Raw genomic sequence first — 130138 nt, forward strand, 5'->3', positions numbered from 1 at the left:
AAAACAGTATACTATAGAGATTCAAGACCTCCACATAGTCTTCTGCGCACAAAGAATCCCTTCCTTATCTTGGTTGAATGCCATTCTGATCTCCCACTGCATGCTTCTCAGTATTTCCTCCAATGGATTCAGAATTTCAACCTTGTCACGTATGATTGTCTGACCCACTGGTCTTAATATACGGTCCATCTCAACAACAATGAAACAGGTTGCTTGCACCTGCAAAACAATAGTTTCAAGCACATAAAAGCAATTTGGTCACAAGTTTCAACTAGCTTAAGAAAATGTTAGAGCTCATGTCAAATGAAAAATTGCAGTAGGCTTCAGAATGTAGTTACCACTCAAACAATATAGAGTGCATTTGGGTAAATAGCTTAAGTGTTTGTGGCAATAAACGTTTATGCACATATTCATAAGCTAATTTTAATTTAATAAACTTTGAAATAAGCTCAAAATAGCTTATATTAATAGGTAGGTATAAACACTTCTTCATAAGCTACTCTGAGCCGCATAAGATTAAAACAAAACTTACAGATAGGTCATAAGCTATTTGCCTAAGTTTACCCAAACACTTGTGTGTGCATGCCGAATAAATTAGGCATGGCTCAATATGGGTAAACTAGGCATAGCTCGGCCTTTGAATTACTGCATCCAATGACTTCAATGCTGCTTCCAACACCTTCTTCGGTCGGATCGCGTAAATATTCGGCAACAACCCCACAAATGCTGCTCTACCCCCACCTTCCTCGATTTTGATTCTAAGTTCCCGGCAGCGACATGCTGTTTCGGACCATGTGGCGGCAAAATGAAACACGGAGGAGCTTCATTGGACTGATCCAACCAACTCATTGACTCAGTAGCTAGATCCCAGTTGCTATTGTCGGGGGATGTGTTCCTCCCAACCTTGTACTGCATTTGGGCCATGAGCCCATTTATAATATGCAATTGCTAACATGAGTTGGATTTGATGGATTTTTAGGTTAATCGGGATCTGAATTTATTAAAATTGTTTTAATTACTTCCACCGTTTCAGAAAATTTGTAGTTTAAGGTTGTGGCACAAAGAGTAAGAAAATAATTATTGATAGTATAATTTAACTAGAATGCTTTTATTTAATTTTACTATCATGTGCAATTATTAAATTATACTTAAATAGAGAAGAATGTAATTAATAAAGAGGAGTTGTGGTTGGTTAATATGAAAGATGATAAGTGAGAGAAAATGTATTAAATGAAGGTATAAGTAGAAAAAATTATCAAAAGAGCAATGCTATATGATACGACAAAACAGGTACGACAAAACAGGTACGAATGATGCACGAGAGTCATTTAGTGGCGGTTTTAAACCGCCACAAAATTACAACTGTCAAAAAAAAAAGTTACGGTTTCTGGCGGTTTAAAACAACCAGAAAGTGCTTCGTGCGTGGTGCACGAGGCCCAAGGTCGTGCCCCACAACATTTTCCTTATCAAAAAATGCATTGGTTTCTAAAACAACATACATTTTGGGATATTGAAAGATGGTCTAAAACAACAAACTTTCTGGAACGGATGGAGTAGTTCAGATAAGTAAGATGTTGGTCTAGCAGACAAATTTGATTACTTGTAGGAATTAGAACACACGTTTTTTGGTATATGGGAAATTAAACAAACAACAAAGATACAAAAGGAAAGAAGGAACATATAGCCACATCCCACCAAAGGGGCAATCTCAGGAAGGGGGTGGTCCAAGTAGAGAAATCTATTCTCAATCGCAACCCCAACTTTGCTAGAGCGTCGGTCGGTTTATTATGCTCCCTAGGTTGATGATGGAGAGACACTTCCAATCCTAATGCAGTAAACTCTTAGCTTCCGTCAAATAAGCTGCACAAGAGTACAAATTTAGAGACCTGTTATCAGTGAGAGCCTGCACTACATCCAGACAATAAAAAATGCATATAAGCTTTCGAACCCCTTTTTGCCACGCCAATGTCAAGCCTCTTATAACAACAATTAATTCAGTAAGGAATACCTCTCCAACGCCTTCAAAACTTGCAAACCCAACCACCCCATGCACCATCGTGGTCCCTGAGAAGGCCACCACAACTCATGGAAGAGGACTGGCAGTGGAAGCTCCCATCCACATGCATCGTTATCCAGCCAATCGGAGGAGTAAGAGTCGAGACCACCCGTTGTGCCACAAGTTCAAATAACTGAAAATATATTTGTTAGGAAAAATATGCAACAATTTTTCAGACTTAACTTCCATAAAAATATTCAATCAAAATATCACTTGGAGCATAAATTGTAAAATTTTATTTTGAAACTAACCTTATTTCTATCAATACCATTTTCTTATGTAATTATTTTAACCTCCAAAAATTTAAATATGATTCCATATTTCCATCAATATATCTAAAACAAACTGACTTAAATTTTCTTTAGATATGAATCCTTTTCCATATGACTTTTATGTTTTATCCATAATGATAATAAATAGTTTTATTACAGTTGAAACTTGAAACTCTGAGTCTGACTTCTACTGTCTCTCCGAGGAACATGATCTATGCCAAACCATGATTCCCCAACCACTGTCTCAGATTTCAACCACCCACTTCAGTGAAAAGGCATCCTACAATTGATTCCAAAATCCAAAATCAATGAAATCAGCTTCTGTGAGCAACTTCAACTGATTCTCAGAAAAGAAGCTGATCCAAACCTGTTGTTGTTAGATCAAATTCAAATCAAATGCATACTACTTCCAAGTGCTGATTCTGAAATCAACAGTGAGTGATGGCCATAGCTAGGCAAGCAAAACGCCCATGTGGGTTGTGGGTAAAGATGACAGCTGTGACCATATTGGGTCTCTGCTTCATCTTCGTCTGGACTGTGTTCTCTTCTTCTTCCACCAACGTCTCCATCCATAGGGAAAGCTTTGAGGACATTGCTGAACCCGTTTCCGCTTCTTCCAGGAATCAAGCTCAAAAACCCAAACCAGAAATCCATGAATCCTCATCACACAGTGTAAAAGATGAGAAAAGGGTTGATGGGTCTTCTTCCTCCACGCATCCTCCTCCTCATCATGAATCCAAGGCAAAGGAAAAGAAGAAAGGGGTGGCGCATGAGAAGAAAAGGTTGCATAAGGAAGATGAAGAGAAGCAGAATCAAGGGTCATCAAGTGATGAGCATGATCCCCAACCCCAACATCAGGAAGAGGAGGGTGAAGAAGAGGTGGAGTTGGAGGGTAAAGAAGAAGGTTTAGATCGTGAGAGTGAAGTGGGTGTGGATGGGGACACTGGTGGTGATGCTAGCAGCGATTTGGTTGAATCTGTGGATCAGGATTCTGAAGAGTTGGAAGATGGAAATGTGGAGGAGTTGAAAAAAGCAAGTAAGGGAAAGGTGAAGGGACCTTTGTTTGATCCAAATGCTAGCTACAAATGGAAATTGTGCAGCACCAGAAGCAAGCATAACTACATTCCCTGCATTGATATTGAAGCTGGTGGTGGAAAGGGGCAGGGTTACCGTCATAGAGAGAGGAGTTGCCCGAGGACACCCTTCATGTGTTTGGTTCCTCTTCCACATGCAGGGTATGGGTCTCCACTGCCATGGCCTGAGAGCAAATTGAAGGTATATGAAAAAGTAGATAATGATAAGGTTAGATGTTGGAGTGTTACTTCTTTGTTATCTCATGGTAACATGTGGCGTCAGTGCAGATTTTGTATAAGAATGTTGCGCACCCGAAACTGGCTGCGTATATCAAAAGGCATAGTTGGTTGATGGAATCTGGAGAATTTCTTACTTTTCCCCAAAACCAGACTGAGTTCAAGGGAGGGGTTCGTCACTATCTTGAGTCCATTGAAGAGGTAATTTTTCTATTAGGGTGCATTATGTTTGGTCCCTCTTAAGCATGGGTTTTGTTTGTTATTTTTTCTAAAAAATGAGAGGAGCAGCTGCTAGATTTTATTCTCAAACATGATAAACTCATAGTTAGTTCACTTGCATTAGAGATTCAGATTTCAGATTAGTCTGTTAGTAATGTGATGGCTTGTTTTTTCTTATTTTCATTGTAATGTGACACTCTAGGAGGAGAAATTAGTGAGTTAAGGGAAATTGCTAATTATATTAGGCCTACACAATATGTATACTTTATGTGATATGGAATGTGGTTTAATAAATTCATGATAAGTGGAGAATGTACCATACCGTAAGTCCCACGATTTAAGTGTAAGGAGGAGGAGTGCTAGCAACACACTCTTTTGAACACTTAATATGATTGGTTTAATTTTAAAAAGTCAACATATTTTTTAAGAGGTGAAAGAAATGTGTTACTTTTCAAGGAAATAGAGGGACTTGTCAACGATATAATACAAATAGGGTGGCTGAAATGAAAGAATGCTTCTGCCATAATTTGCGAAAAAAAACTATGATTGAAGCTATAAGGAAAATTTTACTGCTCAACTAATCATCTGAGATTGAGTGTCGAGTGCTAAAGTGCTAACTAGAAAGTTAACTTAGTCTTGCGAAAATAAGAATGTTACAATGTAAAAGTGATCACACAAGATGAGATTTGATTAGGAAAGAAAGCTTTAGAGAAAAAGTTGGGGTAGCACCCATTCTGGAGAGGACGAGAATTGACTAGGAAAGAAAGCATTAGAGAAAAAGTTGTGGTAGCAGTAGCACCTATTATGGAGAAGATAGTAGAGTCTCGTTTTAAGTGGTTCAGGTCGTATGGAGAAGGCCTTAGAAGCACTAGGGTTGACCTGACAGAGGATTGTCCAATAGTTAGAGCCTTAGAGGTAGAGGGAAACCAAAGAAAGCTATAGCCTATTTTAGGTCAAACCATGAAGAAGGGTTTGGATTTTTGCACAACTGTTTGCAGTGATTGGTTCTTTATGCATGGTGATAAATTTGTTTCATATATTATATATTATATATCGTGATGTTGATGTTGACATTTGTTTATATTTGCAAATATTATGACTTTCAACTTAACAGAAAAGATATTCGTTAACATTTATTGCTGTCATCCTTGGACGTGTTTTAAAATTCATTCTTAATTTTATAGATGGTACCGGACATTGAGTGGGGTAAAAATATTCGTCTTGTCCTGGATATTGGATGTACAGATTCAAGCTTTGTGGCTACTCTCCTTGATAAGGAGGTTTTAACATTGTCACTAGGCTTGAAGGATGACCTAGTGGACTTAGCTCAGGTGGCACTTGAGCGTGGCTTCCCATCAGTGGTTAGCCCCTTTGGCAGAAGGAGGCTTCCTTTTCCAAGTTATGTTTTTGATGCTGTACATTGTGGGGGTTGCAGCATACCTTGGCATTCCAATGGTTTGTGCACTTGTTTTAGTTCTGTATTTTTCAAATACTTTTTTCTCCAAATTATCATTATGTTAATTGCTAGTATCCCCTTCATTTTTCAGGGGGTAAGCTTCTATTAGAAATGAATCGTATTCTACGACCTGGTGGATACTTTATTATGTCAACTAAACATGACAGCTTCGAACAAGAAGAAGGTTGGTCCCACTTTTGAATCAAAGTTGTAGTCATAGATGACCTAAAAGAACTCTGCTTCTTGTGATTCATTCTCTCCATCTCTCTATTCCAGGCTTTAGCTTTGGTTATTATGATACTTCTTGCTTGATGCAATTCACATTTACTTATCATCTGTGTGAGCAAAAGTGCAAAACGAAAGCAGGATATTTAGTTAGGTGTATTTTTTTGTTGAAAGGGGTGGCATTTATGCTCTTTAAAGTGATGATAATGCAGTCTGTGTGAGGAAACAGTACTATAAACTAAGATACACTATCTCCATCCAATGTGATGATAAGCCATCAAACAAGAAAAAGCCCTAAAAGATATTAACAAGAGAGAACTATGGAAAAGAGGCTTGTGAACAAAAACTGAACTACTTCACTTGGCTTTCTTGACTTACTCATGAGAAAGGTACATATTTATGAGCTCCTTAGATAATTCATAGTTCTACTTCTACATTTGACTTAATTGAGCTGACCTTGAAACTAATGACTAATAACTTATAAGTGGCTTATTAAAAATAGAAATATGCAATACATGAATCTTGAACTTAGAAGTAAACAATTGAACAGTGAAATATTAAATTAGTGGTAAGCACTAACTTTTCTAAAAAAAATTGAACTTCTTCATTTCCAACAGCTTGATGATACTTTCTCTCCATGTCTCATTTCGTGTGTGTGTACCTTTATTTCCGCTGCTTTTTTTTTCATCAGTTCATTCGTTTCTATAACATAAGTAGCATCTGCGGGTTATGATGTCTAAACGATGCTGCTACTGTGTACATAGTGTGCAGTATGCTCCCTACCTTCTGTGCTTATCGGTTGGGTATCAGATGCCCATTGCCTTTTGGCAGAAAATATTGAATTATATTATGTTATCTTGCAATGCTTTCTGGAGATATGAACCTTGCTCTGCATCATTTAAGTGACAATTGAAGTGCCATAGAAGAGGCAGTGACATATATTTTCTGTTCCAGCCATGACCATGTTGACAGCATCTATTTGTTGGAACATTCTGGCACATAAAAGTGATGATGTCGGTGAAGTTGGAGTTAAAATATATCAAAAGCCTGAAGGAAATGACATCTATGAATTGAGGAGGAAGAAGATTCCACCACTTTGCAAAGAAAATGAAAATCCCGATGCGGTCTGGTATGCTCCTGTGATATAATGCGATTTTCTTTCTACAACTTACCCAGTTATAACTTTTTATACATGAAAGTAAAAGCGTATTTATCTTCAGCATGTGAACCTGATTTTTCTTGTTATTTTATGTTAGAGGAATTCATTTGCATGACAGTACATTTGAGCTTTGTTGGGTGATATACTGTAGCTATGCTTAGAAAGTTAGAATTGATCATTTGAGCTTCCAAACCAAACTTAAAAGAAAGATGACAAGTTAAGATTGAAGTGCATTATTAGATGCTTGGGATATTTCCAAACCAAACTCATCATTTATGCTATATTATGGATATTTTCTTTTGGTGTCATTCTGTTTGTTACTGCCTAATAGATGAGCTGTTTCTAATTATCTTTCCTTGGCAATTTTTAATATTCTTTGAATAGGTATGTTCCAATGAAGACTTGTTTGCACATCATTCCAATTGGAATCGAACAACATGGAGCAGAGTGGCCTGAGGAATGGCCCAAGAGGCTTGAATCTTATCCTGATTGGGCAAACAATAAAGAGAAATTGGTGGCGGACACCCACCACTGGAATGCTATTGTTAACAAGTCATATCTCAATGGAATGGGCATTAACTGGACAAGCATCAGAAATGTAATGGACATGAAAGCCATCTATGGAGGGTATGCTAGCAAAACATCTTGATTTTATACTCAATTTGAAAGCCTTACAGCATGTTTCGGTTCACGTTTAAATTTTCCAGAATCACTTTTCTCCCCCCAAAAGCTACTCCTGGTAGCTTCTTTCAGAATCACGTTTTCCCAACATGAAAATTTACCAGGTTATCAAATATACTCTTGGTGCATGTTTGGAAAACTTTCTATAATGGATTCTAAAGGCAGAATCAATTCTGGGAAGAAGCACATGTGTCTAACTTCTGCATTTTAGAATTGATTATGAGGAAAGAGAAGCTAATCGAAACATGTTCTAAGTGTGCTTGTTTGTATGAACACAAATGTGATTTCACAGATCCAAGGTACAAACAGAGAAGCATGATTTATGGCGTTTAATTCAATATGGATCAATGTTGAGTTCAACAGAAATCCAAACACACAATTATAACTTCTAGACATCACATCATGTATAAGTTTGTTGCATCAACTAGTGAGCTGCATTTTTCTTTGAAACATAATTACATATTCAATGTACATGTGATTTCGATTCAACCTGGATGATTTGTTACATATATTTGAAACATGGGGTAAAACTAAAATGATAATTCTCCCCTCAAAATACAGATTGGCTGCTGCTCTCTCTCAACAACAGAAGGTCTGGGTGATGAATGTAGTCCCTGTTCACGCGCCGGATACACTTCCCATTATTTTTGAACGTGGGCTTGTTGGTGTCTCTCATGATTGGTGCGAGTCATTTGGAACTTACCCAAGATCGTATGACCTTCTGCATGTTGATCATTTGTTTTCACGGCTCAAAAACAGGTATAATTAGTGGAAACTTTTTCACACTGTTGTGTTTATTTTTCTCTAGATGCTCCTCCATTTCCTTGACCCTTAAATGGTTCGGTTCTTGTGGATTATAGTCAAGTTTGAGTTTTATTTAAATATTGGTCTCGTTCGGAAGAGCTTGTTTGAACTTATCTTATAGCAAACGCTCCAAAATTCCAGGGGTTATTTGAAAGTGTGACGTCCTCGCTGTTCCCCCAATCTTCTTATTGCCGAGCTATGCCTAATTTACCTAGACCAAGCCATGCCCTATTTACCCAGACTGAGCTATACTTAAGTTTACCCAAACACGTGTGTGAATGCTGAATAAATTAGGGGTACCTCCGAATGGGTAAATAAGGCATTGGCTCGGTTTAGGTAAATTAGGCATAGCTCGGCCAAAGATTGACGGAACAACGAGGACGTTACACTTTCAAATAAGGTTATGACTTATGACCTATCTATAAGTTGTTTGATGCTTATTTTCATAAGCTGATCAGAGTAGCTTATGAATAAGCTCTAATAAATATCTATAAGCTATTTTGAGCTTATTTCAAAGTATATCAAATTAAGATTAGCTTATAAATAAGTGCATAAGTTCTTAAGCTTAAGCTATTTACCCAAATGCACTCATTATTGTTTGAGTGGTAACTACATTCTGAAGCGTACTGCCATGTTCACTTCCATTTTTCATTTAACTTGAGCTCTAATATATGCTTAAGCTAGTTGAAACTTGCGACCGAATTGCTTCTATGTGGTTGAAACAATTGTTTTGCAGGTGCAAGCAACCTGTATCCATTGTTGTTGAGATGGACCGGATATTAAGACCTGGGGGTTGGACAATCATACGTGACAAGGTTGAAATTCTGAATGCATTGGAGGAAATACTGAGAAGCATGCAATGGGAGATCAGAATGTCATTCAACCAGGATAAGGAAGGGATTCTTTGTGCGCAGAAGACTCTGTGGAGGCCTTGAATCTCTATTGTATGCTGTTTTCTTGTACCATATCGACCACGAGTGCCACTGTGACTTGAATTATCATGATCTTTCCTTCAACTGAAATGATATGAAGGAGTTTTCTGGGTATCCTTCATCTAACACATCAACCAATCATCAATTCCGATCAATATAATATGTAAAGGAAAGTTGAGTTTGTAAAAATTTATTTGATTTATATTGATTGTTCAAATTTGTTTGATTATAGAATTTATGGAACGTTATTTCTTTTTAAGTAAACAACTAGTCCAGTCATAAATAATAAAGTGGAATTTTCACTATAGAGAACGAATAATGATGAGGTCCGATTATGAATTTGTTTTTTGAGGGATTTGATTTTTTGGGTTTTCTTTGGGGGGGTTTTATTTTCTGGGTCGATGGAAAGAATGATGAGGTCTGATCTGGACTCTTTAGAGTGTTGTCGTTTCAGGGGAAGAACAGAGAGGAAGAAGGTGAAAGGAAAAAAATTGTTCAATGTTTGCAATAAATAACAAACGTTGGACTTATAACACAAACAAATCGTGTAGCCTTGTGGTAAGGTATATTTAAGTTGCTGGTCTTGTGTTTGAATCTTGGTCTTGGCTACAATTAATATTTTGTAGGGGTCTTAACCAGGGGTGCAGCCAAGGCCCGGCAAGGCTGGGCATGTGCCCAGGCTCCTGGCCCAAAAAAAATTGTTTACTTGGGCCACAGGTCCTGTTTTGGTAAAAAAAAGAGTTATGAGATGGGCAAAAGAAAAAAGGTTGTGTGAGCCCTCAACTCATCGGTTTCCCACGTGATAGTGCCTTGTCTTTAGTATAGTGGGAACCACTAGGAAGTCGGGTGGGACCAGCTTTGATTGTAGTCTTTTTTTATTGTTTTCCTTCCTGCTTTTTTTCTACTGTTTTCTCCCGCTGTGGGCTAGGCTCTTTGGGCCCTTCTTTAATTAGCAATCACTTAATATTGACCAAAATAATTAAGGGATTGTCATGGGGATGCTATTTTTAATTTTTTATGGCGGGTTTGTATTGCTGATAGGTGTGCAACTTTATGGTCTGTGTGCTATTATTCTTAATATACACACTGATTGATTTTCCCTTTCAAAATAAAAAAATAATTCCTTGACAGTGGCATTGGATTATCAATTTTTACCCAATGGTTATTTGTCCTTAAAAAAACTATATTTCTTATTATTATATATTGTCTTGTGTTTTCTGTGTGGTTGCAGCTCCTCCCAGTTTCAATTTCAATTATCTCATTATTAAATTTTGATCATTAAATTTTAGAAATGAGGAGGTTTTTGGTTGATAAAGCAATTATTGAGAATGTGAATGTCGAACATTTACTGTAATGAAGTCTCGAAAATGGCATTTGCCTCGTGATTTTATATAATATATTGTTATGTTCAATTTCTCTTCTTTCAATACAGTTAACTTATGTGAATTACAAATATGTTTTTTCTTATCTTGTATTGTCTTCTTGGACGTGTCATGTGTGAATGGAGTAGAAATTGAGTTAGCTATACTTTTGTTTGCAAAATGACAAGTCTTTTTTATTTTAATTTATGACTATTTATATTGTATCACGTGTGGATTTGCGTTTTAAAATTTGCCCAGGCTTCATAAAATTCCTGCGCCACTAGGAACCAAAGTGCCTCTATTTTAGAGGGACCTTCAACATATTTAAGCCAATGTGATTCGAATGTAGATTTTGGGATAAGAAAATGTAGATAGGTTCATGACATGACTACGTATGAAAGACGGAAAATTCATTTGCTACATAGAAAATTCGATCCAAGAAACTAAACTAGTACGATCAACAACATGACCTTCAACATATTTAAGCCAATGTGATTCGAATGCAGATTTTGGGATAAGAAAATGTAGATAGGTTCATGACATGACTACATATGAAAGACGGAAAATTCATTTGCTACATAGAAAATTCGATCCAAGAAACTAAACTAGTACGATCAACAACATGGCCTTCAACATATTTAAGCCAATGTAAATTCAAATGCAGATTTTGGGATAAGAAAATGTAGATAAGCTCATGACATGACTACGTATGAAAGACAGAAAATTCATTTGCTACATAGAAAATTCGATCAAAGAAACTAAACTAGTACGATCAACAACACGGCGTCCATGGTGGAATTTAACAAATATCGCACCTTTTACGTATATATATTATGATACGAATAGAACCATATAACCAAAATTAATTTTGCAAGTTTTTTCTAAAACTTTCAAGGGAGCCATTGCTCCCCCATCATCAAGAAGGTCCGCCCCTTAGTGTGTATCTGAGGAGGTTATGCATGGCATCCATGGTGAGTGCCCCTGTATCAATATATATGTTTTGCAACTTAATACTTAAAATCATGTCGTGGAATAGGATATGTGTATTACAAACAGGGTTTTGCAACTTAATACTTACACTTTAAACATAGATAGGATATGTCTATTACAAACAAGGTTAAAACTGAACTTAACAAATGTTCTCAGTCATCTCCTCCTCCTTCTCTTCATGTTGTGGGACATTCATTCCAAGCCTCTCTATCATCCATGACTCTTCCTGACCCTTTTCTATTGTGGTCATCCCCAGACTTTTACTCTAGGCTCCTTTTTTAGCGAATGTATCTACCATCCTATTAATTGTTGATTCCGTAAATTCAAAATCTAATTTACCTATCAATTTTTTTAGGTGCACTAGATCATCATCTCGCTTATTCTTACTTTTTATCTTATAAAGTCCAATGAGGTAGTCTGAGTAGGCGTCTCCCCCTCCTTCAATACGGTTGTAGCTTTTTTTATAGCTCTTAATTCAGCCTTGCCTTGATCTTGTAGATCAGGGCATCTCTCGTAGAAAGACACGGAAAAGTGATAGTGCTCATCAAACCCAACCCTACATATCCCGATCATGATATTCCCAGGCTCATCTTCCAATTTAGCTCCATCGACGTGACATGACATTCGGCCCGGAGGAGCTTTTATACACACCACCAACCGTTCTCCCGGCCTCAGCAGAGTCACTGTACCCATCAAGTCCTACACACATTTAGAAGAACAAAGCTAAGTGTATTTCCTTTCCTTTTTTTTTCTTTCTTTCAAGTAATTAAAATGTTACATTTATATCAGACTTTTCCTCTAGGGTTTTCTTAGTTACAAACTTTTCAATGGCTTTTAAGCTCACCCACATATATACTAGATGGGTCATTCTCTTGTTCTCCATCAACTTCAATAAGAAAGATTAGATTGTTATGATAGAATAATGAATATATGTGTAAATTTGAGAAAAAAAATATGACATACATGTTTTTCTTCGTTTTCGCTCAAACTGGTGACACATACTAGGCTGAATGATTCTTGCCTCATCTGATTTTAGGAGTATATACACACTATGAGCATCTTCCTAGCATTAGTTTTATTGTTTTTTAACAGCTTAAATGAATTTTTTTTAACATTACTACATGTAATGGTTTTATCAGATTTTAATGTTATTTATGATATTTAAATATAGTTTTAATTGGGAATGAAAATGTCATAATCCTTTGAATTAAATATGAAACCCACGTTCCATTATTCTAGGCATACATCCTCTACTAATTTCCTAAGCATATAGTCAAGATCATGGTCTGGTTCATTCAGTTTTATATTTAGGTTTCTCTTTCTGTTTTCAATGCTAACCATGTCACCTATTTTAGTGGAGATTGACTTGGTCTTTTACAAGTTACATTGTAAGTATTTTTTAGATAAGGGTGTTAAACCCAAATATAAGAGAGGAAAAAACCGGAAGTAACAAGAGAGCCACTTCCGAAAAAAATAAAATAAAAAACCAAACATAACTAGAAGGTCCAAAAATACAAATAACATGGTCAAAGGTCACCCTTATAGAACAAAGAAGTCCATACCAGTAATTACCCTCAACAAAACTCATCCACCATACATGACACAACCCAATAAGATTTTGGGATAAGAAAATGTTGAGAACAAGAGCGGGTTAACACCAAAGAAATACGAGTTTAGTTAACTTGTTAGCCCGACAAGCATTCAAAAGTACAAACTAAATATAGATAGATTCATGCTAGGAATACGTATAAAAGACAGAAAATATGTCATGGAATATGATACAAACAAGGTTATCCTTGGCATCCAGGTGAGTGCCCTTTGTATCAATACACGTGTTTTGCAACTAGATACTTAAAAACATGTCGTGGAATAGGATATGTGTATTACAAGCATGGTTTTGCAACTTAATACTTACACTTTAAACATAGATAGGATATGTCTATTACAAACAAGGTTAAAACTGAACTTAACAAATGTTCTCAGTCATCTCCTCCTCCTTCTTTTCATGTTGTGGTCTTGTGAGCCTTGTGCTTGTAGAGATACCCTAGGGCATTCATTCCAAGCCTCTCTATCATCCATGAGTCTTCTTGACAATTTTCTATTGTGGTCATCCCTGGACTTTTACTCTTGGCTCCTTTTTTTACGAATGTATCTACCATCCTATTAATTGTTGATTCCGTAAATTCAAAATCTAATTTACCTATCAATTTTTTTAGGTGCATTATATCATCCTCATCTCGCTTCTTCTTACTTTTTATCTTAGAAAGTCGTAGTCTGAGTAGACGACTCCCTCTCCTTCAATACGGTTGTAGCTTTTTTCATAACTCTTAATTCAGCTTTGCCTTGATCTTGTAGATCAGAGCATCTCTCATAGAAAGCCATGAATAAGTGACCGTGCTCATCACGCACAACCCCACTTATCTCGTTCATGATATTTCATTTCCCATCTTCCAGTTTAGCTCCATCAACGTGACTTGATATTCAGCCTGGATGTGTTTATATACACGCCACCAACCGTTCTCTTGGCCCTCAGGGGAGTCACGATGCCCATCATGTCCTACACACATTTAGAAGAACAAAGATAAGACAAGTGTTCTATTTTCTTTCCTTCTTTTTTTTTTTCTTTCTTTCTTTAATTAAAATGTTACCTTTATATCGGACTTTTCCTCTAGGGTTTTCTCAGCTACAAACTTCTCAATGACTTTTAAGCCCACCGACATATTTACTGGATGGGTGATTCTCTTGGTTTCCATCAACTTCTCTTGGTGATGTGAAAACTCATCGCTGGTTAGTGGATAGACTGAACAAAGATGTCTTTGATTACCTCTACAAAAAAAACGCAGACAACAGCGCAAGAAGAAGAAGGAGAAGAGAGGAGCAGAAAATGAGAAGAAAGACAAGGAAGACTATGAATGAGCAGCTGAGTGATTCTCTTGTTCTCCATCAACTTCAATACATTAATATAGATTATAAGGATTGGATTTTTTTGGTTAGATTCATGATAGGACTACGTATGTGAAAATTCGTCTTTGTTCATGATAGGACTACGTATGAAAGACAGAAAATTTTCACATCATGAATCTAACTACGTTTAGTTCGTACTTTTGACAAACTTTCATGGGTAGCAAACAAATTTTTTGTCTATCCACTAACCAAAGATGAATTTTCACATCATCTTTTTATATTTTTGACATTTGTGTTGAGTCACTTGGCTCCCATCTTTGCAAATGCGTCTGCATGTCGATTGACAATCGACTCAGTAAAATCAATATTATATTCATGTTAGCCAGCCATTTTTGAAAATCTGAAAAATATATCTATCAATTTTAACTTTTTTGCCATACATTCTAACACTCCTTTCTCAATCACTTTAGACTCGGCCTGATCCGGGAATTTAAATTCCAACCCCTCATGTAAAATGCAAAAATGAGCTTTTCTTCCTCATCCCGTACACACCCCATGCCCACATGGTTATTCTCCATGGCTTCATCCATGTGGCAAGACAGTCGGCCTGGAAGGGCTTTTCTACATGGCACCAGCCTTTCCCCCGGCCTTAGATTGGTGATTGTTCCCATGTCCTACACACATTCAGAAAAACAAAACTAAGTCATGCCTTTCCTTCTTCTTTTTTTCTTTCTTTCAAGTAATTTTTTTTTAGAGATTAAACTCATCATAGGATTTCTCATAGAAAATATTCATAGTTGCAACATCTTTGTTATCGAAACATTATATCTAGAATCCATTAAACCAAAAACCAAAGCGAATTGAACATTTGAAAATGTGACATGACAACAAGTTAACAAAGTATCAAAAACCAAAGCGATCCAAAAATGAGCTCCTCAACCTCAAAGTTCTCCCCCTGGCATCATCACCAAGTTGTCGGCTCCATAAATGACTTCTCCATTCTCCTCCCCACCTTCCATTGGAGGGGCTCAAGGAGTTTCTCATAGGGTTTCTCAGCACCAAGGAGTATATTTACTGGATGGGTTATCTTGTTGTTCTCCTCCAACTTCAATACATTAATATAGAAAAGAAAGATTAGATTGTTATAATGTATTCTCACTAGAATAATAAATATATGTTTAAATTTGAGAAAAAAATATGACATACATGTTTTTCTTAGTTTTCCACAATTTGCTCAAAATTGTGACACATACTAGGCTGAATGTTTCATGAACTTTAGTTATATAGACTAACATATTGTTTTTAATTTAAAGGTAATGCTAGGTAAAGGGCAGTTGAGGAGTAGTAACATAGGCAACTATGATTAGTAATAAAAGTGAAACTAAAAGGGACGTTCTCGATAATCCTATGAGATCCTAAGAATGACTACCTTAACTCTGCCTATGTTTACATTGTGCTTGCACTTTAATGTTTTCTTTACTCTATATGCGTAAGTAGTGCATTGTGAGCAACAACAAACTGAGATACGTGATAGATAAGGTTTTAATATGTAGTTGCTAGTCTCATTTGTAATATTTTGAATCTCATGCTCACAATCTATTTGTCCCTTGCTTCTCACTTCTCTAGAATCTTCTCTTCTACCTTCGAAGTGCCTCGGATTGGAAAATGGGCTAAAAGACAAAAATTGCAAGTCAACAACAAAGATATACAAGCTTAGTCACTGGTTAGCCTGAAAAGCAAAATACGAACTAAACGCAGCTTGATTCATATTGGACTACGTATGAAAGACAGAAAATTCGTTTGCTATACATAAAATTGTTTAAGCAACTTTTAATTTACTGAGCAACCAAATAAATTCAACTTCTAACGAATCAAACGAACATCTTCTTAGGACACTAACTTTGCTAACCTTATATCTTTTTACTTTAAAAGAAAACACGACTAAAAGCCTTAAATAGCGGGTTAACAACAAAGACATACGAGTTTAGTTAACTGATTAGCTTGACAAACATTCAAAAATACGAACTAAATGTACATATATTCATGATAGCATTTTTTTTTCGAAAGTAAAATAGAATTCATATAAAAATGAGGAGATATACGCGATATACACCCTTCTAAAAACGGGATCAAAAACTAGCCAAAGAACAGCCCAAAAATCCTATGCAAAGCCCCCCAAAAAAGCGCCAGGCGGTCAAAAAAGCCCAGCAAAGCCCACAAAAAAACAGGGATCCCACCCTATAGACACAAAGCAATCTAGAAAAAACAAAAAACCCAACCAAGAAAAACCAGCGGGGCTCGCTCTACAAGGGCTATCAAACCCTTCTAGCCAAAATTTGTGTCGCGATCTCACCTTCAGCTATGAATTCTGGGCAGTCGTACCTCATCCCGAGCCGCTTCCCCATCAAGATAGCACTTCTTGCACGCGTCATTACGCTATAGGGATTAGAGAGCTCCTTAGAGAGAACCATCAGCTCTTTTCCGGTTGACACCTCCTCATCATTGGTCGCTGCAACGGCCATAGTCACCGGCGGAACCTTCCTGCTTCCCTTAGCCTCGGTCTTCTTTGGTCTGCCTCTGGGTCTCCGCAAAAGCACAGATACTCCCTCAATGGCAGGAGGAAGCTGAGCACTGGAAAGCCCAACCCCCTCCCTACATGGAGACCCGAAACCAGAAATGGCGGCGGTCTCCACGAGCTCCTCCGCCCCAAAGTCCTCTCCCACTTCACTCCCTCCAACCAGGTCAGCCTCTGTAGACACAAAGCGTTGCAACTTGGGCACCTCCCGGATTACATCCGCTGAATCTTCAAGATGACGCTGGGTTAGCTCAGGAAAGAGGAAAAGCGCAGGGGTTTGGAACTCCAAACAGCACCCCCTGTCTAGCCCCGTGACCATCTCCTCATCCCTAAAAAATTTCCCACTGGTCTTGTACTGTGCAGCCACCACCGGAGGTGCTCTTCTGCAAGGAGCTTGCAAAACAGAGTCAGGAAGCTCCTCTCTTGGGAATCTGGCCGGAGCAACTAAGAGGGCATGCCCTCCCACCTTGAGGCCATCAAGAGCAGCCATGGCGAAGGCAGCATGCTTCTGAGACAAGAACCGAACGAATCCAAAGCGAAATCGTCTTCCAATCTTCCGAAAACGTTGCACAAAGACCCTAGAAAGGCTCCCAAACAGAGAGAAGAGGCCTCGAAAATGATGGTAGCTGATTTCCTCTTCGATTCCGTCGACAAAGAGGGTCGCCGAGCTGCACCGCGACCCTCTGGAACTCGGAGGAGATTCGCCCCTTTCGACCTCTGTATTCTCAGAAATCGACCCCTCACCATCGACATCTAGGGCCAGGATTGGACTGCCCCAGACCTCCAACGCCTCACCTTCATCCACTTCGTCGCCTTCCGCCACCAAATCGCCTTCAGTCGTCGTCGCTTCACTTGCAGCCGCCGCCGAGCCTGTTTGGGTTAAGGGAACCCTAGCAGAGCTTGGCACCATCGCTCCCTTGATATATATGTTGTTCTATTGTTCTATTGTTAGTTTTGTTCTTGAAATCAATGTTCTTGGTTATGTTGGGGTTGAGGAAGATGATATATTTTTCTTCATGATAGCATTATGTATGAAAGACAGAAAATATTTTGCTACACATGAAACTTTTTAAACAACTTTTAATCCACTGAGCAACAAATTAAATTCAACATCTAGCGAATCAAACGAAGATTTTATTAGCATGCTAACTTTAGATTACAAGACGAACACGGCTAGATGGCTCGACAACTTTTTCTAACGAATCAAACGAATTAGTGATTTAGGGTATAATATATGTTTAATAATGCCCCCTCGATATTTATTAACTCTCTTCGGCAAGAGTAAACTGACTGTCACAGCCTGCTTAGAAACCAACTGAAGCAGTCAGGCATCATGTGGCTGAGTTACTTTCTCAACTTTATCAACTCTCATTCGATACTCCTCCTTGGATCTCGGGTTGGTGTATGTGACAATCACATTGTCAAGTTTAATGAGTGTGGTCTTGTGACTTTTTATCCGAAATGATCTTCCATTACCAAAATTGATAGGGTTTTCAGTGTATTCAAAGTCGTGGTCAACACCGAAATCTAAGACGTCAAATAAATTAACACCATCTGGAAACTTCTTAACAATGCCATCACCAGAAAGTTCAGCCGACTTATCGGTTTTCAACTTGTGGTAATTCTCCAGAACTGCGTAAATTGCATATGGGGCACAAGCAGAAGAATGGGACGAATTGGATGATTGATCCTTGATCTTAACCCCAGTGATCGCTCTCAAGTTCAAGGAATCCGGGAACTTTTTCCCATATCTCTTCTCCTGTTGAGATGTTGCATCCATACTATTGAATCTCCACAATAGAATTTTAAGTCTCACCTCAATTTGGTTGACAAGTATGTCAATAGAATAAACGTCCTCTTGAAACTCCACAATTGATCTACAAGAGAGCAGTTAATTTAATTTGTATCAAGAACAAGTTAATTAAATTTGTATCAAGAGATTCAAAAGCTAGAAAATTTCCCAGTACTGACGAAAAGACTGTTGAGGCTCGTGTTTCTCATCTTCAGGAGACTCTTGCGGAGAGGTACAACGGAGGTTAGGGACTTTTGCAGATGGTCGTGGTTTGGTTTTGCATGGGAGGCTCGTTGGTCTTTTATGTTGGTCGTTTTGGTCGTTGTTTTTCGATGCTTTCTTCCGTATTTTCGTTGTATCGCCCATTGTCGAGAGGACTTGTTTCTCGACTTTGATTAATATATCATTTTTGCTCTAAAAAAAAGCTAGAAAATTTCAATTTACCTATTTCCTTGAGGACCCATTTTATCTGATAGGATACAAATGAGCTTGAGCTAGTTTCTCCAACATCAACTTTGTTTGCTCCGCATCATGCACTGTAAGTTAAATTTAGCGAATTGATAATGAAATTAGATAGAGAGTAGTAATCAAAGAAATAATACCTTGTTTAAAGTTCAAATATGCTTGATTATTTGATTCAATTTCTTCGGCTTAGATGAAAATGTAGTGGAGTAGTGGTGGGGATTTGAAGAATCCATGTGATTTTTTTTTGGAGGAAAACTAAAATACTTGAAGAATATTTTAGACAAATCAAGCAACTCAAAGAACAACGGAGTCAAACATCACCAACATTTCAAAAAAATTCAAGCAAAAAAAAGTCATATGCAATATTAAAGTTCAGTTATTTATGAGTCCATCTACTCTGGAGGAGGCCATGCTCTGGGATGTCTAATCTTGTTGATCGCTCCATAGAAAATGTTACCGAAAACCATTGCATTTAAAAGCCTCCTATAATTGGCTTCAGAAATCACAGGTGCCAAAACAAAATCATGAGGGTCTTCGATGTTGACGCGTTCATTCCCAAGAACCTTCAACCCTTTAGTGAATATAAACTTTGAGCTGACATCATCATGAGTATGATGATCAGCATAAAAGACAAGATCCTTCTGAGCATAGAGCTCACCCTCGTTAATGTAGCAAACACTTCCGGAGGTTGCATGTGTTGAATCTTATGTGCAATGGTATCACAGCAGAAATCAAAAAGTGATTGCATCTCAAAATAATCCATGTGATGCGGTTGCAGATTTTGGGATCAGAAAAGGTTGAACACATAATATTTGCTATAGCCATGAACGTTGTCATTCTCGTGCTTTGTTCACCGATCGATCGATGTCTCAAATTTACCCCTTTCTTATATTTAGGCTTTCCCCATTATTATTTTTCGGTCAAAGAAGTACGGTTTCATTCCAAATGAGCAAAGCCTAGAGTAAATCAATTGAACAAAGCCCTAAAACTCAGCTAAATTTGCATAGCTGTAAAGTAATACAATAAAAACAAGCTAGCTTAGTTGTCTAGGGAATAAATTCCTCCTAAAAACATGTCAAAAAAATATGTTCAATTTCTCTTCTTTCAATACAGTTAACTTATATGAATAAAAATATGTTTTTTCTTATCTTGTATTGTCTTCTTGGACGTGTCATGTGTGAATGGAGTAGAAATTGAGTTAGCTATACTTTTGTTTGCAAAATGACAAGTCTTTTTTATTTTAATTTATGACTATTTATATTGTATCATGTGTGGATTTGCGTTTTAAAATTTGCTCAGGCTTCATAAAATTCCTGCGCCACTGGGAACCAAAGTGCCTCTATTTTAGAGGGACCTTCAACATATTTAAGCGAATGTGATTCGAATGCAGATTTTGGGATAAGAAGATGTAGATAGGTTCATGACATGACTACGTATGAAAAACGAAAAATTCATTTGCTTTATAGAAAATTCGATCCAAGAAACTAAACTAGTACGATCAACAACATGGCCTTCAACATAATTAAGCCAATGTAAATTCAAATGCAGATTTTGGGATAAGAAAATGTAGATAAGCTCATGACATGACTACGTATGAAAGACAGAAAATTCATTTGCTACATAGAAAATTCAATTCAAGAAACTAAACTAGTACGATCAACAACATGGCGTCCGTGGTGGAATTTAACAAATATCGCACCTTTTTACGTATATATATTATGATACGAATAGAACAATATAACCAAAATTAATTTTGCAAGTTTTTTCTAAAACTTTCAAGGGAGTCATTGCTCCTCCTATCATCAAGAAAGTCCGCCCCTTAGTGTGTATCTGAGGAGGTTATGCATGGCATCCATGGTGAGTGCCCCTGTATCAATACATATGTTTTGCAACTTAATACTTAAAATCATGTCGTGGAATAGGATATGTGTATTACAAACAGGGTTTTGCAACTTAATACTTACACTTTAAACATAGATAGGATATGTCTATTACAAACAAGGTTAAAACTGAACTTAACACATGTTCTAAGTCATCTCCTCCTCCTTCTTTTCATGTTGTGGGACATTCATTCCAAGCCTCTCTATCATCCATAACTTTTCCTGACACTTTTCTATTGTGGTCATCCCCAGACTTTTACTCTTGGCTCCTTTTCTGGCGAATGTATCTACCATCCTATTAATTGTTGATTCCGTAAATTCAAAATCTAATTTACCTATCAATTTTTTTAGGTGCACTATATCATCATCTCGCTTATTCTTACTTTTTATCTTAGAAAAGCCAATGAGGTAGTCTGAGTAGGCGACTCCCCCTCCTTCAATACGGTTGTAGCTTTTTTTATAGCTCTTAATTCAGTCTTGCCTTGATCTTGTAGATCAGGGCATCTCTCATAGAAAGACATGAAAAAGTGATAGTGCTCATCAAGCACAACCCCACATATCCCGATCATGATATTTCCAGGCTCATCTTCCAATTTAGCTCCATCGACGTGACATGACATTCAGCCCGGAGGAGCTTTTATACACACCACCAACCGTTCTCCCGGCCTCAGCGGAGTCACTGTACCCATCAAGTCCTACACACATTTAGAAGAACAAAGCTAAGTATCTTTCCTTTCCTTTTTTTCTCTTTCTTTTAAGTAATTAAAATGTTACATTTATATCAGACTTTTCCTATAGGGGTTTCTCAGTTACAAACTTTTCAATGGCTTTTAAGCTCACCCACATATATACTAGATGGGTCATTCTCTTGTTCTCTATCAACTTCAATAAGAAAGATTAGATTGTTATGCTAGAATAATGAATATATGTGTAAATTTGAGAAAAAAATATGACATACATGTTTTTCTTCGTTTTTCACAATCTGCTCAAACTGGTGACACATACTAGGCTGAATGATTCTTGCCTCATCTGATTTTAGGAGTATATACACACTGTGAGCGTCTTCCTAGCATTAGTTTTATTGTTTTTAACAGCTTAAATGATTTTTTTTAACATTACTACATGTAATGGTTTTATCAGTTTTTAATGTTATTTATGATATTTAAATATAGTTTTAATTGGTTATGAAAAGGTCATAATCCTTTGAATTAAATATGAAACCCACGTTCCAATATTCTAGGTATACATCCTCTACTAATTTCCTGAGCATATAGTCAAGATCATGGTCTGGTTCATTCAGTTTTATATTTAGGTTTCTCTATCTGTTTTCAATGTTAACCATGTCACCTATTTTAGTGGAGATTGACTTGGTTTTTTACAAGTTACATTGTAAGTATTTTTTAGATAAGGGTGCTAAACCCAAATATAAGAGAGGAAAAAACCGGAAGTAACAAGAGAGCCACTTCCGAAAAGAAAAATAAAAAACCAAACAAAACTAGAAGGTCCAAAAATACAAATAACATGGTCAAAGGTCACCCTTATAGAACAAAGAAGTCCATACCAGTAATTACCCTTAACAAAACTCATCCACCATACATGACACAACCCAATAAGATTTTGGGATAAGAAAATGTTGAGAACAAGAGCGGGTTAACACCAAAGAAATACGAGTTTAGTTAACTTGTTAGCCTGACAAGCATTCAAAAGTACAAACTAAATATAGATAGATTCATGCTAGGAATACGTATGAAAGACAGAAAATATGTCATGGAATATGATACAAACAAGGTTATCCATGGCATCCAGGTGAATGCCCTTTGTATCAATACACGTGTTTTGCAACTAGATACTTAAAAACATATCGTGGAATAGGATATGTGTATTACAAACATGGTTTTGCAACTTAATACTTACACTTTAAACATAAATAGGATATGTCTATTACAAACAAGGTTAAAACTGAACTTAACAAATGTTCTCAGTCATCTCATCCTCCTTCTTTTCATGTTGTGGTCTTGTGAGCCTTGTGCTTGTAGAGATACCCTAGAGCATTCACTCCAAGAATCTCTATCATCCATGACTCTTCTTGACTATTTTCTATTGTGGTCATCCCTGGACTTTTACTCTTGGCTCCTTTTTTTCCGAATGTATCTACCATCCTATTAATTGTTGATTCCGTAAATTCAAAATCTAATTTACCTATCAATTTTTTTAGGTGCATTATATCATCCTCATCTCGCTTCTTCTTACTTTTTATCTTAGAAAGTCGTAGTCTGAGTAGACGACTCCCTCTCCTTCAATACGGTTGTAGCTTTTTTCATAGCTTTTAATTCAGCTTTGCCGTGATCTTGTAGATCAAAGCATCTTTCATAGAAAGCCATGAATAAGTGACCGTGCTCATCACGCACAATCCCACCTATCTCGTTCACGATATTTCCTTTCCTATCTTCTAATTTAGCTCCATCAACGTGACTTGATATTCAGCCTGGATGTGTTTATATACACGCCACCAACCGTGCTCTTGGCCCTAAGGGGAGTCACGGTGCCCATCATGTCCTACACACATTTAGAAGAACAAAGATAAGCTAAATGTTCTATTTCCTTTCCTTCTTTTTTTTTTCTTTCTTTCTTTCAAGTAATTACAATGTTACCTTTATATCAGACTTTTCCTCTAGGGTTTTCTCACCTACAAACTTCTCAATGACTTTTAAGCCCACCAACATATTTACTGGATGGGTGATTCTCTTGTTTTCCGTCAACTTCAATACATTAATATAGAAAAGAAAGATTAGATTGTTATAATGTATTCTCACTAGAATAATAAATGTGTAAATTTGAGAAAAAAATATTACATACATGTTTTTCTTCGTTTTCCACAATCTGCTCAAACTAGTGACAAATACTAGGCTGAATGATTCTTGCCTCATTTAATTTCTAGAGTATATACTCCTTATTCTGTAAAATAATATGAAAAATATTGATGAATAAAAATATATGTTCAAATCGGGAGAAAAGAAGGTAGGTAGATAGACTCCTTATACAAATGATAGTAGATACTTTAATGTCCACTCCATCATTAAAGTATCATATTGCCTTCACAGTTCACACAAATAGAAAAATTAGAAGGTTACTTTAATTTGATTTATGCATGAAAATTTCTAAATAGTAAGTTCACTTAGGAGATGAACTTTAGTTATATAGACTAACATATTGTTTTTAATTAAAAGGTAATGCTAGGTTAAAGGGCAATTGAGGAGTAGTAATCTTGACAAGTAAGATTAGTAGTGAATTGAAATTCAACATCTAATGAATAAAACGAAGATTTTCTTAGCACGCTAACTTTGCTAACTTTAGATTACAAGAAGAGTCCAACTAGATGACTTGACAACTTTTTCTAACGAATCAAACGAATTAGTGATTTAGGGTATAATATATGTTTAATAATACATGAGTTTTTGTTATTATTAGAATTAATCAACCAATAACAGTGGGAGAAAGTAGAGACTAAATTCGTCTGGTACCATATAGTATATTCCTTACAAGAATGCTTATAAAAATCCAGTATTCATTTATGAGATACACTGGTGCCCTGTAAGAAAGAAAGGTCCTCTAGGTCGGTTGTCATGTGGGGTGTGGTACGGGATGAGGAAAGCTCATTTTTTCATTTTACATGAGGTGTTGGGATTTAAATTCCCAGGATCAAGCCGAGTTTAAAGTGATTGAGCAAGGGGTGTTAGAATGTAGGGCAAAAAAGTTAAAATTGGTGGATATATTTTCATATTTTCAGAAAGGGCTGTCTAACATGAAAAACACATTGCAGAAAATTAGAGAAATTAGAGAAGATAAATATAATATTGATTTTACTGAGTCGAATGTCAATCGCCTTGCAGACGCATTTACAAAGATGGGAGCCAATAGTAACTCAACACAAATGGCAAAAATAGAAAAAGGTGATGTGAAAACTCATTGTTGGTTAGTGGATAGACTGAACAAAGATGCCTCTGATTACCTCTACAAAAAAACGCAGACAACAGCGCAAGAACAAGAAGGAGAAGAGAGGAGCAGAAAATGAGAAGAAAGACAAGGAAGACTATGAATGAGCAGCTGAGTGATTCTCTTGTTCTCCATCAACTTCAATACATTAATATAGATTATAAGGATTGGATTTTTTTGGTTAGATTCATGATAGGACTACGTATGTGAAAATTCGTCTTTGTTCATGATAGGACTACGTATGAAAGACATAAATTTTTCACATCATGAATCTAACTACGTTTAGTTCGTACTTTTGATCGACTTTCATGGGTAGCAAACAAATTTTCTGTCTATCCACTAACCAAAGATGAATTTTGACATCATCTTTTTATATTTTTGACATTTGTGTTGAGTCACTTGACTCCCATCTTTGCAAATGCGTCTGCATGTCGATTGACAATCGACTCAGTAAAATCAATATTATATTTACCTTCTCTGATTTTCTGCAAGGTGTTTTCATGTTAGCCAGTCTTTTTGAAAATATGAAAAATATATCTATCAATTTTAACTTTTTTGCCATACATTCTAACACTCCTTGCTCAATCACTTTAGACTCGGCCTCATCCGGGAATTTAAATTCTAACCCTTCATATAAAATGCAAAAATGAGCTTTTCTTCCTCATCCCGTACACACCCCATGCCCACATGGTTATTCTCCATGGCTTCATCCATGTGGCAAGACAGTCGGCCTGGAGGGGCTTTTCTACATGGCACCAGCCTTTCCCCCGGCCTTAGATTGGTGATTGTTCCCATGTCCTACACACATTCAGAAAAACAAAGCTAAGTCATGCCTTTCCTTCTTCTTTTTTTCTTTCTTTCAAGTAATTTTTTTTTTTAGAGATTAAACTCATCATAGGGTTTCTCATAGCAAATATTCATAGCTGCAATAGCTTTGTTATCGAAACATTATATCTAGAATCCATTAAACCAAAAACCAAAGTGAAATGAACATTTGAAAATGTGACATGACAACAAGTTAACAAAGTATCAAAAACCAAAGCGATCCAAAAATGAGCTCCTCAACCTCAAAGTTCTCCCTCTGGCATCAGCACCAAGTTGCCGGCTCCATAAATGACTTCTCCATCCTCCTCCCCACCTTCCATTGGAGGGGCTTAAGGAGTTTCTCATACGGTTTCTCAGCACCAAGAAGTATATTTACTGGATGAGTTATCTTGTTGTTCTCCTCCAACTTCAATACATTAATATAGAAAAGAAAGATTAGATTGTTATAATGTATTCTCACTAGAATAATAAATATATGTTTAAATTTGAGAAAAAAATATGACATACATGTTTTTCTTAGTTTTCCACAATTTGCTCAAAATGGTGACACATACTAGGTTGAATGTTTCTTACTTCATCTGATTTCAGGAGCATGTTTTGTAAAATAAGATGAAAAAATTTGATGAATAAAAATATATGTTTAAATTAGGAGAAAGGAACGTAGGTAGGTAGTCTCCTTATACATGTGATAGTTGATGCTTATGCATGAAATCCTAGTTAGTAAGTTTACTTAGGATATGAACTTTAGTTATATAGACTAACATATTGTTTTTAATTAAAAGGTAATGCTAGGTTAAGGGCAATTGAGGAGTAGTAACATAGGCAACTATGATTAGTAATAAAAGTGAAACTAAAAGGGACGTTCTCGATAATCCTATGAGATCCTAAGAATGACTACCTTAACTCTGCCTATGTTTACATTGTGCTTGCACTTTAATGTTTTCTTTACTCTGCGTAAGTAGTGCATTGTGACCAACAACAAACTGAGATACGTGAAAGATAAGGTTTTAATATGTATGAGTTGCTAGTCTCATTTGTAATAGTTTGAATCTCATGCTCACAATCTATTTGTCCCTTGCTTCTCACTTCTCAAGAATCTTCTCTTCTACCTTCGAAGTGCCTCGGATTGGAAAATGGGCTAAAAAACAAAAATTGCAGGTTAACAACAAAGACATACGAGCTTAGTTATTGGTAAGCCTGAAAAGCAAAGTACGAACTAAACGCAGCTTGATTCATGATAGGACTACGTATGAAAGATAGAAAATTCGTTTGCTACACATGAAATTGTTTAAGCAACTTTTAATTTACTGAGCAACCAAATAAATTCAACTTCTAACGAATCAAAGGAACATCTTCTTAGGACGCTAACTTTGCTAACCTTATATCTTTTTACTTTAAAAGAAAACATGACTAAAAGCCTTAAATAGTGGGTTAACAACAAAGACGTACGAGTTTAGTTAATTGATTAGCTTGACAAACATTCAAAAATACGAACTAAATGTACATATATTCATGATAGCATTATGTATGAAAGACAGAAAATATTTTGCTACACATGAAACTTTTTAAACAACTTTTAATCCACTGAGCAACAAATTAAATTCAACATCTAGCGAATCAAACGAAGATTTTCTTAGCATGCTAACTTTAGATTACAAGACGAACACGGCTAGATGGCTCGACAACTTTTTCTAACGAATCAAACGAATTAGTGATTTAGGGTATAATATATGTTTAATAATGCCCCCTCAATATTTATTAACTCTCTTCGGCAAGAGTAAACTGACTGTCACAGCCTGCTTAGAAACCAACTGAAGCAGTCAGGTATCTCTGACTGAGTTACTTTCTCAACTTTATCAACTCTCATTAGATTCTCCTCCTTGGATCTCGGGTTGTGTATGTGACAATCACATTGTCAGGTTTAATGAGTGTGGTCTTGTGACTTTTTATCCGAAAAGATCTTCAATTACCAAAATTGATAGAGTTTTCAGTGCATTCAAAGTCGTGGTCAACACCGAAATCTAAGACGTCAAATAAATTAACACCATCTGGAAACTTCTTAACAATGCCATCACCAGAAAGTTCAGCCGACTTATCGGTTTTCAACTTGTGGTAATTCTCCGGAACTGCGTAAATTGCATATGGGGCACAAGTAGAAGAATGGGACGAATTGGATGATTGATCCTTGATCTTAACCCCAGTGATCGCTCTCAAGTTTAAGGAATCCGGGAACTTTTTCCCATATCTCTTCTCCTGTTGAGATGGCTCATCCATACTCTTGAATCTCCACAATAGAATTTTAGGTCTGACCTCAATTTGGTTGACAAGTATGTCAATAGATTAAACGTCCTCTTGAAACTCCACAGTTGATCTACAAGAGAGCAGTTAATTTAATTTGTATCAAGAACAAGTTAATTAAATTTGTATCAAGAGATTCAAAAGCTAGAAAATTTCCCAGTACTGACGAAGAGACTATTGAGGCTTGTGTTTCTCATCTTCAGGAGACTCTTGCGGAGAGGTACAACGGAGGTTAGAGACTTTTGCAGATGGTCGTGGTTTGGTTTTGCATGGGAGGCTCGTTTGTCTTTTATGTTGGTCGTTTTGGTCGTTGTTTTTCGATGCTTTCTTCCGTATTTTCGTTGTATCGCCCATTGTCGAGAGGACTTGTTCCTTGACTTTGATTAATATATCATTTTTGCTCTAAAAAAAAGCTAGAAAATTTCAATTTACCTATTTCCTTGAGGACCCATTTTATCTCATAGGATACAAATGAGCTAGAGCTAGTTTCTCCAACATCAACTTTGTTTGCTCCGCATCATGCACTGTAAGTGAAATTTAGCGAATTGATAATGAAATTAGATAGAGAGTAGTAATCAAAGAAATAATACCTTGTTTAAAGTTCAAATATGCTTGATTCTTTGATTCAATTTCTTCGGCTTAGATGAAAATGTAGTGGAGTAGTGGTGGGGATGTTGAAGAATCCATGTGATGCGGTTGCAGATTTTGGGATAAGAAAAGGTTGAACACATAATATTTGCTATAGCCATGAACGTTGTCATTCTTGTGCTCTGTTCACCGATCGATCGATGTCTCAAATTTACCCCTTTCTTATATTTAGGCTTTCCCCATTATTATTTTTCGGTCAAAGAAGTACGGTTTCATTCCAAATGAGCAAAGCCTAGAGTAAATCAAGTGAACAAAGCCCTAAAACTCAGCTAAATTTGCATAGCTGCAAAGTAATACAATAAAAACAAGCTAGTTTAGTTGTCTAGGGAATAAATTCCTCCTAAAAACATGTCAAACAAAAAAAAACATGGACTTCACTAGCACAAGACATGGTAATATGTCATACACTTGGAGAGGAGTACTGGATGGTGAAAAGTTTGAAGAAAGACGCATCTTGATTCCTCTATGAACACAAAAAATTGCGTCATTTGGTGAGAAGGACGGGATGGCTGGATGGTGGAAAGGTTGATGAACACGAAAAATACATGTTACAAAAAAAAAGTGTACATGCACATATATGTTCAATTCAAGGGTCTACAACTCTTGCATATATGTTTTAAGTGATTAGGAGAAATGAAGGTAGATAGACTCCTTAATTGCATAAATAGTTTAAACCAGTGATAATAGAAACTTGAGAGTGTTCCGTCGGTCATAATAGAATAGAAAATATTAGCAATGTCAAATAGATGCTTGACACCTTTAGAAGTAGAAGGACATAAACTTTTCTAATTGAAATAGAAAATCTTTCTTACTTATTGTATAAACTGCAGCAACTTCGGTTAAATTTCCTTCCTCTCCGTCCAATCAATCACAAATAGTCAAACATAAATAGTTCTAAGACTAGCAAATAAAGCCCAAAATAGTAAAATTTCAAAAATTTGGACTACGTATGAAAGACATAAAATTTGTTTGCTACACATGATAAACAAATTAATCTAGTGTTTGACCCAGCTTCTTTTTAACTTTTAAGTTACTTTTAAGTTAAAGTTAGGTCAAACACAATTTTTAACAAGATCTTAAAATATAAGTTACTTATTTTTTTACTAAAGAAATCTAAAAAAGTAACTTTTAAGGAAAAAGTTAAATGAGGGAGCTTTTTTCTAATAAGTTGTTGAGAGTGCCAACCCTCATTCAACTGTTGAGCCGCGCAAGAATCCTTGACTTCCATCATTCTCATCGTTCTCTTCAGCTATGCTCTTTCTTTCCATCTCCTCCTTGCTGGCCTCCTCACGTTTTTTTTTTCCATGCTTTTTTTTCTTTTTCTCCTTCTTTATTTCTTCATACTTCTCTTTACTTCTTCTCTCTCAATTCTCCATAACCGAGAACTGTGTGATGTTTCTGATTTATTATTTTCAATTTGTTCTTTGTATTGAGTTTGAAAGTTTGATTGATGAGAAAACCTAGAATATGAACTTTCTAATCGGGGTGTGATAGAATTGAACCCCTTTGGGAAAAATTGCTTTGATTCCACCTGTTATATGGTCTTCTCCGTTTCCTGCCCAAGGGGTCTTGGGTTGTTCCTGTTTTTCTACAAATCTGGCTATAAAAAATGAAAACTGACAAACAGCTTCTGTCTTTTTTTTAAAGCTCTTATTATGAGCTTAAACTTAAAAGTAACTGAAAAGCTGCAAAAAAGTTGGGCCAAACGTAACCTAAACGTATTTGTGTTAGTAGAAGCTGATTCTAAAATTTCATTTTTAAGGGATTGAATGTTTTCTTTCAATTCCAATATAGATATTTTATTTCCAATTGTGAGAGTGAGAGAGTTCATGACCATTTTACATTGTCCTTAGATTCTAAAACTTTACTACCGCACAATCAACTGATTTTATGTTTGTCTATGATATTTTATGTGAGAAGATCTTTACTTTACTCTGAAATAACTCCCTTCGTCGAATTTAATTACGGCTTCCGCTATGCACTCGAATATATGTGAAGGTGGTGACAATAACAATTCTCATTAGTCATGACTAATAACCAAGACCTTCCAAATTTACAAATTGACCCACTCATTTTTTTTATAACAGCCCACTATATTGGGCCTTGCAACCTTAAACCACAGCCCATTAAACCCCTGCGGAGTCTTCTTCATGTTCTCCTCCTCAGTCACCAACCACCGCGAACCGCACTCGAAAGAGTTCAACGGCCACCCAAAACCACCACCACCACCACCACCACCACCACCGTTCCTCAACTCAATCACGCACCCTTAACTCGAACCATGTCCATTTCGTTATCTTCACTCCCCGCTCGTCTCACACTCGTCGCTCTCTTCTCCGCCACCACCTTCTACTGCCTCTACAAATCTCGCCGCTTACGCCACCTCAAACTCTCTCTCTCCTCCTCAAACCCTAAACCCTCAATCCCCAAGATCCTCTTCCTCTCCCAAACCGGAACCTCCAAAACCCTCGCGCAACGCCTCCACAGCTTCCTCGCTTCCAACGGCGTCGTTTTCGAACTCCTCGATGCGCGGAGCTACGAGCCCGAAGACCTCCCCAAGGAAACGCTCCTCCTCCTCGTCGCTTCCACGTGGGAAGACGGGAAACCTCCGCCGGAGTCTCGCTTCTTCGCCAATTGGCTCGCTGAGAGCGCCGAGGATTTTAGGGTTGGTTCGTTGCTGCTGTCGCGGTTGAGGTTCGCAGTTTTCGGTGTTGGAAGCGGAGCTTATGGTGACTCGTTCAATGCCGTCGCGAGGGATCTTGTGAAGAGGATGAGGGAGCTGGGTGCGGCGGAGGTGGTTCCTCTCGGTGAAGGGGATGTTGATGAGGGAGACGTGGATGGGGTTTTCGACCGGTGGTGTGCGGAGGTGGTTGGGGTGTTGAAAGGTGGTGATGGTGTTGTTGTTGGTGGTGTGGAGAGTGATGAGGAAGGTGGTGTTTTGAGTAGCTCTGAAGAAGAGGAGGATTCTGAGGAGGAACCGGATATTGTTGATCTTGAGGACATTGCCGGTAAAGCTCCTTCGAGGAAGTCCGGGGCGAAAGTGGAGGAAACCAATGGAAAATTGAATGGAAAGAAGGAAATGGTGACTCCAGTGATTAGAGCAAATTTAGTGAAGCAGGTACAATGATGTGTCACGTTGCGCTTTCTGTAATTCGTCTATGACTTGCATGCATTGCTAAGTGTAAATGACAATGTTGAATTTCAATTTCTTCGATTGTTTCATCAGTGGTGGTTTACTGGATTTGCTTCACAGTCAATTGAACTTTGTTAGATGATAATATCTTTTGGATTGGCTTTCTTCTAATGTTATCAATTTGCAGGGGTATAAAATTATTGGTTCACATAGCGGTGTCAAGATTTGTAGATGGACCAAGTCTCAGCTTCGAGGACGAGGTGGTTGCTACAAGCACTCATTTTATGGAATCGAGAGCCATAGGTAATAGTTACATGACTGACTACTACTTTTTCCGTGGCTCCTCTAGCTATATTTTGGTTATGGGTCTGAGCTTCATATCTGCGTCAATGTACAACTTATTGATTTCCATTTAGTTGGCAACTCTTGATACTGAAATTAATTACCTTATATATGGCCACTGAATCTCAAGATGGAGCTTATTAGTTTGTCATCATTTGGTTCAGTAATTCTCTGAAACTTTTAAACTGTTGTTGGAGAAAACTTAAATTTGAATGCAATTATGCAAAAGAAAGTACTGAATGGATCAAGAAGAGAAAAGAAACAGGGTGTGCCTTTACTTGAAGATAAATGATGTTATGGCTTCAGAAGAATGTGATTTGACTTATAATTTCCTTTGCACGTTATCTGAACTTTGATCATGTTGTTAGCGGCTTTACCCTGGCCATGGGTTTTCTTAACATTTTTTTGGGTTGTTGAAAGTGGATTTGTGTTGGCCATCATACTCCAGCTGCCAGCTTCACTGTGTCATTTTTTATGACTGAAACAGGTGCATGGAGGCAACCCCTAGCTTGGCATGTGCAAATAAATGTGTTTTCTGCTGGAGGCATCATACAAATCCAGTAGCGAAAAGTTGGCAGTGGGAGATGGATGATCCAATAGAGATTGTAAATTCTGCACTAGATCAACACAGAAATATGGTTAAACAGATGAAAGGAGTTCCTGGTAAATTTACTTTTCTATGCTCAGTATGCTGTAATCATTTCAAAGTATGAGCCTTTTGTCAAAGTGATGGACCTACATTGGTCAATAACGAAGCAGCTAAAGTAGTTCTCGATCATATCATGCACACTACCAGTCACCATGTTCTCATTGAAAGTATTGGGAGATAAGGATATGTTTGAGTGGAGGAGTTTTGAGGGAACGAGAAGGGAGGGTAATTTTTATTTTAAGTAAATATTTCTCTTACTTGAACTTTTTAAAAATTTGCAATAGTTATGTAACCTTCCAACCATCCCCTATGCATGTTTTTTGAAGATTATATAACTTACAATTTAGGAATGACAAATTAACCATCCATTTAAGCATACCATACCATAAAGCAGACTTAAATTTCAAAAGCTTAAAATTTTAGTTTTTTTTCTAGTAATTGTTTGCTATATGAGCACTTTCTTCAATCTAGATGGCTCTGCCAGATGCCTGTGAATTTGTGTGGTTGCAAGACACATTTTGACTTATTGATTTCCATATACCACCATTCTGTATGTAATTTTATTAGTACATAACATAGCAAATTAAATAAAAGAGAAACAGTAAATTGGGGCACTACTGCCATGCTCTGTGTCCATTTTATACTGGGAGTATTGGCTTTAGAACAACCCTGCCTTTCTGTAAGTCATCGCAGTTTGAAATCATACTCATTTAACTCTCTTTCTCCAGGAGTCACGTTGGAGCGATTAAATGAAGGCCTTTCACCACGGCATTGTGCATTATCTCTTGTTGGTGAACCTATTATGTACCCAGAGATAAATGCACTAGTTGATGAGCTGCACAAAAAGAGGATTTCCACTTTTCTAGTTACAAATGCACAATTCCCTGACAAAATTAAGTCGCTGAAGCCAATCACCCAGGTTTTGAGGCTTTCAGAGTTTAAAAATAGAGAACATGATGGTTTTGCAAGCTAAACTTAATATTCTTGTTTGCCACTTGCAGTTATATGTCAGTGTAGATGCTGCAACGAAGGACTCTTTAAAGGCAATTGATAGACCACTCTTTGGAGATTTTTGGGAGCGGTTCATTGTAAGTGTTTTTCCATACTGAGTGAAAAACGAAAATCTAGAAGTACAGTATGGTGTATGAATTGTATTAAGGGAACATAAACTACATATTTAAAAAAAATCAAAAATAAATAAAAGCTTCTAACAACTCTAAGGATCAGCTTAGCGGAAATATCTTTCTGTTTTCTAGAGGCTTTTTGGGATCCTTAGTTCATGTATAATGGACATTTTTCGTGCTTGATTGCCATCTGAAGCATGGATGTCAGTGCAAGCATTTAAAATGTGCCGGATTATATTTTACTACTTGATGATATATTGTCCTCTTGATCACCTGACCTATGTATTTTCATGACTATGTGCCAGGATTCCTTGACTGCTCTGAAGGAAAAACATCAGCGAACTGTATACCGCCTGACCCTGGTGAAAGGTTGGAACACTGAAGAGGTTGATGCTTATTCCAAGTTCTTTAGTATGGGAGAACCTGACTTTATTGAAATCAAGGGAGTTACATATTGTGGCTCGTAAGCTTCACCTCGCTCTCTCTCTCTTGTCCTCTTTTAATTCACCTGAAACTTGTTATGTTGGAAAACCACATTTCAATGACAATGAGCTCTTTACAGGACCGCTACATCAAAATTGACAATGGAAAATGTCCCTTGGCATGCTGATGTGAAAGCTTTCTCAGAGGCCCTGGCTCTGAAAAGCCAAGGGGAGTATGAAGTTGCTTGTGAGCATGTTCACTCATGTTGTGTCCTCTTGGCAAAAACTAAGAAGTTCAAAATTGATGGCCAGTGGTATACATGGATAGACTATGAGAAATTTCATGATCTGGTGGGTATCTGCACGCTACTGTTCTTTTTTACTGAATTCAGATTAATGTTTTCTTTATGAAATTTATCCTCAATTTAAATTCAGGTGGCTTCTGGAGAAACTTTTGATAGTAAAGATTACATGGCTGTCACACCATCCTGGGCCGTTTATGGATCAGAGGAAGGTGGATTTGATCCTGGACAATTAAGATATAGGAAAGAGAGACATCATAAGTCAAAGCCGCAATAAAACAGGTTAGAAATTCAGGAGCTGTGGGCAGACAAAAATCCAATTCCCATTTCATCTTTTTTCTCTGGGGTATAACTCAATAGGTTATCCAACATATTGCAATAGGGTAGTTTGGTAATACATGGCTTTATACATAGGTTAAACAATTTTGGTGTGTATTTAAGCCCTGGTGTTTTCCCAATTTAAGGCAGTTAAACAGAGCAATTTTTATTAATTTACGACACATATAACCTTGGATGTCAATGTTATAGTTGCAGAATATAGAGATTAGTCTTGCAGCAATTTGTTTTAGAAATTGACACTGGAAGAGTATGCTTGTGCTTTTGCTGTGATGGCATGGCATATGGTGGTGCTTGCCGTAGTTTTCTATTTCTAGCATTGCCATTTGTTTTCCTCATTCCTTCAGTTGGCCTTGGATGAAGGAAGGTAAAATTAAAATATGCTAATGCTAACGCAAAGCAAACAAATAAAATGTATAAATATCAGAACAATGTTGCTCTCTGAATTTCTTTTTAGAGTTGATTGTGATGTGTTATTAAGTTTTAACAGCTTTGGTAGCTATTTGCCTTATTTGTTTGTGGACTTCTCCCCTATTCTTCAAAATTTCATGATTTGTTTGCTAAAGTGTAAGCATTTAATTTAGTCCTTGAAAGTTTGGGTTGATGTAATTTTGGTCTCTAAAAGGTAAATGAAAGCAATATAATCCCCCATTCATAGAAAGTGGTATCAAAATGTCAAAATCGTACTTTGATTTATAAACCATGAGATCTAAAGATTAAATTCATGTCATTTCCTGTTATTGACAGACTGAATTGATGTCAACTTGTAATTAAGTGGCTGAATTATTGCCAATTTTCTATTATCGAGGAATTAAAATAATGTGAATTTTTTAAATTTAAATAACACCACTTTCTTTTAATTGATGCCCTTTGGATTCTAGTGATTAAATTGCAATGTCTTTTAGTGAGCAAAGTGGTAGTTTATTCTTGATTTAACCAAAATATTTGCATGCTTTACCACTCACTCTTCATATGCGCTCAACTTGTAGAATTGTTTAGTGTGTTTGGATACAGTTGACTATAACATGAATGGATTTTCGACTAAATTTATGTGGAAAGTTTCACTCATTTTTCGGTCTTGAAGTATATGCGAACATTGGTTTACATTGGTGCCAAAGGATATCAAACATAGTCAAATTTCTATTTGTGTAGCTTGTTTTACACCATATGATTTCTTACATGTTTTTTAATACATACATTATAAGTGTTTAGGTATACATACACGTTTTTGCAAGAAGTATTATAGCTGCATTTAGGTATAAACCCCTGTGACGATAAGTTAGCTTATTGAAATCAGTTCAAATGGGCACTTAGGTATAAATGCTTATATATAGTTTATGAAAATAAGTTTAAAACTGTTTATAGATAGGTTATAAGTGATTTACTTAAGTTTTTCAAACACGTGCATAAGTGTTTTAGGTATAATGAAATCTATTTATAGTTCCTCTATTTGCAAGTCTTAGTAGAAGTCAGATTTCCCTTTTTATTGAAACTGCTTTTTCACAGCACCATCTTTGTTCTCGCTATTTTTCTCTCTAGTCCCTATCAAGTATCAATAATGACCCGTATATGCATTTCTATCGATTTTTAGCGGAATGTAACTTAGGACCACGTTACAATCGTCTGATTTGAGATCTAACTCAGATCAACCAAGGTTACCTTCGTAATGAGCTGCCAATAATTGAGTATTTTGTTTATAAGATCACAATTTACAATATTCTTGTTCCTCACCTCAGTGTACGAATTGCAAGGAGCATCATTTCTAATTGTACCTAAGGTTATCTCAAAGTGATAGTTTCTCTCGAATACTATTGCTCTGCTCGTCGTCTTTACAATTTCTTAACATAAACAAATCTGCCTTTTTAAACAAGAAATTAGTAATAAAAAAACAGATGATTTAGCCCCATACTTTTACTAATTTTTTTAAAAGAAATTGAAAATTAAATTGATTTGACTTGCATGCTTCACAAAACCAAGCATAAAACACCACCAAACTTGAACAAAAAGGCATGATTAAACGCACTAAACAAAGTAGGTCACAATAAATATCTTTGTACTCGAACAAAATTAGCAGAAGATCGATTTTCGGATCTTGTCATTTAGGCTGAATGGTCAAACATGCTCTGTCCAACTATTGTGCATTGTTCTATTTTGTGGGTGTTTGGAATTGTTACCACACCACGTTGAAATTAGAAAACCGCATCAAAGTGAAGGATAGCTTTTTACCACATGCGCTATGGAGTGTGTGAACAATTCATTTTTAAACCCATTTTGAAACACATACTTGAAGTCATTTATTTATATTAGGATGATTATATTTTTTTTTACTAAGTTATCCCTACAACTCACAATAATCAGAGTAATCTCCTCAAGTCTCATAAAAGGGTAAACCACTCCCAACAATTCATTCTCCACACACACCGCCCAGCAATCAAACTCTTGACTAGATGCTTAGGAAACTCAATTATCTATCTGTTATGCTCGACTATGTTACTATGTCTTGTGTGGCTTGAGAATGTATGTTCTTAATCTTAATTTTTTACAACTAAAAATATTGATTATTTTTTATTTTATCTCATTTTCAAGAACTTGTGGAAAGCAAATGTTTTAGCACTTTTTGTACAAAATTCAACAAAGTAAAAATAGAAAGATATTTCTCAGTTATTAGTAAAAGAAAAACGTTGTCTCACACCAAGCATGTCAAAATTCTTAAAGAGATAAAACCTCTGACGTTTTCCCAGAAATTTCACCCGGTTCTCTAGCATTGATTTGCAGTTTTCAAGCTTTACTTTGCTTCCTAGGAGGATGCATTGTACAAGTCAAAGCCACTCTCTGCAATTCTTTATTTTTTGACTTCCATACCCCTGGCTGGAGTATTTCTCATAATGATATATACACACCTCATTTTTAAAACACTTCATTTCCACCTCTTTTTGTTTCTATCTCTCTCCTCTTACCATCTATCACATCTCATACTTTCTCTCCCTTACTTTTTCTTTTCTTCCTATCTCTCTCATCATTCCACCTCACACACCTCAAAGAGAGGTGTGTGAGTAACATTATTCATTTCTCTATTTAAATTTAAGGACAAAAAAGATACACGTTACCTTGAAAAAACTAAGACTGAAAGTCATGAAAATTAATTGTGGGCCATGACCAAAATTTTCCACTGGGCCAACTACAAGTTGTAGGAACCCACATATCATCCTGTAAAGCGAAAATAATTTTGCAAACACGCATAATACAACCTTAGTTGTAATAAGCAACATGACATGAATTATGGGAATCATCCTTAATCATTATCATCATCATAGTAGACATTTTGGATGAAGAAAAAGTAGAATAGACAGTGGATATGGACACCAATACCTTAAGGAAAATGATTAAAGATTAACACCTAACACAATAAAAACCAAATAAATTTCGCTCCATTTGAACTTAATATACAAACTAATCCACTGAAATTAGGATCATGATGAGGAGTTTAGGTCATTCATATTCCTTAATTTATTAGACATTAAGGTGTGTTGCATAAGCCTTTATCACAAGTTATTTTAATAAATTTATTGGAATTAACTCAAAATATGTAAGTATGTACAAATGCATGTTGATAAGCTAATTTGAACGACTTGTAAAAATAAGCTCAAAACAACATATAAATAGGTCATAAGTTATTTATGATATTTATGTATATTCTTTCAAACACTTGTCTAAGGTCTTATGTTATAAAACAAGTTCAAATAAAATCTTTCAAAAGGTAGTTTAAATTATGTTGGTTCCACTCTATTATGATAAAATCCACTTGAATTATAGAAAATAATATTGTTACGCGCGACTTGGGTTGAAAGGCCTCATTAGACTGCCCCAATGTCTACCTTGCAAACCTAGATCTATCTCTTTCGTTCAGATGTCAACTTGCCTATACATGAGGATGTGTCGACTTGGAAGGGTAGAATTGTTCATGTAGACATCTTAAAAGAGAGTTGGCTTATTGTTCCGATTTGGGATGAAGATCTTACTGGCAAGCCCGAGTCTATGATGCTAACCCAAGTCCTCCCTCGGCAAGTCGGCTTGTTATTAAACGAAGCAAGATCAATGTTTTCTATTCGAAAATGCTTGCGTGAATGACTTAAGTATGAAATTTGCTGGCTAGAAAGATAGTATATTCGTAGAAGATACTAGAAGAGTGTAACGTCACTAGGTTGGTTAATAAACCCAAAGGTCGAGCCACATCCACCGTCTAGCCGGGCTAAAGGAGAACTACCTTGCTATGATCCAGCAATGAACCGCAGCTAACGGCCTAACGCTACACAAAGTGGAGTCTGCAAAAACCTCACGTAGAACCAACTCGACGAAAGAGCAGAGGAAGTCAGCCACCCATTCTATGGCGAAGCATGAAGACCGATAATCAACTCTAGGACAAAACTCAACGACCATCTGACCATTTCATTGCTTTTATCCTTCGTCAATATCAAATGGTTACAAAAGTACAAAACAAATACTCTTCCCTAAGAAAATTAGAGGAACGAGGAATGCTTTGTTTTTACAATGCTAATGAAAAAGTTGTGCAATAACGAGGTGTCCTTTGGTGCGTGTAAATATGTAGGATATGTATATGTGTAGTGTCGATCCTATTCATTCATTGGTGCGTTGAGGCGGCTACTACATTGTTTATTGGGACGTGACTATCACGTGATCATGTCAACACATTCTCATTCTCTCTTTTCTTTTCGTTGCAGCAATAATAATAACACTGCTGCTGCCTGCTGAGCTGATAATAACAAGTGATGATATTGATAGCTATGTGCCTCAGACTCCACCCTTTTTTACTTTCACTTCCATAAACTCCCTCTATAAATTGGAATTGATTCTTGAGTCACCAGATGCATTAAACTTCCAAAGATCACCAAATTGGGCTAAGCTAAGAAACATTAATTGTACAAATCCTCTACTCATATGTTGCTAAAGATACACATTTTTATTCAATATGAGACTTCTTATTCGCACTGAATTTTCCCAAGAGGTCGAGGATAATCCCAGATAAATTTTAAGAATGATTATCAAAAGTTCTAAACACTTATTGAGTCCTATCTTTCCTTTCTCCTTTTCCACAATCAATTCCTTTGCAATCAACAAAATGGAGGTATGCTATAGCTATGAATTAGAATATGAGAAAAAAATATGGGAAATTTCAATGTTGAAGCTGAATCTATCAAGAGATAACAATAATCATAATCTATAATATGTTTGTGAATTCAAATGAGTAAGAAGTCTCATGTTGGATGATTGATTAGGAGAATGATGAACATTTTATAAGTAAGAAAACTCGTACACTCAATGTTTCGAAGTTTTGGGCGAAAGATGTGAGATCTAATCCACTTATAGTTTGCTCTAGTTAGCCTAATGTGATGATCCTGGAGTTTTATGTCTCTCACATGTCCCCAACATAATTGAACTATGTATATCCACATAATAACTAAATAGATATGTAAACATTAAACAGATGATGGTATAAAGTTACGAATGATCAGGAGTAAAACAAGGAAAGAGCTTTTGAAGATTAAGATAATGCCGAGTAGTCCAATACCATGCATTATATAGTTTAAATCTTCTCAAGATTGATTTTAAAACCAGAATCAATTCTTAAAATAACCTTATATGAATAGTTTCTGACTTTCTGGATTTCAGAAGTAATTCCGAGAAAAAAGAAACTAATTCTATAAAGAGATAAACACAACACACATACCCAAATGAGTTCAATCTTATAGTTCTCTGGTGTGAATGAAACAATGAATAATATTATAGTTCTACTATATAAAGAAGCATGGACAAAGAGAAAAAACTATATAGAGAAGCTAGTAATGGAACTCATAAAATCATAGCTATAAATCTTTCAAGCAATGATTTAACATAAACCAATAACTTAGGCACCAACAATAAAACTAAAAGATAAACCAATAAGGCAATAACTTGAAGAGAAGGAGTTTCTTTTCACACTTCTGTTTCCCTACAATAATATTTATCAGTTTTGACATGAATCCTTGAAAACATGGCAAAGCAGCAAAAACACACTAGAATTTCTTAATGGATAGGAAATTATAAAAGATAAAAATTATACCAATCAACTTCTCTTTCATTATATTATAATCAATTCTAAAACTGAGACTACTCACAGAAGCTGCACTTCAGAATTGATTCTGGCCTCAAAATCAATTCTAGACCATCCCATGCACTAACTGCTCTTTCTAGGTTTGCTTTTTCTCCTTGCTCTGCTTCTTGGAAGCTTCATCTCCTCTGACACTCCCTCTTGTTTTGCAATCCTCATGATGCATGCTGATGAAGAACCCTCTTGCTTCTCTTCCTTGTTAACCACACCTTTTTCCATTGAACTCTCCTTGCTTTGAGCTTCTGTATTAGCTTCTGGTTCCTCTATTGTTTGAGCTTTATCCATCTTCACACTAATCTTCCTTGGTCTACCTCTTTTTCTAGTAGCTTGAGGTTGAGGCTGAGATTGCTGCTGTTGTTGTTGGTGTTCCCCTGTCTCATCTATTGCTGCTGATGATGCTTCAGCCAATATTTCTGCTGAAAGTTCCTTCATTTTTTGTGGCTTCTTACCCATTAAGAATCCTAACAAGCTTAAATCTTCCTTATCACCAACAACACCCTCTGCTTATAAAAAAAAATCAACAACACCCTCTATTTCTGATTTCTATATCATCAATGTTTTGAGAACATTGAAGTTAAACAAACCATCAAAATCAAACCCTTTTACCCCTTATCCATTCATATCATTCACAAGAAAATAAAAAAAAAATTCGTTCTAATGCAAACCCCACTCTCTCTCTCTCTCTCTGAAGATGTTAAAAGCAAGCAGACCAATATCTTTGACCAGAATCCAGATTCTGGAGACGCTATAAAAGCAAGCAGTACCCTTCTTTAACTATAGTGGAATATGAAAACAAATAACTACAGGGCTTCATTCCGCTGCCAATCAAATAAACAATTAATAAATGCTCAAAAGCCATTTAAATCATCTTTCACTTTCATGTTTTTTTTTTTAATAATTCATTACACACTCATATTTTGGTATTTTAATGTATCCACACATTCGTCAACGTCAACTATGAGACTGATCTTTGAACATCACATTAAGTGAATGTGTATTTTCGAGCAAATTAATCTCCGTACACACAATCTAAGGATTTTTCCTTTGATTAAATACTTAAGAAGTTTTACTATCTATCAATTGTGTTGGAATTTGTTTGTATTAGACACCCAAATTTAAGTGAGAGTTATGATAAACAATGAGAAAAAATGTAAAAAAAAAAAAGATGAAATTTACAAAAAATTGTGTGCATAGTCTTTTATTTTACTAACCAATGAATTATTTTTTTTGATGAAAAATTGAGACTTCAAATTCAAAAATCATGTTTAAGATATGATTTGTTATCAACTCAAAAGAACCCATCTTCATTTTACTATCGTGATCTCTTGACTAATGTTTTTGTTTTTGGTAAATATCAATGACATTTTTGAAGCATATCGATCATTAGTTTTATAATTATATCGTTGTTTTTATGTTTAATTAAGCATTTAGTCTCTTTCATTACCTCTGTTTTTGTTTTTGTCCCTTGTCAGAGTAAATGTGGACGATCGTGATTTTGGTTTCTCAAGTCATTCGGATCAACGCCGGAGCTTCAGTGACCCATGTGGCATGACCACGTCAGATGGGTCACCAGAGCTCCGGCGTTGACCCAAATGGCTTGAGGGACATCCAAAACCAAACCTTTCTTTAAACGTTAAGGACGATCGCCTACATTTACTCCGACGAAGGATCAAAACCAATAGAGAGAGAGGTAAAGGGTATGTGCCAAATACTTAATTAAGCCTTGCTTTTATTATATTAAATGTATCATATTTTCTTTTCTTTCAATCTATTTAGAAGTCTACATCTTTACCGGAAAAAAGAAGCTATGCTATATAGGTATGAGTGTGTAGAGTATAACTAGACTAGACACCATCTATATATTGTCTATTGGAGAGACTCTCTTTAACTACTGAGTAAAGAGAAATGAAAATAGTGGTGAAAGTGGAAAAGTAGTAACCATGGTTAAGAAAGGGTAAGTGTGGAGTGTGGACCAAAGGGAAAGAGGTGCAGGGTAAAGGGCATGTGGGGCTAGTAAGGTAAGCCAGGTTTGGTGTGTTGTTGTACTGCTCTGTATCTGACTCTGTCTCTGTCTCTGTCTCTGACGCAGTGTTTCAGTCTCATCTCATCACAACTTGTGTTGCTTCCGCGTCCTCGCTCTTCTTCTACACAAGTTGGTACGTACTTGCCCTTTTTTATTTCTTACCATATCGCAGTAAATTACATTCTATCTTCAATAATACATTTATTCATTCACACTTTGTTTATTATTTTATCTCATGTTCATGAATTCATATTTAGAAATCCCATTAAAAGAGAAGATCTAGAGAAATGTTTACATTTGAAAGTATGAAAACGATAAAGTAGCAGAAGTACATTTTATCTAAATACCAAGTTGTTAATTGAGTGAAAAAAAAAGTATCTGAATGTATTAATTTCTCAGTTCATATTTTTTGACAGCAAATTAAACAAACTCAAATATTTATGACTCAAATATAATTACAACTCGTGTAAGATAGATGTATTATACTAAAAAGAATCATTGATCAATGATCTCTCTGTGTAAAATGGTAATAGTGAACTAGTGATTATTCTACAGTTGTTTGACTTGTTTCTGAATGTAAAACTAGTTTTGAAGAGAAACTTTGGTGAAGCAAGCTAATTCCAAAAATTCATATTTGAAAATAATTTCATAATTGATTTTAATATCAAAATTAATTTCCGAGGGGAGTTTTTGTTAGTAATTTTTTGTCTCATAACTAGTAAGTTACCCGTGCAGTTGCACGGGTCACGGTCGTCTACCGCGATCGATTTTACTTAACAATTTTTATTTAAAATAAAATATAAATTAAATTTTTTGAGATAAAGCAATTGTAATATATGTGAGTCTGAAAAGTTGCATAATATTTGAATTTCTGTTATAGTATATAGTAAAGGTTTGATTAAGTTGATGGGAAATTTATGGTCCGCCAATATTTTCTGAGATTTATTATTACTAATTTCTATGTAATATAAAAAATTATTAAGTAAGATTTTTAAAAGTTATTAATTTTGTTAGCATAGACATTTTCCCTGTTGATTGATGAAATTATGTATTTAAAAAATAATGTAAATTATGGTAAAATTATTTATGTATTCATTGAAAAAAATAAAGAAATAACTAATCTCTATATAATATAAAAATTCATTATTTAAGAATTTTTCAAAATATATAAATTTTAGTAGCATATATATTTTTCCGGTTGATTCATGAAATTATTTATTTAAAAATTATAAGATAAATTATTTAAATAATTTATCATTTATTAGTTAACCAAAATAGTTCAATATAAATCAAAATATTTAGTTAAAAACTAAAAAATATTTTTATTTTAAAAGTTAATGTAAATTAACTCTGTAAAAGAAGATATAAATAATCTCTATATAATATAAAAATTCATTATGTAAGAATTTCTAAAAAAAATAGAATTCTTGTTAGCACGAACATTTTCCCTGTTGATTTATGAAATTATTTATTTAAACCTTAAAAAATAATTTCGTTAAATAATTTATTCGTTAACAAATACTTTAAAAAATAATAAAATTATTTAGTAAAGTTAAAAATTAATTTATACTAAAAGTTATTTTAAATTAAGTATGTATAAATGAATATATTTTTTGAGAATTAAAAAGTTTATATATATATATATATATATATTGCTAGAAAAGCTGGGAAATCCTTTATAAAGGATGAGATAGGAGGTCAACCCAATCAAAAAAGTGGAAACAACACCTCCCAGGTGTATGTAATATAAATATTCATTGTGTAAGAATTATTTTTAAAAATTATTAGCAAGGACATGTTCCCCGTTGATTAATGAAATTATTTATTAAAACGTTGAAGGATAATTTATTAGTTAACCAAAATAATTTAAATTGTACTGAAATTGTTATTTAAACTTTGAAAAAATAACTTTATAATAAAACTTAGTGTAAATTAACTATATATAAAGGAAGATATGTCAATCCATATATAATATGAAAATCCATTATGTAAGAATTTTTAAAAAAATATTATTTTAGTTAGCATTGATATTTTTCCCGTTAATTAATGAATTTCTTTTTTTAAAAGTGAAATTATATACTTAAACATTGAAGAATAATTTATTTAAATGATTTATTAGTTAACCAAAATAATTTATTAGTATAGGAGTTTTTTTTAAGAAATCCTATTTGTATCGCACACTTAAGTTGATCAAATAAATTTTTGAAGTAATTCTATGTTTATTTGAGATTCTGGTTGGTAAATTTTATATTTAAAAATTTAATAATAAACCATATAAGAATCGTTATTTGACAATATAACCATGTAAGTATTTTTGTTAAACTCAAGTCAGATTTTAAATAAGTTATTTCTAAAAAAAATAAGGGAGAAGAATAGCTAAAAAATGAAATTGTAAGATTAATATAATTTATAGCGACAACTAAGAACAAACATGAGAAATCCAATCATAAGTATATACTAATAATGACCAAATAGAAAGCATTCTTTGGAGTGAACCAATATTTTCCATAAATCAATGTTGTACTTGAAGAACCATCTACTCCTATTAATGGCTCTACCATAACAGACCATTATCTTCATCATCATGCCTAACAATCTTGTTCCACATGCTCTCCTTCTTTCTGCAATAACACAATTGAAGGTATGAAAAACGGTAGAAAGGGGGGGGGTTTGAATAACGTTTTCAGAACAAAACTTCCACCTTAAAGATTTTGACAAATCTTTCGAGAACTTAAGTGCTAAAGATAAGAGATAGAAAAGCACACAAGGATTTTATCCTGGTTCACTTGATAAATCACTCAAGCTACTCCAGTCCACCCGTTAAGGTGATTTCTTCCTTCTTAGAATGAAGGCAATCCACTAATCAGGTAAGAGTTACAACTGCACTTGAAACCTACAAGTGACTAACAATTACACTGACTTAGCTCACACTAAGATTCACTCTCTTAGTCTTCTCTAGGATCCGATCAACCTTGATCTCCTAAAGGAACTAAACAAACTGTTTATCAAAGAATTGTTTACAAGAGATTTGCTTCTAAAAAGCTAATTGTAAACTCAATGAATTTCAGATGAAAGAAAGCTTAGAATATTTTGAATATGTCTTGCGCGTGTGTATTTCTTTTTCTTAGCCGCTTCTTTCAATCTTCAGCCTCTATATATACTCCAAGGATTAGGGTTGAGCGTTGCATGGGAAATGCTACCGTTGGAGGGCAGTTCTGGAAAATCCAGCTTCTGCTGTGGCTGAGAACGTTAGGTAGGTCGTCAGGAAGGTACACTTGCTTTTGTACTTTGATAGCGACTTGACCTTTTAACCTAGGAGACTTCTGATCAGGGGAATACTTCATATTGGAACTTGTGAAGTCGGTTGATCAGAGTCAGAGGGAAAGCACAGATCCTCTGACCATTGTATCTTCTGATTCTGAACTCAGAGGGAAGAACATGACCTTCAGAGTTTCTTGCTTCTGGACTTCAGAGTTTCCACTATTCAGCTTCTGGATCTTCAGAGTTTTCTACACCATCAGAACATCTGAACCTTCAGTGTTTCTTGGTTATCAGAACTTCTGGATCTTCAGAGCTTCTAGCGACTGAGTCCACATCAGAGTTTGTATAGCTTCAGAACTTCTGAAGCTTTTCCACTGTTCATACTGAACATGGTGAATGCGAAAGCGTTGCTTGGGTTACCCTTTATACACAGTGCTTCTGATTTGTGTGAGATTGAGTTGAGGTCAGAGCCTGTAAATAGCACACTCAGAAAAACACGTTAGAGTACCACAATTGTTCATATCAAAAGGTTAACTTGTAATCATCAAAACATAGAGTTGTACTACTAGATCAAAACTTGATCTTACAACAATCAAACATTATAGTGAAAACTAAAATCATCTCCACAAATAGATCAACAATATGATAGTTAAACTATGAAATCCTGATTATGGAGTAGTATAACACTGATCAAAATAACTAAGAATAAGAAAGTAGCATCACAAAGTTGACATTAAAGCACAATAAGTTAGCAACTATAAAATAGAAGCAATAATTAGGACGGGAAACGCAACACTGGCTATAAAACAATAAAGCAAGAGCATGAACCTATTATACTCAAGGATGGTGTTTGCAATGTAGTCTATGGAGAAGATAAAAAAAATGAAGCAGTGAAGCCGGCCCCTGTAAAATTCGTAGAGCATAAGACAATAAGTTTTCACTAAGAGGCCTGAATTTTTTTTAGTAAGCAAACTAAGAGGCCTGAATAATTGAGGAATTAGAATGATTAGTACAACCAACATGGCATTCCAGATTTCAGAAGCAAGCCAGATGGTACTTCCCATGACTCTTTCAAAAAGCAAGCATTCAGATGGTACTTCCCATGGCTCTTTCAAAACAGTGAGAGCAAGAGTAAAGCATTATCCATTAATATAACAAAAATAAGCTCAAAGATGAAGGCTTCAAAATCTCAAAAATGCAGCATCCAATTAAGTTGCATATATCACTAAGCAATTATCAGTGAATAAGGTACTTATCCAATTAGAGAGAACACTAGAAACTACATGAGGTTAGTCATGACAACACAAAAAATTAAGTCCTAATTACCAAAATAGCAGTTCGTAACAATTGTTCCTTTTGGACCAAAGTAGCACATTGAATATAAAACTGGTCCAGCAATAATCATAAACAAAAGCTAAAAAATACTAATTTATAGGCTTAGGAAAAAGAATCAAACCTTAAATAGTAGTGAAAATAGAGTGAACAAACTGAACTAATAAAGAGAGAAATTAGAAAGAAATGGAACCTCATTAAGTTTAACCAATAGAGCTCAGGAAGAGAAGGGAAAAAAATAAAATAAAAACTGAGCAAATGGTTTGAGGAGAAGAAGAAACACTGCTTTAGGAAGAGAAGAGACGAAAAAATTAAAGGTGGAGAGAAGAAGATGATTTTGAGTTGAATCTGAAATTTTAAAAACAGAGGAGAGAAGGTGCGTTTTTGTTCTGCAAATGAGTGTTGGAAAACCCCTTCCCCCTTTCTCTTTCCAATTGATCTGACTTTTGCAGAGTTCTTTTTAATGTCAAGTTTTTGAAATGGTTTTAAAACAACAAAAGGAATTGGACTGAAAATAGAGCGGGAACTTCAGAGGAAAAAGAAAAAAGTTTTAGTAAAAGAGAAAAAAGGAAAACGTGACACGTGGCCCAGGAGGGGTTTCTTTTCTTAGAGTATATTGATTAATTCTGATAAAAAAATAAATTGAGCCAAACATAATGGTGTATGTAGTTTAGTTGAAAATTACATTTAGTGCATTGAAATTTGAAATCTCAATGTTAAAATATGTCAAATGTTAAAACATCCCAAAACCTTCATTCACTTTTAGTTGAGTTCAAATAAAGGAGTTGTCTAAATGACTCATGCTATAAATTGGGTTATATAACCCAATGATGAAGTATTCCAATCATATTGTGACACATGTTTTATAATTTCCAACTCATTTCATTATTATTTTTATTTTTATAGTTTTATGTTAGTCACTTTATTAAGAGTTAAATATGTTTTTAGTCCCTAAACTATAGTGAATGATTGTTGTTGGTCCCTAAATAAATTATCACAACAGTGCATCCTCAACTTGTTGAAATATGAGATTTCCATTCCCATTTGACTGATTATGTGGAACATTTAAGTTTTTACTGATGTTATCTTCATCCCCAATCATATTATCTTCATCTTCAACCAAAACCCAACTAAAACCCAGAAACTCAAAATTAAACTCAAATTAAACACAATCTTCAACCAATGACACCACCTTGCCATTTCTTCCTTTTTTTCCTTGGCCGAATACATCAAGGAAATCCAACTCCAACTCTTCCATTTCCAAGCACAATAACAGATCTGATAATACACTAACAAATCTACATGACAGAAACCCAAACAAAGCAAGAGGAAATACTAGTAGTCACTAAGCACGAGGGTTGATCCTCTATGATTTCCTTCTTCCATCTTATGTTAAAATTGCAGAGGCTCGTTTCTCCCCCTCCCACTCTCTATCTCTCTGACTTTCTTCCTCTCCTTCTGAATCACAGATTTGAAAACCCTATCCCCAAACCCATTAAAGTTGCGATATGGGTTAGCAACAGCTTGGTACGGTGGCTCGAAGGCGGCTCACGACGTGGTGGTGTTGACTTTGGTGAGGTGGTGTGACAGCTGGTTCGATGGTGATTTCTGGTGCGGTGATCGTGGGTTGTGTGGTTCCAGGGACTTGGTGGTGTTCTTCCTTTGTTCTAGCTTTCTATTGCTCAGAACGTTCTTCAATTTGGGGGAAAATTTTGTAAAGAGTATATGGGTTTAAAGTTTCTTCCCCTCTTTATTAACTTATTGAATCTCATTTCACATAATTCTCTCTCATTTTTTAATCCCAGATTTCGTTATTGTTTTCTTCTCTATTAGTCAGCCTTCTTTTTTGATAATTTGTTTTAGGGACCAACAACAATCATTCACTATAGTTTAGAGACTAAAAACATATTTAACTCTTAATAAAGTGACTAATATAAAACTATAAAAATAAAAATAATAATGAAATGAGTTGGAAATTATAAAGACATGTGTCACAATATGATTGGAACACTTCATTATTGTGTTATATAACTCAATTTCTAGTATGAGTTATTTAGACAGCCCCTCAAATAAAAACCAAAAGATGGATGTGAAAGAAACGCAAACTTTTTGTTTTTTTAGCAAAATTTGGAACAAAACTTGGATGTATTTGTTGTGAGAAGAATGGTATTACTAAATATGTGGGTCACTTGGTTGTAATCCTTGGTTAACTAAAGAGTATATTGTTTTTTTTTTGAAGGAAACTAAAGAGTATATTGCTAAATTAGTTTATGTTGTCACTAATCACTAAGTAATTAATAAAACAAGTGACTATGGTGCGCCGTTGGGTTTTGACATTGGTGTTATATGAATAGGTGAGGATTATATATGGTTTTGCACATTAATCAATTGGGATATTCAGAGAAAATTGAAGATAAGATGTTTTCTGCTGCAACCTGAATCTTGCGCGAATGGCAAAACTGACAAGAGAATGAAAAATAATTTACAAGTGTGGTTTGTTTAGGGGGACCAAATTATAGCAATCTATGACTATGAGTCTATGATATGCTATTTTATGTGTACATCAGACAAATTCATTTAAGTTGGGGAATACCTTTTTAATCATATCTTAAACGAAGCTTCGTATTTTGTTTTATATACTCAACGCTTGTCAAAAGAGCGGAAGAGCCTAAGGGCTGTTTTTCTGGGCTGTCGCCCACTATTAAATACAAAAAAAAGCCCAAGAGCTCATTTGGTATGTGTAAAGTGTGATAGTATAAAGTCTGATAATATTAGACTGATAAAAATCTAACATTATACGGCGTTTTGTCGTACACTGTATAACTTATCATATTCTTCAAATTAATATAATTCTATATTTTATGAAATATTGAGTAATAATAGATAATATAAAAATGAGGACGGTGTTAGTGAGTGGTGAAAATGATGATGGATGGTAGCGACAGAGGTAACACGTGGCGGTAGCGGGCACAATGGTAGTGGTGGTGGTACGTTGTGGCGGTAGATAATGGTAGTGGCGGTAGCAGTGGCGATGGTGGTGGTGGGCGGTGCTGGGTAGTGATGGTAGTTGTATGGATGGTGTTGGTGGAGAGAATTGTGATGGTGGCAATGTTGTAGGTAGTAGCGGCGGTAGTGGTGTTGGAAGGTAATGGAGATGATGGTGGTGGTAGTAGTAGTGGTGGTGATGGTGGTTGTGGTGGTGGAGGTTGGTGGAAATTGATGAGTATATCTATCAATGAAAGCGGAATCAGGTGTCTATGTGTCTATCTTTTTAAAGATTAATTTTCCAATCTATTCTAATTCAACCAATTAATCCTCAGGTTTTCTAAAACATTCATATTCATGACATCGCCTCGGACACACCGACCCCTTAAGTTGTAAGTGGCAAACTCTTTGTATCTATCGGATAAGATGAAATTTTCTGGTCAGAACTCAGAAGACCCATTTCCTTGGAATATTAATAATATAGGATCCATCATGATGCCAATAAATTAATAGTAGCTTCAATGTGTTATGTGTATAATGCCATTTTGAAATCAAATAAGGTTATGATTTCATTTTGAAGAGTTTATATAAATTTACATTGCAACAGATTCAACAAAAAAAAAATTACAACATAAATACTTATAGAATACGATTATGAAGTTATGTACTAAAACAAGTAAGATTATCGAAATATTTATGACTTCCTAACAAATTCTTTTAACCTTATTTTCATTAACTACTTAAAATAATTTATGAACAAAAATATATAACTTTGAAATTATTTTAAGAAAGTTTTAAAATAAACTTATGAACATTTGCTGCTTAATTAAGATGTTTAACAAAAACATCTTAAATAAAGCTAGCTCTAGCAAAAGAGAAATACAAATAATCCAAAAGATTGGTTAAGTGGAGTATGATAGAGCTTTAAAGTTGACAGGTTCGAGCCTCCACTTATCCCTAGAGATGAGACAAATGTAGTCGGTCTAGTATAATTGTTCATTGAGTCCGACAGTTTTCTTTACCTTGAACTTGAGCGCTATCCTCTCACGTAAATTTTTTTCAAGAAGAAAAGAGAAATCCAAATAGAATAATACAAAAGGATACCTTTTATTTTAGTGTTGGGAGCAATAATAGAAAGGAGAGAAGAGAGAAAGAAATATAACACAGGAGTTTTTAACGTGGTTCGGAACACAATGTGTGTACCTACGTCCACGGCTACACTAGGTAGTAATATTTCTTTGGTGTGTATAATGCTTTCAATGAGGTGCTTATATATACTAGGAGTAAGTCAACCTCCTCCTTATTCTAAGCGATGTGGGACTTACAAATAGACTACATAAGCAATGTGGGACTACAAATAAACTACATAACATAACAATTCTCCCACTTGGAGTCTAATTGTAGTACTTCTTGTAAGCAATAAGCTAATCTGCTCTCCACCTAGTGTAGCGCCTTCGTCTTCAATTATCCTCGAAGGCCAGCTGAGGCAATGCAAAGCCTCAGCTTATCAGCTGTAACAGTCTTGGTCAACATATCAGCTGGATTCTCTGATCCTAAGATCTTCAACAGAGATAATTCTTCATCATTGATAAGTTCTCTGATGAAATGATACTTCATCTGTATGTGCTTGCATCTGGAGTGAAAGACAGGATTTTTTGCAAGGCAAATAGCACTTTGACTGTCACTAAACAATGGAGGAACATCTTGTTCTTTTCCCAATTCTTTGAGAAAATTCTTCAGCCATATCATCTCCTTGGCTGCTTCTGAAATGGCAACATATTCTGATTCAGTGGTTGAGAGAGCAACTCTATTTTGAAGTTTAGACTTCCAACTCACAGCAGTTCCTCCTAAGGTGAAAATATAACCTGAGGTGCTTTTTCCACCATCTGAGTCTCCTCCTAGATCTGCATCAGAAAACCCCTGTAAAGTGAGATCATTTCTTCTAAAGCATAGACACATTCTTGAAGAACCCTTCAGATATCTCAGTATCCACTTTACACCTTCCCAATGCTCCTTCCCAGGATTTGACATGAATCTGCTGACAACTCCCACTGCATGTGCTATATCAGGTCTTGTACAAACCATAGCATACATCAAGCTCCCTACTGCAGATGCATAAGGAAATGTTGACATGTAACTTTCTTCTTCACCTGTTTGTGGGGACTGCTTCTTTGAAAACTTTAAGTGATTTCCCAAAGGGGTGCTTCTGGTATTGGCATCTCCAACGTTGAATCTGTCCAGTAATTTTTCAACATATTTCTCTTGGGACAACTTTAGAACACCTTCTGATCTATTTCTGGAAATCCTCATACCAAGGATTTGTTTGGCTGGACCAAGATCCTTCATCTCAAAGTTTTCTGACATCTGTTGCTTCAACCTGTTAATTTCAGTCATATTTGATCCTGCTATCAACATGTCATCAACATACAAAGCAAGAATAATATAACTGTCAGCAAATTTCTTAACATAGCAACAATGATCCATGTCACATCTATTAAAACCTGAGTTGCTCATAAACTCATTAAACTTCTTGTACCACTGTCTCGGTGCCTGTTTCAGACCGTACAAGTTTTTGTGAAGCTTGCATACAAGATTCTTCGTGCCTGGAACTTCAAAACCTTCAGGTTGTGTCATATAAATCTCTTCTTCCAAATCACCATGTAGGAATGCAGTTTTAACATCTAACTGCTCCAAGTGAAGATTCTCTGCAGCTACAATACTCAGGATAACTCTTATAGTGGTCATTTTGACAACCGGAGAAAAATCTCTGTGAAGTCAATTCCTTGCTTCTGCTGAAACCCTTTCACTACAAGTCTTGCCTTGTACCTTCTGCTGCCATCAGATTCTTCCTTCAGTCTATAGACCCATCTGTTCTGTAGAGCTTTCTTTCCTTCTGGTAACTTGGTCAAAGACCATGTTCCATTCTTCTGAAGGGACGTCATCTCGTCTTTCATTGCTAGCTCCCACTTGATAGAGTCATTCCCCTGCATGGCTTCACCAAAATATTCTGGCTCTCCAGCATCAGTTAACAATAAATAATTCAACGAAGGAGAATACCTTTGTGGTGCTTTCGGCGTTCTTGTAGATCTCCTCACTTGAGTTATAGGAGTTTCAATTACTGCTGTTGGCTCTTGTTCCAGCTCAACTTCTACCTCATCATCCTCGTTCTCAGGATTAATCTGGTTTCTTTTGGCTACATCACTTTCTGAAATTTCTTCCAATGCCACTCTTTCAGAAAGTTTCAACTGTTTACTTGAACTCATAGATTCTGCATAAGACCTGTCTTTATAAAGCACACTTTCATTAAAAGTAACATTTCTGCTTCTAATGATTTTCCTGTTTTGTTCATCCCAAAACCTGTAGCCATACATATCAGACCCATAACCAATAAAGAAACATTTTATGGCCTTGGGGTCCAATTTGTCTCTCCTATCAGAGTCTATAAGAACATAAGAGACACTACCGAAGACTTTCAAATGTGAAAGACTTACCTCCTTTCCAGACCATACCTCTTCAGGCAATTGATAATCCAAGGGAACAGATGGTCCCCGATTCATCAGGTAAGCTGCTGTATTAATGGCATCTGCCCAAAACATTTTTGGCAACCCGGACTGGATTCGCATACATTTAGCCCTTTCGTTCAAGGTCCTGTTCATTCTTTCCGCGACACCATTTTGCTCAGGTGTACCTGGTATTGTCTTGATCATTCTGATCCCATTTTCTGAACAAAACTTTTTGAACTCCTGGTTGTCATACTCCCCGCCATTATCAGATTTCAGACTCTTAATCTTCAAACCTGTCTGATTTTCAACTTCTGTTTTCCACCCTTTAAATACAGAAAACACATCAGATTTATTTTTGAGAAAATAAACCCATACCTTTCTTGTTGAGTCATCTATGAAGGTGACATAATAGCGTGAACCTCCAAGAGATTTCACTGGGGCTGGACCCCACACATCTGTATGCACCAATTCGAGCTTTTCTGATTTTGATTTTCTGCCTGCTTTTGAGAAGCTAACCTTTCTCTGTTTCCCCAAAATGCAATGCTCACAAACACCAAGATCAACATGCTTCAGATTTGACACCTTACCCTTTGATGCCATTATCTTCATTCCTTTTTCACTCATGTGTCCAAGTCTTTGATGCCATATAGATGAGCTATTGACAGCTTCAGTTACTGCTATCATGTCCTCCTCTGCAACCATATAAAGGGAGCCTCGTTTCTTTCCTCGAGCTACAACCAGATTGCCTTTCGTCACCTTCCAAGCTCCACCCCCAAAAGTGGTGTGATAACCCTCATCATCCAACTGGCCTATAGAGATCAAATTTCTCTTTATTCCAGGGACATGTCTGACATTATGCAATGTCCAGAGAATTCCATTAGAGGATCTGATATCAATATCACCTCTTCCCACAATATCAAGTGGTTTTCCATCTGCAAGATAAACCTTTCCAAACTTTCCACATATATAGTTAGATAATAATTCTTTTGAAGGAATAGTATGAAAAGATGCACCTGAATCAATAACCCATGAATCAACAGGACTATCCAAGCTGCAAATTAATGCGTCTGCTACTTCCTCAGTTGCTGCATTAGCAGATTCATCATCATCTTGCCTCTTTTGGTAATTCTTCTTCTTCCTTGGGGCTTTGCATTGATTGGTGAAGTGACCTTTCTTGTCACAATTCCAGCAAGTGATGTCATTCCTGACTCTTGTCTGACTTCTGCCTCTTGATTTTGATCTGCCTCGGCCTTGGCTTTGATTGTGACTCTTCTGGCTACCTCTTCCTCTACTTTCAGTATTCAATGCTGAACCGGAAGTGTTTGAAGACTCTCCTGAATCTTTCCTGCGAATATCTTCGCTTAAGATCAGGTCTCTGATGTCATCAAACTTCAGCTTGTTATCCCTTGCGGAGTTACTAACCGCAGTGACAGTTGCAGCCCAACTATCCGGTAAGGATTGTAACAGACTCAAGGCCATCAATTCGTCGTCAAAGGTAATCTTCACTGACGATAGCTGCGAAATAATTGTATTAAAGCTATTAATGTGTTCAGTTACAGAGTTACCTTCTCCCATTCTGAGATTGAATAGACGTCGTATCAGATGTACTTTATTAGCGGCAGATGGCTTCTCGTACATATTTGATAATGCCTTCATCAGATCTGCAGTAGTCTTCTCATTCACAATGTTGAAGGCAACATTTTTGGATAACGTCAATCTGATCACACCAAGGGCCTGTCGATCTAACAGATCCCAGTCTTCCTGCTTCATGTCGTTTGGCTTCTTCCCTGTCAAGGGTTGATACAACTTCTTTTGGTACAGATAGTCCTCCATCTGCATCTTCCAAAACCCGAAGTCTCTGCCATCGAACCTCTCGATCTTCACCTTCCCTTCTTCTAGCGCCATTGCTCCCACTTCTTCCTCTAAACTGAGGATCTATCCCACGAACCTAAAGCTCTTGATACCAGTTGTTGGGAGCAATAATAGAAGGTTTTGGGTTAAGATTTGGTGTCCAAGATCTCTTGGTGTCTTGCTCCTCGGCCCATGGGCTCCCCTGTCTCCCCCAACAAGTGGTATCAGAGCCGATGGTTCGTGGGACCATGACGGCTCCTTGTGTCGAAAGTCTTCCTAGCAGTATGGTTAGGCGGCGGGTTCCGTTGGCAGTGAACGGCGGTGCAAGGTGGATAGCTTCCGCAGACGGGAGGACCATGGGTGATGTGGTTGAAGGACTCACACTTGAGGGGGAGATTGTTGGAGAGTTTATAAGAGATGTGACCCATAAACCTAATGCCTTAAGGTTTTGGGTTAAGATGTGGTGTCCAAGATCTCCTTGGTGTTTCCCCTCGACCTTGCCCCGTGGGTCCTCGCCGTGACTCTCCCCAACATTTAGGAACATAAAAATGACCCTTCAAGTATATACTTATTTTGCTTAGCTTATGATATATTTAATTATTGTTATTATTGGCATATATATGTTTTTCTCAAGAACACAGTTGTTCATGCTGCCAGCCTGCCACGACAGAGAACTTGGATGTTCTGTATCAAAAGGTTGGTGCTTGTTATGTGGACAACAATCTGAAAGGTACTTAGTTTTAGAATTTGATGGCATATATAAGAGTTAAGAGTTCGTGGTTGTGCTTAATGGATAGAAAGTATCATAATCTGAAAGTTGTGAATGAAATTTTTTCCTTGGTTAGAGTTTATTTGTGGAAATAGAGGGATTTGAATTTGTTTGTGGTCATGCACCATCCTGAAATAAACTGACAAATTTAGCTCCAAGTAAACAATTATATATGACGTGCTATTAGCTAGCTAAAAGATATAAATACTCTTTAATTTCACACTTCTTCAACTCTTGTGTTCCTTCTTCCATGTAATTCAAGATTTGCTGGTTTATTTCCATAGATTTGGTTTTTAACCATGTTATATACCCTTTTTGCATGTTTAGAAGTTTAGAATCAATTATGAGGAGAAACTTTTGTTTTGGTATTTATAATTGATTCTGAGGGAAAAAAAGTTGGTCCAAGCAGGCTAATTGTTTATTGTTTTTGGAAGTTATACAAGATTTGTTCCTTGAATTATCTAAGAATATAAAGTGTTTTTGTTGATTGTGAAACAGGTTTCAATAAGCAATCTGATGTGGACTGTGGTGGCTCCACTACCAATGATGCACACCATCTATATGAGAGAAGTTTTGAGTGAATTTGAGTGATTTGATATATGAACATGGAAGGGCCTTATGAGGCATCATCATACAATGGAGAATCTGCACATAGAATCCTTCAGATGATTAAACCCTCTCCTTACAAACCCTGCACCAAACTATCATCAAGTTGGTTTGATATGAGAGTTTTTTTTGTGAGAGTTAGTGGCTTTCAGGTGGATGAAACCACCCCTGAGTTTCTGCATCTCAATCACACTCCTCTCAGCCCTGACACCCTTTTAGAGGTGAATGGTGTGAGGAGTAGCATGTACACTGATGAAGGAGAGTCTTCAGTTCTCAGAAGGAACCGTGTTGATCGGAAATCGGAAGAAGCTACCTTTGTGAACACAGATAGCATACGTTTAACCGGGAGCGTGAAGTTTGAGGTTTATGATGATAAAGATCACTGTGTTCTTCTCTCTGGGGTTCTTGAGATGTCAAATGGAAATGGGTTTGTTGAGGAATCAAGAAGTAATGCTAAGAAATGGAGCATGAATTGTCACACAGAAATGACAAGTAACAGTGGTTTCTTCAGAGGAAAACATGTTGCTGTTCCTGAAATTGAGGTTTATGTTGCTGGCTGCTTCTCAGGAACACCTATAATCTTAACCAAGACTCTGCAGCTCAATTGCAGGAAGAAACATAACAGAAAATGCACATTGGACGTCATTCCAGAATATGAATCAGCTGAATGCCACAAAGATGTACCTCATAATGGACTCCATTTGCAGGTAAAATTTCAGAACAGCTTTTGATTTACATAAGCATAAATTGGACCATATTTTTACATGATGTTCTGATGCTCGTATCTTTTAGATTTGGCCCTTGTTTGGAAGAGCTTATTTTATAGCATAAACATAGCATAAATGTTTATGCAAGTGTTTGGAAGAACTTTTATGGCCTAGCTGTTTTGAGCTTATTTTCATAAGCAGCTCATATTAGCTTATAAGTGAGAGCTTATGCTTATCCATAACCTATTTTCATCTCATTCCAATAGGTTTCTCAGATTAACATATATATGAATAAGCGTTTATACGATAGGTGCTTATCGCCGTAAGTGTTTAATTAAGATGTTTATGCATTAGGATATCATTGGATGCATATTTTTTAAACTAAGCAATTATCCTGGAAAATACTAGTTTTGTATGAAATTATGACCGCATAAACTCTATTCTAGAACTAAAATGTGGCATATTCCCTGGTTAATACAGAATCTGGATAATACTGAAATTTCATATATATGATGTTCTATGACTAAACTTCCTTTGCTGGATAATATAAATAGTATGTTTGGATTGGTGGTGGACAGACGATCTAAAAGTGACTTCAGAAATTATACTTTGTAGCTTCTCCCCATAAGTGATTACTGAGCTTCCTATTGAAGAACCAAAGATGATAGAAGTCTACTATTATCTGTGTTTTGGTCCCTTTTTCTTCAGACATTGGTCCCAAGTCCCAACTACTGAATAAAATCTTATCCTGGAAGTGTCATTGTAGTATGGGCAGGCACACAAGTCACAACACATTAATTTTTTTTTATTCATGGGGAAGTACTAACTTTTTACCTTATTATTTTCTGTTTGGTATTCTCCAATGCCCTTGGTAAACAACCTCTGCCCTACCCCACTAAAGGACAATTGGTAGTGGGTCTGCACTCTTTGTAGGTAGTGTCTGTGCATCTGTATGTGTGCTTGAAGCTAAAAGGGCTTGATTTTTGTATGATATAACCCCATAATCCAGATATGTGCTTGTTTGGTAACCCTTCTATAATTGATTCTGAAATCAAAATCTTTTTGCGAGAAGCTTCTTTGAGTAGTTTTTCGGTTTCGGAATTGTTTCTGATGAAAAAGAAGCTGATTCAAACATACTAATAGTACATTTGGAAAAAAACAAATGAAATGTGAGGTCATGGTTACATTTCATTCTCAAAAACTCTTGAGGAGACAAGAAGGATTAAGATAATCTAATAACCATATTTTCAATAATAATCACCTAATTTGGTCACATGTCACCTTTACATTGTGGATGTAGTAATATGATTTGCATATACCCAAGTTCACCCTTTATTTATCTTCATCTTTGTGGAATTTAATCTTTCTCTTAAGTGAAACCTGTATAACAGTTTAAGCATGATTCATGATCTGTAGTTTCACTGTGTAGGATTTCTAAGCTTACTTCCAGATAAATTGGCTACAAGAAAAATGTCATTTTTTAAAATAGCTTGGCAATTTGAATTTCTGTTTCATATTTCCATCATCTTTTCTAACTTCAAAAGGTAATATCCAACTAGAAGGTGTGAGTTGCTAAAATGAATCCGCAAAGTCTAGTCAAATTACACCAAAACATTCAATCTACCCTTTTTTTATGATACAATCGCATTAACACTGAAATCTGCATTAAGAGCTTGACTTTTTCATTTATGGTTTCATCTTCTTTACAGTAGTTAGTTAGAAGAATCTATGCTTTGCTCTATACATGGATTATCTTTGCATGAATAGTCATAGTTCCAATTAAGCAGATCCTACGATCATCTAAAACAGTTATTTGTGCCATGTGAATTGTTGAGTTATTATTGCATAGCCGGATCTAAGCCCGGATAGAAGAGAAAGGTTGTGTTAGGTCTTCGGCAGACAACGTAAAATTGGCCAATATCTTCAATATGGATCAGTAATCCACATAGCTGACCTCACCTAGGGGATAAGGCTTTTGTTGTTGTTGTATTTGTTTTCAATTTCATAGCTACTGACAAAAAATAATAACAATGGAATTTCTAAGTACTTAGGGGAATTTTATGAGGGAGTTTCTGTGACATGACTTTTTTTCTGTTTTGCTTCACAGGTAGCTGCTGAATGCAGAAGCTTCAAACCAGAACATGAAGGGGACTTCAGCAGCATGTATTGGCAAAGAACAGATTCTATAGATTTGGAAGAGGGTGAACTATCATGGTTTAATGCTGGTGTAAGAGTTGGTGTTGGAATAGGGCTTGGAATCTGTGTAGGAGTTGGTATAGGAGTTAGTCTATTAGCACGCTCATACCAAGCAACAACTCGTAGTTTTAAGAGGAGGTTCATATAATAAAACCCTTTTTTGTTGGAATTCATATGTTCTATAGTTTGAATTTGAAGGGAACTAGCTATCAGTTGTAACCTTTTTTATTCTAATAACTTTCTGCATATTTTCTTTCAAAGAAATGTTCTTGTTACACAGGTACTGAAAAAATGTTCAACTATTGTCGTTGGGATTAGGTGAGCCTGTAGGTTGTAAATAAAACACTTGTATGAAATATGTTTTCAGGTAAATGGAAGTGTTTTCTGACAATCTGATGCAAGAGATAGTACCATAATGGCGTGGTAGTTTTTATAGTTAATTGAGTACTTATTCAGTGTGTTCGGATACTAGTTAAATACAACATGAAAAGACTTTCAAGTTTCAAGTCAATACATGATAAATTGTTCATTTTTTTTTATTTAAAAGTGCGTGTAAAATTCTATTTGCATTAGTGCAAACACATTTGGAAACACACTTAATCATCAACATTGCCATGTTTTCTCAAGTCCCTGCAGGCTGCAGCTTGAGCTAAGTCTGCTTCCTAAGGAACAATTGTAGCTTATCCGCATGGAATAGAGATACAATAAACAAAGGATAAATGTATTATTAATCCTTCTTAGCAGTAATAACTAAACTACTGATGTGCCCTGAGTTAATGGCTTAGTGATGATTAGTGTTTATATCTCCACCAAGTTAACAAGAGGTTGAGTGCCTCATGTTGCTGAACTTCCATTGCAAACTGGCTCAGGAGCAACCTCTGCGGAAAAATGCCCTTTAGAAATGTGGTTTGAGTGCATGTCCTCAGATTCCCAAAATGCTGCACATTTTAAATCATCCTGAGTCATTAATTTGGAGAACTCCTCATGGTTATAGTTCATTAAGCTTTTTCCACCTAGTTCTTTGGGAAGATTTTCCTCATCAAAGTAAGACCTCATGAGCTCCACGCTATCTTTATTCTCAGAATAGACAAACTTCACCTTCTGAAATGTCTTAGTATCCATGAAGTACTTGACTATCTGCATAAATAGAAGTATAACCCTTAAGTATTAAAATGGAATCAGAATTTTGTCTCCATTTAGGGCTGAAATTTACGCCGCACCTGGAAGAGTTTATCTTATAACATAAACCCTTATACAAGTGTTTGAACAAGCATGCGAAAATAGCTTATGATTTAGCTATAAGCTGTTTTGATAAATCACTGAGATTAACTTATGAATAAACACTTATACCTACCTATGAGCTATTTTAAGCTTATTTCAGTGAGTTTATCAAACTAGGGTGCGTTTGGGTAAACAACTTCATATAGCGCTTATAGCATTAAACGATTATCACTAACATTTATACATAAGCTAGTTTAAGAAGCTTATTGAAATAAGCTCAAAATAGCTTATATATAGTTGATAAGTTGTTTCCACAAGCTTATATAAAACACTTGCATTAGCACTCATGCTACAAGTTAAGTTGAAATAAGCTCTTTCAAATGGTAAAAGTTTATGACGCGCTTAGTTAAGTTGTTTACCTGAACGCACCATTGATAATATCAATATTAGTGGCTATATGAGGCATGAAAAGATGCAATATTATTTTTTACGCTTTCATAATGCTAATACTGAGAACAAACTCATCAAACCTTCCAAAAAGCTTCAAAAACTCGAGGAGGGTTGTAAAGAAATGCTATGCCAAGCCTCTCGGGATAGTGATTCTGTAGAATGTTGATGGTTTCTCTTGTTGTTTTGATGGGCACACTGTTCGTCAATGACCATCCATTGAAGTCTATCAACCATGCCATTTGCTCTTGACCGAGTGGAAGGTTAAGCATGGCATTTTCCATAAGATACACAAGATGCCTTATCTGATTCTCCATTGAAAAAGTGTTCTGCAACACATCAAGTAATAAATTTCTATACCCATTAAGCTCTAGGAAATCATACTTAAAGCAAATGCTGGGGAGACATAGGGAGCAATAGAAAATGGGCCAGCGAAACAAGATACCAAGCGAATGGGATACCACGATCTCCACCCGAAGCTTTAAGGTTCTCTTGGTGTCTTGTTTCATTGTTGCTGTGGCTTTCTTTGTCTCCCCAACACCAAACATCCCTAAACCATGATATACCTGCATTCCAGGTCTCAAAATAAGAACAACTCTTCCTTGTCTGTCATGAAAGCTTGCTCTGTACACTTTCCCTGTTTCCCCTTCCATTGCAACCTCATGCTGAAAAATGACACCACCTTACAGCATTTGAAACCATATTTCTGCTACAGAATTCAGCTCCTCTAAAGTGAATGAGTAACTGTAAAGTAAATTACCACCACTGTTGATTGAGAAATCAGTGATTGAGATTTAAAGAACATTATAGTTTATTATACATGTGCAAATCTATGATCATAATCTCATTCCTTAGATTTTTCAATCAACATTGGTGATGACTTGCTTTTTACCCCTTTAATGTGACTTTGGCTGTGTTTGGATATTCATTGACATCTATGGAAATGGACGTTAGCACACGCATTAAAATAAAAAGTGAACGAAACTCTTCTTATGGATTGAAATGAAAATATCTGTTCACGTTTCGCTCAACTAGTATCCAAACACGCATATTTCTCACTTTAGAAGTCAAATCCTATGCATCAAAATCATTAAGAATGAGACCAAACTCGTGGCTCACCCAACGAATTTCCTCAGGCTTATAGGTTGATCTCCACCTCAGTGTGTCCTCCAACATCTTCTTGGACTTGTCTACATTCCAGTCGCGAGATTCCAGATATTTCCTCAAACAAGCATCAGTGCAGTACTTCAAGCTATTTCCTGATAAGGGCCCAATTGCACCCTTGAGCTCTCTAATCTGGTAGTAGAAATTTAATATTCAGAATCAGATCCATGAAGCTTACTTAACAGGTGATAATATAACATCATTGTCATTAACCAACTATCTCAAAAAGTTAAACTGTTGGATAATTGACACATTAATATGTTTGTTATATTTCTAACAATCCCTAAATGAAACAGTAAACCATCAATTTCCCCTCTAAGCTAACACGCTCTAAACTTTGTTCTTATACAACTTTTCAATAAAAGTATGCAAATTTTCCACTAAGGTGTCCCAAATTATCTTCCCTTCTTCATATGAAGTGAAGGACAAAAGATAGTTTGGGGAATAATTTTTTGAGAGAATTTTATATAAGAATTAGATGTGTTTGGATACCAGTTGAATGTAATATGAATGGACTTGCATCGCAATCCATGAGAAAAGTTTCATTCACTTGTAATTTAAAGTGCGTGCTAACATCCTTACAGTGTTGAGAATTGGTTATTTACTCCCACAGTCCCACACAAAAACAACTTACCTTGGATTCAGCATTAAGCTCGTCCTTTTCTTGGTCCTGTTGAGAATTGCTCCAAAGATGAAACATGGCAACTGAAGATTCCTGAACTTGGAAACTAGTGTTTTTGTTTTTGACAACCAATTCCTATCTTACTGAAAACCACAAACAAAAATAAACAATCATTAACTAAAGCAAAAGCCATAAAAAACCCAGAACAAGGATACATATACTGTCTGTAGAAGTTCATAAATTACAAATTCTTACACAATTGATTCAAAAGTCAAAATCAATTCCGAATGATAAGTTTCGAGGAGTAGTTTCCGAATGTCAGAATAGAGAAACTGATTTAAACATGCTATAAAGTCTATTAATCACCAGTCACCACTAGTCTGTTATAGTTTCTCTAATATATAAATATATATCTCCAAAACTCCAGGATGCTTTAATAGGCATTTTCAAATCCTTTGTCATCCATGTTTACTAGTTACTTTCTCACAATCTCTACTTGGAGATGTAATTAATAAACATAATTCTTCTCTTCTAAGTCTTTAGGAGGAGTTTTCTCTTCTCATTATAACAGATCCATAAAAGGCAAAGAGAATGAATACAATTTCATATCATACTTTGCCATGCTAGCAAAAATAAGTAGAAATCACCGAAATTCTAACAAAAAAAAAAGGAAGAGGTAACATCTATAAATTAACCACACAGCGAAATGAACAGAAAGAGAGAACCTTTAGTTTAGCAAGAGCTTCACCTTCATGCCATTCTATGCTTGTGTGTGGGTTTATGAGTCATCAAGTCATCAACTACTTCACAAGAAGACACTGATTCCCAACCACCCAAAGATGTTGTGGAATATTGACTCAAGACTGAGGAGAGAAGAGAAAGAGCAAGTGTTAGACCATCCACAATGGATGGTTGAATTGATTGTTTAATGTTGTTGAATTTTGTTAAAGGGGTTTAGTGGTTGTTGAAGTTGGTTGAAAGGGAAAAGAGAGAAGAAAATTGTTGAAGATTTTCAACAAAATTAAAGAGTATGCAGTGTGCCACGTGGCGCGAGGCCAGTGGCCACCGCAGAACACGCGAGGGGTTTAGTGGTTGTTGAAGTTGGTTGAAAGGGAAAAGAGAGAAGAAAATTGTTGAAGATTTTCAACAAAATTAAAGAGCCTGCGGTGTGCCACGTGGCGCGAGGCCAGTGGCCACCGCAGGCGCGTGCAGAACACGTGAGGGGTTTAGTGGTTGTTGAAGTTGGTTGAAAGGGAAAAGAGAGAAGAAAATTGTTGAAGATTTTCAACAAAATTAAAGAGCCTGCGGTGTGCCACGTGACGCGCCTTGTCTGCAGGAAAGAGAATTTTTTTTTTGCTCCTGCCACGTGGCTCGTTCTGATTTGTGGCTCCAGATTTCGTTTTTCCTTATCTTTTGAACTCAATTATTTCATCAAAAAAATTATTTTCTGAAAAAAAAAATTATACCAAAATTCATGATTTTTTTTTCTCTATAAATAGAGACTTGGTTCGTTTGATTTGGACACAGAAAAAAAAACCAAGTTTTTTCACTCTCTTATTATCTCTCTCACCATCTTATTTATCTATCTATTAGCATTTGTATTGAAATGGATCCCAACAATCACCATTTCAACACCCATAATTCTTCAAACAACCCATTTTACAACCAAAATCACAACAACTATGAAGATCCAAATCAAATTTCTTACCAACGTCCTCAAAATCCCACCAATTATCAAGTCTCACATCAACTCTTCAACCAACGTCCTCAAAATCCAAACTATTATCAAGTCCCACATCAAATCTCCAACCAACGTCCTCGAAATCCAAACTATTATCCAGATCCAAATCAATATTCGTACCAACCTCCTCAAAACATACAAAATTTTAACCAGACATCAATTGTTCCAAACTCTCATCCATCTTATGGATCTGTGAGATATTCATCTCAAACACCCCAGTCTAGTGGTTATATGCCAGTGGTTCCTGCAAATTTTCCGAGTGTTGATGTACCGGAATTTCCGAAATTTTCAACACAAGTCAATCTTGGTAGCGGGTCAGCTGATAATGAAGTCAATGAAATCACTCCTAAGAGCAAAAAAGCCCATTCACCCGCATGGAACACTGCACAAAATCTAGTGCTAATTAGTGGGTGGATTAATTGTGGAACAAACAGTGTTGTCGGAAGAAACCAGAAAGGAGAAACATTTTGGAGAGATATTGTTGAGTATTGTAATGAGCATTGCTCATTCGATCCTCCGCGCGATTGGGTTGCCTGCCGAAACCGTTGGAATTATATGAACACAAGACTGGGTAAATGGATTGGCGCTTATGATAGCGCTAAGCGTGAGCACCGAAGCGGTTGGTCGGAGGATGATGTTATCGCAAGAGCGCAGGAATTATTCGCAAGTGGGAAGATTGGTCAATTTACTTTGATGGAAGAATGGCGCGTTCTCCGTGATCAACCACGTTTTTGTAGTCAGGTAGGAGGAAATAGTGGCTCGAGAAGTAGTGGATCTAAGAGATCACACGACAGTGATGCAAGTGGCTCAAACTCTATAGGATCAATTCCTCGTCCAATGGGTAGGGAGGCAGCTAAAAAAAAGAGTAAAAAGAAAATTAGAGAAGATGCCGACGAGGAGGTGGACAAAGAGTGGGATTCTTATATCCAATTCAAGGAGAAAGAGCTTGAACGATTGGACAAGATAGCATCGGTGTAAGCAGAGACTAACGAATTGATTAAAAATAAGACTAATGCGATGAAAGAGAAGACTAATGCTAAGAAAATTAGTATGTATCTAAAGCTAACTTCGGAAGAGCATCTCAATGACCGTAAGAAAGAGTTGTTAGAGCAGTTGTCCAAAGAGCTATTTGAAAATTAATTTCAAGCGAGTCTTTGTCTGTATTCGGTCAAACTTGTCAGTGATGTGAAGTCTGTAGTGTTTGCTTTAATGTTTGCTTTAATGTTTGCTTTAATAATTTTCAAGTGGTGACAGCTATGTAATGTTTGTTTTAATGTATGGGTAACTGTGTTTGAATATGTACCACTCAATTCGAATCTTGTCCTTTTCCGATAATTAACTCTGGTTGATAACTTATTTCAAATCCACCAATGGTGTCAAGTCTATAGTGTTTGCTTTAATAATTTGCCCGTGTGTCAAGTCAGTAGTGTTTGGCTTTAAGAATTATTCGGGTAACTGTGTTTGAATATGTACCACTCAATTCGAATCTTGTTCTTTTCCGATAATTAACTCTGGTTGATAACTTATTTCAAATCCACCAGTGGTGTCAAGTCTGTAGTGTTTGCTTTAATAATTTGCCCGTGGTGTCAAGTCAGTAGTGTTTGGCTTTAATAATTCTCGGGTAACTGTGTTTGAATATGTACCACTCAATTCGAATCTTGTCATTTTCCGATAATTAACTCTGGTTGATAACTTATTTCAAATTCGGCACTCAACCACCATTCAATGTACCTATATATATGGACTCATAGATCCATTGATGTACCAATATCTCAAATCTCTTCCAATCTACTTCAAATTTCACAAAAAATGGATCCATCTGATTGTCCTTTTGATCTTGCAGCATACATTCAAAATAGTCAAATTGAAAAAGCTTATGTACTCAACCGATTTAGAGAGCGTCGAAGAAAAATTCGAGAAGATACTGCACCTCGTAGTAGAAAATATCTCGGTAGAGATCATACTGCGGCAAACCAGAGGCTAATTGGCGACTACTTTGTCAATGAGCCTACATATGACGATGCAATGTTTCGTCGTCGGTACCGGATGCAAAAACATCTTTTCCTTTGAATCGTTGATGACCTTTCAAGTAGTGATAACTACTTCACCCAACGCGTTGATGCAGCCAATAAACAAGGTATATCACCCTTAGAAAAATGTACCACAGCAATGCGAATGTTAGCATATGGTGTGGCAGCAGATGCGGTCGATGAGTACATCAAAATTGGAGGTACTACAGCATTGGAGTGTTTACATAGATTATGTAAAGGAATCATACGATTGTATGAGCAACAGTACCTGAGAGCACCAACCCAAGAAGACCTGCAAAGAATACTACATGCTAATGACATGCGGGGGTTCCCAGGCATGATCGGGAGTATTGACTGCATGCACTAGGAGTGGAAAAATTGTCCTAAAGCATGGGAAGGTCAATTTACTAGAGGGGATAAGGGAACCACAACAGTTATTCTTGAAGCAGTTGCAACTTATGACCTATGGATCTGGCATGCCTTTTTTGGATGTCCTGGAACGTTGAACGACATAAACGTTCTAGATCGGTCACCAGTGTTTGATGACGTGGAACAGGGAAAGGCTCCAGCTGTGAATTTCTTTGTGAATCAACGTCCCTATAATATGGCATACTATCTAGCCGATGGCATCTATCCTTCTTATCCAACTTTCGTCAAAACGATTAGACTTCCTCAAAGTGAACCCGATAAGTTATTTGCAAAAGTTCAGGAGGGATGTTGGAAGGACATCGAACGTGCATTTGGAGTTCTTCAAGCTCGTTTTAAAATCATCCGTGAACCAGCTCGCTTGTGGGACATAGATGACTTGAGTATCATTATGAGGTCATGCATCATATTACATAATATGATTGTCGAGGATGAACGAGATTCATATGCTCAACGTTGGACCGATTTTGAGCAATCTGGGGAAGGTGGATCTAGTACACAGCAACCATACTCGACCGAGGTTTTACCCGCTTTTGCAAATCATGTGCGTGCTAGATCCGAGTTGCGTGATTCAAATGTTCATCACGAACTGCAAGCAGATCTAGTGAAGCACATCTGGGCAAAGTTTGGAATGTCTCAGGATTGAAGATGATTTGTATCGTACTAATTACGTTATTTGTGTGTTGTGTGCTTAGTTTGTTGTCTTGCATTTTAAGATATTGTGTGCTTAGTTTGTTGTCTTACATTTTATTTTAAGAAAATAAAATAAATTCTTGTATGCTTAGTTTGTTGTCTTGCATTTTAAGTTAAGAAAAAAAAAATTATAGTCTATATTTAAAAAAATAAATAAATTGTTAAGTGTTTATTGTTTTAATTTAATTTAAATCGATAATTGTAATTTTATGTAATGATAAAAACAAAAATATAAAATTAAATAAAAATGTGAAATAAAAAAGTGGTGGAGTAGGGTGAGTGGTGAGTGGTGGGGTAGGGTGTTGAGAGTTAAGTAAAACCATTGGAGTGGGTAATTGTTGAAAGAGTGTTGAATTGGAGAGAAAAGATGATGTGGAGTGTTGGGAAGAGAAAAAGTGGGGTAGGAAAGGGTTAAACAAAACATTTTTTGTTTAACCATTGTATATGGTCTTAGACAACAAGACCAAAACATCTAGAAGGAACATGAAATTAAAAAAATTAAAAATAACAGTCAAATTGATTATGTTGGGCGCAACAAATTTGTCACAAAAAATATAAATACTCTCGTGATTTGGAGTTGTGTAAAATCTTGATCAAGTTAGGCTTTGATTTGATTGTGTAGAGGAACTAACTTGATCAACGTTTTATCTTACCACATGAATTAATTTAAGTGACATTTTACATAATTAGGAATCATGGGTTTTCTCTAATTTTAATAACGAAGTTGTTAGCCCTCAAGACATTCAGGAACCAATTTGATCGATCCTGTAAAATAAAATAACAAAAATGTGAAAAAGTAACAATAAGGTAATATTTTCTGGTCTAGGTTCTAGTAGGCCCAACTGTACAATTGAAGAAAGTGTTGTGTTATTGTCTTAACACGTATAAAATGGGTGTCACAGCGAGAAGTTGGCCGTCGCATTCGGCCTGATCTCCACCGAAGAAGGGGTGCCAAAACTGGTTGTGAAGAACCTGAGAATTTGTGGTGATTGCCACAATGCCTTCAAACTTATTTCAGCCTTTTTGATAGGGAAATCACTGTTAGAGATGCTCACAGGTTTCATTGCTTTAAGGAAGAGCATTGTTCATCATGCAAGAATTATTGGTGATCAAATAATCAAAGGTGCTTCTTTACGAGAACATAAACTATACTACCGTGTTAATTATATACCTAGTAAGCAGCAAAAGCAAATGTAACCATAGGAGAAATGACCAATGTAGTTTCTGTTTATCCAAAGAAAACTATCATTACCAACTTATCAACTCTTTGTCCATACTGGCATAGCTTGCCAAGTCGAAGCAGAAGCCTACTAAGTTTTCTCCTAAATTTCATTTGTAGATTGTGTTATCCCGAAGTTGATTGACATCAAATTCTATTTTTATGGAAAATTAAAATAGGAAAATTACCACTAACCATCGTTAACCTTTTGGAAAAACTTCATTGATTGCTGTGTTTTTTTTTTTTTTTGTACAAAATATAAGCTGTTTTCAGTTATATGATATATCATGGCACTTCTAAGTCAAGGCTACATGTGCCAACATTATTAGAAGAATTCCAATCCTCAAACGTATAAAAATCTCCACTGTCCATAACAATCTCCACCACAAAGTAGCAGGTTTGATGCTACCCAAAAAAAATGTACCATAATACATATACATATATTGGAATTCTAAGTTTAGCATGCACTAGTGTATGTAATCAAGAATCATGATACTAATTAAGTACTTAATACAGATAACTTGAAAGTTCTAATTGCTAAACTATAATAGTGATTGATTGGTAATAACTATTCAATGGAAACGATGGCGCGAGCGCAAATTGTAATTCTTTGTAGTTCCAGAGGTTGTGATTGAATTCTCTCCAATTTCTTCAGGAACTATATAGTCAGGATCATCAAGGCAATTCACATCATCTGGTAAATCTGCATCTATCCATTCGGACGAATCCACATAATCAGTTTTCATGTCCCAAGACAAGTCCTTTTGCTTTTGCATGTTGTTAACTTTGTTAGTTAGAGTTAGCAACATTTCATAGTTCAACATTTCATAGTCCCTGCATCATTAACAACCAATTCTCTATCAGATATGATAAGAAATCAATACACTTACTAATGAGAATGGTTTTTTACGTGATAATGGTAGAAATAAACTATGATTGACCGTTACATTTAATTATGAATGATCAATATTAAAACACCAAACCATGTAACTTACCTGTACGTGAAAATGGCGTATAGAAGTTGACATGAAGCAGCTATCATAAAAATTAACCTGGCCTTGTTTATTATCCATGTTTGCTTCTCAATGTCATCATTAGTTAAGCGAATGATGATTACTTCCATGAAGAGAGTAAAACAAAGCCCTGAAAACAAAACCATAATAGTTTTTAGCCAATAATTACTGATAGCACGTTTAGTCCTACCGTAAAATGCTCTAGAATCACTTCTGGTGAGAAACTATTAGTATGTTTGTATCAGCTTATTTTTTCTCGGCATCAATTATGGCACCCAGAAGCTATCATGTAAGCTATAAGCTTCACTCCATAACAGATTTTGATTTAAAAAACAATTGTAGGAGAATTTCTAAACATGCATTACAACTTAGCTTCTTAGATTCAAAGCAAATTATGAAACCAAACATGCTATTAGAGTCTATAAACTAGAAAATATTGGTTGGTACACTTACCTATGTATAGAAATGGTCTCACATTGTATGTTTGCTTTGTACTAGTCAGCATGAAGACGACAAAGATTGATATGGCATAAATGAAGAAAGCTTTAATCATTCGTGATTCAAGCAACATAGCATTTGTTAAAGCAGAAAGCTTGTCTAAAGCAGCAAACATGGTAGCTTGCTTTGATTCAAAAGATTCCTATAAAGTTCAAATAGAGAATCCTGATTAAAAAAAATCATTAAGCATACATATAAAAATAAAAAATAAAAAAATAAGCCTTGTCCACTAAATTAAGTCGAGTATTTACAGACACGACCCATTTTACATTGGTTGTCGTAGACCTATCACGACATTCCTTTGTTACCCGGGCTTATGACCGACTATGACACAACCTAAGCATACATATATATCAAGAATTAATACAGCTACAAGAAGTTGCAAACCTGAGCAGACAATATTGTTTTTGAGTTTTCCATTAAATGATCATGAAGTGATTGAATCTGTCCTTGCCGCTGAAGAAGCTCCTCATGTTGTCTATGTCCATATTCAGCAAAATGTTGTAGTGCTTTCCTGCAATTCATCCATGAGGTCAACATTTTGTTTCCAAAAAATAATTTTTGAATTCAAATCATAATACTTAGACATCCAAATAGTGCAAACACTTAACAAACACCTCATTTTTCTTGCTGGCTTTATGTGTCAGTTTGGTTATTTTGCACTATGAAGATTTCTACAAATCATATTTACCCGTTCTCCTCTAGTGCTTTGGATAGAAATTCATTCAATGAATTTAGGCCCTCAAGTGCTATGGATTGTCCATTTAGAAGTTGTTGCTGCTTATCCAAGGAAATCTCAGCCATATTCCCAATATCATCAGCTTTGCTTTGCAAACTGTTCATCCTTGATGACATAGCCTCCCCAACTTTAATCACCTCATTCTCAATCTCAATGGCTTCATCTCTCAACTTTACAATTTCTTTCCCTAAATAAATGTAAGATTCCTTGAGCATTGCTACCCCATCCTCCAAATTCCTTTTCATCTCATCTTGCCCTTCTTGTAGCTGTGATTGTGATGCTGCAATTTTTGCAGTTTGATCATACACACTCCTTGAATGACTTAATACAACATCAATGTGACCTTCCACGGTTTTAGCTGTCTGAGCCACTTGTTGTGTGTGGATATTGATTGAATCAAGAGATTTATAAATCTCTTTTGAGTCTTGTAATAAATGTTCTGATTTCTCTTCAATGCTATCTAACTTGTCCTCTACATATTGAGCTGAACTTTTTAGATCAGTCACAAGTCTCTCAGTTTCATGCTTGAATGCATGTGCCCTATAAAAGTATACAAAACTTCATTTAAGTTGAGACAAACACAAACAACAACAATAACAACAATAACAACAATAACAACAACAACAACAATAACAAAAATCTGTAGCCTACTAAATGAGGTCAGCTATATGGATCACTTGATCCATATTAAAGACATGAACAATTTTAAGTTGAGAGGAACACACCAAAAACAAGAGGCTTAATTATAATTTTTTTTTTTTGATATAACTTCAGCAATGCATGACTTTGATCTCTATACTTTCAATTGCTCCATTTAAGTCCATTTACTTTTGAAATTGAACAAATTTGAGCCCAGTCCGAACTATATTAGTTGCATTTGTAAAACTACAGTGACCAAAATTTCAATCAAGGAAGAAAAAAATGACATAAGGTTTAAGAAGATAAATTGTACTTAACTGTAACTGATAACAAATGGAGTTGGTTTCAAGGTAGAATTCAAGGTAAACCTTATGAGCAATGTCATCTAAGGCTCTTAAGCATGTTGCAATGGGAGATTTTGGATCACAGTCGGGAAAAGAAGACCTTCCAGAATGTCTCTGAAAGCAATCACTTAAATGCCAAGCAAGTCTGGATCTTTTCTCATTAGCAGCCAAAATCTCAGAACAACCAGCAAAAAGATGTTTATAAGCATTCTGCCAACAAGTGTTTGAGCCAACCATTTTCCTCTGAGCATTCTCTATTAATTTTCTTCCCTTTTGGTCATTGAATGCCTCAATGGAGAATTCAGCACTAGAACCTCTATAATCTCCTCCATTGGCATAAGAACTTCCACTAGAAGGGGTCTCTTGAGATGATGAAAACCAACCCCATGATTCACTTCTCAATGAGAAACACAGCAAAATAAGAACAAGAAGAAGATATCTGCCATGACCCATTTGAGAATTTCACTTTTCACAAGTGAAGATTAATCCTGCATCAAAACACACCATAAATTAATCAAAATTTTCAGTTTTCAGTCACAAAACTTTAAAATATCAAAAAACTGAGACAAGAGACATGCCAATACAAACTATAACATAAATTGAGTCAAGAAACAAAAAACTATATTTTGCTGAGACAAGATTAAATATTTTCCGGCTTCTCTAGACCAGTTAATCATGTTTCACCGTGTGTTTATTATGTTTATTGTTTAAGAGAGTGACTGAGTAGGCCAAATTAAACCTTATTATGGCTTTCCAATTGTAGCAAAAGCGAAACAAGAAAGCCTCGATTCACTACCCTTTATTCTCTCATTTTTAATGGTGAAAACAAAATCACAAACCATCTTGCTTATGATTATGAATGAAGTTTAATGAGAATGTGAGAAAAGTGCAGGGGAAGGTTGAAACAGAGTCCACTATTGTTCTGTTCAATAATTCAATACCTGAGACTGAGAGAGAATGAAATGAAATCGGAAACTCAGAGAGAATAGAAATTGGAAGTTGATCAAGTGAAAGTGTGAAACGTTTTTTAGAACGAAAAAGCTAAGGTTCCCGCGGGTAAAAGACAACGATTTGTCTTATAAGGTACGGTTTTGTGTCGATTCTTCAAACCTATTACAACTGGTTGCGACTTTCTAATGGTCAACAATAATCATCAATAGAGGAAAATAATCGTTGCTTATTCAGGAAATTATCAGAGGATTTAATGTACCAGAGGAAAAGATTGTTAAAGTGAAAATTATTATGCATTGATATTATAAAAGTTTTTTATCTACCAACAATATTGGTCTTGTGGTAGACAAACAAGTCGTATACATAATTTTCGATGTACAAAAAAAAAAAAACAAGTCGTATACGAGTGGGGTAACAAAATGAAACTCTATAAAAGTCATTAATCAAATAAAAAATGAATGTCTGAAATTTCAACATATGATTGGAATATAAATAAAAACTCAATCATACCTGACTTAATAATTAGTAAATAGCCTTCAGGATTAAATTGAGAGAAAGAAAATTAATACCTCTAGTAAATCCTCTTATTATTCAGTCAGCTTTTTCTCTTTCTATTCCTACCTTTAATTTGTCTATTTCTAACAGACAAACACATCAGGTTTGAACTTGAAAGGGATATGTAAAAGCATAGAAACTTGGGGCTCAAGAAATATAAAGTTACTAGCATACTTTGTTTTTTCATTCCTCAATGGTCACTTTCTTAAATCATTTAAACTAAGATTATTTCAAGATTTTGGATGTTAAATAATATATTAAAAGTCAGTTACACCACATTATGAGTTGGAAGAGAATTTTCATGAAAGATTGAATCATTTGAAAATATATATGAAAAGTTATTTGAAAGCAGTCAATATCTGATATCTGTCACATAATTTTAACTAAAATAAGAGAACTATTTAATAACAATAACTAATTTTCAAAATTCGTACTTATCTTTGTTATAAGTCCCCAGAATTCGAAATGACTACAACAATATCACGTATCTTCCACAACTATTTTGATTGGTAACTCCATGAATGCAGATCTAGTGGATCAGAGTGGGGCCAGCAGTAACTAACTAGTAATAACAGATGGGAGTGTAAGCAGTGTTGAAGATAGTTTATAGTGTCTCTCTAATAGAATTAATTTTGATACTCAAGAGCTATTTAAATTTATATTCAATTGATTTTGATTTACAATCAATTGTAACAAGATATTTACATAAATCAGGATACTCTCAATTGTAAAAAACCTTAACCAAGATATATTTACATAAATCAGGATACTCTCAATTGTAAAAAACCTTAACTATATCAAATTTCATCATTTCGGTCTAAACCTGTATGACCAAAAGGTTTGGTCCCCAACAATTCCAGTCAAGTACCATCTAATGTTTTTTTATCCTCTCACTGGATTTAGTCAGATTTACATACATTTTTATCAAAGGATATCTGATGAATATGCACTGCCTAATGTTTCATTTGCTGGCTGAGCCCTTTGCTTTGTTCTTATAGTAAGCTGGGTAAAACGTTAGACAGAATAATACAGAACTTAATCAATTATCATATCTTGAAAAAAATAAAACAGTTGTTATAACTTTCTGCCCATCAAAAAGAGATTTTTTTTACCCAAATTTACTGCAAAACACTTACCTTCAAAATCTTTAACCAAATAATTCACACATATTAGGTATACATATACTGAGCAAAAAAATACAGAAAGAGCCCATTAAAATTTTCATTTAGACACCAAAATCCATTCCTAAAATGAATTTCATAACATATCCCAGAAAGTGAAACCTAAGTGATTTTACATCATCATTCTATCATAGGTCACTCAACACTAAATACATCCCAAGAATTTCCATTTTCTAGACAGAGATCAATGTTTTGAATTATCACATGACACGAATGATCGTAAGGGGATCCAGGTGGATTCGAACCACCAACCTCCCAAACCTTGTAGTTGGGCGCTCATTCCACTTTAAGCTAATGGATCCATCAAAGACTTCAATGATTTACATACTGACAAACATTACTACAAGTGTACTAAAGCTGACATCTGTTTAAACACTAGAAGGGTGATTGTAATATGCCTTACACAATTTTTTTTATTTAAATAAATAAAATTACTTTAGAAATACTATTTTCTTTAATTGTTTCTGAAAATTATTAATAGATTCCTTCATTGGCATAAATGGTTAAAAACTCAAATGTTAACCCCACCCCACCCACATTGCCAACAAAAAAACGAATTCTCAATTTAGCCCATTAAACCTACATGAATTCATAAATCCATAAAGTTAATTTTCTTTTGACAAAAAGTCATTATTCAAGCCAACCACATTACTATAGCAGATTTAAGCTTCATAAAGTACTGCAGAGAACTTGTACTGAAAAATATTTGCTACTCCAAAACTTGCAATCAACAGTATCCAACTGCAACACATACCCTAGTACCTAGATTAAAAACAAAAGGTGATAACATTAGACTTCAATTACTGCAAATGAATATTTTCCCTTGGCCAAGGGAGTAAAATTATTAAACTAGATTGCAGATACTCTGATGCTCCGACTCTGATATAATTAGGAGTATGTCCCTGGTTTACAATACAAATATTCAGTCCATAAACCTAAAAATTGAAAAGATATTGGTGGATGAGTAACCCCTCAAAATCTATTTAATGTTGCAGAGAACTTCCAACTGGCAAAAGTGGGATGGAAATTATTCCATAAGCCAACAATATATTCACAAGTAAAAAAAAAAAAAAAAACATAAACTAACAACCAACTTAAAACATAAGAAGATTGTCAAGAATTAGTAGGTCTGCACTAAGCTAATAGTGCATCAGATATTCTCAACCAACTTAAAAAACAAAACAATCTCTCAAAAAATAAGTAACTTACTATAAGTTCTAAAACAATGTTATATGATTAGGAAAATTATCTGCCTCATGAGATGTGTAAGAAACATTTTTCTTATATGGATTTACATGGTTTTAGAACTCAGGAAATTATCTTCCACATCTCATGGTTCTAATGTGAAGGAGTCCGGGAAAGGGTGAAAATAAGAAAGTGAAGTGTGAATTGATCAAACCGGAAAAATAGGAGAAAAGAAAGACTAAGTGGAAATAGAAAGAAAGAGAAGGCTGGAGTAACTGAAACAAAACCCAAAAGGCTGAAAGAAAGCTGTATCTTTGTTCACAATGGATATGAAATTCAACTACAGTAATCAAGGAAATATTGTTCACAAGAACTCTAGCACAATGGGTATGAAAATTCAATTATGATGATCAAGGAAATAAAATCATTCACTGAAATCTGGAATAACTCTATGTAGTATGTACATCAAAGAGGCCAAGATTGTACATGCATGAATGATAATCATTTAATTTTTAATGCAGCTAGCAAAGCCAAAAAATATCTTGAAAAAATCACCAGTAGCAAACATAAACCTGTAAAAACAAAATGAATTGGGTTAGGAACAATATAATCTCAATAGCCAATAGAAAAAGACAAACTAAATGTAAATAACTAAATATACAAACCATTTAATAACGGAAGAAAAACACCACCCAATATGTTCCTGTCACATGTGTTACAAATAATGAAAGCAATCGTGCCAGATAATGTTATGCATATAATGCAGCAAGTATGAACAGAACGTCCTCCCACAATAAAATAGAGCAATCCCCACAATAAAATAGAGCAATCCCTAAGAAACAACATCATCCGCCATCAAAATGACTCAGTATAAAGCACCAAACGCAAGAATGCAGATCAGCATCTCCCAAACTTCAGAAAAATCCTGCAAAAGTAGATGGAACAATTAATATAACTTTGTTGTCATAAACCAGAAAATATCATTCCGGGTCAAAAAAAACACCTCAAACCAAGGCATCAAATAAAAATACCTCAAACCAAGGCATCAAATAGCTTATCGTGCCCCACAAAACTGTAGCATCAGTAGGTGATCCTCCGACAAGAACCCTCAGAAAAGTAGCCCACGGCTCTGGCATTCAGTTATGATTGACAAGAGGTCGAAATTGAACACAGATTGCAGGTTGCACAAAGCGACGAAAGCCAATGTCTATCACAATGGAAAACTGCACATACAACCAGCTTCGAAGCTACACTAGATACATTGAAGCTATACTAGGTACATTTTTCACCATAATCCAGTACAAGTGCAACTTATTGCTACATAATACAGCAGCATCCAGAGTTCAATCAAACTAAAAGAGCACCATACCGGCATAGTCGTTGATGACTAGTGTTAAACAAAATAATATTGATCATATATAAGTATCCATGTTAACCAACATACATCTCTACATGAATGAAAAATCAAACTTTGCAATTTCAATTTCAAGAGATTGGAACGGGAATAAAGTTGGGCTGTACAAGCGTCTATGACTATATATAGACATAGGCATTTGCAACTTTTACTGCGCTTGTCTTGGATGATATTGTTACATATTAAATGATGATTCAAGGCCACTTAGTTAAATCGAAATGAAAAACTTTCACAAGACAATGCTTCTTAATTTATCAAAATTGAATACAAACCATTGTATCACAAGACATATTGCACGCTTTCTGATTATCCAAAATTCATTATCAATTAAGCTATGAAATAAAGATAAGTTATGTATGAGCATATTACATGGATATTAATTCATGACAAATGTGAGGCCACATATAGTTAAATCGAAACGAAAAACTATTACTTCTATATGACATTATGACTGATTTAATTTCTAAAAGATAATGCTTAATTTATCAAAATTATATACAAAATTCAGCTATAAAATAGAGATAAGTTATATATGAGCATATTACCCGAAAAATTGTAATTCATAAATATTAATTCATGACAAATGCGGGGTGCGGGGTATGAATGATTTGAAAAAATTGTCAAATTTCATTCTATATGTGGCAAATGAATGTGGGTGTAATACCTTATCGCAGCGTGTAGCTCATCGCAGTCAGTCAGGTTCCAAATCGATGACCGATTCACATGTGTGTCACGCACTAGAACGGAGTAAACAATAATAGGAGGAAAGAGGGAGGAAGGGGAAGAGAGAGGGGCAGAGAAGGGGAAGGGGAAACGCAAGACACACACAACAGGGGAGAGAACTTGGCTGGGCAAATACACAAAAAAAGCCCCAAAACCATGTCTCTCCCCCTCAACACAATAAATATCAATTTTATTAAGGTATTTTTGACCTGCCATGCAAGCGCACCTGACATGGCAAAGGTCGAATAACAAACAAACCCTAGCCATCATCTATATCTATCTCTCTATCATATCAATATCTATACCTGATCAATATCTATCAATCTAACATACAAAACATGAAACCCCAAAGGATCGTAATCGAATACAACTAAAATTCAAGGATCGTACCAAACAACTAAAATTATCACAACTCATCTCGCCTTAATCTCACACTGTGCAACGCGAATCTCGCTTCTCTTCCACCGAAACCGCGATCAACAACAATCAATCATCATCGCAATTCAGATCTGCAAAAGGAATAATAACAATCGATTAAACGAAATCCAAATATTGAAACAGAGACAATTGAAATTGAAATCGTTAAGAGAAAAAACAATTTACCTAATCAGATTCACGAACAGAATATCGATTCAACGAAACCAGAGATGGAAGCGTTGAGAACGAGAAAATCTGCATCTGAGAAAGAGAGAAAACGCGGCAACTGCGATTCACGCGCGGCGAATGTGAAGAGAAGAAGGGGAAGATGAGTTCATATAGTGGGAAGTTGAGGGAATGGACGGTGGATATTGATTGGTAACAACTATAGCCAACGGTCCAGATTGGTTGAGTTCGTTTCGTGCGGCAATGCAGCGTTACAAGAGATAGATAGAAATGGAGGAAGGTTCTGGATGATGATGACCTAGATATTTTCGCCTCTTTCTTACACGTGTTTTATGTTTTTTTTTTCTCTTTGGGCAGTTTGTTTTTGCAAGTTTTCGGCCATTTAGCTTCTTAATGGGCTCATGTTTAATTTCTGTTGGTTGGGCTGTATCTAATAACCGAAAAACATAGCACCAAATAATATCAAACATTTAAACCTACCAAATTTTTTTTATTGACCAAAAAAAACCTACCAATTTTTTTATATATATAATGTCTGAGGCAATTATGTTCGAATCATGTAGTGTTATAGTGATAATAGCTCTCTTGGCGGTATTTTTTCTTAAAAGAATTAAGCATGTAACACTTGAGCTAATTATCTAATAAGGACACCCTTATTGCGTATTTATGAGGGATGGTAGGGGTCACGACCCCAAGAATTTTAATTTCTTTGTCCAATATATATAATTTCATGTAGACATTTTTCTATTCTTAGTCCGGCGCTATAAAGATTTTGTAGATTTTCTATTGTAGTTGCTCGTCCAACCCCTCAAATATTTTGTAGAATTTTAAGTTATAGAGCGCCTTCTTGGTCTTATTCATCTTTTAAACACTGATATTTCATCACTAAAGTTAGCTTTGGAGTCATTATTTGCAACTAAGCTTGTCAAGATTACGTAGACAAAGATACGATGGAGTAAGTAATATGCAAGGTGAATTTAATAACCACAAAAGCTTGATATTAAAAGAGAATAGTTCTTAGTTCTATATTCATTGCTTCACACGTCAACTCCAATTAGCTTTTGTTATAGTAGTAAAAAACACATGTTGCAATTGCATTGTTTTTTTAATGATTCTTTCACACTGATTTTCTCTTCCAACTCATTCCCAACAATTTTGAATTCATATTTATCTTTGTATTTTTATCACATCACCTAACATATATAAATCATGTTTCTCTATTCTCTTTCTATATCACTCTTGATGTGAGTGAAATTCAAGTGTCAACAAAACATTATTCTTTTTTAAAACTAAAAAATAGCATTACAACAAATTTCAGTTTTTTTGAAAAAACATGTCTTGGGCTTTCAAAACACCAACCTTGAGGTTAGCAAAATAAGTACCTATATACCCCTGGACTTTGATTTAACCAATTCAATTAATGACTCACAAGTTAAACTACTGATTTGTTAATATGTACTTTGATTGAATCAATGATCGAGTTGAGTTTAAAGATGCTACTCCTACTCTTAGTATACTTCCTCAAATGCACTGTTATAGTTTGAGAATGAATTGGTTAATTTTTTTTTTTTTTGTCAAAGAATTGGTTAACTTATGAATTAAGAAATGAGAGTTGTTTCTAGTCTAGAAGGAAATGGACAATTATTCAGCGAAAGTGGAGGCCGTGGCCCAGCCCCTTCTTCCCGCAACACCTTGGGAGAAACCCAAATGCACTTTAATTTCGTTTTCTGCCCAACTTTAGCTGTGGAGCCAAGCCAAAAGAGGAAACAAGCACTCAAACATCTTTATTGATTATTAGCTTTTCTTTGCTTAGCACTATTTGACCTTAAATATTTGAATTTGGCTTGCTTGTTTGTTATAACACTTGGCAGCATTAACTTGGTTATTCATAAATAATAGTTACTGTGCTAATTAAGTGCTGAATTTGGTACTTTCCATTGAGCAATTTTTTGCCAAAAGGTTGCCCCGGTGCACATTTTGTTTTGAAATGGATATTTGTGTGGATGCCATTGCTAAGTTTGTCTCCTCTTAAAACGAAGAGATACTTCTTTTTAGTTTAAAAAGATTAAATTAAATTCCAGCAAATTGATTGCTACATGGTCATAGGTATAAGACATGGTCTTGTTTAACTCCTTTTCTATGTTTGTTCCCCTTGTTGTCCAATAAATTTTCAGTCCTCTACCAGATAGATAGTTTGGGAAATAGATGTGAATAAGTTATTTTTAACATTAATGATTGGTGAATCAGTATATAATTGAAAATAAATATGACACCAATTTTTGTGGCGGTTTTATTTTAAACCCTCACAAAACGTATTTAATTGTTTTTTTTTTAACTTGTGACAGGAAGGTCTCCAACAGATGTCAATGCATGCTAAGGTTGAAGTCCAAATGAAAGATTGATGGCGCATGGAATGTGCCAAACTTCACTTGGTGAGTTTCTTTGCACCTTTGCTTCTTAGTCCTTACTTGCTCCCCCTAAGCAAAATAACATTCCACGAGGCACGGGCTTATACAATGTGCTGCTTTTGAGGATGTGATCCAAAATCAAAATGCTTTACTTTGTTTCCCGTTCAAAACCCTCTCACTTTATGTTAATAATGTGTGACTTGATGCTGGACTAAAAGAATGTTCTTTTATTAGCCTCCAAGTAAAAACTGACTGATATATTTAAATGGTTATGGTTATATACGAGAATTCAATTTTTTCTAGGTGTTAACCACTAATCAGTATCTCGCTTAACTATTAGCGCATTAAGTAAAAGATTAACTAATAAGTTTGTTCTTTAAAAAAACTAATAAATTTATTCATTAATAAGAGTTGGAAATCAAATCTCATATCACTTATTCAAAAGACAAAATGCTGATATAACACTTGTTTTGCTTGCTTATATAGTACTATTAGAGTTCAAATGATCTTACTCAAATGTTGACATTTTGAAATTTAAATGTATCCACATACATTCCTTCATTATGATTCATATTTTGAATTCCTGAACATATATCGCATTGGCATTGGCATTGGCATTGGCATTGGCATTGGCATATGCTAAGTAAGACACACTAATCAAAATCTACTTTTAAACCATCTTGAAAAGCATTGAAAATAACTTCACACTTTCAACTCTACCCGTTTTACCCCCAACCCCTTGCTATATATATTTCCATTTCCCCCCTTTCTTTCACTCAGAAGAAGTTCATTCTTTCCTTGCAAGTTCCAACATGGCAATCTTGGTCTCTTCCTCTAGAGTCCTTCTACCTATCCTGCCACTCTTTCTCGCATTCAATCTTGCAAGTAAGTGTTCTTGAAACCTTGAAATAATCCCACTTACTTGAAACTTATGCACCACTCTTAAGATTCACAAGACCGAGTCGGGTGAGGTGAAGACAAAATGTTTTTCAACAGTGCTGCTCTTAAGATTCGAACTGTTGACAGTTCAAAGTTCAAACAACCACTTTTTACCACTGGACGAGACGTAGCAAGTTGAAACTTAGATTTTAGATATTTTGTGTCTTTTAATTTGCTATTAACGTGAACAAGAAAGTGTAGTGATAATTGCCACTATTATTCTGTGCAGATTCTGAACCGTTCATCGGCGTGAACTATGGCCAAGTCGCCGATAACCTACCACCGCCGTCAGCCACGGCGAAGCTTCTCCAGTCCACCGCCATCGGAAAGGTCCGGTTATACGGAACCGACCCGGCGATAATCAAGGCCCTAGCCAACACCGGGATCGGAATCGTGATCGGAGCAGCGAACGGCGACATTCCGGCGCTCGCCTCCGACCCGAACTTCGCGAAAACCTGGGTGAGCTCCAACGTCGCTCCTTACTACCCCGCCAGCAACATCATCCTCATCACCGTCGGCAACGAGGTGATAACCTCCAATGACACCGGCCTCGTGAACCAGATGCTGCCGGCAATACAGAACGTGCAAAACGCCCTCGACGCCGCTTCGTTTGGTGGTGGCAAAATCAAGGTCTCGACGGTGCATTCCATGGCGGTTTTGGGTAACTCTGAGCCTCCTTCTGGCGGGAAATTTCACGCTGAATACGACACCGTTTTGCAGGGGTTGTTGTCGTTTAACAATGCTACAGGGTCACCCTTTGCTATCAACCCTTACCCTTACTTTGCCTACAAGAGTGACCCTGGTAGACCTGATAACCTTGCGTTTTGCCTCTTCCAGCCCAACTCGGGCCGGGTTGACCCAAACACCAATCTCAATTACATGAACATGTTTGATGCTCAGGTGAGTCTAAATATGAACTGTGATGGTTACAATTTTACTTGAAAATAGCTTATCGCGTGTTTATAAACTGTTTTGAACTTATTTTCATAAATCGCTCATATTAGCTTATGATAAGCACTTATTGCTTAGTTAAGTTGTTTTTACTTTATAGTAACATAAGTAATTATGTGATTTTACAATTTAACTTGCAAAAATAAATTCTCTCATAAATGTATCCAAATTTAATCACTTAATTTCAACTCACTTTTGTCAAAATTTATTTTACCAAAATCAATTCTATCACCACTATCGCTTATGACATGTTTATAAACCATATTGAGCTTATTTTCATAAATCAGTCGGATTCGCTTATGATAAGCTCTTATTGCGTAGTTAGGTTGTTTTTTTTTGGTGCGTGCTTAGTTAGGTTGTTTACCGTACCATTATGTGATTTTACAATATTACCTTACAAAAATAAGTTTTCTCATAAATGTATCCAAATTTTAATTTTAATCGCTAAATTTGAACTCGCTTTTGTCAAAATTGATTTTACCAAAATCATTTCTATCCACGATCAATTATTAGAATGTTGATCCAATCACACTCATAGTGTCTTTTAATTGTTAATGTATGTTATGATATGTGTCTTGTGCCATATAGGTGTTTAATGTTATGTTGTGTTGTGTGCAGGTGGATGCTGTGAGGTCTGCGTTGGATTCTCTGGGGTTTAAGAATGTTGAGATTGTGGTGGCCGAGACTGGGTGGCCTTACAAAGGAGACAACGACGAGGTTGGTCCTAGTCTTGAGAATGCTAAGGCTTACAACGGTAATCTGATTGCGCACCTTCGATCCAAGGTTGGAACCCCACTGATGCCAGGGAAATCAGTGGACACTTACCTCTTTGCTTTGTACGATGAGGACTTGAAGCCAGGACCTGCTTCTGAGAGAGCATTTGGGCTTTACAACCCTGATCAATCCATGATCTATGATGCTGGCCTCTCCAAGCAACAACAGCAGAGTAGTAGCCCTTCCCCTGTGGTTGCCCCGGTATGGACATATATTTGAATTCCACTTGCATAACATGAGTACTTTAATATTATCTTACACTTCTATATATGACCATGGATTGATCCGATGCTGTCATTGATTGAGTAACCAGCTTAAATTGTTACATGGACATGAAGTATATCTGCATAAAGCATCATTTTTCTTAGTTCTTAATATCTTGAAGCTGTTCTATAGAGTAGTGCTTCTAGTCTAGAGACTAGTGTTTAACAAAATGTGTTTCTGAATTTGATTGAAGACTCCGGATGTGTCAAATTCTCCAGCGACTCAAACTCAAGTCCCAGTGGTGATCCCCCCGGTATATATATCTGAATTCCATGCATGATGACTATACTATTATCAATTTATCATTTTTTTTCTATATATAACCTTTGATTAGTCGAATACTGTCATTGATTGATTAACCAGCTGAAATTGTTACATGGGCATGAACACCATATATGCATAAAGCATCATTTTTCTTAGTTGTCAATATCTTGAAGCTGTTCTAGAGTAGTACTTCTAGTCTAGAGACTAGTGTTTAACAAAATGTATTTCTGAATTTGATTGAAGACTCCGGATGTGTCGAAATCTCCAGTGACTCAAACTCGAGCGCCAACAGGCCCAAGTCCAACGCCAAATAAAGCGGAATCCTTAAACCGACACGACGCCCCCATTTTGCAATCTTTAATCATGTTCACTCTTCTCATCTTAAAGCTGTTCTAGTGTAGAGTAGCTTGTGGTTGTATTTAATAATGTAATATTTCTTAATTTTATTGAAGACTACTCCGGATGTGTCAAAATCTCCTGTGAATCCGACCCCAAGAGTTTCAAGTCCAACGAAACCAAATAATAGTGCAACATGGTGTGTGCCAAAAGCAGGAGTGGCAGATGCAGAGTTACAAGCAAATTTGGATTATGCTTGCGGACAGGGGATAGATTGTAGCTCAATCCAACCAGGAGGAGCTTGCTTTGAACCAAACGCATTAGTGAACCATGCTGCATATGCCATGAATCTCTTGTATCAAAAGTCTGGGCGGAATCCATTCAGTTGTGATTTCTCGCAAACTGCCACTCTATCAACATATAATCCAAGTATGTACCAATGTGATTTCTGTTCAACATGCTTTCTGCCTTTCCCATCTTTGAAAGTTGAAACATTGTGGGGTTCGGGCCTTTTTTATTGGAAACATGTTGATAGATATCCCATAAGGGTGTCTACACTTTAAATACAAAGAAATAATAGGAAGAGCAGGGTTAAATTAATATATGATAAATGATATGATCTGATATGAAGATAGACAGAAAAGAATAAGTGAAAATATTATTGGGTTGTCAAAAAATTCAGAATTTTTATGTTGTTCTCTAGTGTGAGGCGAAAAAACTGAATAACTAGTAAGAGATTATTTAGTTAGGTCTCAAGTCTCAAGTCTCAATGCCAAATGCATTGCATGAAAGTTTGATTTGATGTAGTACATTGTTCCACAGGGCACTTTTTTGAAAAAGTTATGATCACCGCATCTAGCTTAGATCCGGTCTAATATATATGAACATGGGATTTCTGATTTTTTTTTGCTAAATACTGCTTTGATCATCCCACTAAATCGATGTCCTCACTTTTCAATCTTTGCTCTTTGTTTATTTTATAGGTTACAATAATTGCGTGTATGCCGGAGGAGCTGCCTAACCTAAAAAACAAGAAAGTAGATACGTGTGGCCCTTTTTGTTTGTTTAAATTATTCTCTCTTAATGGCTAAGGAATGTTTTTGTTTTGGAGCGCTCTGAAGTAGAAGGGCTTGCATGAAGGTCCTCTATTTAGTGTTACCTTTTTTAATGTCTCTGTCAGAAGGAAGCTTCTGTGTTGTGTTGTCTATGATGTGGGTGAACTGTGAATTGTGATGTGTAGTATATGTATGTATGTTGAGTCATTATTTAAAATCTCAGGGTCCATGTATATACTATGTTGTACTGGTTCAGTAAAAAGTTTTTCTTTCTTAAGGTTTCGCCAAGTTTTCAGTTTAGTCTAATAAATTAAGTGTGCCACATACACTTAGTGCATGTTTGGAAGCTCGTTTGATGACAAACACTTATTCTTGATCTTAATGCAGTTTTAGCATATCATATACGGTGCATTTGCCACATAAGAAAAGCCATCTGGTACAAACTACTTATGTGCTAGATATGGAGCAAACAAACATCACAGTATATCATTTATCCTTTTGAGTTACCATGTCCTCTAAGTTCATTGGATAACACAATTTAGTGTACCGACCATTCCATATGTTATCTGCAAGAATCGCATTCACTGCATCAGTTGGATGAAACTGGTCCCACCAAATATAGTTGGAAGCATTCTTGCATGCCATTTCTGGTGACAAGCACATGAACCAGCCCTTGTACTTCCCAAATCCACAACAGGCTTCAGTCGTGATGTTAAACCCTAATTAGGGAACACAAATCAGAGCTAAGATGTTATGACAAAGCTATGAACATGTTTGGAAACTCGTTTGAAAACCACGGTGAAGACAAAGTCATGGTAGACAGAAGCAAAAACTAAGAATTAGTTGCTTCTCTTCACTATGATTTTGGTTTCAATGTGGTTTTTGAACAAGTTTTCAAACATGCACTAATCTAATTCCAATATATTTAGAGGAAAACGAAAGCTATTACCATAAGGTTCAGGATTCTTGAAAATTTCCATAGAACCTTGAAACATGTCACAGAAGATGATATTGGCATCAGGGAGCTCCATGGTAAGATTTTCAGTCATGTATCTCATGAGAAAGTTAAATTCAATGGCCATGTCATTTATCTGCTCAACACATTCTCCATTTTCACTACCATACTGCCATAAGTAATGAGGGGCACAACCAATAGGGGCAAGTCCCATGACCACCACTTTCCTAACATTTAAGTTATACAGGTTCTGTGCCATCAAGATTAACATATCAGGAATCAATTTAACATGTTCAATTGTTGTATGTAAATTAAGAATAAAAAAGTTTCAGAAAAAGATGTAGCAAATTACATGAAAGCTGGTTGGTATTTTTTTATGTGGTTCTGTCATTGTTTGGTACTTTTCAAATTCTTCAAAAGATAATTTACCTTTATTTCTTGTCTTAGTGAAGATGCTAAAAGCTCGTTGAAGTGCCATGGTAGGTACAAATTGTTGACGTTGGATACATTAAGCAAATAATAATGAATGTAGTCATTAATTCCAATAGAAATATAGAAGACAGAATCAGATGTGAGATTGTTTGCAGCATCCTCTCCCATAGTTAATATGAACTGTTGAAGAGTGTCTGTAAATTGCTGAATTTGTTGGGCGAGGGAGATATGCTGACCCTGCAACAATTTACTAGAACATGTTATGCATATCTTCAGAAAATATTTTATAACTAAGTTCTTGCTCATCAATCTGTAAGGGGGATAAAATTACAGTCACCATGGTGTACGCCAGATTTTCCGCGACACCGGTGACACTTGCAGTTTGTGACAATTTATGTTGCAGCCGGAAATGTGGTGTGTTTAACAATATTTTTGATAAAATAATTTTGCTACAAAACTGAAACATACCAATTCAGACCCACTTGAGGCAATAATGCCAGCGCCAGCAGAAGCATAATTTAGCCCATGGATCATATCCTTCACAGCACCTGGTTGCCCAAGATAACTTGGAACAAAAGGAAGCCCAAGACGCAGAGCTTATACCAGAGTAAACACAAAAATCAAATGACATTAACTGACTTAGCTCAACAAAATAATCTAAAACACTGAAAATGTTAGGCGTACATCCATCCACTTTTAGCTTACATTCTTCAGAAATACACAACTGTTGCTAATATGTATCTCAATAGCATATGGACTCAAAGTAGAAACATATTCGTGAGTGAATCAAAATTGCCAAAGTTTAAGATGCAAAAAATAGGGAGTGAAATTGGATCTTTAATTACCAAGATAGTCAACGGGGATCCTTCCATTGCAGAATCTTCCTGTGGGCTGGTGGGTGTCAAAATCTCTTCCATATGGGGGGTGATCAGCACGAGCAAAGGTGGCAAGAAAATTATTGGCTCCACAATCAACAGAGGAGTCTCCTATGATGAACAAGGCAGGAACAAGAGAAGGAACATAATTTTCTAGTGATGGTAACAATGACGAGGACGATGACGAAGAAGAAGAAGAATAAAGCATAGTTGAGGGACTCGTATCATTGTAGTTTTGGGGCAAACCAGTACTTGATTCTAAAAATATGGAAGATGATAAAATTGTTATTAGGCACACAATGATAATTGCAATGTCCATTATCTTGGTCTTGTGTACTACTCTCAATTATCATTAGTTCATAACTCATATCCCATGGAGAACGTTTTTGAAGATTAAAATTTTGCTGAGGATGAGAATTGAGTGTTTTCATGGTAGGTACACCATGGATTACACATGTTTAGCCTCCTCCTATCATGAGTTTTTGTTTCTATAAACACAAATCTATAAAATTATTTCCAAATATTTTATTTTTTATCCATATTAAATTTACTTGCTCAATATAAAATATTCAAAAAAATTTATAGTTTAAATAATTTACCAAACTTTTTCAAATTTATGAGTATTATTATTATTATTTTTTGGTACAAAAGAAAGATAAATGACACCTTACAAGGATTGATGCCTTGACCTCCATCACCTAACATATATGTCTCTTAACTCTTACTACTTGATCTATCATTCAGGGACATAAAATATTATTATTTAAGTTAAAAAAAATGACAACAGTCAATTACCTTCTATTATGAGTGTTCATAACCGATCAAGTCCAATAAAAACCGAACTAAAAAAATCAAAATCCAATCAAACAAAAAACCGAACAGATCCAAAATTGATAAAACCAAATTTTTTATTGGATTTGATTTTTAAAACCGAACCAAACCAATCCAAACAAATGTTTACAAATTATATATAATTCTTTTATACATATATTATACGATTCATACTTACATATTCCATCATTCTATGTTTCTATAATTATGATATGAGACGTACTTATTTATGAATATATATTTGGATAAATAAAGTTTTAAGTAATAATTTGAAAAATACATAAATGTGAACATATATTTAAAAAATATGTCATCTATTATGTATATTAATTTTTTTTTGGCTTAAATAAGGTTTTGGTCCCTGTATAATACGCTAAGTTTAAATGGTCCATCTCTAGAGTAAAATTTGAACTCAATCCTTATTGTTTGAGAAACTAATGGTTTTGGTCCCTATCGGAGGGGTGGTCCCTGTCGGAGGTAGTGGTGGTGATGGCGGTGGTGGATTAAATAATTAATCTGTTATTTTAATGTATAAAAGTTGATTGATGAATAAGCAATGTTAACACCAAACAATTAATGTATAGTATAAACTTATGTAGTAGTCATGGACGGATCTACTTGAAGGTTAGGTGTGGCTTCCAGTTTTTCTTTTTTTTTTCAAAAAAAATATTTATATGCTTGACAAGAAAACCCAACATCTAATTGCAAGTTATTTTTCAATCTAAATTTATTGTTTTGATTTTACTCATGTCTCTAATTGCAAATTATTTTTAACGTCTCACAATTAAAAATCACAATTTACATAAGAGAAATTAAGAGATAACCCAAAGGAGAAGACCCAACATCTAATCCTAATAGAACCAGGAGATTCTTCTAAAATAGTTTAAGGAGTTTGTTTAAATTTCTTAGAGATATAATTTCTCTATATGTACATTCACAAATATCTAAACTATGAAATTATTGTTTAAGTTTTAAACATCAAGTTACTATGTTCTCTTTAGTATTTTCTTGTACATTCACAATTTCCTTGTCAAGTGTCGTGTGTTCTGTGCTTTGATAAGTGTTATAACCTGCTATGTGTTATTGTGGATTTCTCATGCACCTTTTATTTTTCGACCTCCACTATTAGTGTAGTATAGATTGTTGTTTTCATATTGTATTTTCCCTGTTTTATTGTTCTTGTTTCTTTACTGTACTGTTGTTTTCACTTTGTTTCTTTTGTTATATTTTGTTGTAAGCCTAGTTTTTCTTGAACTGTAATCTCTTATATTTCCATGAGAAACTTTTTCTCATGATTTTATCTATAATATTTTGTTTTTTCGAAAAAAAAATATTCAATATATTTTAGTCTATAATTTCTTTTATGTTTAGCCACACTGATATATAAGGTATAGATTCGCCCCTAGTAGTAGTACTATACTATCATATCTAATAAAGTGTACCAAATAAGCTCTAATTTAATTAAAGCAGTGGCATATCATTTATCTATAATTTTCCGATGTCCCAAAAAAAATATCATCCATCTATGTTCCTCAAATTAGAATGTGGACGTGGCTCCACTTATTAAAGTCTTAATGGCAAATAAAACACACACTATAACACATAACACAACACAACATAGTCTTAAGCCTATAGATTTGTAGAATTCAACATTCTGTTACGAGGTCCCTACTATCACTGAGTCCTGAAGTGATCCTTCGGAAAGAATTGAAGAGATAGAATAGAATAAATAATTTGAAGAAATTAAACAATAATAGGGAAAAGGAAAAATATGGCTTCAAGAGATCTGGAGCTCCTGATCCCCGTTCCAACCATCTCTGAAAATGGATGCTCCAAATCCTCTTCACCTTCCTCCTCTCCTGACGTTATCTCCAACCAACATCACCCCAGCAATGAGGTTTTTTTTTGTGATTCTGTTTGATTTATCGTTAAAAAGTATGAAAACAAGAAAAAAACTACGTCCATTCTGAAACACTTAATTGTTACTTTGACAAAAAGTGCATTAGAATGTGTTAGATGAACCCATAAATTAAAGAATCACCCCCCCTCTTCATCATTTCAGGCATTTTCTAAAGTGATTCGCAGTTGGGCCTCCAAGAAGTTTATGACAGGATGGTATGTATGAACACATATTTAGTTTGTTTCACTATGTCATATATGATCATATGCTTTGATTTTGTTAATTATGGTAGCTTTGATTTTGTTAATTATGATATAGATTACTTATGTAATGTAATTTTTTGCAGTGTGATCCTGCTTCCCATGGCTATAACATTTTATGTCACGTGGGGATTTATTCGCTTTGTTGATGGTTTCTTCTCCCCTATATATAATCATCTAGGGATCAATATTTTTGGCAAGTTCTTGCCACCTCTTGTATTGTGATTCAAGAACATGATCTATGCTCTTTATACTACTAACTGTTTTAATTAATTCATTTGGGGATAACTGGCATGCAGGTCTCGGATTTGTTACTTCCATCACTTTCATCTTCTTAGTTGGAATATTCATGTCATCTTGGTTAGGAGCTTCTGTTCTCACCCTTGGCGAATGGTTCATCAAGAAAATGCCTCTTGTAAGCTACATATATGCTGCCTCCAAGCAAATAAGTGCTGCAATATCACCGGGTATCAATCTATTTATTTGTCTTTTCACTCGTATATCATTTACTAGTGGGTTTCACTCGCATAAATGCAATCAACACTCTCTCATTTATTGATTAAAATTTACCGTGAGACCGACTAAATTATATAGGTTCATGAATTCGTATCCTCTGCAGTCATTGCAGCTTTTGCTGCAACAAAATAACACGTGTATAAAGTTTTGGCCAATTTTACATTTTATGAATCAATTCGAACTATTTAATATAATAATTAATAGCTAGGAATTTGCAGGAGAGAGCTGCACAGAATATGGTTGTTGCATGGGATCCATGTTGATAGGTTCAGACTTCTAATTTAATGAGACTCACGGATTTTAACTAGTAAATGATAAACCAACACTTATTTTAACCCTTTATTTTCAACTTTCTCCCTTATTGTTGAAATCAAAAGTGAAACCCACTAAATTATGTAAGTCCACTTCAGTGAGTTCCACCTAAATTTCAAATCATAAATGATATTGGTAAAAGGTGAGTGTCGGTAGCGCTTCTCTCGACTTATATTTTTTTTATTAGATATTGAAATCTTTTTATTTGCTTCACAGATCAAAACTCTAACGCTTTCAAGGAAGTGGCCCTGGTTAGGCATCCTCGTGTTGGTGAGTATGCCTTAGGGTTCATCACTTCTACAATTATCCTACGGAGGAACAGAGATGAAGAAGAGCTTTATTGTGTTTATGTTCCCACCAATCACTTGTACCTTGGAGACATTTTTCTCGTTAGCCCAAATGATATTTTGAGACCTAATCTATCTGTTCGAGAAGGGATAGGTATGTGACTTCTTGACCAAGTAATACAAGTATAAAATTATCTTTTTTTCCTTTGATTAATTATATGTTTGGATATACAAAAAAAAAAATCATAATGAAACTATAATTTTGATGAACCACCACAAAATCTAAAAAAAAAGTTACTTCTATTTTGTTAGTGTTCAAATATGCACTCACAAGTGATTGTAGTTTTAACACCTACTTTACATGTGACACAGAAATTGTTATATCTGGTGGCATGTCAGTACCTCAATTATTGACTACAGTGGATGCTCCTGTTAAACTAGCCTCAAGAAGACCAAACTTTGCTGCATCACCAGTATAATGAAGGAATAGTTTTGGAGCAAAAGTGTATTTGCATTTCAACTTTAGTTTTCCCATTGACCTAAGTAAATAGAAATTTATATTTGTGTTTTTTAGACTGTCCTTTATATTTTTGAAAACATGGAGAAAAGTGCAAAATTGTAGCTAAAAGTCTAAAACTTAATCAGAAGAGTTAGCATAATAGACTTGTTACGATTTTTTTTTTTAAAACCTTGTTACGACAAATTAAGTGCAATGACACGGAGGAAATTTAAAAGAAAAAAAAAGAGAAAATATTGTGAATTCAAGTGTGAGTAAAAAGTCTCACATTAGACAATTAATTAAGGAAGTGTAGAACATTTTTGTTAGTTATCAAATAGTCTAGGACTACTCTATTTATATTTCCCTCTTCTTTAGTAGTTATCACATCATTATCATATCTCTCATTTTACTCTCTTCTCTAATTCTCTTTATGTCTCTTTCTTAGTGTAAAAGTATTTGAAATGTGAAATTTTCTTACTTTTAGCATGGCACTACTATGCTTGGAGCTTGAGAAAAGCCAAAACAAAAGTACAAAATCAGAATATGATGAGTTAATTACTTGACCCCAAGAGCGGCAGAAGAAAAGGAAAAAGCTATTGAAAAGAAATAAGGATCACATGAAAGAACAACATCGAGATTTTACCCTACACGCCATGTGCTATGCTTCGATTATAGTTGCCCCCCATGTTGGCAAAATTATCTATCAACCCTAATTAGGGATGTGCGTTTTAAGAGAGATTGCATCTTTAAGCAACACAAAATTAGAGATGACATATATCATTATGAATACATATATAATATATAATCATTATCTAAAAATTAACTGGAAACTATAATTAATTGAATTTAGAAAGCACGTGTTAAGAGTTTTATAGAAATGTCCAAGTATACAAATGGGGGAAATTAACCAAAAATAGAAAGGAGGGATTTATAAAAGAGAAAAAATAGAAAGGGGAAATTAACTCCAAATCATCAAACAATTTCATATCATAAATCCAATCAGAAGATAACAACAACGTGAAAAAGATAGATTTATGAAGAGCTGACTCCATCCGCCAACTGACATCGCTCCTTCGTCAGCAACCAAGAGATGAGTTGACGAGAGGTTGGCAACACAACAATTCCACACAACTATGCTTAGATGCTAACGAAGAGAGCATCATCCGATAAAGAGAGGTTGAAGATGAGAACATACTGCGCGGCAGGAACAACACAATAAGGTGAAATTAAGAGCATGATGAGGGGAGAACAATGGGGGAGCACAAAGGAAGGGTAGAAGAACTAGAGAAAGAGCTAGTAAGATCGTGGTTGAAACCATAACATGAGAGGCAGTGATTGATGGATGAGTGGACGAAAACAATATTGGCCTAGGATTTGGGAGAAGTGAAGACACAAGGCTTTAGAATCAAGTTTCTCTCTCTCTCTCTCTCTCTCTCTCTCATTTCTTATACTCGCAAATAAGGGCGAGTAGGCGAGAAAAAAAGCATGAAACTTATAGGCAGTTGAAGTGCTCCATTCATATCGGTTTCAACTTTTTAGAACCTGAGACCCGAACAAGTATAATCGAGTTGGTACAAATAAATTCAAACAAACTCAATACCAAACTAAACCAGCCTTTTGTCTTCAGATTGAGTCGGGTCGACCAGGTTGGTTAGGTTGTCCCGACTTGTGTGCACCCCTTATAAGAAAGAGATATAGAGTTAAAAAAATGAACCCTAACTATTTTAATTTGAAGTGACAATGTTAGTTTATTATTTTTATCTAACGTACATATATTATCCATGAGAGATAATTTTGTTTGAGTCTCTTTCCACATTTTTGTAGACCTAGTTTTTTTTTTATTCAAACTCAAGGACTTAATCTATGAAATCAAGCAAAATTTACTCACCCTTAACCTTTTTTTTTTAAGGCAACTCAGTCTTAACCTTAATTATCTTTGGAAAAGGTAAAAGATCGATGATGGTATGATAGCCGTCCGATCATAGCAATCCCACGTGCTGCAATCTCCGGGTTCCAACAAACAAAACGACTCCGGTTCGCGTGTCGTTTCGCATCAATCGGGATTTGCTTGCAGGGGAACTACACACCACTTGAAATAAATCACAAAAATACGAGGGAAATCCCAAACAGCACAAAAAAAACCCATTCCCAATTCCCACAACAAACAGCGCGTGACAAACACGACCTTCTCAAAACCCTGTAAGTGCTGTTCACGGTCAACCCCACAGCGCGTGGCTAATTTTTCTCCCCACAGAATCACAAGGACTCACACTAACGTGCGCCAACAGGGTTGCACGGTGTTAACGTGAACCCTACACATTTATATCGAGTTGTAAGCGTAAACCTACACTTCTCCCCTTCCCCGTTTTGGCTTCTCAGAGAAAAAGGGTTTTCGTTTTCGCTCTCACTGTTGTTCTCTTCTCTTCTCTTCTCTGCACTCTTTCATCATCATCCATGGCTCAACGCGCCGCCGCTACCTCCGATTCTCCCCTCCGTGTCGCCGCCGCACCTCCATTGCAGATCTCCAAAGGTATTTTCGTTTTTTAGTTCTACATTGATTTTTATCCTGTGAATTTTCCTAGCTCCGATTGTTTCTTCTTCTTTTCCTTCTTTCGTTTCGGTTTATCGTTTCTGCACCTGAACCCTAGCTTCCACGAGCCGCTTCGGCGATTCTTTCATCAACAGCCGCAATGCCGTTCGTTTTCGTGTCGGAGTTTAGGGTTTTGTTGTGGGAGGGAGGAAGTAAGTGGCATTGACGAATTCATCGTTGCTATGGAGTTTTGTTGCTGGTTACATTCTGCTCTTTCCTCACTGACACAGATTACATGAATTTTGAATATTGAATATTGAATCACCTTGTTAATGCATTCTAAGCTTTTGTTTTATCAGAAAAAATCATTCTGTATTGTTTTTCTTTGTAACCATGGAGTTTTGAGGTTTACGGTGAAGTGAACTGTCAGTTTTGTGAAACTTAACTTTTGGATTTTGGGATATATGATAGTAGTTTTCACTGTTCAGGTTTTGTTTTGCGAGCTATTATTTTGATTATGGTTGGAATCGGAAAATTTTGGTATTTTTGGCTACTGCCACATTTGTTTGCCAAAATATAAGCATTAAACATTGGCGGCGGCCACGTGATTCTGTTTGATGTTGCTTGATGTATTGGCTGGTTGTGCTGCTCCTCTAAGTCAGTTTTGTCAAATAGCGGATATGGCGGCGCCATAGGTGTGTAGTGCTCGGAGGGCTAGCCGCCATCCGCTATTTCCGCTCTGGGGTGGACTTTTTTGCATTCTGCATTTTTTCCGCGATTAACTACACTGCTTTTAGTCTTTTGGCGTGATTTGTTGTGTTTTTTTCACATCTCATCTCAGATACCGGTTTGCCACTGGAAAGCACGGAAAGGGCATGGGAAAGAGATGAGAGACATGAGACTATGACCACCTATTAAAATTAATATACATTAGGATCTTAAATGAAAAGACTATTATAATTAATTTAATCATTGTGATGTTTTCATCACTGTTGTTTTAGATGTTCAAATGATAGAAGTAAAAAAAGTACTGTTAAATGTAGAGTATTCGCAGTGTCTGACATGGATAGGTGTCAATAGAACACGACAACAAGCACTACTTTAAAGTGTTTTTTAAAGTGTTTATAGCTCCTTAATCTATATTCTCAATGTCATAACTCATAAGTTATAACTGTTAAGTGTTAACGTTGTGCTCAACATAATCAATCTATGGTCTTGATCATATCTGATCAGTAGTTTGCCTTCAGCTTGTTATTGCATGAGGGTTTCAATGTATAAATTCTATCTTCTCAGAAGAGTTTTTTTAATAAATCTTGTGTTTCTTTTTTTTCTGTTCTCTTGGTATGATATTGTAGGCATGTATATGTTTTGTAACAGAAGAGAAGGCATTTAATTACTGATGTCAAATGCTAAAGGGTTTTCCATGGGAGTTTTAAGTGTTTGACAAACTCTGTTCTAAATTCTGTAGTGGCCAAAGGGGTATATTATTAGTAATTAGTTTCTACATGCTCTACTTAATTTTTAATTTGACATTATTAGCTTTGAGCTATGTTTTGAGATTTGTTAAATTTACTTAAGTTTCTTTTCCTTTTGTGCAGATGTCACAGGCTCTGACAATCCTATTCCACTTTCACCACAGTGGCTTCTGCCAAAGCCCGTGGAGAGTAAACCTGGATCAGGAAATGTGGTGTGTAATGGCTATGTCTGGATATTTGTTGCTTTTATCTGTTTTTACTGATGTTGATCGCATGTGTGCAAGACTTGGGGTGCACCTATAATAACTCTGAAATAATTTATAATTGCTTTGAAGTTTGTTTGCTTTTCCCTTTTCTTACCTATTTCTCATGACTTAGGGAAACAATGTGATCTCAATTCCACCATATGGCACCCACTCAGAGACTGTTAAGACATCTGGTAATGGAGAGGATGGGCATGATGTCCAAAAGAGAAAGGATGTGTTTAGGCCATCCATGCTGGACTCAGAAAGTGGACGTCGTGATCGTTGGCGTGATGAGGAGAGAGAAACTAAGTCTGCCACACGTAAAGATCGTTGGAGGGACGGGGACAAAGACCTAGGTGATTCTCGGAAAGTGGATCGATGGGCAGATAGTCTTCCTTCAAAGAACTTAGGAGAAGCACGTCGTGGTGCATCTGATAGTCATAGACGGAATGATTCAGGAAACCGAGAAACTAACTTTGATCAGCGACGTGAGAGTAAGTGGAACACACGTTGGGGTCCTGACAATAAGGAGCCAGAAGGTCCTCGTGAAAAATGGAGCGATTCTGCAAAAGATGGTGATATACATCTGGACAAAGGCTTGTCTCACATTTCCAATCTTGGAAAGGATGAGAAGGAGGGAGACCATTATCGACCTTGGAGACCTAATTACTCACAAAGCCGTGGAAGGGTAGAGCCTCCCCATTCCCAGAACACAACGCCTAACAAACAAGCCTCCACATTTTCCTATGGGCGTGGTCGTGGGGAGTATACACCTCCAATCTTAAGTCTTGGACATGGGCGTTCCGGCTCTGGTGGTAACTCTCTAAATAGCACATATGCTGGCGCTCCATTGGATAAAGTCGAAAGTGGACATGACGATCCTGGCCACTTCAGATATAATAGGACTAAGTTGCTTGATTTGTACAGAGTGACTGATGTCGGTACAAATAGAAAACAGGTTGATGAATTTGTGCAGGTACCTAATCTCACACAGGATGAACCTGTGGAGCCTCTAGCTCTTTTTGCACCAACATCTGAGGAACTGGTAATTTTCCCTTTATTGTGTTTTGTTTATTTTTTTCACTAGGTGCCATTGCCTTTTCTGGTGGTTCAGTGTGTTGCTTTTCTTTTTGAACAGACTGTCTTAAATGGTATTGACAAAGGGGAAATAATTAGTAGCAGTGCGCCTCAAGTTCCAAAGGATGGAAGGGGATCAACAGATTTCACTCATACTAGACGAATGAAGCTTGGAAGTTCTCCTCTTCAAGGTACATTCAAGATATTAACTTACAGATAGTTTCAGGTGCAGCATAACTGTTGGAAATATATTGTTTTAATGGGCTGTGATGATTGTTATAGAGATATTGTTTTCTAGATTTATAATGTTGGTTCTATGTTTTGCTCTGAAGTCTCTTCAGAATAAAAGAAGTCACGTAGTATAAAAGCTCCCCAACTGATTGGAAACAAATAGAGGATCTTCAGATATCCTCCAGTAGGTTAAAACTGAAGGCATGGCCAATGATAAAAGAAAATAAAACCCTGGAGATGTGGTATTTTCAAACATCACTGTCAGTAGCTTGGTTTTTTTGCAAGGTGCTATTTATTTTACCATACAGAGGAATCTGTTTGGAAGCCTACAGTTTTTCAAATTGATGGTTCTGATGAATATGTTCACATGGTCTCAAGTAAATTCAGCTCTTAGATAATGATTTCCTCTTCTTCCTGGACTTGCCTGGAGATTTTCTAATAATTTTTATGTGCAGATAGAGTTGAAGGTGGAGGTTCTGACAGAGTAGCTGATGAGTTGTCCAGTAATAGAGATTCATCCTTTGAAGGAAATAGTAATGTTCATTCTGGTGCTGGATGGAGAGCCATGCCAGGAGGTGAGCAGGCAACTGCTCTTCTGCATGATAGCAGAGATGTATCAAATGATGCTAGAATCAGAAAATCAGATATGAGCTCGCACCAGCCAAAAGATCCTTTTAATCAGCGGGGAAATAATTTGAGTTATTTATCTGACTCCAAAGACGTAGGTAAGTGGCATGCTAGTGGAGATCCCAATGTTAAGAGGCAGCTATCTGGCATTTTTGACAGTGAACTTGAATCCAGGAGAGTTCCTCCGACTGCTCCAGAGGAGTTATCCCTTTTTTATAAAGATCCAAACGGTCAAATCCAAGGTCCATTTAAAGGGATTGATATTATTGGATGGTTTGAGGCTGGATATTTTGGTATTGACCTACCTGTTCGTCTGGAAAATTCAGCTGCTGACTCACCATGGTTGTCTCTTGGTGATGCCATGCCCCATTTACGTGCTAAAGCTCGACCTCCACCAGGATTTTCTGCACCGAAACCAAATGAGTTTACAGATATATCTGTCCGGCAAAATTCTAGTACATTTGGAAATACTCTTACTGGATTGAGTGAGAGTGAACTATTGAAAAGTGATTCAAGACATAGGCAGGGTGCTGATAGTGAAGCTGAAAATAGGTTTATGGAGCCATTCATGTCTGGTAGCAAAAGCAGTCCTGCACTTGACAGCCTGAAATTATCTGAAGGTTCATATATGATGTTCACTTATTTTTCATTTTTTTGATAATTTGGGTATAAATTTATATCCATGCATTGATAATCCCCTCCCCGCCTTTTTCGATATATATTTTTTTCATGCTTTCTATATGCTGTATAGATTATAGACTGTTTGAGACTGCTATGTTTGACATCATTTATGATATATATGCTATTCAGGTTTTCATGGGTTCGTTGGAAATGATTCTGGTAGTTTTGGCTCATCAGGAGTAGATAGTGGAAGCAACCTTTACTCAGTTGCCAATAGGCTGGCACTTGAACGCCAGATGTCCTTACCCAAACCTTACCCATATTGGCCTGGGCGGGATGCACCTTCAGTCGCCCCAACATCAAATATTGTCCCTGATGCATCACTGCAATCAAAACTCTTGTCTTCAGTGAATGATAATTCCCACCAACCTCAGTCCGTGAATTCTGAGTTGATGTCAATCATCCAGGGATTATCTGACAGGACATCTGCAGGTGTAAATAATGGTGCTGCTGGTTTGCCAAATTATCCGTTACAGAATAATGTTGACTTACTTCTTAATCAGAGTTTGCCTCAAATGCCATTTGGAATTCAACAACAAAGGCTGCCCACACAAAACCAGTTGTCTATGAGCAATTTACTCGCTCAAGCTGCTGATAACCCATCTAGTGCTTTGACAGCAGAGAAGCTACTTTCTTCTGGTTTATCACAAGATCCTCAAATATTGAATCTGTTGCAACAACAATACTTGTTGCAGTTGCATTCTCATGCGGCTGCTCCAGCACATCAGCTGCCCCTATTAGATAAACTCCTGTTGTTGAAGCAGCAACAGAAGCAGGAGGAGCAGCAGCTATTATTGCGGCAACAACAGCAACAACTACTATCTCAAGTCCTTCAGGAGCAACATTCTAGCCAGATCTTTGGTAATTCATCTTATGGACAATTGCAAGGTGTCTCACCAATGGGGAAGTTGCCTGTGGATTCTTCTCAACTTCATCTACCACAAGAGATTTTTCCCATCAGCTCTCAGACACCAATTCCAAGTGTGCACAATGAACCTAGTTCTGGTACTTCGAATTTACCTCTAAAAGCAAGTCAAGACACAAGTTATAATCCCCATAATGAAGCTTCTTCCATACGTCTGCCCCACGAATTATTTGGGGACATTAGTCCTCAGAAAAGCTGGGGTCCTACTCTTCATGAGCAAAATAATGAGAAGTATCAGAAGGAGATATTACCTGCATCTTCTAAGCCATTTGAGAAACCTGAACATCCACAGGGTGCTCAACCTGTAGTGGAATCTTCAACCGGACCTCGTGGGATTGTGTTACCACCAGCAAGTAATATTGGTTTGGATGTGAAGATCAAATCAGATAATGTGCAAGAGCTGCAGTCGGGAAGAGAAAGCTCCATCGCTGACACCTCTGTAGGAGTACGTGTTGAAGCACAGGAACCCAAGAAGGCTACTGAGAAGAAATCTAAAAAGCAGAAAGCTACCAAATCTCAATCTTCTGATCAAGCAAAGGGATTGCTGAAAAATGTGACCTCGGAGCTGTCTAAGCAATCAGAAGCTAAGATGCCAAATTTTAATGAGTTGGGGGAGGCCAACAAAGATGAATATGTAACATATCTGCAACAAATAAAGGGCAAGGAAAATCAGATTGGAAATGCTGTCCCAGAGGCTGTCGATCATCAAGAAGTTAGTTGCCTGCCTGCTAGTGTTACGAAAAGCATCACTGAAACAGTTCTTGTGGGCGAGTCCAACGCAGCAGCTGGTTCTGTTTCCTCACAAAATACTGGTGTGCCTGCAGGAAGAGCTTGGAAACCCGCTCCAGGTATCCGGGCAAAGTCTTTATTAGAAATTCAACAGGAAGAACAGAGAAAGGCCGAGGCAGAAATGCTTGCATCTAAAGTTGCTACTGCTGTCAATTCCATGAGTTTGGCATCTCCATGGGTTGGAGTTGGTGGAGGGGCCAATTCTGACTCTGTAAAAGTATCTGGTGAAAGTCACAGAGGAGGCAATATAGAATATCCTGTTCTATCTGAAACTTCTCAAAATATTAAGAGCAAGAAAAGTCAGCTACATGATCTATTAGCAGAAGAAGTTCTAAAGAAATCTAATGAAAAAGATGCTGAGGTTCCAGATAGTGCATTGTCCTCCAATAATTTAACTGTTCATTCAGAACCACTAGATGATAGCAGCTTTATTGAGGCAAAAGATTCTAAAAGAAACCGTAAAAAGTCTACAAAATCCAAGGGTTCAGGAGCTAAAACTCTGGTTTCTGTTGCATCTGCTGAAGCACCTATGGCTTCAAGCCCCATTGAAAAAAGTAAAAGTTTCCGCTCTGCGCAGCAGGAGAAAGAAGTATTGCCACCAATCCCTGCAGGACCCTCTTTGGGAGACTTTGTTCTTTGGAAAGGAGAACAAGAGCCGCCAAGCCCATCTCCTTCTCCAGCATGGTCTACTGATTCTGGCAGGATTCCCAAACCAACTTCACTAAGGGACATTCTGAAGGAGCAGGAGAAAAAAACTTCTTCTGCTGTGCCTGCAAACCCTGTGCCTACCCCTCAGAAATCACAGCCTACCCAGGCTACTTGGAATAGTGCTTCTTCACAGTCAATTTCAGCTTCCTCTCCTTCTAAAGCTGCCTCCCCAATTCAAATAAACTCCCATGCTCCTTCCCAGTCAAAATACAAAGGGGATGATGACTTATTTTGGGGCCCAATTGAGCAGCCTAAGCAAGAAACTAAGCAGTATGACTTCCATCTCTTTGACATGTTACTTGTATGTGCATATTGTTTTAATTTTTTGTCACATAACTTTTCAACTAAAACCTCCTTAATATTGTCTATTAGCTTTTCCCCGAGAAAATTCAGCTAATCCTAAGAGATTTATATTTTGAAATATTTCTATGTACTGCATTATAGTTGCATCTATTTAATATGTCTTTTGAAGAATGCCTTGTACTCTACTTTTGAATACATCCCTACGAGCCTTGCTAAATAACCTGGGAAAAAACTAATAGTCGGCCCACATGGGAATTCAATTCATAGTAGACGGGTATCTGAGAAGATGGTGTTACTAAGCATTTCTTACATTTATCTAATTGTTGAGTTTCACTTCTATTATCATGAATGTACAGCATGCATGCAATCAAATTCTGCTCTATCATATCTGACAATTTATTTGCTGAACAACATTATAAACTATTGTTTAATTGGCTGCTAGCGAAGTTCATAGAAATTTTATTAACTTTTCTTTAACTTGCATATCTGGGGTTTCCAAATTTGTTGCGGCCGACTTGTTCCCATTCCTCTGCCCTGTTGCCTCCTTGGAGGTTTGGATTATGGTGTTTCTTTGAAAGACTTATATTAACTAAATATCCAAATAGGTGGCTAATACTTGTTTCCTTAAATAACCAGTTTTGATGGATAGTGGTAATAAGCTGTTGCTGACTTATTTGTTTGTCTCTCCATGCAGGTCAGATTTCCCTCAGCTTGCAAGTCAGGGAAGCCGGGGTTCAAAAAATATACCCTTAAAAAAAGGCACTTCAACTGGATTATTAACCAGACAAAAATCAGCGAGTGGTAAACCAACTGAACGGCCTCTATCATCATCACCTGCCTCTTCCCAACCGGTGCTGAAATTGAAAAAAGATGCCATGACTAAGCATTCTGGTAATGAAGATATATTGCTTCCATTTCCTCAGTAGCTCCATCTATTTGATTCCTTTATAATTATCTATTTAACTGGATTTATTCACAATCTTCTAGAATACTGACTAGTTGTTTTTAACAATTTCAGAGGCCATAGGCTTCAGAGATTGGTGTGAGAATGAGTGTGTCAGGCTTATTGGGACAAAAGGTATGCGTACCATTTCAGTTTTTGGTTGTTCTATAGTTTGAAAGGTTAAGTCAGATATTGTTTCCTAATTAAACTATTAAGTATTTTGCTTTATTCAACTTGAATCTCTCAGCTCCTAGGTTTTTTGGCTGAGTTTATGATTCTTGAAGTACAGTTAAATGTCTATAACTCTGCTTTGTGGGCTTTGCAGATACAAGTTTCCTTGAATTTTGCTTGAAGCAATCCAGATCAGAAGCTGAGATGTTTCTCATAGAAAACCTTGGATCATTCGACCCTGACCATAAATTTATTGATAAATTCCTCAATTACAAGGAGCTGTTACCTTCAGATGTTTTGGACATTGCTTTTAAGAGCAGGAATGATAAGAAAGTCACTGGACTTGGTGCTGCAGGCATGGTATCAGCAAATGCAGATTTACAGGACGGGGACCACACTGAAGGAACCTCTAAAGGAAAGAAGAAGGGTAAAAAAGGAAAAAAGGTGAGTCCTGCAGTTTTGGGATTCAATGTTGTGAGTAACCGGATCATGATGGGTGAGATCCAAACCGTAGAAGATTAAGATTATTGGAGGAGTTTGTTATGGTAGATGTATATACTTTTTGGTCGGACTTTGTAAATCCTTATTTCGTTTTAGGATTTTTATTTCCTTATTTATCTCAGACAGAAGCAGCGTTTATCTGCTTAACAAATTTTGTTATCGTATCGTAGTTTCGACATTTGATCATGTTGAGATTCTGTCATTCTGTCAAACGTATGATCATGCTGAGAGTCTGTCAGCTTTATTGTTATTCAATTGATTTTCTTATTTATTAATCACTTCTTTTCATCCCGCATGTTACTTTGAGTGATTATTTGATCCCTTGCTTCTGTGATTCCAAGTTTTCGCTACATTTGAAATTACGTTAGTGCGTGTTTAGATTAGTGTTGAAAATTGATTTTGATAAAATTGAATTGAAAGTGAAAAGATCTATGTTTTGAATATATTTATGGAAAAAGTGATTTTATAAGATCATATTGTGAAATTCAGTTGTGGAATTGCACAATTAATTATATTTAGTGTTTGTGATACTTTGTCTGGTTTCTCTACGTAATTGATTTTGGAACTAAAATTATTTTTATAAGTCGATTGCCTCATTTTGATTTGGTCACGGTTCAATTGATTCTATAGCTCCAAAAGTTAGAAAGTAATTCAAATGTTAGGTAAGATAATTTGCTTGATCTCAAGTGTCTAATGCAGTTTGTGATAGACCCTAGATAGAAATTTCAATTCGTGTAAGTACAACAAAGACTATAACATTCTACTTAAAAGGAGACAACTTAAGGTTTGCGCCTTTTGTTACAATTTTAGGTTTTTTTTTAAAAATTGATTTCATTCAATTAAGAAGAAGCCATAGAGGCAACAAAATCATCCTGGATTTTTTAGGAAACCTCAAAAGGAGCTTCTTCAATCCAATCCATCGTTCCAAAACGAAAAGTAAGCTTAGCTAAAGCGTTAGCGACACTGTTACCGGCACGACGAACAAAACAAAAATCAACAACATCAAAATGAGAAAGCAAAAAATGACAATCTCTAACAACGGTCTCTAAATGAGACATGCCTCCCTTTCCTTGTCTCCAGTAGTCATACAACACCAAACAATCAGTCTCGAAGCTAACCCGACGGAAGCCCAGCTCGGAAGATGAATGCAACGCCCACCTAAAACACAAGGCTTTAGCTAGAAGTGCAGATATTACCGGGGCAAAGCAGCTTGTCGCCGACGCCAAAACCTCTCCACGGGAGTTGCGAGCTATATAACCAAACCCGGCCTCCTTGGATGCTATCACAGACGCGTCAAAATTAATCTTGAAAATTGAAGGAGCTGGACGTTGCCATTTGGAAAGGAGCTCGCGGGCTGGCCTTGCTGAACTTTGAACAACAACCTGCGAAAGAAGAAGAAGCTGGGCACGTTTCAAAATCTGCTGCAATGAGAGAGCCTTGCGTTGGAATAACAGCTCATTCCTAGCGTCCCAAATGGAGTACGAAAGAGCACAACACCAACCAGCTGCATATGAATCTGCCATGCGAAGGAAACTAGATAAAAACTCCTGCACTGTGCATTCATTATCCAGCCTCAAACCAAGAGGTGAAGCAAACCAGATTGGTATGATCACCGGGCAAAAAAACAAACGAGTATTACGTCGATTCAGGGGCCGATACACACCACGGGCAAGAGGGGTCTAAGTCCATTCCTCTTCGCGTTAACTCAGCACGCACGGGCAGCAGCGCAAGGCATGCGCGCCAAGTTATTTTACGGCAACGAGGGGCAACTTCGGCTTTCCACAACTTGTTCCACGCACCATGATCCAAGGCTAGCCGCGATGGCACACCGGGGTCACCATTAGACAGCCTACTACGGATGTATTGGTACCCCGTTTTAGTGGAATAATTTCCATCCGATGTTGCAGGCCAGAAGAAATCATCCTCATGGTTTTGCAGCGAGATTGGGATAGCCAAAGTAGCCGCTGCATTGGGGGCCAGTATAAATGCTCGACCAGCTCACGGTTCCACCCGGATCCATCTTGGAGCAACAACTGAGCTACTGTAGAAACACCAAGATCAGAAGCCACAACCTCACGGTAAACCAACGGACCAGAATTAGGAACAAATCTATCTTCCCACGCTCTTATATTCGAACCATTCCCGACACCACAAACCACCTTCCTCGAGCACCCAACTAGCCCAGAGAATACTAGACCAAGCGTAGCTCGGACGATACCCCTTCTTAGCTCGGAAAATCGATTCCCGAGGAAAGTACATCGCCTTGTACACCTTTGCCAAAACTGAATCTGGTTTAAACATGATCCTCCTTATGATAGAGAAACCATTTGGGCAACGAGGCATGCCATGACAAACCAAGTTTCCGTTCCAACTTGACCTTGAGATTTTCCCTTAAAAACTCATTTTCCACCAAAATTTGCATATGTTAGCCTTGAGAAATCGATAATCGGGGCAAGAATTCCCAAATTTTAACATGGGACCACATGGGGGAACCTTTGCAAAGGGAAACCATTTGGGCAACGAGGCAAGCCATAAAAAACCAAGTTTCCCTTCCAACTAGATATTTTCCCTTGAAAACTCATTTTTCACCCAAATTTGCATAGGTTAGCCTTGAGAAATTTTGACAGGAATTCCAAAATTTTGACATGGGAGCTCACGCGGGCAACTTGGCATAAGGAAACCATTTGGGCAATGAGGCATGCCATGACAAACCAAGTTTCCCTTCCAACTTGATATTTTCTCTTGAAAACTCATTTTCCACACAAATTTGTATGGTTTTTCCTTGGGAAACCATTTGGGCAACGAGACATGTCATGACAAACCAAGAGTCCATTCCAACTTGATATTTTCCCTTGAAAAATCCTTTTCCACCCAAATTCGCATAGGTTAGCCAAGTGAAATTCAACACTGGGGGAAAGAATTCTCAAATTTTGATATGGGAGCTCACGGGTGCACCTTGGCATAGAGAAACCGTTTGGGCAACGAGGCAAGCCGTGGAAAACCAAGATTCCCTTCCAACTTGATATTTTCCTTTGAAAACACATTTTGCACCCAAACTCGCATAGGTTAACCTTGGGAAATCCATCACGGGGCAAGAAAATACCCAAATTTTGACATGAGAGCCCACGGGGGCACCTTGGAATAAGGAAATAACTTGGGCAACGAGGCATGCCATGGCAAACCCAGTTTCCCTTCCAACTTGAGGTTTTCCCCTGAAAAATCATTTTCTACCCAAATGTGCATAGGTTAGCCTTGTGAAAACCATCATCGGGGCAAAAATTCTCAAATTTTGACATGGGAGCTCACGGGCGCAACTCGGAATAGAGAAACCATTTGGGCAACGAGGCATGCCATGGAAAAACAAGTTTCCCTTCCAACTTGAGATTTTCCCTTAAAAACTCATTTTCCACCCAAATTTGCATAGGTTAGCCTTGGAAAATCCATCATCGGGGCAAGAATTCCCAAATTTTGAACTGGGAGCTCACGGGGGAAACTCAGCAATGGGAAACCAGTTGGGCAACGAGGCATGTCATGACAATCCAAGTTTCCCTTCCAACTTGATAATTTCACTTGAAAACTCATTTTCCACCCAAATTCGCATAGGTTAACCTTGAGAAATCCATCATCGGGGCAAGAATTCCCAAATTTTGACATGAGAGCTCACGGGGGCACCTTGGAATAAAGAAATAATTTGGGCAACGAGGCATTGCATGGAAAACCAAGTTTCCCTTCCAACTTGTGATTTTCCTTGAAAACTAATTTTGCACCCAAATTTGCATAGGTTAGCCTTGGGAAAACCATCATCGGGGCAAGAATTCTAAAATTTTGACATGAGAGCTCACGGGCGCAACTCGGCATAGGGAAACCATTTGGGCAACGAGGCATGCTTTGGAAAAACAAGTTTGAAGGGGAAACCATGATCGGGGCAAGAACTTTGAAATTTATACATGCGAGCTCACGAGGGCAAGTCGGCAAGTGGAAACCATTTGGGCAACGAGGCATTCCATGACTAACTAAGTTTCCCTTCCAAGTAGATATTTTTTCTTTGAAAACTCATTTTCCACCCAAATTCGCATAGTTTAGCCTTGAAAAATCCATTATCGGGGCAAGAATTCCCAAATATTGAGATGAGAGGTCACGAGGGCACATTAGGATAGGGAAACCATTTGTGCTACAAGGCAAGCCAAGGCAAACCAAGAGTTCATTTCAACATGATATTTTCCTTTAAAACTCATTTCTCACCCAAATTCGCATAGTTAGCCTAGAGAAATCCATCATCAGAACAATAATTCACAAATTTTGACATGAGAGCTCACGCGGGCACCTTAAGATAGGGAAACCATTTGGGCAATGAGGCATGCCATGAAAATCCAAGTTTCCCTTCAAACTTGACATTTTCCCTTGAAAACTCATTTTCCATCTAAATTCGCATAAGTTAGCCTCGAGAAATCCATCATCGGGGCAAGAATTCTCAAATTTTTACATGAGAGCTCACAGGGGAACCTTGGGATAAGGAAACCATTTGGGCAGCGAGGCATGCCATGGAACTCCAAGAGTCCCTTCCAACTTGATATTTTCCCTTGAAAACTCATTTTCCACCCAAATTCGCATTTAGCCATGAGAAATCCATCATCGGGACAAGAATTATAAAATTTTGACATGAGAGCTCACGGGGGCACCTTGGGATAGGGAAACCATTTAGGAAACGAGGCATGCCATGGAAATCCAAGTTTTCCTTCCAACTTGATATTTTCCTTTGAAAACTCATTTTCCACCTAAATTCGCATAGGTTAGCATTGAGAAATCCATCATCGGAGCAAGAATTCTCAAATTTGGACATGAGAGCTCGGGGGAACCTTGGGATAGGGAAACCATTTGGGCAGCGAGGCATGCCATGACAATCCAAGTTTCCCTTTGAACTTGACATTTTCCCTTGAGAACTTATTTTCCACCCAAATTCGCATAGGTTAGCATTGAGAAATCAATCATCGGGGCAAGAATTCTCAAATTTTGACATGAGAGCTCACAAGAGGAACCTTGGGATAGGGAAACCATTTGGGAAGCGAGGCATGCCATGGCAATCCAAGTTTCCCTTCCAACTTGATATTTTACCTTGAAAACTCATTTTCCACCCAAATTCGCATCGGTTATCTTTGGGAAATCCATTATCGGGGAAGGAATTCTCAAATTTTGACATGAGAGATCACGGGGGCACCTTGGGATATGGAAACCATTTGGGAAACGAGGCATGCCATGGCAATCCAAGTGTCCCTTCCAACTTGATATTTTCCACCCAAATTCGCATAGGTTAGCATTGAGAAATCCATCATCGGGGCAAGAATTCTCAAATTTTGACATGAGAGCTCACAAGAGGAACCTTGGGATAGGGAAACCATTTGGGCAGCGAGGCATGCCATGGCAATCCAAGTTTCCCTTCCAACTTGATATTTTCCCTTGAAAACTCATTTTCCACCCAAATTCGCATCAGTTAGCTTTGGGAAATCCATTATCGGGGAAGGAATTCTCAAATTTTGACATGAGAGCTCACGGGGGCACCTTGGGATATGGAAACCATTTGGGAAACGAGGCATGCCATGGCAATCCAAGTGTCCCTTCCAACTTGATATTTTCCACCTAAATTCGCATAGGTTAGCCTTGAGAAATCCATCATCGGGACAAGAATTCTCAAATTTTTACATGAGAGCTCACGGGGGCACCTTGGGATAAGGAAACCATTTGGGAAGCGAGGCATGCCATGGAAATCCAAGTTTCCCTTCCAACTTGATATTTTCCCTTGAAAACTCATTTTCCACCCAAATTCGCATAGGTTAGCTTTGGGAAATCCATTATCGGGCAAAGATTTCTCAAATTTTGACATGAGAGCTCACGTGGGCACCTTGGGATAAGGAAACCATTGGGGAAACGAGGCATGCCATGGCAATCCAAGTGTCCCTTCATCCTTTATATTTTCCACCCAAATTCGCAAAGGTTAGCCTTGAGAAATCCATCATCGGGACAAGAATTCTCAAATTTTGACATGAGAGCTCACGGGGGCACCTTGGGATAGGGAAACCATTTGGGAAGCGAGGCATGCCATGGAAATCCAAGTTTCCCTTCCTACTTGATATTTTCCCTTGAAAACTCAATTTCCACAAAAATTCGCATAGGTTAGCCTTGGAAAAATCCATTATCGGGGCAAGAATTCTCAAATTTTGACTTGAGGGGAAACGGGGGCACCTAGGGATAGGGAAACCATTTGGGCAACGAGGCATGTCATGACAATCCAAGTTTCCCTTCGAAATTGATATTTTCCCTTAAAACTCATTTTCCACCCAAATTCGCATAGGTTAGCTTTGGGAAATCCATTATCGGGGCAAGAATTTTCAAATTTTGACATGAGAGCTCAACGGGGAACCTTGGGATAAGGAATCCATTTGGGAAACGAGGCATGCCATGACAATCTAAGTGTCCCTTCCAACTCGATATTTTCCACCCAAATTGGCATAGGTTAGCGTTGAGAAATCCATCATCGGGACAAGAATTCTCAAATTTTGACATGAGAGCTCACGGGGGAACCTTGGGATTGGAAAAACATTTGGGCAGCGAGGCATGCCATGGCAATCCAAGTTTCCCTTCCAACTTGATATTTTCCCTTGAAAACTCATTTTCCACCCAAATTCGCATCAGTTAGCTTTGGGAAATCCATTATCGGGGAAGGAATTCTCAAATTTTGACATGAGAGCTCACGGGGGCACCTTGGGATATGGAAACCATTTGGGAAACGAGGCATGCCATGGCAATCCAAGTGTCCCTTCCAACTTGATATTTTCCACCTAAATTCGCATAGGTTAGCCTTGAGAAATCCATCATCGGGACAAGAATTCTCAAATTTTTACATGAGAGCTCACGGGGGCACCTTGGGATAAGGAAACCATTTGGGAAGCGAGGCATGCCATGGAAATCCAAGTTTCCCTTCCAACTTGATATTTTCTCTTGAAAACTCATTTTCCACCCAAATTCGCATAGGTTAGCTTTGGGAAATCCATTATCGGGCAAAGATTTCTCAAATTTTGACATGAGAGCTCACGTGGGCACCTTGGGATAAGGAAACCATTGGGGAAACGAGGCATGCCATGGCAATCCAAGTGTCCCTTCATCCTTGATATTTTCCACCCAAATTCGCAAAGGTTAGCCTTGAGAAATCCATCATCGGGACAAGAATTCTCAAATTTTGACATGAGAGCTCACGGGGGCACCTTGGGATAGGGAAACCATTTGGGAAGCGAGGCATGCCATGGAAATCCAAGTTTCCCTTCCTACTTGATATTTTCCCTTGAAAACTCAATTTCCACAAAAATTCGCATAGGTTAGCCTTGGAAAAATCCATTATCGGGGCAAGAATTCTCAAATTTTGACTTGAGGGGAAACGGGGGAACCTAGGGATAGGGAAACCCTTTGGGCAACGAGGCATGTCATGACAATCCAAGTTTCCCTGCGAAATTGATATTTTCCCTTAAAACTCATTTTCCACCCAAATTCGCATAGGTTAGCTTTGGGAAATCCATTATCGGGATAATGGATTTCAAATTTTGACATGAGAGCTCACGGGGGAACCTTGGGATAAGGAAACCATTTGGGAAACGAGACATGCCATGACAATCCAAGTGTCCCTTCCAGCTCGATATTTCCACCCATATTCGCATAGGTTAGCCTTGAGAAATCCATCATCGGGGCAAGAATTCTCAAATTTTGACATGAGAGCTCACAAGAGGAACCTTGGGATAGGGAAACCATTTGGGCAGCGAGGCATGCCATGGCAATCTAAGTTTCCCTTCAACTTTGATATTTTCCCTTGAAAACTCATTTTCCACCTAAATTCGCATCGGTTAGCTTTGGGAAATCCATTATCGGGGAAGGAATTCTCAAATTTTTACATGAGAGCTCACGGGGGCACCTTGGGATATGGAAACCATTTGGGAAACGAGGCATGCCATGGCAATCCAAGTGTCCCTTCCAACTTGATATTTTCCACCTAAATTCGCATAGGTTAGCCTTGTGAAATCTATCATCGGGACAAGAATTCTCAAATTTTTACATGAGAGCTCACGAGGGCACCTTGGGATAAGGAAACCATTTGGGAAGCGAGGCATGCCATGGAAATCCAAGTTTCCCTTCCAACTTGATATTTTCCCTTGAAAACTCATTTTCCACCCAAATTCGCATAGGTTAGCTTTGGGAAATCCATTATCGGGGAAAGATTTCTCAAATTTTGACATGAGAGCTCACGTGGGCACCTTGGGATAAGGAAACCATTGGGGAAACGAGGCATGCCATGGCAATCCAAGTGTCCCTTCATCTTTGATATTTTCCACCCATATTCGAAAAGGTTAGCCTTGAGAAATCCATCATCGGGACAAGAATTCTCAAATTTTGACATGAGAGCTCACGGGGGCACCTTGGGATAGGGAAACCATTTGGGAAGCGAGGCATGCCATGGAAATCCAAGTTTCCCTTCCTACTTGATATTTTCCCTTGAAAACTCAACTTCCACAAAAATTCGCATAGGTTAGCCTTGGAAAAATCCATTATCGGGGCAAGAATTCTCAAATTTTGACTTGAGGGGAAACGGGGGCACCTAGGGATAGGGAAACCATTTGGGCAATGAGGCATGTCATGACAATCCAAGTTTCCCTTCGAAAATGATATTTTCCCTTAAAACTCATTTTCCACCCAAATTCGCATAGGTTAGCTTTGGGAAATCCATTATCGGGGCAAGAATTTTCAAATTTTGACATGAGAGCTCACTGGGGAACCTTGGGATAAGGAAACCATTTGGGAAACGAGGCATGACATGACAATCTAAGTGTCCCTTCCAACTCGATATTTTCCACCCTAATTCGCATAGGTTAGCCTTGAGAAATCATTCATCGGGACAAGAATTCTCAAATTTTGACATGAGAGCTCACGGGGGAACCTTGGGATTGGAAAAACATTTGGGCAGCGAGGTATGCCATGGCAATCCAAGTTTCCCTTCTAACTTGATATTTTCCCTTGAAAACTCATTTTCCATCCAAATTCGCATAGGTTAGCTTTGGGAAATCCATTATCGGGGCAAGAATTCTCTAATTTTGACATGAGAGCTCACGGGGGCACCTTGGGATAAGGAAACTATTTGGGAAACGAGGCATGCCATGGCAATCCAAGTGTCCCTTCCAATTTGATATTTTCCTCCCAAATTCTCATAGGTTAGCCATGAGAAATCCATCATCGGGACAAGAATTCTCAAATTTTTACATGAGAGCTCACGGGGGCACCTTGGGATAAGGAAACCATTTGGGAAGCGAGGCATGCCATGGAAATCCAAGTTTCCCTTCGTACTTGATATTTTCCCTTGAAAACTCAATTTCCACAAAAATTCGCATAGGTTAGCCTTGGAAAAATCCATTATCGGGGCGAGAATTCTCAAATTTTGACTTGAGGGGAAACGGGGGCACCTAGGGATAGGGAAACCATTTGGGCAACGAGGCATGTCATGACAATCCAAGTTTCCCTTCGAAATTGATATTTTCCCTTAAAACTCATTTTCCACCCAAATTCGCATAGGTTAGCTTTGGGAAATGCATTATCGGGGCAAGAATTTTCAAATTTTGACATGAGAGCTCACGGGGGAACCTTGGGATAAGGAATCCATTTGGGAAACGAGGCATGCCATGACAATCTAAGTGTCCCTTCCAACTCGATATTTTCCACCCAAATTCGCATAGGTTAGCGTTGAGAAATCCATCATCGGGACAAGAATTCTCAAATTTTGACATGAGAGCACACGGGGGAACCTTGGGATTGGAAAAACATTTGGGCAGCGAGGCATGCCATGGAAATCCAAGTTTCCCTTCGTACTTGATATTTTCCCTTGAAAACTCAATTTCCACAAAAATTCGCATAGGTTAGCCTTGGAAAAATCCATTATCGGGGCAAGAATTCTCAAATTTTGACTTGAGGGGAAACGGGGGCACCTAGGGATAGGGAAACCATTTGGGCAACGAGGCATGTCATGACAATCCAAGTTTCCCTTCGAAATTGATATTTTCCCTTAAAACTCGTTTTCCACCCAAATTCGCATAGGTTAGCTTTGGGAAATCCATTATCGGGGCAAGAATTTTCAAATTTTGACATGAGAGCTCACGGGGGAACCTTGGGATAAGGAATCCATTTGGGAAACGAGGCATGCCATGACAATCTAAGTGTCCCTTCCAACTCGATATTTTCCACCCAAATTCGCATAGGTTAGCGTTGAGAAATCCATCATCGGGACAAGAATTCTCAAATTTTGACATGAGAGGTCACGGGGGAACCTTGGGATTGGAAAAACATTTGGGCAGCGAGGCATGCCATGGCAATCCAAGTTTCCCTTCTAACTTGATATTTTCCCTTGAAAACTCATTTTCCATCCAAATTTCGCATAGGTTAGCTTTGGGAAATTCATTATCGGGGCAAGAATTCTCTAATTTTGACATGAGAGCTCACGGGGGCACCTTGGGATAAGGAAACTATTTGGGAAACGAGGCATGCCATGGAAATCCAAGTGTCCCTTCCAATTTGATATTTTCCACCCAAATTCTCATAGGTTAGCCATGAGAAATCCATCATCGGGACAAGAATTCTCAAATTTTTACATGAGAGCTCACGGGGGCACCTCGGTATAGGGAAACCATTTAGGGAACGAGGCATGCCATGGAAATTCAAGTTTCCCTTCCAACTTGATATTTTCCTTTGAAATCTCATTTTCCAGCTAAATTCGCATAGGTTAGTCTTGAGAAATCCATCATCTGGGCAAGAATTCTCAAATTTTGACATGAGAGCTCACAGGGGCACCTTGGGATAGGGAAACCATTTGGGCAGCGAGGCATGCCATGGCAATCCAAGTTTGCCTTCCAACTTGATATTTTCCCATGAAAACTCATTTGCCACCCAAATTCGCCTAGGTTTTCTTCGGGAAATCCATTATCGGGGCAAGAATTCTCAAATTTTGACATGAGAGCTCATGAGGGCACCTTGGGATAGAAAGACCATTTAGGAAACGAGGCATGCCGTGGAAATCCAAGTTTCCCTTCAAACTTGACATTTTCCCTTCAAAACTCATTTTCCACCCAATTTCGCGTAGGTTAGCGTTGAGAAATTCGTCACCGGGACAAGAATTCTCAAATTTTGACATGAGAGCTCCCAGAGGAACCTTGGGATAGGGAAACCATTTGGGAAACGAGGCATGCCATTGGAAATCCAAGTTTTCCGTCCAACTTGATATTTTCCTTCGAAAACTCATTTTCCACCCAAATTCGCATAGTTTATAGCCTTGGGAAATCCATCATCGGGGCAACAATTCTCAAATTTTGACATAAGAGGTCACGAGTGCACCTTAGGATAGGGAAAACATTTGGGCTACGAGGCAAGCCATGGCAAACCAAGAGTTCATTTCAACTTGATATTTTCCTTTGAATACACATTTTCCACCCAAATTCGCATAGCCTTGGGAAATCCATCACCGGGGCAAGAATTCTCAAATTTTGACATGAGAGCTCACGGGGGAACCTTGGGATAGAGAAACCATTTGGGAAATGGAGCATGCCATGGCAATCCAAGTTTCCTTTCCAACCTGATATTTTCCCTTGAAAACTCATTTTCCACCCAAATTAGCATAGGTTAGCCTTGGGAAATCCATTATCGGGGCAAGAATTCTCAAATTTTGACATGAGAGCTCACAGGGGAACCTTGGGATAAGGAAACCATTTGGGAAACGAGGCATGCCATGACATTCCAAGTGTCCCTTCCAACTCGATATTTTCCACCCAAATTCGCATAGGTTAGCCTTGAGAAATCCATCATCGGGGCAAGAATTCTCAAATTTTGACATGAGAGCTCACGGGGGCACCTTGGGATAAGGAAACCATTTGGGAAGCGAGGCATGCCATGGATATCCAAGTTTCCCTTCCAACTTGATATTTTCCCTTGAAAACTCATTTTCCACCCAAATTCGCATAGGTTAGCTTTGGGAAATCCATTATCGAGCAAAGATTTCTCAAATTTTGACATGAGAGCTCACGTGGGCACCTTGGGATAAGGAAACCATTGGGGAAACGAGGCATGCCATGGCAATCCAAGTGTCCCTTCATCCTTGATATTTTCCACCCAAATTCGCAGAGGTTAGCCTTGAGAAATCCATCATCGGGACAAGAATTCTCAAATTTTGACACGAGAGCTCACGGGGGCACCTTGGGATAGGGAAACCATTTGGGAAGCGAGGCATGCCATGGAAATCCAAGTTTCCCTTCCTACTTGAAATTTTCCCTTGAAAACTCAATTTCCACAAAAATTCGCATAGGTTAGCCTTGGAAAAATCCATTATCGGGGCAAGAATTCTCAAATTTTGACTTGAGGGGAAACAGGGGCACCTAGGGATAGGGAAACCATTTGGGCAACGAGGCATGTCATGACAATCCAAGTTTCCCTTCGAAATTGATATTTTCCCTTAAAACTCATTTTCCACCCAAATTCGCATAGGTTAGCTTTGGGAAATCCATTATCGGGGCAAGAATTTTCAAATTTTGACATGAGAGCTCACGGGGGAACCTTGGGATAAGGAATCCATTTGGGAAACGAGGCATGCCATGACAATCTAAGTGTCCCTTCCAACTCGATATTTTCCACCCAAATTCGCATAGGTTAGCGTTGAGAAATCCATCATCGGGACAAGAATTCTCAAATTTTGACATGAGAGCTCACGGGGGAACCTTGGGATTGGAAAAACATTTGGGCAGCGAGGCATGCCATGGCAATCCAAGTTTCCCTTCTAACTTGATATTTTCCCTTGAAAACTCATTTTCCATCCAAATTCGCATAGGTTAGCTTTGGGAAATCCATTATCGGGGCAAGAATTCTCTAATTTTGACATGAGAGCTCACGGGGGCACCTTGGGATAAGGAAACTATTTGGGAAACGAGGCATGCCATGGAAATCTAAGTTTCCCTTCCAACTTGATATTTTCCCTTGAAAACTCATTTTCCACCCAAATTCGCATAGGTTAGCTTTGGGAAATCCATTATCGGGCAAAGATTTCTCAAATTTTGACATGAGAGCTCACGTGGGCACCTTGGGATAAGGATACCATTGGGGAAACGAGGCATGCCATGGCAATCCAAGTGTCCCTTCATCCTTGATATTTTCCACCCAAATTCGCAAAGGTTAGCCTTGAGAAATCCATCATCGGGACAAGAATTCTCAAATTTTGACATGAGAGCTCACGGGGGCACCTTGGCATAGGGAAACCATTTGGGAAGCGAGGCATGCCATGGAAATCCAAGTTTCCCTTCCTACTTGATATTTTCCCTTGAAAACTCAATTTCCACAAAAATTCGCATAGGTTAGCCTTGGAAAAATCCATTATCGGGGCAAGAATTCTCAAATTTTGACTTGAGGGGAAACGAGGGAACCTAGGGATAGGGAAACCATTTGGGCAACGAGGCATGTCATGACAATCCAAGATTCCCTTCGAAATTGATATTTTCCCTTAAAACTCATTTTCCACCCAAATTCGCATAGGTTAGCTTTGGGAAATCCATTATCGGGGCAAGAATTTTCAAATTTTGACATGAGAGCTCACGGGGGAACCTTGGGATAAGGAAACCATTTGGGAAACGAGGCATGCCATGACAATCCAAGTGTCCCTTCCAACTCGATATTTCCACCCATATTCGCATAGGTTAGCCTTGAGAAATCCATCATCGGGGCAAGAATTCTCAAATTTTGACATGAGAGCTCACAAGAGGAACCTTGGGATAGGGAAACCATTTGGGCAGCGAGGCATGCCATGGCAATCCAAGTTTCCCTTCCAACTTGATATTTTCCCTTGAAAACTCATTTTCCACCCAAATTCGCATCGGTTAGCTTTGGGAAATCCATTATCGGGGAAGGAATTCTAAAATTTTGACATGAGAGCTCACAGGGGCACCTTGGGATATGGAAACCATTTGGGAAACGAGGCATGCCATGGCAATCCAAGTGTCCCTTCCAACTTGATATTTTCCACCTAAATTCGCATAGGTTAGCCTTGAGAAATCCATCATCGGGACAAGAATTCTCAAATTTTTACATGAGAGCTCACGGGGGCACCTTGGGATAAGGAAACCATTTGGGAAGCGAGGTATGCCATGGAAATCCAAGTTTCCCTTCCAACTTGATATTTTCCCTTGAAAACTCATTTTCCACCCAAATTCGCATAGGTTAACTTTGGGAAATCCATTATCGGGCAAAGATTTCTCAAATTTTGACATGAGAGCTCACGTGGGCACCTTGGGATAAGGAAACCATTGGGGAAACGAGGCATGCCATGGCAATCCAAGTGTCCCTTCATCCTTGATATTTTCCACCCATATTCGCAAAGGTTAGCCTTGAGAAATCCATCATCGGGACAAGAATTCTCAAATTTTGACACGAGAGCTCACGGGGGCACCTTGGGATAGGGAAACCATTTGGGAAGCGAGGCATGCCATGGAAATCCAAGTTTCCCTTCCTACTTGAAATTTTCCCTTGAAAACTCAATTTCCACAAAAATTCGCATAGGTTAGCCTTGGAAAAATCCATTATCGGGGCAAGAATTCTCAAATTTTGACTTTAGGGGAAACAGGGGCACCTAGGGATAGTGAAACCATTTGGGCAACGAGACATGTCATGAAAATCCAAGTTTCCCTTCGAAATTGATATTTTCCCTTAAAACTCATTTTCCACCCAAATTCGCATAGGTTAGCTTTGGGAAATCCATTATCGGGGCAAGAATTTTCAAATTTTGACATGAGAGCTCACGGGGGAACCTTGGGATAAGGAATCCATTTGGGAAACGAGGCATGCCATGACAATCTAAGTGTCCCTTCCAACTCGATATTTTCCACCCAAATTCGCATAAGTTAGCGTTGAGAAATCCATCATCGGGACAAGAATTCTCAAATTTTGACATGAGAGCTCACGGGGGAACCTTGGGATTGGAAAAACATTTGGGCAGCGAGGCATGCCATGGCAATCCAAGTTTCCCTTCTAACTTGATATTTTCCCTTGAAAACTCATTTTCCATCCAAATTCGCATAGGTTAGCTTTGGGAAATCCATTATCGGGAAAAGATTTCTCAAATTTTGACATGAGAGCTCACGTGGGCACCTTGGGATAAGGATACCATTGGGGAAACGAGGCATGCCATGGCAATCCAAGTGTCCCTTCATCCTTGATATTTTCCACCTAAATTCGCAAAGGTTAGCCTTGAGAAATCCATCATCGGGACAAGAATTCTCAAATTTTGACATGAGAGCTCACGGGGGCACCTTGGCATAGGGAAACCATTTGGGAAGCGAGGCATGCCATGGAAATCCAAGTTTCCCTTCCTACTTGATATTTTCCCTTGAAAACTCAATTTCCACAAAAATTCGCATAGGTTAGCCTTGGAAAAATCCATTATCGGGGCAAGAATTCTCAAGTTTTGACTTGAGGGGAAACGAGGGAACCTAGGGATAGGGAAACCATTTGGGCAACGAGGCATGTCATGACAATCCAAGTTTCCCTTCGAAATTGATATTTTCCCTTAAAACTCATTTTCCACCCAAATTCGCATAGGTTAGCTTTGGGAAATCCATTATCGGGGCAAGAATTTTCAAATTTTGACATGAGAGCTCAACGGGGAACCTTGGGATAAGGAAACCATTTGGGAAACGAGGCATGCCATGACAATCCAAGTGTCCCTTCCAACTCGATATTTCCACCCATATTCGCATAGGTTAGCCTTGAGAAATCCATCATCGGGGCAAGAATTCTCAAATTTTGACATGAGAGCTCACAAGAGGAACCTTGGGATAGGGAAACCATTTGGGCAGCGAGGCATGCCATGGCAATCTAAGTTTCCCTTCAACCTTGATATTTTCCCTTGAAAACTAATTTTCCACCTAAATTCGCATCGGTTAGCTTTGGGAAATCCATTATCGGGGAAGGAATTCTCAAATTTTGACATGAGAGCTCACGGGGGCACCTTGGGATATGGAAACCATTTGGGAAACGAGGCATGCCATGGCAATCCAAGTGTCCCTTCTAACTTGATATTTTCCACCTAAATTCGCATAGGTTAGCCTTGAGAAATCTATCATCGGGACAAGAATTCTCAAATTTTTACATGAGAGCTCACGGGGGCGCCTTGGGATAAGGAAACCATTTGGGAAGCGAGGCATTCCATGGAAATCCAAGTTTCCCTTCTAACTTGATATTTTCCCTTGAAAACTCATTTTCCACCCAAATTCGCATAGGTTAGCTTTGGGAAATCCATTATCGGGGAAAGATTTCTCAAATTTTGACATGAGAGCTCACGTGGGCACCTTGGGATAAGGAAACCATTGGGGAAACGAGGCATGCCATGGCAATCCAAGTGTCCCTTCATCTTTGATATTTTCCACCCATATTCGCAAAGGTTAGCCTTGAGAAATCCATCATCGGGACAAGAATTCTCAAATTTTGACATGAGAGCTCACGGGGGCACCTTGGGATAGGGAAACCATTTGGGAAGCGAGGCATGCCATGGAAATCCAAGTTTCCATTCTCAAATTTTGACATGAGAGCTCACGGGGGCATCTTCTGATGCTTCTTCAGATTCCTCTTCTTCAGCTTGAAGAGCTTTTGACTTCTCAACCTTAGCCTTTTCAGATTTAGATTTCAAGGCTATGGATTTTTTCCTCAGATCTTGCATCTCTGAGCGCTTCAGCTCATGGCATTTCAAAATGCTGATGAGTTCTTCTAAACTCATATTCTCAACGTCTCTCGTGAGCTCTATTGAAGTCACTAAAGGCATCCAACTTTCAGGAAGACACCTGATGACCCTTATGACATGATCTTTTGTTGTGTAGCTCTTGTTGAGAGGTCGTATGCCAGCTACAAGCAACTGAAATCTGGAGAACATTTCTTCAATGGACTCATTTGGCTCCATGATGAAGGATTCATACTTTTGGATCAAAGACAATGCCTTTGATTCTTTGACTTTCTTGTTTCCTTCATGAGACATCTTCAGAGATTCGAAAATGCCTTTCGCAAACTCACGATCTGTAATCTTCTGGTACTCTTCATAGGAAATAGCACTTAGAAGAATTGCTCTTGCTTTGTGATGTTGTGAGTACAGCTTCTTTTGATCTGCAGTCATCTCTGACCTTGGGATCTTCTTGCCATCTGCATCAACTGGACGCTCGTAGCCATCCACAATAATATCTCAGAGATCTGCATCGAAACCCAGAAAGAAACTTTCCAGTCTATCTTTCCAATATTCGAACCTTTGACCGTCGAACATAGGAGGCTTTGCATTGTAACCATCTCTTTGAGTTTCACTGGTGGTGGCAGCCATTGTTTTTCACACCGGCCCGGATCACTGAACACTGTTAGGTGTGGTAATCAGAACTTGCGCTCTGATACCAATTGAAGGTATGAAAAACGGTAGAAAGGGGGGGTTTGAATAACGTTTTCAGTACAAAACTTCCACCTTAAAGATTTTGACAAATCTTTCGAGAACTTAAGTGCTAAAGATAAGAGATAGAAAAGCACACAAGGATTTTATCCTGGTTCACTTGATAAATCACTCAAGCTACTCCAGTCCACCCGTTAAGGTGATTTCTTCCTTCTTAGAATGAAGGCAATCCACTAATCAGGTAAGAGTTACAACTGCACTTGAAACCTACAAGTGACTAACAATTACACTGACTTAGCTCACACTAAGATTCACTCTCTTAGTCTTCTCTAGGATCCGATCAACCTTGATCTCCTAAAGGAACTAAACAAACTGTTTATCAAAGAATTGTTTACAAGAGATTTGCTTCTAAAAAGCTAATAGTAAACTCAATGAATTTCAGATGAAAGAAAGCTTAGAAGAATTTAAGTTTGTCTTGCGCTTATGTGAATGCTTCTAGCCGCTTCTTTCAGTCTTCAGCCTCTATATATACTCCAAGCATTAGGGTTGAGCGTTGCATGGAAAATGCTACCGTTGGAGGGCAGTTCTGGAAAATCCAGCTTCTGCTGTGTCTGAGACTGTTAGGTAGGTCGTCAGGAAGGTACAGTTGCTTTTGTACTTGGATAGCGACTTGACCTTTAAACCTAGGAGACTTCTGATCAGGGGAATGCTTCATATTGGAACTTGTGAAGCCGGTTGATCAGAGTCAGAGGGAAAGCCCAGATCCTCTGACCATTGTTTCTTCTGATTTTGAACTCAGAAGGAAGAACATGGTCTTCAGAGTATCTTGCTTCTGGACAACAGAATTTCACTAATCAGCTTCTGGATCTTCAGAGTCTTCTACACCATCAGAATATCTGAGCCTTCAGTGTTTCTTGGTTATCAGACTTTCTGGATCTTCAGAGCTTCTAGTGACTGAGTCCACATCATAGTTTGTATAACTTCAGAACTTCTGAAGCTTTTCCACTGTTCATACTGAACATGGTGAATGCGAAAGCGTTGCTTGGGTTGCTCTTTATACACAGTGCTTCTGATTTGTGTGAGATTGAGTTGAGGTCAGAGCCTGTAAATAGCACACTCAGAAAAACACGTTAGAGTACCACAATTGTTCATATCAAAAGGTTAACTTGTAATCATCAAAACATAGAGTTGTACTACTAGATCAAAACTTGATCTTACAATCTCCCCCTTTTTGATGATGACAAAACTAAGATTTTTGATGAACAATTCTTAAACATTAAACTGAATTCACTCAGAGTTTAGAGATATAGAATAAGACTTATCCTGATGTGAATAGTTTATCTTGCTCATTCTGAATTCAAGTCACTGCTTGATTCTGAGCTTAGCTCCCCCTGAATCTAATACTTGATGAAAACGTTAGTAAAGTCTAGATTCTGAGCTAAATGATATAAGAGTTCAGAGTTAAAAACTTATGACATAGATGAAAATCGAGTAATCAGAGCGCATAAGTAATCAGAGTCACGGACAAGGTATCAGAGTCTTGGGTATCAGAGTCAACTAGAATCACTTCAGAAGAAGTGAAATGTATTCCTTGTATTTTCCCAGTGACACATCTATGGTCATGAAGGTGGAACTCTTAAATTCTCCAAAAGAAAAAATAAATCACACTAACACATCTTACACATCAAAAACTGGGTTTACTCCCCCTTTTTGTCATAAGCAAAAAGTTTGGGGTGTGAAAAACTTAGCTTGAAGTACAAGGTACTCCCCCTTAGAGAAGGTCTAAGTTTAAAGAAAATGAAAATGAAAATTATGCAAGAATCAGAGTTAGGCGAAATAAATAGAAGAGTTAATGCAAGAGAAGAACGTGTATCACCGGTCAAGGGAGTAAAGAGAAGGGTCAGTTACCAAGAACTTTAACCTCGAGAAACTGTAGGAGCATTAACTTTCAGAGAGAAAGTGAAGCCTATATAAAGCGTTGGAGAGAAAGGTAAGCTTCACACCTCGAACAATTTTCGGTAAGAAAAAAAATGGCATCATACATCGTAGCACTAGAAGAGCTGAGGAAGAAGGCCTTCGAGGAGGACTTGTTCCTTAACATCAGGCATCCAGAGGGTACAACGACCATCTCGGAGCTAACACGGACACTGCTGGAGGAGGACCTGCGTCCAGAGTTGAAGAGAGACCTGAGGGAATTTCTTGCCTTCGTGGAGGAGGTGCAAGAACTCAGCCGGCTTGAACTCAAGCTGCTGGAAGAAAAAGAGAGTTTGGAAGAGAAGCTCAAGACTTCAGAAGAGATTCTGGAGAGGGATGAGCTAAAGGACAGGCTCAACAACATCCAGCATGCACTGGAGCGTCTGGAGAAGGATAGGTCAGAGCAGCGCCAGGAGTGCAGAAGAATGAGGAGGGATCCTCCATTCTAGACTTTAGGGAAAGAATGTATGATGTAAACATAAAGAGATTATGAATAAAAAGATTTTTGCAAACATATGTGACACAAATATATATAGATATGCATAGATAATCACAAACGAGCAAAGTAGAATAATTAAATAAAAAGAAACAGAAGTTAACAAAAATAAAACAAAGTTAAAGAAAAAGAAAAGCGAAGAGATCCTAAGACTAGGTTTTATCAGTTCGACACAGAAGTTCCATCATCATGTGCTTCATTTCAATTAGCATGGATTCATGAGTGTCAAGACGCTGTTCCATGATGTCGAGTCTGGACGAGCTTGACTGAGTAGAACCGGAAGGAACATTTTGAGCAGCTTGAGAATCTGGAATGGAAGCAGAAGCAGCAGGAGTAAACACTACTGGTGCAAGTGCTTGGCATCTAAGGGCTTCAGCCTCAGCCTCAAGTCGTTCTGCCTCTAATCTGGCTTGTTCAGCTTGAGCTGCTGCTTGACGTGCAGCTTCTTCTGCTTGAGCTTTCTTTCTCTTGGCTTCTTCAATAGCTTCAAGAAGCTTATGTCTCTGTTCTTGTTCATGAAGATCCACCCTTCGAGCAAACCTTTGCTTTGCAGCCTCAATCCTCTGACTTCCCTCTGCATGCAGGAGCTGCATCATAATTGGAACTTGAGCCACTAGCCAAGTGCCCAGATTGTTCCACTCATCAGCCACACGTTCAGCATTCTCACTGAGGTCAGTCTGACCATGCACATTGCGTAGCATCAAAGAGGCTTCATGATAGAAAATATTGATGCACTCAGAGAGAGATGTGGGTCGGAGGTGAGTGTAAGGAATTATGGAGAGGTTGGTTTCAGGAGAGGCTGGGTGATTGCTGCTGTGGGCTTCAGAGGCACCTTGTGGAGAGCCAATGTTAAACATTTGAGCATTGGGTTCAGAGGTTCCAAGGTGAGGTTCTGAAGTTTCAACCAGAGGATGGGGTGATCTAACCGAGGATTGGTTAGACACAGATTGTTCTGGTTCAGGTTCTGGTTGAATAGGCTCTTGTTGGTCTGGGGCAGGGTGAGCTTGTTGAGCTAAAGGGTCTGCCTCATGTAAAGGATTGGCCAAGATAGGTTCATCTGGGTCAACTAGACGTTCAGGTCTAGGGCCAGGATATCTCCTAGGGCTTGGACAAGTGAGATAATACTCTTCTAAGGTAGACACCTTTTCTTTTCTGACCTCCATGAATTTTCTAATGGATTCAGAGTTATTGGAGGGAGAAGAGTCAGCAACATTGGTTGGGAAGGATACGGGTGTATAGGCTGTGGAAGAGTATGTATCAGTAGTTCTGGGAGCCAGACGTTCTGATGCTCTTGGGACAGAGTGATCAGAGGTTCTGGGTCCAGGTTCTGTTTGGGTAGGCTCTGGTTGTTCATGAATGATGGGTTCAGAAGTTAATGGGTTGTATGGAATGGTAATGGGAGAGGTTGGTTCTTCTGACCTAGAGGGTTGGTTCTGGAGCAAATTCCAGAGAGGTGCTTCAGTAGGGGAAGGTTGAAAGAACGAAGACCTTGGGGAATGTGGTGGAGAGGTGGTTTGTGCAGCTGGTTGGGATTCAGGAATAGGAGTGAGGGGATTTGAAGAGTGTTTGAGCATGGCAGATATGGGGAGTGCATCAAATAAATTCAAATCATCATCAGAAGCAATTGCAGACTTACTTGAAAGTGCTGATGATCTTGTCACTCTGGCAGGAGGTTCAGTCCTTCTGATCACTTCAGCAGCTGGTTCCACCCGAGTAGGCTTCACCACAATTCTGACCTGCTTCTTCTTCTTCTTAGGAGGACCATCCTCATTATCACCATCATCACCATCATCAGGCTTGCTGGTTTCATCTTGCTTTCTCTTGAGTTGACCCGCCTTCTTCTTTTTGATCAGAGGGACATCCGATTCCTCAGAAGATTCTTCTAGGATCATCTTCCTCTGAACTTTCTTCTTGGGAGGAGAAGGAAACTCTGGAGCTGGCGGCAGTCTGCTGAAGAAGTCATCGAGATCAATCTCGAATCCTTGAGCCCTTAGGTCTTCAACATAGCACCTAATGGCGTCAGGATTGTCTGCCTGAGTCCACAGAGGGTAGTCATTCAGAGGCATCCTTCTACTTCTGATCTCAGAAGATGTGTCTTCATGGGCAGGAGCAATCTTCTTCTTGATTAGGCCCATCTTCTTTAGAGAGTTTGCCGTGAAGACATCACTGACAATGGTGGTCGGATCCTCTGTGCATCCAGCATTTATCAGATCTTGAACGAGGCCACTCTCAATGAAGAGATCAGACAAAAGTCTCCCGAAGGGAATATACTTGATCGCTGACTTGATGGAGGCAGTGGTACGAGACTTCCGGATACATTCCTTCAAATAGGAGAACAGGAAGTAGGGAAGGCAGATCTTCTTCTGGTCTTGGATGAAGAACAACATCACCTTCTGGTTGAAGTTGATGTAGTCTGGGGAACTGCCCTTTGGTCTCTGGTTTATGCAGTGGAGCAAAATTTTGTGCCAGATCCTGAGCTTGGGATGAAGGTCCATCACCTTGTAAATCGTCTTGCCCGGTTTGTAATTGGTGTACAGGGCCTGGTTGATTGTATCCTTGGTGCTGGGTTTCAGCTTCGATTCCGTGAGTTGGAAACGATACCCAAAAGCAGTGTCTGCACCCAGCAAGTTCACGAATGACTTCTCTGTGATGATGATCTTTCTTCCAAGAATGTGAGATACCACCTGAGTATCATCGCAGTCGGCGTGCTTCCAGAATTCCTTGATCAGTTTATCATACACTGGTCCTCGAAGTCTGTTGAAGTAATTTCCCCAACCTTGAACTTGGACTTCAGGACGAAGATCATACCCATTTGCAGCCAGGTTGTCGAGGTCGAATCTCCATTCTGCCAGGACTTGAAGTTCCTTAGGAACATATACGCAGTGAACGGCACATCCCCGTTCTGCAATTGGAATAATCTGCTCTTGAGCCTGACCTTGATCTTGTGTCGGATTCTCAGGGCCCCTTTGACCCGTTGCTAGACCAACTACCATGTGAGGGAACTGGATTGCATCTGCAGTAGTTCTTCTGGTTTGACTCACCATTTTTGAAGCGGTTGAAGGTTTGAGGTAGAAGATGAAGGTTGAAAGATGAAGAGAGATCGAGAGAGAAATCGAGGATAAGCGGTTTTGAAAATAGCAGAGAGAGAGAGTGAAAACCGGAAGTGAACGAGATCGTGTGTGTATAGTGGGTTTTGACAAATAACCGTTGTTGATTCAAAAAGCACTTTAAGATCAACGGTTGAAAATTAAAGATAGATAGTAACAGTAAATACACAAATCACACACAGGAGAGAAGCACATCTACACGCAATCATAACAGACTGTCACACGGGCACAAGGAACTATGCATCAGAAATACTGACACACGGGTTGCTGTCTCAGCTTCAGAGTCAGTACCAGTGGGTACACACACTCTGATTGAGTTACCTTCTGGACTAGACATCTTCTGATCAAGAAGTATCATAGTCAGAGGTTCTGATCCATCTTCACTCTGGACAAAAGTCCATGTTTAGATTTTTCAGAATAAAATTAAATCTATCCTCTGCTAAGGGCTTTGTAAAGATATCTGCCCATTGATGGTCAGTATCAACAAACTTCAGAAGAAGTACGCCCTTCTGTACATAATCTCTAATAAAGTGATACTTTACCTCAATGTGCTTTGCCCTTGAATGCAAGATAGGGTTCTTACTCAATGAGATTGCAGCAGTGTTATCACAATAGATTGGGATATTGCTCTCAAGGATCTGATAATCCTCCAGCTGATGTTTCATCCAGAGCATCTGAGTGCTGCATATTGCTGCTGAGATATATTCTGCCTCTGCAGTTGATAGTGCAATGGTTGATTGCCTCTTGCTTGCCCATGAGACTAGATTGCTTCCCAGAAATTGACAATTTCCAGAAGTACTTTTTCTCTCTGTTCTATCTCCAGCATAATCAGCATCACAGTAACCTGAAAGCTTATACTCTGATGTTTTTCTTATACATCAAGCCAAGGTTAGTGGTGCCTTTCAGATACCTTAGGATCCTCTTAACAGCAGTTAAGTGGGTTTCCCTTGGATCTGATTGGAAACGAGCACATAAATGAACACTAAATAGTATGTCTGGCCTAGATGCAGTTAAGTATAGAAGTGAACCTATCATGCCACGATAGAGCTTCTGACATACTTTACCACTTTTATCTTCTTTCTCCAGAATGCATGTAGGATGCATTGGAGTCTTGGCCACTGTAGATTCCAGCATATTGAACTTCTTCAGAAGTTCTTTAGTGTACTTGCTCTGATGGATATATGTTCCTTCTGGTGTTTGATCAACTTGTATTCCCAGAAAGTACTTTAATTCTCCCATCATACTCATCTCAAATTCAGCCTGCATCATCTCAGAAAATTCTTTGCATAGAGATTGATTAGCAGAACCAAATATAATATCATCAACATAAATTTTCACAATTAAGATATCATCTTTATAAGTCTTGCAAAAAAGAGTTGTATCTACTTTACCCCTTACAAACTCATTCTCCAGAAGGAATGAGCTAAGTCTCTCATACCATGCTCTGGGAGCTTGCTTCAGACCGTAGAGTGATTTCTTCAATTTGAACACATGGTCTGGTTTCTTCTCATCTTCAAAACCTGGGGGTTGATGAACATAGACTTCCTCTGAAATATAACCATTTAGGAAGGCACTCTTCACGTCCATCTGATGTAGAACTATGTTGTGATTTACTGAAAAGGAAATCAACAATCTGATTGCCTCCAGTCTTGCTACTGGAGCAAATGTTTCAGTGTAGTCTATTCCTTCCTGCTGGCTGTAGCCTTGAGCAACTAGCCTTGCCTTGTTTCTGACTACATCTCCTTTCTCATTCAGCTTGTTTCTGAATACCCATTTCGTTCCAATAACATGGACACTCTCAGGCTTCTTCACTAAGCTCCAAACATCGTTCTTGGAGAATTGATTCAATTCTTCTTCCATGGCCAGAATCCAATCCTTGTCCTGAAGAGCTTCATCTATGGACTTGGGTTCAATTAAGGACACCAATCCTTTCAGACTGAGCAAGGTCTCTTCAGAGGGTCTGAAGGCAGATCTGGTTCTGACTGGTTCGTCTTTGTTGCCCAAAATCAATTCCTTAGGGTGAGCTGCAGTGATTCTGCTCTTGTTCAGAGTTTGTGAGTTAGA

General features: G+C 37.3%; 10 protein-coding genes and 1 long non-coding RNA gene across 20 annotated transcripts; 6 read left to right on the top strand and 5 right to left on the bottom strand.

The window, feature by feature from the left end:
- Nucleotides 1-2478: 2478 nt before the first annotated feature.
- Nucleotides 2479-9381, top strand: LOC130717715 (probable methyltransferase PMT28). The gene is made up of 8 exons (XM_057568055.1): nt 2479-3603; nt 3690-3839; nt 5042-5312; nt 5405-5497; nt 6493-6667; nt 7082-7324; nt 7940-8137; nt 8919-9381. The coding sequence occupies exons 1-8, from the start codon at nt 2770-2772 to the stop codon at nt 9115-9117; spliced, it is 2163 nt and encodes a 720-aa protein (XP_057424038.1). The 5' UTR covers nt 2479-2769; the 3' UTR covers nt 9118-9381.
- Nucleotides 9382-30155: 20774 nt separating this feature from the next.
- LOC130717818 (S-adenosyl-L-methionine-dependent tRNA 4-demethylwyosine synthase) lies at nt 30156-35633 on the top strand. The gene is made up of 8 exons (XM_057568189.1): nt 30156-31963; nt 32166-32281; nt 32808-32983; nt 33698-33888; nt 33971-34057; nt 34399-34556; nt 34656-34866; nt 34951-35633. Exons 1-8 carry the CDS (start codon nt 30872-30874, stop codon nt 35092-35094), a joined length of 2175 nt encoding a protein of 724 aa, XP_057424172.1. The 5' UTR covers nt 30156-30871; the 3' UTR covers nt 35095-35633.
- A 5459-nt stretch (nt 35634-41092) lies between these two features.
- Nucleotides 41093-42116, bottom strand: LOC130718195 (uncharacterized). The gene has a single exon (XM_057568710.1). The coding sequence runs from the start codon at nt 41770-41772 to the stop codon at nt 41386-41388; it is 387 nt and encodes a 128-aa protein (XP_057424693.1). The 5' UTR covers nt 41773-42116; the 3' UTR covers nt 41093-41385.
- Nucleotides 42117-56885: 14769 nt separating this feature from the next.
- LOC130717319 (uncharacterized protein At1g01500) lies at nt 56886-60943 on the top strand. 4 transcript variants are annotated; one of them, XM_057567508.1, is made up of 3 exons: nt 56886-57004; nt 57542-58356; nt 60464-60943. In XM_057567508.1, exons 2-3 carry the CDS (start codon nt 57643-57645, stop codon nt 60698-60700), a joined length of 951 nt encoding a protein of 316 aa, XP_057423491.1. In that variant the 5' UTR covers nt 56886-57004; nt 57542-57642; the 3' UTR covers nt 60701-60943. The 4 variants fall into 4 exon arrangements, with proteins under 4 accessions (XP_057423491.1, XP_057423495.1, XP_057423494.1 ...); XM_057567512.1 differs by having other exon boundaries at nt 56910-56970; XM_057567511.1 differs by lacking the exon at nt 56886-57004 and adding an exon at nt 57072-57201.
- Nucleotides 60944-61067: 124 nt separating this feature from the next.
- On the bottom strand, nt 61068-64920 carry LOC130717320 (uncharacterized). 4 transcript variants are annotated; one of them, XM_057567513.1, is made up of 6 exons: nt 64732-64919; nt 64019-64149; nt 63340-63516; nt 62787-62885; nt 62304-62549; nt 61068-61689 (listed from the first exon to the last, which is right to left on the bottom strand). In XM_057567513.1, exons 2-6 carry the CDS (start codon nt 64082-64084, stop codon nt 61387-61389), a joined length of 891 nt encoding a protein of 296 aa, XP_057423496.1. In that variant the 5' UTR covers nt 64085-64149; nt 64732-64919; the 3' UTR covers nt 61068-61386. The 4 variants fall into 4 exon arrangements, with proteins under 4 accessions (XP_057423496.1, XP_057423497.1, XP_057423498.1 ...); XM_057567514.1 differs by having other exon boundaries at nt 64755-64918; XM_057567515.1 differs by lacking the exon at nt 64732-64919 and adding an exon at nt 64262-64684.
- A 5545-nt stretch (nt 64921-70465) lies between these two features.
- Nucleotides 70466-74394, bottom strand: LOC130718823 (protein GAMETE EXPRESSED 1-like). The gene is made up of 7 exons (XM_057569450.1): nt 74290-74394; nt 73323-73836; nt 72318-72905; nt 72014-72140; nt 71582-71768; nt 71111-71258; nt 70466-70949 (listed from the first exon to the last, which is right to left on the bottom strand). Exons 2-7 carry the CDS (start codon nt 73799-73801, stop codon nt 70688-70690), a joined length of 1791 nt encoding a protein of 596 aa, XP_057425433.1. The 5' UTR covers nt 73802-73836; nt 74290-74394; the 3' UTR covers nt 70466-70687.
- A 3122-nt stretch (nt 74395-77516) lies between these two features.
- On the bottom strand, nt 77517-80114 carry LOC130717365 (uncharacterized). Its single transcript, XR_009012308.1, has 4 exons — nt 79961-80114; nt 78252-79866; nt 77886-78145; nt 77517-77792 (listed from the first exon to the last, which is right to left on the bottom strand). It is a non-coding gene; the product is annotated as an uncharacterized LOC130717365 (long non-coding RNA).
- Nucleotides 80115-83094: 2980 nt separating this feature from the next.
- On the top strand, nt 83095-87228 carry LOC130717201 (glucan endo-1,3-beta-glucosidase 7-like). Of its 4 annotated transcripts, XM_057567337.1 has the most exons (6): nt 83096-83253; nt 83537-84207; nt 84877-85233; nt 85490-85549; nt 86013-86325; nt 86880-87228. In XM_057567337.1, exons 1-6 carry the CDS (start codon nt 83181-83183, stop codon nt 86915-86917), a joined length of 1512 nt encoding a protein of 503 aa, XP_057423320.1. In that variant the 5' UTR covers nt 83096-83180; the 3' UTR covers nt 86918-87228. The 4 variants fall into 4 exon arrangements, with proteins under 4 accessions (XP_057423322.1, XP_057423323.1, XP_057423320.1 ...); XM_057567339.1 differs by lacking the exon at nt 86880-87228 and having other exon boundaries at nt 83095-83253; nt 85804-86033; XM_057567338.1 differs by lacking the exon at nt 85490-85549.
- A 209-nt stretch (nt 87229-87437) lies between these two features.
- On the bottom strand, nt 87438-89668 carry LOC130717444 (GDSL esterase/lipase At5g08460). Its single transcript, XM_057567668.1, has 5 exons — nt 89184-89668; nt 88807-88934; nt 88336-88575; nt 87901-88156; nt 87438-87670 (listed from the first exon to the last, which is right to left on the bottom strand). Exons 1-5 carry the CDS (start codon nt 89530-89532, stop codon nt 87438-87440), a joined length of 1206 nt encoding a protein of 401 aa, XP_057423651.1. The 5' UTR covers nt 89533-89668.
- Nucleotides 89669-91814: 2146 nt separating this feature from the next.
- Nucleotides 91815-93798, top strand: LOC130717445 (protein CONTINUOUS VASCULAR RING 1-like). Its single transcript, XM_057567669.1, has 6 exons — nt 91815-91941; nt 92107-92159; nt 92291-92400; nt 92504-92671; nt 93249-93473; nt 93692-93798. The coding sequence occupies exons 1-6, from the start codon at nt 91816-91818 to the stop codon at nt 93796-93798; spliced, it is 789 nt and encodes a 262-aa protein (XP_057423652.1). The 5' UTR covers nt 91815.
- Nucleotides 93799-96156: 2358 nt separating this feature from the next.
- Nucleotides 96157-105299, top strand: LOC130720991 (protein ESSENTIAL FOR POTEXVIRUS ACCUMULATION 1-like). Its single transcript, XM_057571714.1, has 9 exons — nt 96157-96348; nt 97947-98035; nt 98202-99113; nt 99207-99336; nt 99832-100623; nt 100814-103376; nt 104104-104300; nt 104428-104487; nt 104678-105299. Exons 1-9 carry the CDS (start codon nt 96273-96275, stop codon nt 105043-105045), a joined length of 5187 nt encoding a protein of 1728 aa, XP_057427697.1. The 5' UTR covers nt 96157-96272; the 3' UTR covers nt 105046-105299.
- Nucleotides 105300-130138: the final 24839 nt, after the last annotated feature.

Source organism: Lotus japonicus, chromosome 5, assembly GCF_012489685.1.
Source record: "Lotus japonicus ecotype B-129 chromosome 5, LjGifu_v1.2".
NCBI lineage: Eukaryota > Viridiplantae > Streptophyta > Magnoliopsida > Fabales > Fabaceae > Lotus > Lotus japonicus.

Bases quoted from the DNA above. Each gene is read 5' to 3' on its own strand.
- LOC130717818 (XM_057568189.1), top strand. From the start codon at position 30,872: ATGACTAATAACCAAGACCTTCCAAATTTACAAATTGACCCACTCATT. The intron at 32,282-32,807 runs GTAATAGTTACA...TGACTGAAACAG, and splicing joins TATGGAATCGAGAGCCATAG to GTGCATGGAGGCAACCCCTA. The intron at 34,557-34,655 runs GTAAGCTTCACC...AGCTCTTTACAG, and splicing joins GGAGTTACATATTGTGGCTC to GACCGCTACATCAAAATTGA.
- LOC130717201 (XM_057567337.1), top strand. From the start codon at position 83,181: ATGGCAATCTTGGTCTCTTCCTCTAGAGTCCTTCTACCTATCCTGCCA. The intron at 85,234-85,489 runs GTATGGACATAT...ATTTGATTGAAG, and splicing joins CTTCCCCTGTGGTTGCCCCG to ACTCCGGATGTGTCAAATTC. The intron at 85,550-86,012 runs GTATATATATCT...ATTTTATTGAAG, and splicing joins TCCCAGTGGTGATCCCCCCG to ACTACTCCGGATGTGTCAAA.
- LOC130717444 (XM_057567668.1), bottom strand. From the start codon at position 89,532: ATGGACATTGCAATTATCATTGTGTGCCTAATAACAATTTTATCATCT. The intron at 88,576-88,806 runs GTATGTTTCAGT...AAATTGTTGCAG, and splicing joins CCTCAAGTGGGTCTGAATTG to GGTCAGCATATCTCCCTCGC. The intron at 88,157-88,335 runs GTAAATTATCTT...TTGATGGCACAG, and splicing joins CACTAAGACAAGAAATAAAG to AACCTGTATAACTTAAATGT.
- LOC130717445 (XM_057567669.1), top strand. From the start codon at position 91,816: ATGGCTTCAAGAGATCTGGAGCTCCTGATCCCCGTTCCAACCATCTCT. The intron at 91,942-92,106 runs GTTTTTTTTTGT...TCATCATTTCAG, and splicing joins AACATCACCCCAGCAATGAG to GCATTTTCTAAAGTGATTCG. The intron at 92,672-93,248 runs GTATCAATCTAT...TTTGCTTCACAG, and splicing joins AAGTGCTGCAATATCACCGG to ATCAAAACTCTAACGCTTTC.
- LOC130717320 (XM_057567513.1), bottom strand. From the start codon at position 64,084: ATGTTTCATCTTTGGAGCAATTCTCAACAGGACCAAGAAAAGGACGAG. The intron at 62,886-63,339 runs GTGAGCCACGAG...GTCATTTTTCAG, and splicing joins AGCCTGAGGAAATTCGTTGG to CATGAGGTTGCAATGGAAGG. The intron at 62,550-62,786 runs GTATATCATGGT...GATGTGTTGCAG, and splicing joins TTTTGAGACCTGGAATGCAG to AACACTTTTTCAATGGAGAA.
- LOC130718823 (XM_057569450.1), bottom strand. From the start codon at position 73,801: ATGGGTCATGGCAGATATCTTCTTCTTGTTCTTATTTTGCTGTGTTTC. The intron at 72,906-73,322 runs GTTAAGTACAAT...ATACTTTTATAG, and splicing joins TCCATTTGTTATCAGTTACA to GGCACATGCATTCAAGCATG. The intron at 71,259-71,581 runs GTAAGTGTACCA...TTTTGTTTTCAG, and splicing joins GAGACCATTTCTATACATAG to GGCTTTGTTTTACTCTCTTC.
- LOC130717319 (XM_057567508.1), top strand. From the start codon at position 57,643: ATGAACATGGAAGGGCCTTATGAGGCATCATCATACAATGGAGAATCT. The intron at 58,357-60,463 runs GTAAAATTTCAG...TTTGCTTCACAG, and splicing joins ATAATGGACTCCATTTGCAG to GTAGCTGCTGAATGCAGAAG.
- LOC130717715 (XM_057568055.1), top strand. From the start codon at position 2,770: ATGGCCATAGCTAGGCAAGCAAAACGCCCATGTGGGTTGTGGGTAAAG. The intron at 6,668-7,081 runs GTATGCTCCTGT...TTCTTTGAATAG, and splicing joins GAAAATCCCGATGCGGTCTG to GTATGTTCCAATGAAGACTT. The intron at 7,325-7,939 runs GTATGCTAGCAA...CTCAAAATACAG, and splicing joins ATGAAAGCCATCTATGGAGG to ATTGGCTGCTGCTCTCTCTC.
- LOC130720991 (XM_057571714.1), top strand. From the start codon at position 96,273: ATGGCTCAACGCGCCGCCGCTACCTCCGATTCTCCCCTCCGTGTCGCC. The intron at 103,377-104,103 runs GTATGACTTCCA...CTCTCCATGCAG, and splicing joins CCTAAGCAAGAAACTAAGCA to GTCAGATTTCCCTCAGCTTG. The intron at 104,488-104,677 runs GTATGCGTACCA...TGGGCTTTGCAG, and splicing joins CAGGCTTATTGGGACAAAAG to ATACAAGTTTCCTTGAATTT.
- LOC130718195 (XM_057568710.1), bottom strand. From the start codon at position 41,772: ATGGGTAAGAAGCCACAAAAAATGAAGGAACTTTCAGCAGAAATATTG.